This window comes from Festucalex cinctus, chromosome 1 (genome assembly GCF_051991245.1).
Source record: "Festucalex cinctus isolate MCC-2025b chromosome 1, RoL_Fcin_1.0, whole genome shotgun sequence".
Classification (NCBI taxonomy): domain Eukaryota; kingdom Metazoa; phylum Chordata; class Actinopteri; order Syngnathiformes; family Syngnathidae; genus Festucalex; species Festucalex cinctus.
The window spans coordinates 33,805,782-33,927,677 of record NC_135411.1 but is presented as its reverse complement, the minus strand read 5'-3'; the positions used below and the strand labels follow the sequence as shown (position 1 = coordinate 33,927,677).

The 121,896-nt window shown below is 41.4% G+C and overlaps 2 protein-coding genes and 4 long non-coding RNA genes across 7 annotated transcripts in view; 2 read left to right on the top strand and 4 right to left on the bottom strand.

Moving 5' to 3' along the window:
- Positions 1–1,277: 1,277 nt before the first annotated feature.
- On the top strand, positions 1,278–2,105 carry LOC144023891 (uncharacterized). The gene is made up of 3 exons (XR_013284640.1): positions 1,278–1,553; positions 1,620–1,692; positions 1,774–2,105. It is a non-coding gene; the product is annotated as an uncharacterized LOC144023891 (long non-coding RNA).
- Positions 2,106–5,471: 3,366 nt separating this feature from the next.
- On the bottom strand, positions 5,472–99,040 carry grin2ca (glutamate receptor, ionotropic, N-methyl D-aspartate 2Ca). Of its 2 annotated transcripts, XM_077531094.1 has the most exons (14): positions 98,926–99,040; positions 98,703–98,852; positions 56,090–56,525; positions 40,337–40,938; positions 35,266–35,380; positions 26,259–26,470; positions 23,202–23,370; positions 21,836–21,989; positions 20,119–20,244; positions 19,184–19,413; positions 16,989–17,149; positions 16,720–16,907; positions 12,524–12,756; positions 5,472–7,604 (listed from the first exon to the last, which is right to left on the bottom strand). In XM_077531094.1, exons 3-14 carry the CDS (start codon positions 56,507–56,509, stop codon positions 6,033–6,035), a joined length of 4,182 nt encoding a protein of 1,393 aa, XP_077387220.1. In that variant the 5' UTR covers positions 56,510–56,525; positions 98,703–98,852; positions 98,926–99,040; the 3' UTR covers positions 5,472–6,032. The 2 variants fall into 2 exon arrangements, with proteins under 2 accessions (XP_077387220.1, XP_077387219.1); XM_077531093.1 differs by lacking the exons at positions 98,703–98,852; positions 98,926–99,040 and adding an exon at positions 83,785–84,683.
- On the top strand, positions 8,096–10,896 carry LOC144025223 (uncharacterized). Its single transcript, XR_013284827.1, has 3 exons — positions 8,096–8,426; positions 8,794–8,880; positions 8,962–10,896. It is a non-coding gene; the product is annotated as an uncharacterized LOC144025223 (long non-coding RNA).
- LOC144025212 (uncharacterized) lies at positions 9,441–10,946 on the bottom strand. Its single transcript, XR_013284826.1, has 3 exons — positions 10,709–10,946; positions 10,067–10,297; positions 9,441–9,796 (listed from the first exon to the last, which is right to left on the bottom strand). It is a non-coding gene; the product is annotated as an uncharacterized LOC144025212 (long non-coding RNA).
- On the bottom strand, positions 86,322–90,788 carry LOC144023837 (uncharacterized). Its single transcript, XR_013284621.1, has 5 exons — positions 87,951–90,788; positions 87,767–87,813; positions 87,669–87,719; positions 87,556–87,589; positions 86,322–87,464 (listed from the first exon to the last, which is right to left on the bottom strand). It is a non-coding gene; the product is annotated as an uncharacterized LOC144023837 (long non-coding RNA).
- Positions 99,041–117,862: 18,822 nt separating the features above from the next.
- LOC144025068 (RNA binding protein fox-1 homolog 3-like) overlaps positions 117,863–121,896 on the bottom strand; it is a 461,720-nt gene continuing 457,686 nt past the window's right edge. The window contains exon 14 of the mRNA XM_077531084.1: positions 117,863–118,011. Coding sequence (XP_077387210.1) covers positions 118,009–118,011 — 3 coding nt within the window. The 3' untranslated portion in view covers positions 117,863–118,008. The remainder of the gene's footprint in view (positions 118,012–121,896) is intronic.

The window sequence follows — 121,896 nt, the reverse complement described above, 5'->3', positions numbered from 1 at the left end:
GCTGAAGAAGAGCAAGTTCATCATCAAAGAGCCAAACGGGAACAAAAAGTGAGGCCATTAGACGCCTTTAATGTTAGACAAAAGCGCTCAACATCCATCAACGCAAAACAGCAACATCAATATCACATCTGCTTAATGTTGTTATGGACATTACAGACCCACTTTTTGGATTCAGTTAATGGACTAACTCACTAGGAAGAGTTTGTCTTTTATGGAATCCTGGAAATGGACAAGATAACATTAAAAGGGTTGCTTTACAGAAAAATGGCTGACCTCTTGTCGGTTTTCAGCCACGGGTATTTGCCTTTTTTTTTTCTTTTTTGACCAAATTTCATGTTGTCAAGTCAAACTAGCATCAGGGGATGAATGTTCAAAACATACAAAGAAATCCTGAAAAAAAAAAAAAAAAAGGCCAAAACATGGACAATTCAAACTGAATGGCTAGACTTTCCGTGTCTTTTTGTGCACGACTCATGATAAACATGCCCACCAAATTTCATGAAGTTAATTTGTGGGCCGAATTTCCAAAACATTCAGAAAAAAACCTAAAAAAAAATGTCCAAAACGACGATTAAATTGCCACTTCAAACTTAAATTGCAGACTTCCTGTGTAATTTTGGGCATATCTTGGCCAAATTTCATGTTACCAATGCTGTTTTTCCATCACCATACGCTACCACACCACATTTTCCATTACAACTGGCGCACGGCGGGAAGGGGGCGGCAACATTTGAACTGTCCAAGCCAAGCTTGCACTCGCACAGTGCGTGCGGATCTGAGATAACATTTCACGAGTGGCAAGTCGCGCCAACATTGAACCATATTTACAATTTAATATGGACCACCATGGATGAAATATTGCGATTCACGACCGGCTCGCAATATCTGAATGGAGAGCTCTGCCGCTGGAGCTCTCATTCAAATGAATGGGAACACACGACCAACCAGCGTTGTGCACTCGCGATGTTTCTCAAAACCACAAACATTACAAATCCACCCACAAGTACCTTTTAAATTGTAAATATAGTTCAGTGTTGTTGTAAAACATTATTATATTTATTGTATGTACCGTATTTTTATGACTTTGGCGAAGACCGGCGGGCCCCTCTGCCTCTTCTCGCTTAAAACAAGGAAATGGGCGTGTGCCACGGTGTTGCTTGTGGCGTTGCTGTCGACCAATCAGACGACAGGTGACGTCACGGCCCCGCTAGCCTCCCGACGGCCGGCGCCGCAGAACCACTGCTTGAAAGGGTTCTAAACAGCGGTTACAACGGAACCGCTCGGCCCTAAAGAGTCCCATGGAGACACTAACATCCAGGGACAAAAAAAAATGCCGCTTCGGTGCTGAACCGGTCCGGTGGAAAAGAGCCAAACACCAGCTTTGGGGGATGAATGTTGAATTCAATCAAGGTGTAACCAGGTAGTTAGATAGGACGTTGTTTTTTCCAAATGCATCAGCCCTGTTATATCCGCCTCTCTAGCAAGCCAATCAAGCTCATGTTAAACACCGGTGTATGCCGAGCAGTTGTCACTCGTCGGTTGACCGTTGCTAGGTAAGCAGCTTTTTACTTTTTAGCCTGAATTTAGTGTTGTTATATATTGTTGTTTGATTTTATTAGGAAGTCACGGAGTGGTCTTGAGAAAGATGCTCAGTTGAAGCATCTGGTGGCGTGGATTGCTGCTACAATGAAGGTACATGAAGTGTATGTCGTACAAGCCGATCGATTGTGTATTTAATACTTTGTGTACTTAATAGGTGTTGTTTTGTTGCAGCTTGCCGCTACTGTTTAGCCAACTCTCATTCATTTATTGGTATATAGACTAAAGCTCTCTTTTGTCCCTTTTAGCTAAAATGTATTATTAATATTAAGCACTTTAAAGCACTGATGTACTTTGGCTAGTGGTATTTGTAGTATGTGATTTTGCTGTTTTGTTAACTTATTTGTTTGGTTTAGCGTGAATAACTAACATTTTGATTGGATTTAAATTTACCTCAAGTTTGCTGTTTTGTTATTCCTGCATCTACTTTTAGCTAAAGATTGCCTTTTAAAATTTGTAATTCTAATAGTGTCTATTTTGTAATTTTTAACTCAACCACTTAAGCACTTTACACAATGTAAATAAAGTATTGTTGCCACCACTTCTGCTTCCTTATTGTTGCCAGATCGGTCCCCACTGTAGTGGGCTCGGTTACAAAGGGAACAGGGAAAAGGACCAAAATGACAATAGATGTTTCAAACCAAATGGCAGATTTCTTCTGTCTTTTTGGGCATGACAAATTCTATGTTGCTAAGCTGTCTTGGGAGCGCTGGGTTTTCAAATCAGCGATTAATTTGGTCTGTGAATGATGCAAAAATGAAGCAATTCTTCCTTCACCTTGGCTTGTCCAGCATCTCATTAGCAGGAGAGCGGGGAATATGTAATGATGGGGGCGTCCTCCTCTGGTGGCGTAGAGGTGATGAGATGGAGGAAGGAAGATGGGAAGAGCCCATTAAAGCTCTCGCTGCCCTTGTGGATGCTTACAAGGAAAAGGGAGATTAAGGACATGATGACGGAAGAAGAAACGTGAAGGTCAACAAGGAGCTACGTTGTGAAACGTACGTACGTGAAAACAACACGCTCGTGATGATAGATTTGAAAAAAGAAATCAGCTTGTGCAACTTTAGTTAGACTTTTATCTACACAAATCTCCATTTCATTTCCCAAAACGCTTTCCGGTACTCGTAATATGTGACAGCAGATGCAAAAAAACGACAATTACAAACATTGCCAAAAAGAGTTCATACCATGTTGCGCGGCATCCTCAGTGGTTTTGTGCGTTTATGCACAGAGTTGTCAAGTCTGCAGGCCAGAAAGAGTTCAAGGATCTGTCAAAGCTGCGCACCACGGGTCCACACATCACCACTACCCAGCTAATGAGGGTCACAGTGTGGGACGTGAGCCAACATGGAGCCAAGCAGGTGCTTTGATGAAACACATGACTAACACCTTGTCTGCGGGGAAGCGTGTCTGGGACACAAAGTTAAGGGGAAACTTTTCCACCTTAAAAGTCTATCCACCCACTGCTGACTTTGAGCAAGAAGCCAAGTCCGCCTTAGACTGGTTGCCAGCTAATCGCAGGGTACGCTAAAGGCATCACTTCAAAGTAAAGTAGCAGCCTTCTTGTCTTTTCGGACATGGCTGCGAGTGGCTTTTATGTGGGTCTACTCCTAATTGACATGTTCGCCAAATTTCATGCTGTGAAGCAGAATTGTCTTCGGGGGCTGAATTTTCAAAACTTGCAAAGAATGAACATGAAAATGACCAAACTTACCACCAAATTGCCACTTCATAGCAATATAGCAGGACTCCTGTTTATATTTTTTGGGGCATGGGCGTGGCTTCTTGAGACTATTTTGTGGGTCAACATATAATTGGCATGTATATTGGTCTGTAAGACTTAAAAGGCCATCAGGGACTGAATTTTCAAAACATTCAACAAAACATGGTAAATGATCAAATTGACCCTAAAATGGACGCTTCAAACCAAGACCTTTGTCTCTTTTTTTCGGCATGTTTGTTTTTGTTGTTATGGTAGACATTTGAACCAAATTTCATTTTGCAAAGTTAAAGGTCTGAATTTTCAAAACAGAAGAACCATGTACTATAAATGGCCTAAATTACAGAAAAATGTTTGCAAAAAGCACAACTGCTGACTTATTGTGCAATTTTGGGCATGGCATTTTGAGGCTTTTTTTTTTTTTTTTTTTTTCCCCGTAGGGCAACTAACCAAATTTCATGATTCAAAGTTAAATGGGCTTTATAGGGTCGGGGTTTTTAAAGCATTCAAAGAAATCCTGGAAATGACCAAAAGACTGTAAAATAGACACTTCAAAGCAAAATAGCAGACATTGTATGTCTTTGCAGGCATGGCTTCTTGACAATTTTTTGTGGGTATACACAGGATAGACATGTTTAATAAATTTCAAGCTGCTAAGTTAACCCGTCTTCAGGGGCTGAATTTTCTAAACATTCAAAGAAACATTGAAAATGACCCTGGCCAGATGGCAAGCTTCCTGTCATTTTGAGTGTTTGAGACTATTTGTGGGTCTACTTATGAAATTTGGTAAACAGGTTTACTGTTGACCAAAATTCATGCTGCTAAGTTAAAATAAAATTTATTGGGGATGGTGGGGCAAAACAGTGGAAAACTGACTTTTTAATATTAGCTGGGTTTTTTTTTTTTTTTGGATGCCCGTCCACCCATCAAGTTTGAAAATAAATTTAAAAAATGTGTTTATCGGCAATTGATCTGATTTGGCTCGTTCAAATTTTCTTTCAGAAAATATATATTTTTCTGTATATTTTGGACTTTTGCCTGCACAAAAACCCCATTTGGGATAATGGAACCAGTTGTTTTATTTCAATGCAACAAATATGACAAAACCTTTGATCATGTAAATCACAGGTCTCAAACTCCAGTTCTCAAGGGCCGCAGTCCTGCATGTTTTAGAGGTTCCTCTCCTCAAACACACCTGATTCGTCAGCAAGCTCTGCAGGAACCTGATAATGATTCTCATTATATGATTCAGCTGTGTTTGAGGAGAGAAACCTCTAAAACATGCAGGACTGCGGCCCTCGAGGACTGGCGTTTGAGACGTGTGATGTAAATCCTGAGTGGTCTGTACTAAATCTAGGTAGTTGTTGGTCCTTGAGGCGCATGGGCACTCCTTGAAATTGTGAAAAGAACAAACAAACAAAATGTCTGCTTTTGTGAAAGTGTATTCATGTGGAGAGCGAGACAGAGCATTGACCTTGTTGTTTATTAAAGGGTAGTGTAACATTGGAAATACGCATTACACGTTTTGATATATGTTCGCCTTCTGAGCTCAAGATTGGTCTCTATAATAGTGATGGCAAAATTTTTTACTTGAATTCATTTTAGAAAAGTAAAACAAATGTTTTATATACTGTATAATATATATCTATACACCTATATTTTATATATATATATATATATATATATATATATATATATATATATACAGTGGTGCCTTGACTTATGGAGTTTAATTTGACACGTACCTCAATTATTCCCATTGAAATAAAATGAATTGCAATGAATCTGTTCCAGCCCCACAAAAAGCAAAAAAACAACAAAAAAACAAACAATTTTGGTTCAGTGTTTTTAAAAAGTGTAATAAAACAAAAACAGCACTTTTTTTTTGTATGAAAACATAAAGAAAAGCATAGAGGAGAATGTCAAATTTCCATAAAGTATTGGATGTATGCCTTTTAAGGGGTGTGACCTAATTCCTATGTTCTTCAAATGCTGGCCTATTGATACTGGGCTGCACAGGATTAGAAGAAAAACATGTATTTTGTTGTAGAACATAAACGTCCTGATGGGGAATATATGCAAGCTCCGCCCCCCCCCCCCCCCCCAAAAAAAAAAATAAAAAATAAACAAATAAACATTTGCTCCCCTTGTCGATTAGTTTCCTATTGGGAAATGAATCTAAACTAAGGGACGGTCCATGACAAATCCGTACTACTATGAAGTAAGTGGTCTCTGGTGGAAAAAAGGTTGGTGACCACCTTTTTGATTGGGACCGGGAACTTGGCTGGTGAGTCTGCATGTGAGCATCGGGATGTGAGTTGTGGCCTACAGCAGCTCTTGCACATGTTGTCATTTTGCATTTGTGGATATAAACAGCTGAAAGTGGTTTGGCTTTCTTAACCCACATGCCAGGGCATTACATGAGCATATCTGCGACTCCACCTCAAATACATTGCAAAGTGACTGCTCGTAACTTGAAAAAACTAAGTGGGATCGCTCTTAAGTCAAGGCACCACCATATGAGTATTTAAAAATATCGGAGAGGTTAACTTGTTAAATGCTTTTAAAGACTTTGTTCCTGGCTTGTCCCAGTCGTTAGTCAGTGTCTTGTGTTTTTATGACACTGAGAACTGAGAGATGACCTCTCAAAATACACTGGTGGTGGTCACTTGCATTTCTATATATATATATATATATTTTTTTTTTTGCTTATTCACACCTCTGACTCCAGGCTGGAGACTCTCCCCCAGGGTTTTGGCACAAACGGACTGTTCACCCGACGCGCCACCAACACCTGCCGGCGTTCCCTACCCGCCGAAACGGGCTGGTCCCGCTCGGCCCCGAACATGCTGTTCTGGTAGCCCACGGGCCGGCCGACGGCGTGTTCCGGGCAGTGAGTGGCACATGGGAACAGGTGGCACACATCTTTGGGGCTGTCGTAGAACTGGGTCGGCGGTGCGACATAGACAGGCATGTCCGAATAGGAGTTCAGGTAGGTGGAGTAGTGTCTGTGCACCAAAGTGGACGAGGACCGGCGCAGGGCGGCGGGATTCTGCAGGATGGCCTCCCGGTACGACGGCAGCCGAGTAGAGTCGGCGTACTTGAGTTTCTGCTTGTAAGGGTATGAGCCCATGTGGGCCGGGTCCAAGTAGGCAGGCTCGGCGGCCAGTGGGTAGCAGGACAGGTTGTGGCCCAGGCTGCCGTACAGCTTGTGGGGCTTGGCGCCGGCCGGCACCACTACCCGCGGGAACAGGTCGGGCATGTCGGCGCGGGGCGATGTGGAGGTGGACGGCTTGGTCTCATCCACCTGCCGGAAGCGCTCGTTACTCCAGGTGGCTTTGAGGAAAGAGGCTCTGCGGTTGAGTTTATCTTTGCCCAACAAGGGTACATCATCCATCTCGGGTTCAAGATACGACTTCATGCAGGAGTTGCAGCTGGCCGCGGCACTCGGGTAATGTCCCGGGGTGGCGCAAGGGTAATGTCCCGGGGTGGCATCCGGGGTGTGGTTTTTCATCAGCTGGTTGGCTCGGAGCTCAGCCAGACAAGATCGTGGCTCATCGTAGTCGGCTCTCGATCTCAGGTCGGGGGCGTCGAACACGTAGCTGCGCATCCTGCGGCCGCTGCAGTCCGGTGGATAACTCAGCTTCCGCCTCAGAGGGACCTTAGGCTCCACATAGACGTTGGGAACCTGAATTTCCCGGTAGGTGATGAACGGGGATGCCGGATGCCGCACCGGGTTCTCCACGTAGAGCCGGCCGGCACGGTGAGGCTGGGCGGTGGGTGACACGTCGGGCATGGCGAGGTGGGGGCTGCTGAGACTGGAGATGGGCAGCGTCCTCTCCAAGAGGTTGTTGCGGGCGGGGAGTGTGTAGCGTAGAGGCGTGGGCCGGGTAATCACCCGCGGTTTTTCCAAGAGCGGCTGGGCCGCGGCGTCCCCGTAGTGGACAGGGAAGGTCGGTGTGCGACTCCTCACCGGGTAGGGCGAATGGTTGTCAGTGATGCTGGCGATGTAGGGCAAGCGGCAGTGCGCCACGTCGGCGGTGGTGGCCACGCGAGGCGGGAGTCCGGTCCGGGTGTTGTCAGCGGCCCCCCTTCGGCTCCAGCTCTCCAGAGTCTTGGTGGCGCTGTCCAAGGAGTTCTCCACCCGGGCGGAGGACACCATGTCCTTTGCCGTCTTGAGCATCTTTAGCATGTTGGCCTGTGAGTAGTTGGTGGTGACGTCGGGATTCTGGATGCTGCCGTTGCGATCCGTCTGCTCCACGCCGTTGAAGCAGCTGTAGATACCCTGCACACACCCAAACACACACACAGAAAGTTTTTTCATGACATGACAAGAAGCTGAGAACCAGAACGCTGCAAAAAACAGGAAACACGTTCACACAGCGGCACGGCTTGTAAGTGAACAGATAATGCGATGATGTACAGTGTCTGACATGATATGGACAGGACTGGAGAGGATAATTCGATAGGATAGATAGAGAAGGACAACAGCACTATGTGAAAAAGGACAGTATTGGGATGGAACAGGAAAGGACTGAATAAGACTGAGACAAGGTCAGGACAGGACTGGATATGACATCATTGGAGATGATTATTAAGTAAAGTCACAAAAATCTTCTGTTACTTGGACATGCCAGAACCGTATTAGTACTGGTCTGGGATCGTACAGGAAAGGAGTTGAGAGGGTAATATAGGTCGCTTGCACATCGTAATGCATCATGGGAGTTTTTCCTTCGGGCGCCATATTGGGTGTCCGCCGGTTCACAAGGTACACTCGCGAGTTACACGGTAGAGCTTATCAACCTGATGTAATTTTCGCAGTATTTTCACGATTTACCGGAAGATCAAAAACAACGATACAGGCAGAAAGTGTCTCTGTGTGGCGGGATTGATCCTAATTACGTCCTGACCAAGGGTGATTTTTTTTTTTGACGGAGAAAGCTTGCTGGCCAAATGTGACATCTCTGGACATCTTTCCCTACCTCGTGTTGACAACATGCTCCATAACACGCCAACAAATCCCCGGAGGCTTACAATTATTTTGTAAGCGGGTGGATACAGAGTGTAAACTTTAACATCGCATCAGAAGAAACTGTTGCTGTTGCACGTAAGTAAACCACATGGTGTTGGTAATTCTGCACACAAAAATGTTGATTTGTTCTCAGGCTTCCTGTTATCATTGTGTTTACATGCACAGCTGGCTTTACCTGATGTGGTTTTTCTAATAATTTTATAACAGGCAAATATGGCAGAGCGTATAAGAATAAAAAGTAACTGCACAGCCTCCCCGTGGCTTAATTAAATTTAATGCTACCCTTTCACTAGTTACATGTTACTTAATCAACTTATTCTAAATGGTTAAGGTTAACCACTCTCAGAGGACGTATTTTTAGTTTCAGTTTCCAGTACAATAAAACGTGTTCATGGTAACTACTGAGCATACTGACAGCTTTTCTTATGATCTCACGGTTAAGGAGGCTGTCACAACACCCAATTTCTGTCTGGTGCCAGATGGCAACAATTCCCATCACTTCTCACGACAACACCAATAGTATTACCAGGTATGTATGGCTTTACTTTTTGTAGTTTCTTATTTAATTCTATGTTTCATATTTTCATTACAATGTTTGTAATATTTTCAGATTCAGGCACAGATGAGTTTAACTGGACGGACTTCTGCGACTTTGTGGTGTGGACAAAGTGTGATTGAGCGAGTCCACCCAGATCGCTCGTTTTGGCCAGTTGGAAAAGCCAGAGTTTTTTTTTCCCAAAATCCCCTCCTTACCTGAACTGCTCGGGAGAGCATTTACTAGATCAGCAGTGGACTTCCAGTGTTCCTGCTCAGCCGCTGTCACCTACCACTTGCTCATGTACTTCAAAGATGCGGAATAAAGTAGTTTTTTGTGCTGCAGCAGATTGTAAAATCAAATGATATCACTTGAAGTGTGCCAATCTAGACTGCCAAAAGGACAGTGGTTTTGTGACAAGTGTGAAACAAGGATTATTGGGAAAACTGTAACACAGTACTGGTACTTGTCTTACATTAAACAAATTTAAAAGAGAGCAACTTTTTCCTCTGTACATAGTATAATGAAAGTCATTGCGTACCCCATCAACATTACATCATACCGTCATCTCCGGATGGTAGGCACCTGTGCTAAAATAAACTACATTAATTAACAGTTCAATTTTTAACCCTGAAATTACATCTAATCATTATTCACTTCATTTTTTGTGCTTTTAGAAATAATAGAGATTTATGCCATTACTTTAAGAGGGACCATATTGCACATTGAGTCAAATCCTGTCATTTGTATTATGTATAGCTTTGTAAACAAACCCAACAATAGAATTTGTATAAACGCTGCCTTTATTAGCGCCAAACAAACAGTCGCATGTTGTCCTCCTCCAATGCTTTGATGCTCGCCTTCGTTTCCATCATGTCATTGGCAATCAAGTCGGTGTGGCATGAGATCCCTAAAGAAAAAAATAAAGAAAAAATCACAAAAAAATACGGTACCAGTAATAGGTTTAATATAGTAAAGTAGTATAGTTTTTTTTGTCAGTGTAAAAGAAATGTACACATTTTGTTGCATTTTTTAATGTATGAACATTGCTACAGGCAAATACTTATTTCTATAAACACTTCCAAATGTCTCTAAAATATAAGGTGCGTGTACACACACAAACAAACATACATTCACTCATGCATACAATATATCATGTAATGAATTCTGAGTGGCATACCAGAGTCAATGATGTCAGCAGTACTTGAGGGTACAGGTTACTGGAGCCATCTGGCTGCATAACTGCAACAATCTCTGCCACTTCGAGTCGTCTTTTCTTTGCTTGTCTCTCCTGTGCACGTTCATATCTTGGCACCGACTGGGCTGAGACATAGATGTTGTAACTTGGGACCCAACTTTAATGTTGGAGCCCAGTCGGGATGATTGGACAGAAAAACGGGCGCAGGGCGACCTGTTAAAATAAACAAATATATAAACAAATAAAATATGGAAAGACTGGTTATTTTGCCGCAGTAGGGTGGCCGTGAATAAGTTCTCTAGCATGATGTGTAGGCTACCGGGGGTCTGTTTTCTTGCATCACCCCCTTCTGTCTCTTTTTTCCAAGTTTACATTTTGCCACCAAAAAACATGTCATCGGCATTAAGAGCCCAAGACTAATCAATCCAATTTCAGCAGTAAACACTTTGCACTGGCACTACTTGGGTGAAAATGTTCGATGTTAGCTTTCGGCTAACGTCCGCTAGCCAGCTTGTACTACCGAACTTGCTTGCTCATGAATCCAAAACATAAGCAACTTGCCCATATATGGGCGGTCGAAACGTTATTAATCCTCATGCATTAAATAAAGGTAAACAAGCTTACCGCTCACAAAGTGATCGCTGCACACACGAGCCCAAAGTAACGACTTCCCTCCGGAGTCCGCACTCCTCTGTCTCCAGGCCCTGGTTCCTAATTATTTTCGGAATTCTGAAAAAAGACCGACCATTTTCCCCCTTGGCTTTGTTCGAACAGCCAACGATGCAGCAACAATGTACCATTTTAAACGCAGAAAACAAACGTGATAGATACGTGTTAGACCGAAACGCTACGTAAATGGAGGCCACCCAGCATGGCGACTACGAGAAATCCGAGGAGGAAGTGACGACATGTGCAAGCGACCTATAGGTGAGGACTAAGCTAGAGCAGGAAAGGTCAGGACAGAACAGGATTGAAAGAGCTATCTTGTCCTGTTCTCCAATCAGGTCCAGTTTTGTTTTATCTAGTCTTGTCCTGTTCTCTCCTATCCTGTCTTATCATGCTTAGTGTTCCAATCCAGTCATGTCCTCCAGTTCTTCCTCACCTATCCAATTCCCTCTTGCTCTAGACCATTTTCTTCCTGTCCTGTCCAGCCAGCCCTGTCCTCCTTTCCTTTCTCTATCCAGTCCTGTCATACCCAATCCAATCTAGTCTTGTCCCGTCCTTTCCTATCCATTCGAATCTCTTGTCCTGTTCTGTCTTCCAGTCCTTTCCTTTTCCATCCAGTCCTGTCCTATCAAATCCCTTCCTATCCAGTCTCGTCCAGCCCTCTCTTATCCAGTCTTGTCATATCCAGCCCGCTCCTATTCTGTCCTGTCCTATTCTATCCAGTCTATCTAATCTAGTCATGAGCAATGTTCTATTTCATCCTGTCCAGTCCTGTTCAGTTCATCATTCACACAAGTGGACTGGCCTGCTAACATATCCGAGCATGTGAGTTTCACTCTGAGACAAGTTCACCATCCAGCTTGTGTAGGACAAAGTAAGTTATTTGATTATCCCCGATGTGATATAAAAAGCAGTCGTATTGGGCAATCAATACAATCAAAACACTCTGGAACCTTGCGTGAAAGTGACACAGAAAATGACAAAAAAAAAAAAAAGACGTCAACTGCTGATGGTTGCACTTCCTCATATGAGCTCCTCACCGCCTCGCGCATAAGCTCACACACACACGCATACGTCTCTTAATAGGGCAATTTAAATGCAGGTGCTGCCGGATCACAAGCGCCTGCAATATTTCAGTTCAAGTTATTTTATTGCTTTCATCTGGCTTTACTTCACTTTGTTTTGTTTTTTTGGGGCTTGTTTGGCCTGCTATCAACTGCACTGCGACGCTTTACAAAGCTCAGCTGTGTTTTCTGCAGCGAAGACTTCATCACACGTTTCATTTTGCACTGTAAACGAGACCTACAATTGGAAAATGACTTTATTGCCTTGAGTGCCTTTCAGCCGAAAGTGAGAATTTAAACGAGTACATCTTTTATTATCTGACTAATTCTGAAAATGTCTCTGTGAACAAGCCCTGCCATTTGATTGTTCTGGGATGTCACAATTCGGCTACTTTAAGGCCTCATGAGTTTGTATGTCCATGACTTGGAAGCTAGGCTGGCCAAAGATCCAGAGCCACTTTCAAGCCATGCTGCAGGGATGTCAAAGCCAAAAGGTAAGCAGAGCTACATTGTTTCCACATTTGAGGCTCAGATTTTGCAAGTAGAAACCACTCGTCTAGTCGCAACGCCCGAGCTCCGCCACGGTAATGCCAACTTTGCTCCCCATTGATTCAGCAGCAGATAGAGCCAACCGTCATAGTCTTGGCCACCACATCAAATTTGAAATTATAAGCCTGGAAAAAAAATGGAAATGATGCTAAAAACGTACCCTGCTGATGGCCAGGAGGAAGTCAAGGCGTTCAGACTTTCGCACCGAGTGACGCAGCTTCCAGTAGAGCAGATGCTCCCAGGCGAACACCAGCAGGCTGAGGCCCATGGCCACCAGCAGCATGTAGAAGACGCCCGCCATGTTGTCGATGTCCAGCTTGCTGCTCATCACCTCTTTCTTCTCGTTGCGGCAGATGCCCGTCAGCCACACCGTCTGAAGCTTCTGAGTGTCGCCTGGAAGACGGAACCACAAAATCACAATCATCGTCATCGAGATTGGCCAAATGTTAAAATGTTTTTTTACCAACAGGTAGTTGGCGTTACATTAGCATTATAGCAAGAAAAAAAAATCCATAATGTAGAACAAAATATACCATTAATTTAGGACAAACACAAATGTGAAGTTTTTTATGATAGGAGACGTCAATCGAACAATTTTTTTGCTATGACTTAAATGTGAAAAACTATATGGTGGCAGTGAATTCTTCTTAAAAAAAGAAGTTTCCACATGATTAATGTCACTGCAATTTAAAGTATACTGTCAAACTAAACATCAAAGACCTAAGAAAGACACCTTAATGCAAGCTTAATGATAACAGATTTGGTCATTAAAGGAGCATTTGAATGTGATTGGTTACCATCCCAGTTAGAGCATGTTACACTTGTTCAACCAAACATTTTTAGCTGTTTTATCTTTACCTCTCCTCAAAAAGATTTAAAAATTCAGTTAATTTGTACAAGGTTAGGTGACATTAGTACGGAAATCGATGAAATTTTTTTTATCCTGGTTTCATTTTTGTTTAAACATCACAAAAATCTGACATTGTGACAAGTGTGTGAAGACTTTTTATAAATTTGCCCTAATTTATCTTGTTTATAAAGGTTTTATTTATTATTGTTTTATATTAAAGGGATACTTGACTTATTCAGCCATTTTCAGCAGTAAAAAGTTGTATTCTGTACAGAATTAATTTGACAATTTCAATATTTTTCATGTACAGTTAATACCTTTAAAAACACATTTGTCTCCCTGCTGTGGACTGAAGATGACATTACCTATGCTGTGCTGAGGAAATAGGAAATGACCAATCACGGCTCACCTGTTTTCTGGGTTTGGTCGGCAAACTGAGCCATGATTGGTCAATACCTGTTTCCTGAACATGGACGATGTCATCTTCCATCAACAGCAAGTGGAAAATATAGTTTTTAAAAGTATTAATTGTTAACGAAAAATAATGAAGTTATCACTATAGATAGATATATAAACAAAATATGACCTTCTTACTGTTGAAAATGGCTCAATGAGTCAAGTATCCCTATTCATTTTATATATATTTATTTTATTATTTATTATTATTATTATTATTATTATTATATTATTGTATTTATTTATTATTTATTTATTTTATTTTATGGTCATACTCCGATTTAAATAAATGAGCCAGACGTTATTCAGTAGGTGTTTTTTGTTTTACTTTTACTTAAGTCATATTATTCTAAAGTAACAGTACTCTTACTTGAGTGCAATTTTTGACACCTGTAGATTGACAATATCACAACTTACTCTCTATCCTGTGTGAGAAAAAAAAAAAAAAAGACTAATGTAATCGTGGTTTATTGCGTCACTGAGAATCGTCTCAATAGGTGTTTTTTCACCCCTGGAACTTTTGGAGAACTTTTCAGTTTACCTTGGTAAAATCAATTGTTTTCCCACCAACAACAATTACCAGGGCAATTAAATTCCCCAGGGGGCATCCAAGTACTATCTCAGCAGCAGGGGCCGTTTCTCAATATCAAGAACACAGAGTATGTTCTTGTGACGCAACGAGCAGGGTCTTGGTAAACCCGCTCTCAAGAACGAAATTCCCAAGCGCGCATATCTCGCTGGCGTATTTCCGTAATTTATCGCAGTTATATCATGTGACTTGCTTTCAATGGATTTGTACTACTATTTCATCCATCCATTTTCTTGGCCGCTTATTCCTCACAAGGGTCGCGGGGGCTGCTGGCGCCTATCTCAGCTGGCTCTGGGCAGTAGGCGGGGGACACCCTGGACTGGTTGCCAGCCAATCGCAGGGCACACAGAGACGAACAACTACTACTATTTGGATGTTTCAAAATGTGTTTGTACAACATCCATCCATCCATCAATTTACTTCCACTTATCCGAGGTCGGGTTGCGGGGGCAGCAGCTTTAGGAGGGAAACCCAGACCTAACCCAGACCTCCCTCTCCCCAGCCACTTCAACCAGCTCCACCGGTGGGATCCCAAGGCGTTCCCAGGCCAGCCGAGAGACAGTCTCTCCAGCGTGTCCTGGGTCGTCCCCGGGGCCTCCTGCCGGTGGGACATGCCCGGTAGACCTTCCCAGGGAGGCGTCCAGGAGGCATCTGAACCAGATGCCCGAGCCACCTCCATGAGCCGGTACCTTACCGTGGTGGAGGGGTTTGCGTGTCCCAATGATATAGGAGCTATGTTATCTGGGGCTTTATGCCCTTGGCAGGGTCACCCATGGCAAAAAGGTCCTAGGTGAGGGGCCAGACTAAGCACGGCTCAAAAACCCCTTATGACGAATAAAAACTTTGGAGGCACGTTTCCCTTGCCTGGACACGGGTCACCAGGGCCCCCCTCTGGAGCCAGGCCTGGAGGCGGGGCTCGTTGCCTAGCGCCTGCTGGCCGGGCCTGCGCCCATGGGGCCCGGCCGGGCACAGCACAAAGAGGCAACGTGGGTCCTCCTTCCCACGGGCTCACCACCGGTGGGAGGGGCCAAAGGGGTCGGGTGCAGTGTAGGCTGGGTGGCAGCCAAGGGAGGAGACCTTGGCGGGCCGACCCCCAGCTACAGAAGCTGGCTCTCGGGACATGGAATGTATTTACAACATACATGGGTTAAATACTTTACTTACATCCTTGTGATTTCGCGAGACGTCATCAATGGCGGCCCCATTACTGTTCCAATCAAAGTACAGTATGCATAAGCCAAAACCACACGGAATTCCCGGATGTCGTCTTTATTGCTAGCTTAAACCAAGGATGCATCGGTTGTTGCTTGATGAAGGCTTGGCATGTGAATATATCCCAAGATGCATTTCGTACTTCAAGGAACGAATGGGAGCGCATGAGCATCACGTTTTTTCTTCTTTCTTCCCACACTCACCTGTTTTGTGTTGATTAGGCTGCCCTTGGCAGCTGAGTATACCAGTTTGTCGGACTAATCCTATTTCTGATCCACCGACTTTGCCCAACTAGTCTCGACCTCGCCTTTGATTCCTGTCTCACCTCAGTCTCGTGCTTGTTTGATTTTTTTTTTTTTGGTGTGTGTGTGTGGGTGGGGGGGGGGGGGTATTCTTGTTTCGGTGGCTTTGATTTTTGCCTTTTGCAACCTCTTTCCTTTCATTTGCAAGTGCACTATTGTATTTTTGCAGCTGTGTTTTGGAATAAATTTCGTCAAACTTGATTTCCTTCCCATGTTTTGGGGATCTGCACACTTGAACATAAGATGCACCATCACAATTTCAGAACAGAACCTTCCCCCCTCAATATTGTCGTAAATTGGATAAATCACATGTATAATTTAATTTCAAATGATATTTTCAAATAGTACTCGTAATTATATAACATCTAGTAACGTGGTACAGTTACGGCAATACGTCACAAGCAGGAAGCTCGCAGTAAGAACACCATCCGGGTATTCTGTCCATTCAACGCTATTGCTTTTAGCGTACTTGCAATTGGAACAGCACTTGGGCCGCGACTGATGACGTATCAAGACGTCACGAGGACGTAAGTAGGGACAAGAATGCGTATTGAGAAACGGCCAGGGTCTTGCTGAGCCATGCAGGAACTTTGAGGGGGCGAGCTACAATGGCCACGGCTGATTGGTCAAATTTGGGGGCTTGTTTTTACATCAGCTGGACTCAATCAAATTCATTTTAATTAATTACCGGGAACTCGAAGACGATGTGGAAACACAATTCTAAATTCCCTGATGAACATTTACAACCAAGAACACCCTTTACCCAGAACTCAAAGTTCCTGGGCTTGTTGGTGGAAAAACACCCAATATGTCTGCTAGTGGATGTGGTCCTATTTTTGTGTAACTGTCACTTGACAGCTTTCGTGTTTGAATACCTCAAACGTCTTCAGTTAGTTCCCTAATTTTGCAGGATCCCTGCATGAAAGAGACCGTGATGACGATCTTACCATCAGCCAGGAACTGCAGCAGAGCGAGGTCGATGGGCCTTTTCCATCGGGAGTCCTTCTGCAGGGCGATGCCGTACCCGGTGGTGGCGAAGACTTTGCCGCTGCCAATAGTCACCAGTTTACAGCCCTCGTCTTTCCCCGCCATGTAGTTGAGCACGGCGGCGTCGTAGATGAAGGCATCCAGCTTCCTGGGAGCCACGAACGGAAAAAGGCCACAAGTTGACCACGGATCTCGGCTTCGGCGGAGGTCCCTGATGGCGGACACCTACCCGGTCTTGAGGCTGTTGAGGGCGTCCTCCACCCCCTTCTGGTTGTACTTGACCATGTGCGAGTGCATTTCGGGATAGTTGCTGCGGATGTTGCGCTCCGTGCTGCCGTTGGGCACGGTACCAAAACGGAAGGGAGGGTACTGCTCCTGAGGCTTCTGGAACTGGAGCACGGAAGATGCCGCATTCAGAAAGCATGTATCAAAAACAACATTTAGGCTTTTAAGAACGAGTTAGGGCTTTAAATCAAGGTTAGGGTTTCAAACTGAGTTACAAGCCTGGAGTACTGTTTCAAAGTAGGGATTCAAACAATGGTTAAGGTTTCAAGACAGGGTTTAGGTTACAATTTTGGGTTTCATAGTAAGGTTCAAAGCCTGGTTTAGAATTTCAAACGAAGATTAGGTGAAACCCTAATCATCAGGATTTAAAAACTACATTAATATTTGAAACTAGCATTAAGTTTTGGGCTTCATGCCAGTGTCAGATTTTCAAATTTTGGTTTCAAACCAGGTTTAGGGTTGAAAATTTCAAGACAGGGTTTCAGGCTCAAATAAAATTTTCAAGCCATGGTTCGGGTTTTAAATCGGGGTAATAGATTATGATTCAGAGCCTGGATTACGGTTTCAAACAGTGGTTAGGGGTTCAAATGAGGGTTTAATGCATGTGTTATGTTTCAAAGAAGGGGTGGGGTTGCATGTGCGGGTTTCAAAGGGTTCAATGGAAGATTTCTGGCTTGGGTCAGAAATTTTATGTTAGGGTTTCAAATGACAGTTTCAAGCCTGGATTAGGGTTTCAAACCAAGGCTTTTCAAGCCTTGGTTGGGGTTTCAATATTGTATAATGTTTCCAGCCAGGGTTAAGGCTTCAAATTCGTACTTTTAACGTTGGTTTAGTATGCTTGGGGTTTCAAAGTAAGGTTTCAATCTACTACAATGTCGGGTTAGGCTTACAAATTAGGCTTCCGAATGAAGATTAGATTTGGGTTTCAAATCAGAGAGTCAAGAGAGACTTAGTACGGTTTCTGGTGAGTGTTTCAAATTAAGGTTTGGGTCTCAAGCCAGGGTTGGGGTTTTAAGTTAGGGTTTAAAATTAAGGTTTCAAGCCTTGGATAAGGATTTCAATGTAGGTCTTAAAGTCTGGGATAAGGTTTCAACAGGGTTAGGGTTCCAAGTTCATGTGAGTCAGTGAGCATTTTGGGGCTACTTCTCTCGATTTTTGTGTGAACCTTTGCAGTTAATAAAGACTATATGACGAAGCAGTTTGATTTTTATAAAATGAATAAAAAAACCCGTGTGATCTTCATCCCTAGTGCCTGTCTGACAAAGTGAGGGCGACAAGGACTTTCCCAATATTTCTCTGATTTTGCGTTGGTGGTGATGTTCCTCAGGGAGCCGCTCATCATTCTGCTCGCACTCATCTGTGATGTACAAGGTCACATTTGCATACATGCCACCTGCACAAGGGGGGAGGAGCATACAGGGAGGAGGGGTGGCACAGCTGGACAAACAGCCGCTCGACCGTTTCCATCCGCCGACAGACGGCCCGCTAACGTCCATAACAGCTTTATCGGAATTCTAATGAGCGGCCGGCGGTGGCCCGTTTCGCTTTGTTGGCGGCTTCAATGCAGACTCGATTCCCCAATAAAAGATTTCCTGGGGCCGATAAGCGCCGACTCATGCCAAAAATCATCATCCACGCCACCTGGGTGGAAACATGACATTCCATTCAAGAGCTTTTTCAGACGTTTACCACATGTCTTAATTTGTGTGACATGTTTTTGCAAAAGCAAAACATAATGGTTAGCTTTCTACTTGAAACCCAACACAGACATCAAAACCCTGGCTTCACATTCAAATCCCTAACCCAGGCTTAAAACCCCAATTTCAAACCTGAAATGAAGCTCGAGACTCTAATTTGAAACCCTAACTCTGTCTTGAAAACCTTCTTAGAAAAGGTAATCCTGAATTTCAACCCTAAATTGAAACACCAAACTTGGCCTCAATTCATATTTAGAAACTGTAACCCCTGTCTTGCAACCCTACTTTGAATCTTTGACGCAAGAGCTAAACCCTTGTTTGAAAACCCTTGTTTGAAACCTTAACCCAGGGATGAAACCCTAATTTAAAACTTTAACCCAGTCTTGAAACCCTAATTTGAGATCCCAAGGCTGCTTGAAAGCTCAGATAAGAGGTGCGCTACCTTCTTGTCGCTCAGCCCGGACACGGTGTCGATGTACTGCTCCTGGATCATGAAGGCGGCCAGGTTGGCCGTGTAGGACGCCAGGAAGATGACGGCGAAGAAAGCCCACACAAGCACCATGATCTTGCTGGTGGTCCCTTTGGGGTTCTCGATGGGCACGGAGTTATTGAACACGATTCCCCATAGAAGCCACACCGACTTCCCGATGGTGAAGGTGGGACCCCCGGGATCTGTGGACGAAACGCTCACATTTAAACGAGAGACAAATGACTTAGGACTGTGATTGCCAAAGTGTGGGACGTGGGCACCTCTAGTGGTATGTGACAGAATAACACAATTATGTACTACAGTATAGTGATTCAAATATCTTGTCAACCGATGACAAGAAAATGAACAAAACATTTTTTTAGGCACCATTTTAATTGATCTTTTATGCAAAATATATTGTAATGGATTCCTTATTGAAGCACACTGAAAAAAAAAGTTGATTAAAATGTGGTAAAATTAGGGATAAGAGGGGAAAATTTAGTCAGTTTACCACATTTTAGTCATGTGCAACCAAAATAAATGATGAATCTAAGGACTTTTTTTAGTGTGCAGTTTAAAAAAAAAAAAATCTTACATTTATTTCACAGCACAGTATTAATGTTCAAATTGTGCATATTGTCACACTGACTTGCAATAATTTTAGGAACAAAACCTCTGCCTTGTTTATGATGAAGACTTTGGTCGTACTATGCTACTGTATTTTAATGTTGGTCATGATGGTGGTACTTTAGAGAGCGAAGCATCTTTCGAGGTAGTAGTTGGGCTGAAATGCGTGAAAAGGCCATTCAGCACTGAGATTAAACTCCATTTCTTATCTATTGATTTCTTATGTGAGCTTGATTACTTGATAGGGAGGAGGCGGAAGAGGAGGAGGGAGGATGCTTCACCTTTCGCCGTCACCAGGCTGCGGCTGTAGCCCACCGGGCTGCAGTATTCAAAGACGAACACTGTAATGGCGACCACAGTGAGACACATGACGAACATCATCACCCACACGGCGGGACTGTACGGCTCTGCAAGCGCACACAAAAGCGACACTCGCTGGTTCAATATTTCTGTGGGCTCAGTAATAAATAAAGAAATAAACACATGGGTTAGCTGCTATAGTTTGAAGTAATAACATTCTTCATAAAGCAGTCATATCTCTCATGCTTATGTAGACCCTCAACACTGCAGGTGCGCATTGGATAAAACACGTGTCGATCTTTCTTTCCGGTGCATCAGTTTGAAGTTTGGTTGCATTTGTCTAACCTATCACATTTTTTTAGGGCTGCTGCTAAAGCAACGGATAAAAATAAAAATGACACTGTCCCAAAATAAACATAATTATCAGTTAAAATTAGTATTTTAATTTGTGATTTGTTTTGTTAGAAAGTTTCCTGTAGTTAAAACAAGACTTTCAGTTTCAGTCACATTCTGCAATCTGCCTTTAACAAGTACCGTATTTTCAAGACTATAAGGCGCACCTAAAAGCCTTAAATTTTTTCAAAAGCTGACCATGCGCCTTATAAACCAGTGCGCCTTATATATGGATCAATATTGAGCCGCAAAAGGTCTCACTGTCAAGACGCTATCGGTGACCCTGCACGATCGGTGACGCGCATGCGCAGAAGATCCCGCCAACTTGGATCGCTAATACTAATACTTTACCTCAGCGAAAATAATAAAACAGCTGTTTATTCATTTTGGGAGTAAATGGAGTTGACAGAAAGCTGGTTTGTATTCTAATAATAAAGTGAGTGACCTATCTGACTGTTTTGTTGACGTTCCCTTTAGCGCAGCACCATCTAATGGATGCATAACGTAACCCCAGCCTCTACTGTAGCGCCTTATATATGGAAAAAGTTTTAAAACATATTCATTGAAGGTGCGCCTTATAAGGCGGTGTGTCTTATATATGGAAAAAGTTTTAAAATATGTCATTCATTGAAGGTGCACCTTATAGTCGTGAAAATACGGTAATTTGAGGGCCAGCTAACTAGCTAACAACTTTCTTTAACTTCTTGGTGAGTATAGATTATGAAAAACGTGATCTTATACATTATAGTCAAGTCAAGTCATAGTATATAACGTTTACATTACGGATTATATGCCTTTGTTTTTCTGTAACCTTTTGTTTCAGATGCTGATAAAGAGCTGAAGTGTTAATGCTGGATGTTCAAATGAACCTTTAGGACACCAGGCTGGAATAAAACAAACAAACAAACAAACAAACAAACAACTCATTCACAACAGATATCTCTCTCTCTCTCTCTCTCTCTCTCTCTCTCTCTCTCTCTCTCTCTCTCTCTCTCTCTCTCTCTCTCTCTCTCTCTCTCTCTCTCTCTCTCTCTCCATCCATCCATCCATTCATGTGTAATGTAAATAATGTAATGAAAACATTCTATAGCTACGGTAATGCAAATTCATTGATTTAAGAATCTCTCAACAATAATCTCCAACACAAAATAATATTGTGGTATCAAAGACTGTATCACAACAAACCAAACTGAATGGACCACTAATGTTACCTTGGCAAATGTATTTAATGGATACTTCATGCAAAAACAACAAGCTATGGGGAAACATAATTGAAAATATGCATTAAATGCATTTTTTTCTGACCTAAGAAGGCAGACGGCGAGACGGTGCCGTTACTCCGAGCCACCATGACGCTTATGCCCGTCTCCACGAATGGCACAGAGAAGTCGATAATCTCTGAGCGTTCTTCGTTGATGGTCAGCGAACCGATGGCCATGTCGGCACGCTTATAGAATACCTGTGGGAACAACACACGTTGACGTCTTGACGTGGATGATGTCATTCTATAAGTAGACCCCACGTGGTCCTGACTCCTGGCAGTCAGTCCAGTTCTCACAATCTACGCAGTTTTACCTTTTAACCGCTGCAATGGTAAAGCAGCATTTAATCACTAATCCATGCTAAAGTTTTGTAGGATGGAGCATAAGGTCCCTTTATCTCGGTGACATAAAGCAAATGTTACACACAGGAAGTAGAAACTAATCGCCGATCATGCGCTACGGTGGAGATAATATGAAAATAAGTACTTCCACTTGAGAGAAATGTCCCCCTTGTCAAAGCATGCTTGAAAACCTGATCCTAATTAACATTTTAAATGTTCACCACAGAACATCATAAAATGAGCCATGAAATTCTGGCTGGTCCATAATTCTTTTGTCCAACATTTGAGGTTAATCAGAGGTCCTGCACTTGAAATGGCGGCATGTGTGTTGAAAGCAATTGATTAAGTTTAACACAACCACACACCCAATTAAGAGGGTGTGCACAATCTCATTATCGCCATTGTTTATTTCTACTATTGCTCTCAAAAACATTTCATTTATTTCTTTTCTTAAATAGAGTTGCACAGGTTTCAGGTTAAGTTAATGGTGGAAAAAGTTTGGAAATTAGTTCTCTTGGTTAAGGTTGATTATATGTCATGAAAACCTCATTTGAACAGGGGTGTGTAGACTTTTTCTATCCACCGTACTTGTGGATTTTTCGGGGGAAGTTATTCACTTAAAATTTCACCAGCTATTCACTATTTTTATGCTCACAGTGGTACCATTTTATGCCACATTAGTGCCAAGGAACTATATAGAAGTGAATTGAGGTGCTTCATTTTTAGATAAAATGTGCTTTTCATTATCTTGTGGCATGTGGGTGGCAAGGAACTATGTTGAAGTGAATTGAAGATCGTTATTTAGGCAAAAGTAGTGCTTTTCCACCTTGTGCCATTTTGTGCCAAGGAACTATGCTGAAATGAATTGAGAAGAGTTATTTGATTAAAGTAGTGCTTTGACGCCAATTTTTTTTTAATTTTATTTGAAAGACTAACGTTAATCGATCCATTTCCTATTAATTAATAGAATATCAGCACATTTAATATGTATTCAGATTGTTTCATTTTGGCGAATAATTCTCAAGCCAAATGAATTGATGAAATGAATATATGGAATCAGACGTTTACCTCTCCGATCATGCCGTTCCAGATGCCGCGCACCAGCTTTCCGTGCTTGCCGTTGGTGACGAGGTAGAGGTCGTAGGAGAACTTGATGTTGCGCGACAGTTTCTTGAGGATGTCGATGCAGAAGCCTTTGCAGCACAGCTTGGTGTACGGCTCCGTGTGGCCCACGATGCTGCAGCACGACCGATTAAAACAAACATACACACAAAAAAAAATGGTGGTGTCACTCGTGATGAATGACGCTGCATACAAGCGGGGGAAATCTTTACTTTCCGATCGACTGATTGCAGCACGTGCGAGTCATGAAAAGTATTGACCTCCGCTTTGTCTTTTATCACCTTCAAGTCAACACCATTAGATGACAAACACACTTGTTGAAACTTTATGTGTATCTTGACGCGTTAACGCAGCGTGAGTGCTTGTGAATGATGCTGATATCAGCCACTTAATTATTAAAAAATATATATATCTTACATAGAATAATTGATCATTCTTCCGCCCTCCTTCCTGCACAAGATGATTGTCATTGGCTGGCTTTGGCTGATCAATGTCAAACTTGAAAGGAGGATTGTGGTTGGTTGGCCTGAAGCTGTGCATGCGGAACAAGTGTGGCAAGCCTACATGACTGACATCATCCCAATATTCAATATTACTGTTAATATCAGTCAAATTTAGGTTAGCAACGTGAAATTTAGTAAGCATGTCTATCATGAGTTGACCCACAAAAATGAGAAGCCCTTCCTGAAAAGACACAGGAAGTCTGCCATTTTTCTTTGAAACTTGCCCTTCAACATGGAACTTGTCCTTGAGATTTTAACCAATTGTGACTAAACGCGAACCACTTGACAGATGGCTAAGCAACACTAAATTGGGAACAATTGGAGTTCATTTACATTTGTAATTTACCACAGATGTAAACTTGAATTTGTCCTCGAAAAAAGGTGCTTGAAAGCTCACTGTCTTTTTTTCCGGATTGTTTGTATGAGCCCCACGTCCTCGGAAACGACTCTTCAAACATGGACGCTTGGGCGGCGGCCCAAAAACTGCAGGCGCCCTCCCGCTTCGCGCCAGTCCTCCCTGAAAGCCATTTCAGCCTCCGCCGGTCAAGCTTTCTCCTTTTCAAACTCAAACATGCAAATCGCTCCACTGGCTCGTATCCGTGTCTGACACGATGTTGGCGTTTTAAACCAGTGACCGCTTTCCATAACCGTCAAGGAACGGGATCCCATTAACGATAACAACCCCCACGTTAATAAAGGGTCGATGCAGGGATGCGCCGTTGTCGGGCCTCGCACCTCTACGTGAGTGATATGGCGCCAACGGCAGGCAGACGACGAGGCGCTTCATCTCGCAGCTAATGGCACGTTCACGTATGATGAGAAATCAATTAAGACGGACATGTTAGCACACCGGAACGCTTGCAGTGATTCCGAGCAGTGGTTTCATTGGGACTCTAATTAGCTGAGTGCGAAAAGGCTGTTGATCAGATTCCCTGCTGGGGATTTTGTCATCCGTTTCAGGATGTTTATCAGCATGTACCCAAATTTCACAAATTGTTCAGTCATCATTGAGAAATGTATTCCCCGTGGTTCTGCTTCTTTGAGCGGGGGTATTAGTAGTTTGCTTTCCGGATAAACAGAAAGACTGCGTAAGAAGAGGCTCTTTTTTTTGTCAGTTTTCCTTTTGATTTTATTATAGTCACAACCTAAAGGGTTTTTCCTTTAAATATTCATTGTAATTATAAAAATGTTTTACATATATGCAAAAAACAGTTAACACTAACAGATAGACATATTGGAGGATGCTCAGATGTTATCGGGCGGTGATCTTGAACAGATGAGACTTCAGTTGACTATTAAATGAGGTCAGGCTGTCAGAGTTCCCGATGTCAAGGGCCAGGGAAGTTACAGGGTGTTAGGGTGGCAGTGCTAAAGGCTCTGTGCCCCACACTGTGATACTCTGTCTTGGTAATGGGGGTGAGAAGGTTGACGTCTACAGAACGGAGGCGGTGACTGGAGGAGATCTGTCAGGTAAGAGGGTGTCAGGTTGTTCGGAACTTTGTCGGTGATGAAGAGGATCTTGGAGTTCAGTGGACCTAGACCTTTTTTCTGCCACAGATTGGTACATGGTAGTGCAGACTATTCGCAGACAGGCAACTGTTCGTCGTCATCATTTTGTGGGGGTCGACCCTAGGGGTGCTCACATACATGCCAGATTGGGACATATACAGTCTGCTACTCTGCAGACATTAAATCCGAGCTGCAGAACCCTAACCTCCAATTGCCCACATCACATGCGTATCCAACTACATCATCCGCAAGGGAAGATCTTGCACTTTTAGCTAGTGTTGTTCCGATACAGTTTTTTGGCTCCCGATACCCAGCTTTGCAGTATCGGCCGATACCGATACCATACCGATACTTAAGTTTTTTTTTTCCTCAACATGAAAAAGCTGTCCTGCCATTGGTTCAGAGCATTCAAGGGCCAATAGGATATCTTAGATCGGCATGCAGTGAACATGTCACATACCAGTGAATGTCGTGCACAAGCAAGACACAAGATGCTGCATCCAAAATCCTATATTAACGTTGGAATTAATGGTATCGGCATGTTACTTGTATGTAGTCACCGATACCGATACCACTGTTTTAATGCAGTATCGGCACCTCTGCCGATACCAGTATCGATATCGGAACAACACTACTTTTAGCTGTTGATGAGCCTCATGTGAAGGTGATTTTACAACTGAATATAGTTGTCTATTTAAGTAATATGGGTTCATGATTGTATACATGCTAGGTGACTGACATTGATGCTTTATGATTCTCTCAATTTTAAGTGCTTTGCCGTTACCTGTGGCATCTATGCACAAATCCTTGTTGGGTGGGCATCACTATTCACAATAGAATTCAGTCCCTACCCCCCACAAATTGGGATTTCACTCTAGTTCACTAAATAAAACCTATTCTTGTAGTTTTCGGTTTTGTTTACATTGTGCTGTTTAGACAAAAACAGTCATTTTGGTGTTTGGTTTGAAGTTTCGCGCGCCGGTTCACTCACGCCTCCGTCTTGTTGGACTGTCGTCGACATGGCACGGTGTTGCTGACGCAGGTTCCAGTCAGGGGGTCCACGGCCTCCACGATGACGAAGGGGCGCTCCTCCAGCGTGGCCACCGTCAAGTGCCTGTAGTCTGACACGGGCTCCAGGTAAGAGCCGTAGCGTGGCCATACCGGGTACCTCATCTGGAGGATGCTCATCTCGTAAGTTCCCACCTGAAACAGTAACATCCTGGTTGAAAACAAAAAACAAAAAAAACAAAAAACTCCCTTCAAACCGTGTGCCTGGCTGGAAACCCCAATTTGAAAGATTTGGTCTTGAAATTCTAATGTGAAATCCTAATACTCAATAAAACTTAATTTGAAACGATAATGTATTTTCAAAAACCCTAACAAGCCTAATTTGAATTCCTACGCCTGGTTTGTAACCCTGATTTAAAAACCTCCCTGTCTTTAAACCCCAACGCTGTCTATAAACCCTACTTTAAAACTCCAACCCTGGGTCTAAACACTAGTGCGGCGTAAAAGTAATGTCTCTTTGGAGAAGGCCACATCCAAACAGTTAAAGGCGTAATAAATCTGTTTTACGCCACGCCTTTTAAAGCACAAATAAAGTGGCGACACATGTGAGCAATGAGGCCTTTTCGCCCGCAGTGCGTGAGATGAAACTGCTGAGGATGCGGCTGCATAACACTCTTTTATCACAATCTCCCATCTTAATGCAGCCGTCCCCAATTTTCCTCCTCTCGCCGCCGTTATCGCTCATCCTTGGAAGGTTTGTGCGTCAGGACCTGGCTGCCGTTTGTGGATACTTGAGAGGAAATTGATTTTTTTGGGTCAGGCCGGACGGAGACGCTACGATTTTATGCACCACGCAACAACCAGTTAGCTAATTCTAATTGCTCGTGGTGCGGGAATTGAGCTGAATATGTAATTAAGGTGCAGGATTGAATCCTTCAGCGCCACTAGACTGGGGGAGAATTTTTTTCCAAGGGCCCCGTCATAAACCTAATACCACTTAACAATAACTGTTGCGTACCCTTAAATGCTATAGGACAGGGGTGTCCAAACTTTTTCCTCTGAGGGCCACATACAGAAAAATAGAAAGCTGCAAGGGCCACTTTGATTTTTTTTTTAAAGTTATTATTATTATTATTATTATTATTTTTTTTTTAAGAGCTCAGAATTGTTCATTCGGTAGTCTTACCGATTCAACGTCTTATCATCATTGCTCTTTTTTTTTGTGTGTGTGTGTGCGTGCGTTTGCGTGTGTGCGTTTGCGTGCGTGCGTGCGCATGCGTGCGTGTGCGTGCAAATACGTATAAATTTATACTCATTAATTCACCTAAAGCCTTATAAATATCCCATTACCCTTCGCCTTAACCAGGTACTTCAGAATCTTGCCAGAGTCGTGAAGTTTAAATGGTCAGGAGACCAGAGAAAAGGTCAGAAAAAAAATAAAGAGAAAAGAAAGATAAATCAAAGTGAAATCCAGCACCGACCAAACACTTCCTGCCTTCCCCATGATTACAAAATCAAAGTCTTACGCCAACCCCGGAAGCCTCTAAATTCCAGCAAATTTAGCGAGATCTCAAGAGACCAGAGGAAAAACTAAAGAGAGGAAGGAGGGAAGGATCGAGAAGGCAGAGTGAGATCCATAGAAGCCAGTACATCCAATCCATCAAAGTGAAATCCAGCACCAACAAAACCCCTCCTGCGTGGTTACAAAACCAGAGTCTTATGCCAACCCCAGAAGCCTCAAACTTCCAATAAATTGAGATCTCAAGTGACCAGAGGAAAAACTAAAAAGAGGAAGGAGGGAAGGATAGATAAAGCAAAGTGAGATCCACAGACACCAGCACCCACTGATTCAAGGGGCTGTGGGAGGGAGAGGCTACTTCTGTTGAGTTTCAGTTGATGCTGGTGCGACGGATCTGGCATGCATAAGGACCACCACCAAAGAAAGAAAGCCGTCAACCGCGGTCCAGCAAAGCGAGCACCGCGCCCCCCCCCCCCCGAAATCCCAGGCCGCGGCAGCACCAAGGCCACCCCCAAGCCACCCGAGCGGACACTGGTCGGCGAGCCGACCCAGACGCCCGGAACACCCCCGCCCCAGCCCCGGCCCACACCCCCGAGCCCAAGGCCGCAGAACGAGGCCCAGCGGGCCCCCACAGCGCCCCACCGGTCCCCAGCCCCCATCCCCCCACGACCCCCCCGCACCCCACCCAAACCCGCCACCCACCACGACCCAGGCCCCACCACCCCCGGCCCCCAAACCCCCGAACACACCCCGACCCCCAACACCCAACCCCCCACCCACCCATACCTCCACCCCCCCAAATAAGCCGCCCCCCCCGATGACCGCCAACCCCCCCGCGAACCCGGCCCCCCGCGAGCCCCCCCACCCCCGGAAACCGGCACCGGGCAGCAGCGCAGAGAGGGAAAACGTGCCCACCCCACCTCCAGCCATGCGAGAGTAGCACAGCGGCGGGAGGGGGGAAGCAGAGGAGGAAGCACCAGGGGAAAAGGCGGAGCACCAGAACACCGAGCCCGGTGGGGAGAGGCCCCGGTCGTCACGCCAGCGTACTAGTGACACCTAACCCTGTTACTGAGTCCGCCAGCTCGCCGACTGGCGAACTCTACCCTTACACCGTGAATGTGGCCCCACCCAGTGTATATACAAGTGTGTGCGTGTGGTGCATTAAAATTGGGAGCAGGTGAGTCCACCCCCGCCCGACCACGGGGGACGGCGTCGAGAAAATTGACTAATTAGCATGCAGTAACACCAAGTGTTGATGCTTAGTGCCCACTAGAAATAACTCTTAAGGAGTTAGTGAGTATAGTGTCGTATAGTGTGGTGTGCTCGAGCCCACTAGCAGCAACTAGGTTCCTGACTATATAAAAATAAAACCAATCAGATACAAAATACCAAATACAGAAGCAGCGAAAACAGAAGTTGTAACGATGTGGTGGCTCTCGTTAACAGGCAGAATCTTGGCAGGATTAAGTTGCCAAATTAAGATTAAAATATTCTATGTACATAGACCATATTTGTTTAAATCTTGATACTTGATTTTTATTTAAGGCAGAGATTTTTTCCATTGAGATATAATTTATTAGTAAGTTTAACCAGTGGTCGATATTGAGAGATTGTTTATTTTTCCAATTTTTTAAAGTTATTTATTAACACATTCATTGCCAGACCAGCAGAAAACCCCCCCCGCAATATTTGACGTCTTTTTCCGTCAATGGCAGTGAATGAGTTAAACATGGTAAAAATCAATGAAGCAATTATATTGTTGATATTTTGTTCAGTTACTTATTAAAAACTGCTAACAGTCACAAGGCAAATAGTGACCCCTGTGTGCCACTATAATAGATACGCCTCTCCACTGAGCAGCAGCTGAATCCCAACTTGACATTCTGAACCACAACAAGAACAATCGGTAGTAACCAGACCACACTTAAGAACCATTAATTTAATGTGATGTTTTCACAAATTGGACCTTGACACTAAGCAACAAGTGGATGAAACTATTTTTATTTCTGAAACGGAATTATTAGCTGCAAAGTTGTCTTTGCGTTGCTAGAAATGTTTAATCCACCCTCTTTTTTTTTTCTTTTTTTTTTTTAAACAGCATTGAAAAATTATTTTTAGCATTTGCCGCGGGCCGCCAAAAAATGTATGGCGGGCCGCAAATGGCCCCAGGGCCGTAGTTTGGACACCCCTGCTATAGGAACTAAAAAAGTGGCTGGTCAGTTACTATGCAGTTGCTATGTCCCTTGTCATTATCAAGTTGTCAGTTGCTATGCAATATTTTTGCGAACCTCTGCACAGAAGCAATCCAGACCTGCCAGGGAGCGAGTAACCAAATGCCGTCACATTTAGTTTCGTGCTGAATAAGATGTCAAAGTGATGAATGTTACCGTCTTAATTTGACCATTTAATTCCTTCTTTTTTTTTCCCCCACGAGGAGGGAACACCAAGACGGCAACTCTCGACCAGCTCAATGAAGAGAAATCACGAGGAAGCTGCAGGGAAAGGTCGAGCAAACACACAATTCTCTGCGGATGTTTGCCGCCAGTCACGCCGATCGGCTCTGCTATTTACCTTTGCGCCTCTCAATCGAGTCTCAATCGGTTGCAAAATACACAGAGATTGAGAACGAACGCGTCACTGTGGTTTTTCCTCAGACATGGATCTCAATTGTCAACGCATCTTTGAAAGAGAAACCAGTGCGATGAAATTGAGTGACAGCAAGAGCAGAAACTCATTAGTGCTCATTGAAACGATGCTGACATGTACCATGCCGTAGAAATTAGACAGAACTCTTTGGAGATTTTTGTCTTTGGCAGTAAAGTCTGGTCTGTACCTCGCTGGTTCTTTGCTTTGGGTCTTCTTCTGGACCAGTGGTGCCCAAGTCCGATCCCGGAGAGCCCTTATCCAGCCTGTTTTCCATGTCTCCCTCCTTCAGCGCAGTTGAATCTAATGATCAGCTAATCACCAAGCTTTGCGGAAGCCTGATAACGATCCTGATCATGAATCAGGTGTGTTAGTGGAGAGACACATGGAAAACATGCCAGATAGGGGCTCTCGAGGACCCAACTTGGGCACCCCCTGTTCGAGACGTTTACTTTTTAGTAACAAAGCAGGACATACCATGTCTTCAACAACTGTTGCAGCTTTGCACATTTACATAACGAGATACGTGGTGACTCCATCCAGGTGTTTTACTTCACAATCTGGTTCCGCCTTGTCACTATTCCCTCTGATATTACGAAGCCAAGAAATTTGCAGGTTTCTTTCGAAAAGAAAAGGAGACCTTGGCTTTTATCCCAGCTTACTAACCTTAAACTTTGTTTGAAACGCTAACACAGACTTGAAACAATAATTCAAAACCTAAACCTTCATGTTTTTATTCCAACTTTGAAAGTCTAACGCTGGCTTGAAAAAGTAATTTGAAACCCTCCTCCTGCCTTGTAAACCTAACTTGAAACTTCAACTTGAAACTCTAAGTTGAAACCCTAACCCAGGCTTTAACTTTAATTTTGAACCTTAAGCAAAACGTGAACACATCATTTCAAAATAACACTGACTTTGAACCCTAATTTGAAACCTAAGATGAATATGAACCCAAACCTTAAATTAAAACTCTAACCAAGCCTTGAGACCCCAGTTTGAAATCCTCCCTTGGAAGCCTAACTCAGGACTGAAACCTATATTTGGAAACCCTAACCCTTGCTTGAATTTCAAAGTTGAAATTCTAACCCTGGCTTTAAACCCTACTTGGAATTTGAAGTGACGAAACCCTCTGAAATGTCTCATTCTTGGCTTTGTGGGGATCCGCGCTTCTGTCTCTGGTCTGCAGACAGCTACTTGAAAGTTTGGATTGTTCTTTGGTCATCCGGGAAGTGCCCTATTACTTCATGTAATCAAAGTTTAGAAACCTTGCAGGCATAAAATAAAAATAAAGTGTATATTGTAACTTTTTATCAATCACTTAAAGCCCAATATTGGCTCGACCGCCATTAGGGACATATAAACATCTGCCAAGGACAAAGTGTTCGAGTGAGGACTGAGGCGTAACTTTTTTCTGTTTTCCTCCTGCGGGGATTCTTCTTCCTCTCCTGTGCTTTCTCGTCCATCTTCCTGACTTTCTTTGACACAGCCGCTGAATAATGGCCGCTATAACGAGGACATCCCACTGATTTAAGGTTCATTGAAATACACTGAACTGTCCAACTTGAGGTGCCTCAGTCAGCACCAAAGCGGTAACTCTACAACACTGTCCACCCTGGAACATAATCACTAAAATAAGTCAAGAAAAGGTGATCAGACGGAACAATCACGAAAACAAGTTCAGAAAAAGGCGATCAGAAGGCAGAATCAACGTTGAGCTCTGAGAATAAAGAACGCCCTCAGGCAAGACAGATAAGCGCAGCAGAGCCGTTGCCTCATGGAGATGAGCCAACATTTGGTGAAAGTGGCACTACGTCGTGTCGAGAATCTGCGTGAAATCCTGCACTGCCGTGCGCGGTTGATGGAAAGTTCATCAGCGTGTGGCGGGAAGTTGAGCTTTTCTCGACTTGGATTGCCAAAAGATTTTTAAATGCAGCAGTGCTGACAGCAGGTGAATTTAGACGGCACTAAAACCTGCTCGTAAAATGTCGGGTAATGAATGCTGCAATTAACACGCAAATGTTGACTGTTGCTCAAGCGTTAAGGAGCAAACAGAACAAGTGGCCAGCAGTGGCCAGCAGTGTTGCCGGTAACGCGTTACTAACGCGTTACTCAAAAAAGTTGCTTTCTAAAGTAACTAATAGTCTAACGCGTTATTCTTACTTTATTCTACAAAGTAGTCTGATTAAAGTTACTGTCCAGAGAATCAATGCGTTACTCCACATTTTCATGAAGAAGGCAAACTATCTCACTGATGTAACAGTCACAAACAACTACGAAGATGAGGCAGAAGTCATTGATCACCACACTGAATTCAGCCATGGTCTGGTCATGAATGGTTTGCACATTCAAAACAAAAGTGATGATACTTTTACTACTAGTTTTATTAACCAACAGGCACACAACACAACAAAAAAAAGTGTGCATTATGGACCATAAAAGTGGTAAAAAAAAATAATTTATTTCCATCCTCAACTGGTCCGTGAAGCATTATGGGATGAGGTCGTCTCCGCCCTCTCGCCAGGGGGAGTGACGTCAGACAAGTTACGTTTTCAGTAGGGGTGGAACAAAAAAACGATTCGACCGAACCATCGTTCGTCAAGGGGAGCTAAACAACCGTATCGGTTGCGAGTGAGGCTTTATGGTTTTCATAACAATAGCAAGAGTTCTGCGCCGTGCTCTACTTGTTTTGTTTACATTTCAGTAGCATCACCATTCAAGCTACTTCCGTGTTTCCGTGCTCGCGACGCGGCGCGCGCGCGCGCAACGAGTGACAACATACAAATGGAGACAGTTAGCAGAAGCCGGTGCCGTACATCTCGGTATTTCCCATGGCTATCGAGTCCTCTCGGTGCACTTGGATGTCCCGGGCCGGCGTTGGTACTGCGCGCGAGCCAAAAAGAATAACTCCCGTGACGATCCAATGCATGGATTCAAACGACACAGGTATGTCCCACAGCCAACACACCAGCTATGCTAAAAACACACTGCAAGTATCTCATTTCTCAGTTTGTGGCTCCCTGTCAATGTCTACAACTAGCATGAGCAGCAGATAGGAGAACTGAGACGTGCCCGCGATTACGACAGCCCAAAAAACAAAATATAAACAGTAGTGATTCTGTGGTCATCATCGTGTCTCAGATTAAAAAAAAACAAAAAAATATGTCATACATTAACCAAAAATGAAAGTGATGACAAAAGAAAAAAAAATTGTTAAATACAAAAATTGTTGATTAAAAAGGGAAATGAACTTTTGGAAATATTTTTGCATATATTAAGTGGTTAAAATGTGTTTGATAGATTTATTGTTCCATAAGGTGGCTTCATATTTCTTTTGGCTGGACGGTAGGTTTATTTCATGTCTTAAATTTATGTTTCTGAAATACTTCACAATGTGCAAATATTCTGTTTAATTGTGTTGGTGTCTGTCTAAAGGTTAAATATTTATATTTAACATTAAATTATCAACCTTTTGTTTTCCTGATCCTTATTTTGAAGAGAAAAAACAAACAAACCAAAAAACAATTATAACTGTCAATAACTACTAATAAATATTTAAACTGATACATCTGTACACACTGGAATAGCGGAACAAACAAACAATAGAGGAATTTAGGGGATTTTCATTTTCAACCTGGATAGATTTTTATTTTTTGTTTTATAAAAAGTATTTACGTTACAAGAAGTCAAGAGAGACTGCCTATTTTGTTTTTCATAAAAAAAAAACTTTATTTTCATGTTAAAAATGCACTTTCAATAAAGTATTTGGAACTCCGTTTCTACTGCATTATTTTTATGTTGAGATGGTGTTATCGGCAGCTGCTGAAAGTAACTAAAAAAGTAACTTTTAATCTAACTTAGTTACTTTTAAAATCAAGTAATCAGTAACGCAATTTAGTTACTTTTAAAACCAAGTAATCAGTAAAGTAACTAAGTTACTTTTTCAAGGTAACTGTGGCAACACTGGTGGCCAGAGAGCAAATAGATGGAACACACTTTAGTCATGAAATCATGTGAGATGAAAAGGTTTTTTTAGAGCAACAAATTGAGTCTTCTTGTTCCTTACTTTCACATCAACGGGGCTTTTATTGTATTTTCTAACCCTAACACTGACTTGATTCCCAATACCTCAGTGGATGTTGGGGTTCAGTTCCAAAAAACACCTGCAATAAATGAAATCCGCAAAGGAGCTAGCTTTATGTTTTATGTTTACTATAAATGTTTCAAGGGTCTAAAACTCCTCAGCACACAGTTTATACACTTTTGTCATCAAGGCATTTACTTTTCCTCACATTCCTTTCTTGTTTAAACATTCTCAATGTTCGAAACTTCGTAAATTTTACATCATAGGTACATTACTGTAAAAAAAAGAAAGAAATACACGCAGAATTGCACTAAAAAAAATAAAATAATCCACAATACAGCGAGACCGCGAAAAGTGAACCGCATTATAGCGAGTGAACACTGTACTGTATATGTAGTAATTAAGCAAGTTTGTGTGACTTGACTTCTGACTTGCTTAACCCGAATAACGACTTGACTCGAAATGTCATAAGAAATTGACTTTGCCAGACTAAATAGGGACTTGAAGTTTGTGTGACGTCCCCCCCACCTCTAAAAGTTAGCTCAAGTGTGTGTGCCGTATGGAGCTGACGGGAAGAATGGTGCTCGTGTGAGCCGATCCTTCATTAAGTGCTTCAGTGATGTGAGCGCCGCCTCTAACTAGCCTCAATAACGAGATCGCCCATGGATGAAATCACTGCCACTGCAGCTCAAAAACGACAGTAGAAGTCGACTTGTTCTGAACTCTCCGGCTGTGAGCGTTCATTACCTTGTCCCACTGCCTCTCTCGGTCCAGAGCGATGACGTTCATCGCCGGGTTCACCAGGTAGCCGTTGGCGTTGAAGGAGAAGTCGTTGTGCTCCCAGGTTACGTTCAGCATGTGTCTGCGAAAAGACAGAAGAAAGCCCACAAGGGACGTGAAGTCAGTGACCCAAAAACAAAGACGTGATGTTAGCTGCTTCCTGTTTAGTATGCCGGAGGTGTCATAGGTGTCGCTCAGTTTAGACCAAATGTGGGCAAAGCAAAGTTGCCTTCTTTAACCCAGCTCGGAGAGTGAATTACTTGAACTTTTCTTGATGTCGGTTTATACTATAGATGTGCTGGTCACGTAAGAAATAGTTCTTCAAGTATTCTGATGCAAGGTCGTCAAAGCCTTTTCCGTCTGGATTGTGAAACACCTGCGCCTCGTTTTCGTATGCCTCCTTTGATCGCTCTTTTTACATCCCTCCCATGCCCGTTAAACCAGACCTGCAGCGACGCTCCCGCACCGCTGCCATCACTCCAGCAGAGGTGATGAAAGTGCGCACGCTCCCGTGAAGAGCCCCTTCAGTCGGGTAATCTGTGATAATCCAATTGACAGGTTAACTGATTTATTATCCGGACAGGAATGCAGCGAGAACTGTAAGGCTTGTTAATGTTTGATGTGCGAGAATGTAAGACAGTAAAGCCAATAGGAAGAGCTTTGTTCTGTATGCTCGACCTTCACTGCGCAGCTGCTCAAATCGTGCCTGCTGGGTTATTTCCAGAGCGATCGGTGCAGAATCAAAGCCCGGGATAATGTTCCATCGTTTCCACTTTTTTTTTTTTTCCATGGACAGTTTGGCCTCACACAAGGCAGTTGTCTCCCCTACGGAGATGACACCAGAGAAGTGTCCTATTAGCAACGTTACCACTGCCACTGTCCCTGAATAACCTTGTTTCACACAAAATATGTTTTCTGCTGCATACGCTGACAATTATCAGTATCAGTGCTGAAGTGCAAACATTTACCTTGACAAAATTTTCCAATCATTCAGGAAATCCGGGAAAGCATTATTTCCCACGATCCCAGAATTCCTGCTTTTCACAATTGAAGAAGAAGAAGAAAAAATATTCAGACAATTCCATCTCATCTTCGACATTTCTGAACCAACTCACTGTAACATCAAATGTTCAAGGTTTAAGATTTAAATCATTCTAATTGCAAAGTGTTCTACGCTTTTTGGAAGAATTTCACGTTTCCAGAGAAAATTCCCAAATATTGGAAAACAAATTCAACATAAATTAAAGCAACACTAAGGAACTTTCAGTTATCATTGATTATGGTGGTGCCATATGGACAAAAGCGATAGTGTTTAGCCTGGAGGAAGACCAAAAGCGATACATACCCCTCAGGTCATGACACAGGTACGATTCAACTAGCATTAAGTCAACATTTCATCAGGAGAGTTATGAAAATATTTGATGAAGATGGAAACGTTCTTCAGTGTTGCTTTAAGCAGTTGTGTAATTACACTCATTCTTCCATCAATGTCCAAATGTTCTAATTTTTAAACAATTCTCCTAAATTAATCAACTGATTTTTTTTTCTCACAATTTCCAAAATGCTTTTAAGTTTAATTTGAAATTGTTACTTTTTGAAGAATTCATCATTTAAAATGACTTTTTTTTTTTCTTTAGAAATTTACTGCTCATCTTATTCTGCTTATTGTGCTCTGAGGACTCGGGTTCGAGTCCAGGCTCCGGCCTTCCTGGGTGGAGTTTGCATGTTCTCCCCGTGCCCGCGTGGGTCTTCTCCGGGTACTCCAGTCTCCTCCCACATTCCAAAGACATGCATGGCCAATTAATAAAGTGCTCCGAATTGTCCCTGGGTGTGCTTGTGAGTGTGGATGGTTGTTTGTCTCTGTGTGCCCTGCGATTGGCTGGCAACCAGTTCAGGGTGTCCCCCACCTACTGCTCAAAGCCAGCTGAGATAGGTGCCAGCACCCCCGCGACCCTTGTGAGGAGTGAGTGGTTAGAAGATGGATGGATGGAGAGTTTATTGATGATCAGTCATCTAAATGAGTACAGTTGTTGTGTTATGATTATCACCTTGCGACAGATGGCTTTTATTTTTTTCTATTTTTTATTTTTTTATTTTTTTTATTTTAAGGACAGGCCACACCTGCCTGTCACCAGCGACTCCCTCCCCCCCACTCAATTCTCCGGCCGTCTCGGAGGTATAAAGGCGTGATGAGATAGATGGCAGCGGGTGAGGACACAGTTTAGAGGACTGACAGGGGCCATAAATCTGCAGCACCGCACCAAACACGTGAGAACAAGCCCCGGATAAATAAATGAACGTTGCGTCTTGAGATGTGAAATGGTCTTTCAGGAAGTGTGCCATGTATCCACATTTCCACCATGTCAGGCACAATTGAATGACTCAAAACTCCAGCAAATCCCTCAATCATTTTTAAAACAAATAAAAATAATTGGTCCCCGTCACATATTTCTAGGATGAAATGCACATTGTTAGGTCTAAGAGATGATACATATATGTGTGTGGGTGTGTGTGTGTGTGTGTATTTACTGTGTGATGAAAACAATAATGCCTTGTCATTAGATCATTGCTCAAGATTATGCTTGATGGCTCTGCTACAAGTGGCTGTCAACAAATGTACGTTTGGGATAAAAACAAAAAAGCGTTATTTTGGTAGAACAGTTTCAGGCCCAGTTAAGTGGTCCAAAACTAAAAACAAACAAACAAACAAAAAATAAACAAACTTAAATATATTAAGTAAAATAAACGGATGGGTTCATGCCACACATCTTTTTTAGATTTCGAACCCAAAACACAATTGTTCCGTTTTCTCCCCTCAAAAATCACATTTCTACTTTTAACTAGAATCAATTTTTAAATTTTAATTTCAACTGATACTTTGCCCCATTTGCTTATGAAAAACACAGTTTATTCAAAACAAGTTTTGCCCTTTGTTTTTTCCATCATGAGATTGGTAAATTTTTAGTTTTTTTTTTTTTTTTTTGTCTTCAACATTAACTTGCTTTAACTTCCACAGAAAGAATAATGTTTTCTTTCTTTTTCTTCGGGCTGATGTGAAAATAAGTGCAGTGGACTGAGCCTGACCATGAATACAGAAAACCTGCTAATAATTGATGCTCCGTATAATTTCCTTCGGGGGGGGGGGGGGGGGGGGGGAAGGAAAAAAAAATACAATGTGTTTTCCTCAAATAATTGGGGATAGATTAGATGGGGGAAAAAAAGATACATCCACAAATTGATGAATGCCAAACCATGACTATGCGGGTGTCAACTGTATTTCTTCTTGGACAAAAATCTATTTTGTCATAACACTGATGTAAACATGTCCTGAGATAAAGAAACATTCATTATTTAACAATTTAACATAAAAAAGTCATCAAGTTGTATGGCCCGGTTGCTGTGTCTTGTAACCAGCTCTCTCACACGCTTCTCTGTAAAATAGGGCTGAAAGGATGACTTTGCTATTTGGCATCCACGTTTTATTGCTTGAAATTAACTAATCATTAATCACGTATTTTTGGCATCTGTCTTCCAATCAGCCAATTAACAGAGGGCTCGATGTGCCCCTGTGCTGGCATCTCTGGACTATAACGCTCTTTGGAGCTGGGAAACGTCCGGCCAACAAGGCCACACAGACAGTCTTCATATGCCAATGTGGGCCAGAGAGTACGAAAATAAGGTTGATGTGGTTGAGAATGGAGGTTAGCCTTGTTGCTACCTTCGACTATTCTGGTAACCGCTCGTCCCAAAATGTTCATGCGAACGACACCACGGTACTGGCGACGACCAATGAGGTTATACGGCATGAAAAGTGAAGCTTTGTCATGATCATCAAAATGTTATTTCCAATAATGCAAGAGGAACAACTGTGTGATCATGAGAACTAATTCATGTCAACATACACTGTCTCGTAACACTCTCGTCACATTTTTTGGAGCATGGCTACTATGTTGCATTTTACAACATGCTAGGTTGTGGAAAACAAAATAAGGCTGAACCACGTGTTGATGAAAAAAAAAAAAACAAACATCCAATAATGCCAATGATTACATTCAGCAGTTGTATTGTTTGTTCCCATGCTGGTTTGTCGAAATATGTCTTGCGAGTCACTTTGTTGAAAAGTAGTTGCTTGAGGGGGAACTACAACTCTCGGTGTTCCCCAGTGTCCTGACAGCTGGGCAAATAAATAATAGTCCACCAAAAACAATTTAAGTAGGTTTATCTCCGAAAATGTTTTAACAGCATGGATGGGCAAATATCATTGCAGACGAGAATGTCACGTTTCCCTGGTGGAGTCAATCAATTCACTCAGTCCCTCCTTGACCCTTTCCCGGCCCTGCTCGGAATCCCATAAACCAATTGGATATCACTCTCTGTGTGTGCAGAGCGACTCAATCCAAACATGCATATGAATGAGTCCTTCCCTGAGAGCAACCCTTGAATAGGGCCTCCCTCTGCAATTCATGAATGACTTGCCACATAAATAAACATCCCGCCACAATTTCATTGCCAATTTATGATTTGGTGTTTGCACCCATTCACAGATACTCTCTGGCTTTACCGCAGTTTAACAGTTTGTATGCAGCTGCACTCCCCGACAGTAAAAAGAACAACTTAGAGTGTCTCCGATTGATTCCCTAAAGGGATCTTCATTGCCGTTGCCGTTGATTTTATCAAGGCTTTTGTCGGCGAGTTAAGTGCGATAGTGGAATTTGAATTACTGTGTCAGGCAGTCGGGAGAGACGAAGCTGCGCAGTCTGTGGGGAACAGATGTCTTCGGGGGAACCTGAACCAACATGCCAGCAATTGTTGACTATTTCAGGCCAAGGAAACGTGTTTACAACAAGCTGAGGGAAAAATGGTGGTAAGCCATACGATAAACTGCTCTGATTGTGACAGAGGAATTATGGACTAATTGCAGGTAGCAGTCATTGATCGACTTGGGAGAAACCTGAACGTTTTTGTGTCATAATTAGCATCATCACGTCACGATCTTTTTTGGTACAATTCCATACCACCCTTCAGGTCTCATGCTTACCTGAAGAGCGTGTCATTGGTCGCAACCGTCTTGACTGGATTGTGGCAGTCGTTGTGACCCTCTGGCAAGAAGCCCCTCTGCTTGCGATAGCTCTGCACGCCCTTCACCACGATGGCCACGCCGTCCCGCACCCTCTTCCTCAGGCTCATCCTCCAGCGGTCGGTGATGATGCTGATGAGCCCCACGGGGAAGCTGTCAGGCGGCGGCATGTCGGGGTTGCCCACCGCCAGGCTGGGGATAATCCAGATGTAGCCCGGCCCAACCAGTCCGGCCTCGGTGGCCATGGTGAAGAGATACTGGGCCTCCTCGTGGGAGCAGTAAACCAGGAGCACCTGGGCGTCGATCTGCTGCAGCAGCCGACGGGCCCGGATGTCGTTGGTGGCGTCGGCGGACATGTCGAACGTCAGCACGTCTTGAAGCTCCCACATGAAGTAGCTGGTGTCGATGTAGGCCTTGACGTAATCCACGTAGGCCTCGTAGCCCGGGTACAGGCTGGTGATGACCACGAAACTGTCCCAGTTGTACTCCTCCATCACCTTGAACATGCCGTTGATCTGTTGCTCGATGGACGAGCCCAGCTGCAAGAAGTTGGAGCCCTCTCCCTGCGGGGAGAAAATCACGGCGGGATCAGAGGTGGCAAAGGTACTCACACTCAGTGGCTACGATATTTTTGTTTTCTATTGACATCATGACATAAATTAGTGGTGTTTGAATGAGGAATTTGCACACTCGCGTGGAGACAAATGGCTTTGCTAAAAATTGAACATTGACAAACTGTATTCAGTGAGGAGCTCAAGTTAGCTCATTGTGGAAAATTGGTTTTGATTTGACAAACTGACTCAAATTGCTACATTTTAAAATCCCTGTGTCACTAAATCGTATTGCACCCTACGCATCAAGATAAGTCTCAAATTGTCTTTTATGAGAGATGTACACAAGATATAATTCTGTGTGACGTTGCAGATCAGTGGTTGATTCATTAAATTTAATTAACTTGGATAGTGTGTTTAGTAGGTGTGTGCTCAAAAAATCGATACGGCAATATATCGTTGCGGGCCTCATTACAATACACGTATCGATACGCAGGCGTCAGAATCGATATTGCTCAGTAACATTAAATAGATAGTTAACGTTTGCATTTGCAGCTTGCATTGTACCTAAAAAAATAAAAAACCAGCAGTGTCTTTGAAGTTAATTGCCTTCAATTAATGCAAAAATAGCTCACCAGTGATTGGACACTGTGTCTTGCTAAGAAAATTTAATGCAGAGGAAGAATATCAACATTTATTTACTTATAAACTTAACGTGGCACATGTTGTAATGTACCAATTTTCGTATATTTTGTTTAAAAACACAATAGAATGTGTTACATGAAAAAAAAAAGGTGTTTTTATTTCCCAAATATTTCAAATAAGCACATTTTAGAGCTGTAATTTTGATACTTTGATATTTTTACTCATATCGGCTCATGCCTATTAGTAAATTTTCCCGGTGTGTCTGTGAAAACTGCTCCTTGCTCTGCATTGCGTACACATTTAGACCAGGCATGCCGCTTGGTGGTAAACCAGAAGAGCTACTAACAAAAATATTTTTGTCATCCAGCATAATAAACATATCCTTTAGGTATACATATGACTGTTATTATAAAATGCAAGTAAATTAATGTAAAATATCAGGATACGTATCACCTTTAAGATCATGTATTGGGATACATATGTATCGCGATACGTATCGTGACTCCTGCATCGTGATACGTATCGTATCATGCGGTTGGCGACAATCCCAGCCCTAGTGTTTAGTTTTCGAATCAATACCTTTTAAAATTGTTTCACCCTTGAATCGTATTGTATCATGTATCGAGAATACTGAATCGTCTTTGGTAATAGATACATACTCAAACATAGAAAAACACTCAAGTAAAGTACTGACACCTGAAATATCAACTTTGGAACTATTTGCACTTTGTTCGGTGAAGTCCCAGCACCGGTCAAGATGAAATATTCATTCAGTAGTTAATGCAGTTGCTGTTCATCAACAAGCCAAATAAACACTCAATTTCTGTTCTGTAATGTTCAGCGAGAACCTCTCCGTCATCTTGTAAGTGACTCTTGGCCATCCAGACGTGCCTAAGTGTTCCTGCGGCTCCAGACTCATTCATCACCGAAAGCACGCGTCTCACTTTTGCCAGGCAAACACGAGGCAACATCCATACATTTGCAAATGCTACAATCTGTGTGGCAAGCCTCAATTTGTGACCTTGGGGGAAGACTATTAGGTTATATTTTCACTGCAAATTAACTCATTCAAACCCAAAGACGTATAAGTAAATTTTTCAATACTTTGTTCTTCACTCCCAAAAACATATTTATACGTTTTTCTTCTTCTTTTTTTTTAAATGCCTAAAGCATAAAGATAGAGCTTCTGACATGACAAGGTCGTTTAAAGCAATGGTAGATATTGCAAAAAACGGCCAGCAGGTGGCAGAAGAGTATAAGAAATCAACCAGGGCCATTTGCAATAAGCTCTTTTTGCCAGTGTTTTCAACAGGTTTGTGAATGATGATGAAACTTAGCAATATTCTAATGCTAATTGCTGCAAAATGGAAACAGATATGTTTTTTTTTTTTTTTATAGCAATAGAACAGAACATTCTGTGGACCTTGCAAAGTCAGTCAAAATCCAGTAAAACAGACAGGAGCAAAAGGGATTGCTTCTGTGAAAATGGCTGGGAATGAAAGAGTTAATATGACCAAAAACAACCTGACTGAGGCAAAACCTTAAGTGGTCTTTTACTGAATCTCGGATCCTACACAGAGACGGAGTTTCTGGTGAAATCTGTTGTAACTTTCAAAGTTGGGAGGAAGTCAGATATATAATTCTCAGGTTTTAACCTTCAGGCAAGTCTCAAGGGAGGAAAGATCAAGTGAGTCCCTACTACATTTTCGAGTTAAGTCATACAATCTTGCTCAGTCACAACATACGGTATGTTTTTATATTAGTTACTTTGTACTCAGTATCTATACTCGCATCATTTATCTGTAATACCTTGTGGTGCAACAAGATACGCATTTGTCCTGAAATGCCACCGTCTGGGCGTCACCGTCTGGTGCATGCAAACATACCACAAAGCCACCTGAGTCCAAACCAGGTGGTGATATTACGCCGAAAACTGTTTGCCAACTCCCATTAATTAAACAGCAAAATGTGAGTTGAGATGACAAACAGGAGTTAGAAGACACACCGTTCAGTCAAGTCAGCTTTATTAGAAAATGTTGGCTTCCCAGTGGAGTACGACATTGATGGTGTGCGAGTGTCCTTGGAAACATGCTAATGCATATTATATCGATTTGGATGCTGCTTACGCAACCCACTGGGACACATATACCTGCACACAACACATGCACACACATTAGCTGTTTTGACAACCCTGATCACACTGGTCGCATAACACACAGGCACGGAACGTCTCACCTGGAAGGGAGGGGCTACCAGTGCAATTATGGACCCTTATTTCAAGGACTAGGGAGTCAACTTCTTGCTCTTACGAGAGACGGAGGGACAATCCAGGGCCAAATAGTTTTACTCCACCATCGTTTTTGTAATTCCCATTTGTTGTGTTAATTATGCAAAGGCAAGTTCAGTGTATCGGAATTATGAATACTGTAAAGTTGCCAACAAACATTACAAGAGCTGGGAGGAGGAATTCTATTCTGGATACCTTCTTTACTTACAAGGCAATTTTGCCCACTCTTCAAAACTGGCCAGAGCAACAATCCAATGTTGAAGCAGCAGTTTCAGAACAAATAATCTGCCTATATGGCAACACATTACATTTAAGTCAATTCCAACTCTACTGCCTGGTTGAAGTCTAATAAGTCATTCTATCCTAATTTATCCACATTGGCATGATTAACTGGCCGTATCTGCCACCTCAGTTCCCAGCGAGAAGGATTTTCTCAACATCTGATCTCAAGAGATCTGCCCTGACTGTTAACAATGTAGACAAAATAAACACATGCAAATACTTAAACTAGGGCTGGAAATCTTTGACTGTCTCCCGATTCGATTCAATTCCGATTTTTGGGTCTACGATTCGATTCAGAATCGATTTTCGATTCTCGATTCAAAGGATTTTCGATTCAAAATGATTTGATCGACAAATGATTTCTGCTTCAATTTACAGATATGCACAACATTGTCATGATGTACTCTAGTCTGCTTTGCAAGACAAAATGACAAATAGAGACATTAAAGTGTCTGTTTTTGTTTGTTTAAACATTTATTCATTTTGTATTGTAAGTGCCTTTTTCCACAAAAACAGCATGTGGGCTACAAGTGCCTTTTCCCCTTCTTCATTTCTAATTTAAATAAAACTGATTTTTGGATATTAATATCGATTGGATTCGATTAATAAATGAGAATCTCGATTCTTTTATGAATCGATTTTTTTGGCACATTCCTAACTTAAACTACAGCCTGCTGTGTGCGCCCTGCGATTGGCTGGCAACCAGCAGAGGTGGGCATAGTCATTGACTGGAATTGATGATTGATGGAAGTGCCCACCTTTTTGGCGTGTACGTCAGCACTTTCAACGAATGCTTAATAAAGCGAAGTCTTGAACAAATGCACAGAGTGAGCACCTAGAGAAGCAGAATTACTTCTGTTGATCGCTGTGAGTACACATAGATAGGCTCCAGCAGACTTGAGAATAAGCAGTTCAGAGAATTGATGGATGGATGAAGTTGAGTTCAAAATCCCGTTTTGTTTTTTTTGTGTTAACAATTTCATAAAAAAAATAAAAATAAAAAATGTAACCTTTGAATTCAAATGTAATTCTCTTGGGAGCTCCCTCCTTGATACTTGCTCCTCTGCATTTTGCGTCACATCATAGCATGTACCCGTATACTGGTGTCTTGCCAGTTTTCTGAAAACATTTCTTTTAAAAATAGCACACATGGCACACTACCTTCAAATTGCAGATTTGAAAAATGTTAGCAAGTCTAAGTCAAGTCGAGTCTTTCAGCCAAGCAAGTTCTGAGTCCTAAAACCGGCAGCAAAAGCTTCCAGTCCTGCAACTCTGGTCATTTCTGCAAACAATTCCACAGCCACTTTGTAAAGAAATCATATTAAGATGGTGGCACACACCAGCTTCTGTCCTAAATGAATTTGACAGGTCTGATGAATTTTCTACGAACAGCCAAGCCGTGCATGAGTTGAAGAACTCTCCACTGTCTCTGCTGAAATATGCATTGTGCATTTTTTTTTAACTGTTTGGATATAATTAGACATCCTTTGTGATCTGGAGGAATGTCATGGTGAGCTATGGCTGAATGAGACAACACTCACTGGCATGTCGGGCATAGGAATTAACCTGATCTTTACCAGCTAAGTAGCCAGTCACCTGATGACCACAAAAAGTCCAAAAATCCCCTTTGGGCCTCGATCCTGATTCCTTATTGACTTCCTGAACGCAATATACCCTTTCCAACCCCCCGGACTCTTGCTGCCTGCTCTTCCAACAACCTATCATGGTTAAATCACTCATTAACTGATCTGGAATCTTGAATCTGATTTTAAGAATTGAGCTTTTGGATCTTGTTTTTCCAAAGAGACAGGAAAATGTACTTTTACAACTGAGCTGCTGAATCTTTTGTTTATAAATCAGTGAAATTCTAGCTTTTAAAAGATATCTACATACATATAGCCTAAATAGGTCCGTTGTCGTGAGGCAGAGATGAACGTGTTTGATTTACGATTGTAGTGATTGTAGAATGATACTATTTTACTCGGAGTTATGGGTAGATTCCAAGCACATTTCTGCCTCTTTATTGTCGGACTTTCCTAGTCTCTCTTGAACGGTTGTGTTATAAAAAAAAAAAACAAAAAAACCCTGTCGGATGATCTTGACCTTCCCCTCTTTGGGGGATAAAAGCACTCTAGCGAGTGGGGTCCTCACAACTGGGTCGAAAGTGGGGTCAAGTACTCCGAGACTGCGAGTGGGTCTGTGATCTTGTTCCGCCTGGCTCCTCGGTGTCCTTGAGAGGCCACCCGGTGATGTATGAGCATCTTATGAGTCCCGACGTCACTGTTAAATCCACCCGCTTTCTCCACTCTGCTTGGCCCTGGGAAAAAAACTCTTATCTCTCTCTCACTCCCTTTCAACCACCACCTGAGATAAATGCAAAGATCAATGTCTTCCAAGTATATCTTGTACAGTGGTACCTTGACTCTCAAGTTTGATTCAATCAGCGACCATGAAGGTCTTAACTGTTCACTCATATATCAAATACGTTTTGCAAATGGAAATGCCACACATCCGGTCCAGCATTTTGTTGTTTTTGAGAAGAGAATGTCATGAAACGATTGTTGTATTTATGTCTGGGATGTATGGCTTTAAAGGGCGTGGACTGGTTAATAATGTCAGGACCTGGTTGGCTTAATTGGTTTTGTTTAGTCCGTGAGCATCTATGAGTCTGCTTACAGTAGCTTCTTGCAAATGCTCTCATTTTGTATTTGTAGGTTTGACTGTTCAATAAAAGGCTGGAAGTTCATATTTCTGTATTTGAAGCTCGCTCACAACTCACATTTTTGCTCGCAACACATGGAAATACAATAAATAAATAAATAAAAATGAATTTTAAGGTGTTAAAGAAAAATTGACCAAACGGTGGCATCTAACTCAAAAATGAGAATTTAAAAAACAGTTCTTTTATAGCACTAGTTCCCAGTAATTTGATTCGTAGAAATCGTTTGTTAGCTAGCGTGACAATTCTACTTATGGATTCCTCTCAGAAAACAACAAAAACAGCATTTTGAATGGAGCTCTGTCGCTGGTGAGACTACTTGAAGCAACTCGTTTTTCGGCCATGATTGGTTCCACATCATGGTGGGACTGACGGAAGAGCGAAAAGAAGAAAAAATTCCAGCTGTGAAGAACCTGCAACCTCTAATGGTCTCTCTCGAATGTCTCTTGTAAGGATACATCGATTGTCTCTGGAAGTCGCAGTTTCAAAATGTTGGTTTCTGTAAAAAGTTTTGGATCCAGATAAATGCAGAAGGAGGACTGTAATTATTCCCAAATGTCAGCTAAGTGGTCAAAGTGTCATGTTTTGGGAAATTAATCCAATGAAAAAAACATCATGGCAGGAATAATGAACATTAGAAGCTCCACTTTGACTGTATTCGGTCTCAGTGTTTAAAGTTGTTGTATCAGTTATGTTTAAAACCCCAAATATTTTATTTTCTTAAGACCATTAAGAGTGTGACGGAACACTTTCCAGAAGTCAATGTACCACTGTATTAAATTGCTCCTTTATGTCCTAAAAGTTACAGCAAATTGGAAAATGGGAACATTATCTTGGCTTTTCATTCATCTTTGCTTAATTAAAACTGCCATATTTATATCTTCCAAGCGTGCCAGTACAGTAAATTAATTTCAGTTATCAGTGAAATGAATGTAAGCGAGGTGCCACCAGAGGCGGACGCGTGTACATCCGTGCGAAGCAGCGACTTTATTACCCTTATGGGTCAGAATGTGACACTTGCCAAGCTTCTCACACCGTCAGTCAGACTCAGTTAGCACAGAGTTGACTGATAGCACAGTACACGACAGCGCTGGGGCATCGCCACAGGCCACCCAATGTGCTTGGAATTTGAGCAGGGATCTGCCACTGGCCCCTTTTACGCTGCTCTTTTCAATTCGATTAGATTAGATTCAACTTTGTCATAAATAATGAATAAATAAAGCAATAAATTAATGTCTCTACTGTTACATCACCGATGCAGCAATTAAGCAGTGTGAAAGGGGCAATTGATTACCTTTTTAGGAGCCAGATACACAATTAGTCTCAAATATACTAATTAATTACGAGTCCACAAGCGGTAGTCCGACGTCTGCTGAATTCAAGTGGTAGCCACATGATCATCTACTTCTGCGACACTGTTGTACTGGAAACAAACCCATCAGGATTCCCCTCATAGTATGTATAGAATGTGCTAGATTACAAGTAGTGTTGTTCCGATACCGATACTGGTATCGGCAGAGGTGCCGATATTGCATTAAAACAGTGGTATCGGTATCGGTGACTACTCACAAGTAACATGCCGATACCATAAAGTCCATCGCTAATATAGGATTTTGGATGCAGCATCTTGTGTCTTGCTGGTGCACGACATTCACTGATATGTTACATGTTCACTGCATGCCGATCTAAGATATCCTATTGGCCCTTGAATGCTCTGAACCAATGGCAGGACATCTTTTTCATGTTGAGGAAAAAAAACCTTAAGTATCGGTATGGTATCGGCCGATACTGCAAAGCTGGGTATCGGTATCGGTATCGGTATCGGGAGCCAAAAAACGGTATCGGAACAACACAAATTACAAGCATAATTCCATAGTCCAGCACAGTGAGATGCACTTCCACAGACGCTCACAGTCCTAAAGGAGATTAAAGCCATTGAGTGGAGAGCTTAGCTTCTCCACACTCAGATTACATTTACAGTGGAAAAATGTTCACGAGAACTCTTTTCGTCCCATGGACAAACTCGGCTGGAGACTCCTTCAACGCCACCGCCTGTCATTTGCTCTGAAGACTCCCTTGGGAATCCTCCGCTCGCACACGAAGAATCTCTGCCGCTCGCAAGATCAGCAGACGTCGGACCTGATGAGGGTTAGACAAGAGCGGTGAAGCGGCGATTATCTGCAAACAGCTGTTTGCAAGACAACGAAACAGCACTCTTAGAAGTCTTAACGGGGGCCATATGGAGTCACTACCTGCACTGAAACACTTTAATTTGGCTGAAGGTGACTAGAATGACTCAGGTTGCTCTATTAATAGACGCGGGATTGCGTCCAAAAAAGCTAAAGGAAAGCGGAGATTGATATCAGTTGGCTTGGAGAGGCTTAAAAGCACAATGGAAAAAAAAAAAACGGAACAGAGCACTGACTAAATGGAAACATGGCAAAATAAGTGAAGTGCCACCGTCTCCGCCTGGATTTCTTTGAAGAATGACTCCCGGCTGCCGCTCTTTTGCCGCGACATATGGACCGACTCCGGCATCCTGCTCGGCCCACGTCACTGAGATCCCGCCCGGCAACCAGAAGCAGACACACGATTCCCTCATCGCTTGCCATGGCTGGAGCTAACACAGATTACCAAACTGCAGACGCACTCTGAATTGGACCACAATCAGTCTCTGTGATAAGAATATACATAGTAACAACGTATTAAAATCAACCCGAGAGTGGGCACGTTGTTGGACATATGCACGTTTTTGTGTGTGCCTAATAATGGCGCTTAAACTGATTTACTGTATTATTCACTGATTAATTAAGAAAAGGGGGATTTAGAAAGGTTTTGCATGATTAAAAAAAGACGTACAAATATCTCTGCGAGCTTCTTTTGGAATCACTGAAGAATCAAAATGGAATAAAAACATGACCTATGTGATGGAAGTCAATAATATTGAAAAGGGTGACAAAGAAATGAGACTGGCAGACAAATAAATGCCAGTTCTGCAACATTTTCTCACAAATCTGTGGAAATCTGTGCTTCTTTTCAGCTTTTGTGTGAGACACTTGTGCCACGCTTTGCCGGTAGAACAAATATGGAACAAAGAATCCATGCGAAATGACTTCATAAGTTTGGTGAAGGGCTCAGCTGAGTGTCTCAAACTTGATGTGTGGCACACGTTTGAGTGGAACAAATCCTCAAAAATTCATGTGTGGTCGTGAGGAGGTGGAGATGAGCCCAAGTCATGACAAACATGGCGGAGACATTGACAGACGTCAGTCATATTGGCTCAAGATGGTGCTCAAGCTTTTCCAGATAATCATCCTGACCTTTGGGGGAGAATTTTAACACTTCAATGGGAATATAAAATGGGTTCTATTTGAATATTATTCCTGTGCGCATGGCTCACCGATTGCCATTAGAGCAATGTTGCAAAATTGCCCACCTGGCAAGCAGCTATTCTGTCCTGGACTGCAGTTCAGCGCTAGTTTGAGAAACTTTATGGCCGTCACATTGCTTCAGCACAATTTACACTATATGTGGAAAGTTTCTCAAAACAGGATCTTTCGGACAAACTACAAAATGGAATACATAACTCGTTTATCATGTGACAAAGACGGGCATTGTCGGGAATTGACGATAGACAAAAGTGCCCGCCTCTGCAGATTTGTTTCTCTTTTGACACACCTGGTACATGATTACCCAAGACAAATGATGACATCTGTGCTTCCACTTTGTTAGGATCTTTAAACGTATCACTATATGATGTATATGCCAGCAGTTAGCCTCCCTCTCTGGCTAATTACTGCAGAGCGGTCCTATTTCATCTTAACGGCCGCCTTTGTCGCAGCGCGCCGATTTCTTAATACGCCTGTTTGCGCGCTAATGTATTCCGACCAGGTCACACCTGGAAGAAAGGCGTTAAGGACGGAGGTGAGGAATGGGAGGCATTAGAGGCTGAGAGGCATCGCATCCCAGAGGCCAGCGCGAGGACATGGTCAAGCCAATGTCAAACGGATTCAGTGTTCCATTCCGTGCAAAATAGAGCGGCAGAGTGGTAATAGTATTTTTTAGAGAGTGTCACACTGTGAAAATGAGGTATTTTGTTGGACACAAGCGTACAAATGTGCATAACGGGGTCCTGCTGGGGTGAGGCAAATGTGAGCAAATCCAATCAGGACAATTTGATTCAAGCGAAACGAGCAGACGCTGAAGTCTACAGCCATGTTTTGCGGTTAATTATTCACTAGATCATTTGCTGCTAGAATCGTAAATATGACAAGCCGCAACAACATGACAAATCACAACGCCAGAGCCACAGGCAGCTCATTTTACTGGGGTAAAAATGCATTTAATATACAAGTAAATGAAGTTATGGGATTGTTCATGGAATGATTTAAATTCACAAGTCACAATACCATGTAGTAAGGCTTCAAACTATTCATTCAGGCAATTACAAACATTTGGAAGGGTTAATTAATTGCAGATTTTTGCTCTTCTTATCAGGACTTGGTCCCCCTGCAAATACAGACAAACTATATGTACAAAAATTGCTTTTTAAAACAGATAAAGTTCCTTCGTACCGTGTGCAAGCTCAATACTCTGCTTTCTCGTTTTTCATTTACCCACTGAAGTAAATTGAAATGTTTTCAATTGATCGAGCTCCACCCAAATGTTTTTGTTTTGTTTTTTAATAAATACAAATAGCACACTAGTGTATAAAATAAACCCAGAATAAAACCATGAAAGAAAATTTAAAGTTATAAACTGGTTTCATCAACTACAATTACTGCTAATACTGTGCTATTCCTGTGCTGCATGTGTGCTTTTAAGTGGTGTGAGTAAGTGGTTGCAGGAGCATGGGTCTGGTTGGCCAGATTGTCTGGGCATGAGGGATGTTTTACAGAGGAAGCTCCTTGCGAGTGTTTTGTATCATCATTTTGTATCGTGTGTCTCGTTAATAGAAAAATATTCAAAGTGCAAGTGTCACTCTCCTTGCACATGTGTAAGGACATTTTGACACACAAACACACAAAAAAACAAAAAACAAAGAGAGAAACATAAAAAAAAAAAAAAAAAAAAAAAAAAAAAAAACAAGCGATGGCTCGTAAAAAAAACAAAACAAAAACAAAAAAGTTGTCACACTGAAATAGTCAAGGTATTACTATAGTGTATTTGTTGTGAATTTGTACCTCCCAAAACGATTTCACTGGTGTGTCAGAGGACTGGAAATGTTAGTGACACGGAAGCCATTTTGAAAGGATTACATGTGCACTCCAGTGCTGAGCCGCCTCACTTTTCCACTTAAACCTCTATGATTGCCGGACTACACTCTTTAACAAGTTTGTTGTGCCTCTTAGAAGCATACAAACATACGTTTGGTGTTATTAAAGTCATGAAGCACGGCTTCTCAAATCGTATGGGGAAAAGTTTCAAAAAGTCAGATTTTAACAAGTAACATAACTTTATTCTCATATTACACTGGAAAAAACACTTTTATTCTGAAAAACAAACAAGCAAACCTTATTCTAAGAAATAAAAAAACACCTTTTATTATAGAGACGCAGCTTTATTTATGCAGAGGTTAGCTTGATGTGATGATATGTCACAATCATAATAGAACTTGAATTGGTCCAAAATTTTGGAGGAGGAAGTCATTTGTTTAGTATGTTTGTTTTACAGTGTGCTGGTCCCCATATGTAGGTAGCCTATACATTTTTTCCAAAATGATATGACAGGGCTTTCTGGCAAATTATCTTATACAAGTTACAGATCGCAGAATCCAGTTGGAGCCAGTTTGAGAATACAATACAAGAGAATCCAAGAAAATGACAGAATGTTCATTGACATTGAACATTTTGACCCTGGAAAGTTGTCTTGTCGCATCCAAAGTCATGTAAAGATGACAGATTGTAGCGGTCTAATGTCCATTTTGGCGGAGCTAATTAGCACTCAAGAGGACTGGACGTGAGATAATTAGCTGTTATTTCATCCTCTGTTAAGGGTTGTAATTATCCTTGACTGAGCCTAAGGGTGCGTTTACATCAAGAGAATATGAGTTTTGGTTTCTTTGCGATAAGAATATCAACTTGAGAGCCGTTTTGAAAAGTTTGCACGTCAAAATGCTGATGTCGTGTAAACGAGTGTCAGCGAGTGAACCATGCTGGAGTAAATGAACTTGACAGCAAGATTAATAGGAGTCAGGTCTCTCCTGACAAAACAAAGGTCAGAGGAACCTCAGCAAGCTTGTTCGGACCAAATAAACCGACCTCCAATCCACTGACGTGTGTCATTCAAGTTGAGGTCTGCTCGGCTTTCAGGAAGGTGTTTGGTTAAATTGATTTAAAAAAGAAAAGTGCATAGGGATTTGGGTTCATATTGAGCCATGGACCCAAGTGGATGAAATCAGGCACTTGCACTCGGGCCAGTGTTTAGTTTGAAATGTCTGTGGTTTTGTAATTCCCGTTGGCATTTTTGGTTCAAAGCAGTGGGATTTAGGTTCAGCTTGGGCTATCGACTGAATCGGATGTAATCAAGGCCCGGTTGTTCAATTCTCGGGTATTTTAACCACTAACCCCTAGCCACCGGTTAAATACCTAACCTACCGTTAACTAACCAACCGTTAAATATATGTTGTTGAAAACAGGGTTAGTCACACTGTTAACTAACAGCACCATCAAAGTTAACCGTGCCATTTACGTCACTGTTTAGCACGGATATATCCACAAGTCCTCTTTTTGTTTACTTCCGGGTCGGCGAAAGAAATGGATACTATCCAAACGACCCCTGACACAAGCTGGAAAAAAAGTTATTCAATCAATGGTTGAAGCAATTTATGAGTTTTTGTGAAATATTTTTTTTTAATTCAGTATAATTTATTTTTTCTACTGTGTGTATTTTCAGTGAATATTTTGTGTAATATTTTTTGTATTTTTGCCAATATTTTTGTAGCATATAAATTTGCATGTTTTTGTATTATTTTTCTCATATTTTGGTCAAATGTTTTTTTTGTCTAACATACAGTATTTGTATTTTCGACTGATTTGTATTTTTTGTGTAATATTTTGATAGAATATTGAATTATTTGTCTTGTTTTTGCCTTTACACACTTCTAATATGTGTGTATTTTTCATATAATATTTGTAATTATCCATCCATCCATCCATCCATCCCTCCATCCATTTTCTTAGCCGCTTACTCCTCAAAAGGGTTGCGGGGTTGCTGGAGCCTATCCCAGCTGGCTCCGGGAAGTTGGCAGGGTTACACCCTGAACTGGTTGCCAGCCAATTGCAGGGCACATATTTGTTATTGTTACTAATATTTGTAATTACTGTTTTAAATTAAAATGAATAAAATTAAAATAAAATTAAAATTAATAAAATTCTTATTACTCTTACTATTATCATTATCATTATCATTATTATTACTCTTACTATTATTATTATTATTATTATTATTATTATTATTACATTACATTTAAATTAAATTAAACAATTATCCCCTATTCACAGTGCTGTTGTCTGTTTGATTATTGACATGAAAGCAAACAAGAAACATTACAGGTAACCCCTATTTGGAATCACCTCCCACTAAATGTTGGGTAAGCCCCCTCTCTGCAGTCCATTTTTAGAGCTTGTCTTAAAAAAACATATTTTTATTCTTTCTCTTTTGACTCAGCATGAGACTTGGCATTTTATTACTGCTAATCGGTAGCGTGTGCGTAACTCTTCATCAGAATAATCACCAACGTCAAAGTCAAGCCGTCTATAAATTCTCTTTTTTTTTGCGCTCATCGGGTATCGTGAAGGCAGCATTAGCCATGAACGCAGACTTAACCACACTGTTAAAAAGTTAGTGGCGGTTCTTAGGTTTGTTAACTTTAACAGCAAGTTAACAGCCAGTTAAGAGTTTTGAACAAGATAACAATGTCGTTAAAGGCAACGGTTCGTTAAATCTACTTAACCAGTGGTTAAAGATATAACCGAGTTTTGAACAACCAGGCCCAGGTGTCTTTTCCAAGTGTAAGGTTCACTCTTACTACTTCCTACGTTTCTACTTTATTCTTTATGTTCACATTTTTGGTCATAATGATCGCAGAAAAACATTTGGATTTGGGTTCAAAATTGAGCCGTTGACCCAACAGGACGTAAGTAGGCAAGTAGGCGACTTCCACTCCGGCTAGTGTTAATTTGAGTCTCGTGGGGAGACACTTTCCACTTCCCCTGACTGTTTTTTTTAAACCCATAGTCCCCTGACATGTACTTGTACGTTCAGTTCTTAGGTTGAGGTTTTTAACTAACAGCATTGGGATTTGGGTTCAATTTGGGCTGTGGACCAAACAAGACAAGTTGTCTTCTCCGATTATTATTTTGACCCAAACATCCCCTGAGGGGGAATTTCTACTTCCTGTTAACATTTTTAGATAACGTTATCAAAGGACAGCACCGGATTTTGTGGTCAAATGAGACAATACATTATATTAAAAAGGCGTCGGAGATTATGGAACGATTGCTTCCCCTTTATGAAGCCTTTCTGATCAGAATATACCATTTTTGGCACTTCTGTCTCCAACAGTCTAGAAATAAGATTTGTTATAATTTTATAATCAAAACAAAATGATAAAGAGGAGGAGAATGATGGTGGTAAAAGGAGGGCCAGCGGAAGGTGCAAAATCAAACGATACAGATGAAAGGGCAGAGGAGCATCGGCCGAGAAGCAGGTGAAGAAAAAAAAAAGTACTGCCTTTACTGAGCTAATCAAAATATTGTTCACATGAGTTAAGTTATACGAAATTATTGACTTGTTTAGATAGCCACTGCCGTTGCAGGCAAGCCTCGTGTTCCAATGAAATATATCGAGTTGCGTATGCCTAATGTCATGATGTACCTCGACAAAAAATGGTGCGACCAAATCCTGTGCTGTGCGAGCAACTAAAAATGTCACTTGCTCCAGTTCTACCAGTGGAAAAGTTAGTGTAGAGCCCTGCCTTTAGGGGGGGTGGACCTTCGACTTCTTGTTGGTATTTTTTTGCCATAGTGGTCAAAGAACAGCACTGTCATTTGGGTTTGTATTGGGGCCCTGGAACCAGCAGTTCTCAATCAAACATATGCTAGCTAGCGTTCGTTTGACCCAAACATCCCTTGAGGTAGACTTTCTATTTCCTGTTGGCACATTTGGTTACAGTGATCAAGGACAGTGTTGGGTTTGGGCCCAAATCAGGATAGTAGCCTGGTTCTGACCTTGTACGGCAGGACGACAGCCGAGCCTCCACTGATCCCCACGATGGGTACGCCGGTCTGAGTGGAAATGAAGTCCAAGATTTGGGCCACGGCCTCTGAGCCCACGTTGTCCTCGAAGACCACGCCATGGACGCGGTTGGTGGAGAGCGTGTCGCAGATGCGGGTGAGCAGCGCTCTGGGGTTGGTGTTGTTCACCAGCACAGTGATGGGGTTCACCTCCAGAGGCAGGTCCATGAAGTTCTCGCGACTCAGCCGCCCCTTGATCTCCGACTGGTAGGCCGAGCCGCTGAAAACCACCGCCACGTTCACGGCGGGCGCCGGGATCCCGAAGGGCCGGCCGGAACAGCGGCGGGTGGCGCTGTACAGCAGCAGCAGCAGCAGCAGTGGCCACCACAAGGAGGCGCTCAAGCGAACGCCCATCTCAGTCACCTACTGCCTGCAGGAACAACAGAGGGGACGGACATTACATACACCGCTTTCTTTTTGTTTATTTAGTTCAGTGGTTCTCCAGTGAAAGGGTATTATTAAACTACGTTGGATCATATTAGTGAATGCTCTTTTTCATTTAAGGTTGTATTGTGGTATTTAAAATGTTAATATGAAATCTTTTACTAGATCACGCAGGCACCACCAATGTCCAGACGAGTACAAAGAGCCCTGATTTTTTATTTTTTTAACTGCGATTGTGCTTGTATCTTCCCTTCAGTGTGGCGTGTTCGGGGCGAACACGCCACAGTGAAATGTTTGCTCATTCCTCCTTGCAAAACACCTCCAGCTCAGCTAGGTCAGAAGGAGACCGTTTGTGTACTGCAATCTTAATCTTTTGTCAGCATTCAAGACTAAAGAACACACCAGGTTGGCCTGGGTCAATGTTGTGGACAGATTCAAAGCAGAAGGAGGATACCAAAAGATTTTCAAAGCTTTGAACATCATGGAGTACTGTTCAATCAATCACCCCAAGTAGATGGAGTAGCCACGGCCTGCCAAACAACCACAAATCTACAAGGCCATCCCTCCAAAGTTCCTGACCGAAGAAGGAGTCCACTCAACAGAGAAGTACCCAAGAGGCCTTTTGATCATTCTAAATGTACTTCAAAGATCCACAGCAGAGCTAGGGGAATCTGTCCATATACGATCAGCCGAATACTGCACAAATCTGCCCTGTTTGGAAGAAGTCACGTCTAGAAGAAGTTGCAAATTTGAACTTTTTGGCCTACATGACAAACGCGATGTTTGGCGTAAGAACAACACTGTTCATCAGTCTCAACGCATCATCCTCACTGTCAAACATGGTGGTGGTGGGAGCATCATGCTCTGGGGGTGCTTTTCTTCTGCGCGGACAGGGAAGATGGTGTGAGTAGAAGGGAAGATGGATAGTGCAAAATAGGTCAATCTATAAAAAAAAAAACCTGCTGGAGTCTGCAATAGATCTGAGACTGGGACAAAGGTTCACCTTTCAGCAAGACAACAACCTGAAGCATACAGCTAAAGCGACAACGGAATGGTAAAAACAAAAAAACAAAACAAAAAAAAGCCATCAAAGCCCTGGAGTGGCCCAGTCAAAGTCCTGAACTAAATCCAATAGAAAATCTGTGGAGAGATCTTAAGATTGCCGTAAACAAAAGCTCTCCATCTGACCCAGCTGAGCTGGAGGTGTTTAACAAGGAGGAATGGGCAAACATTTCAGTCCCTACAAGTGCAAAACTGATAGAGACATACCCCAAAAGACTTGAATCTGTAATTGCAGCAAAAGGGGATTCAACAAAGTGTTCTTTCAGGGGGGGCTGAATACTTTTGCACACCCTACTTTTCAGTTTTTTACCTGTAAAACAAGTTTGAAATCCATCCATCCATTGTCTTAACCACTTGCTCCTCACAAGGGTCGCGGGGGTGCTGGAGCCTATCCCAGCTGGCTTCAGGCAGTAGGCGGGGTACACCCTGAACTGGTTGCCAGCCAATCACAGCAAGTTTGAAATTAGATATCAATTTTGTTTCACTTCACGATTGTGTGCTACTTTGTGTTTAGCTTTCGCATAAAACTTCAATGAAATGTTTTTTTATGTTTGTGGTCCTACCATGCCAAAATGTTGAGAAATTCAAGGGGGATGAATCCTTTTGTAAGGTGCTGTACATGACGCTGTACAGGGAACAATGTGTAATATTGTAAGAAATGAAAGTAAGTAAAAAGATTTAGTAACCCACACTCGGTGACAATTGTTTTGCTTGTTTTTGGTGCAATTCTTTTTCATGCAGTTAGAAGTTTGCTTCACTCTGTGATTGCTTTGAATCAAAAAGCTGATTGTCTTCATTGTTTTTCCTTTTGGGATCCCATTGACCTGCACACTCCGAAGTCAGTTTAACCATAAAGTCGTTTCTCTGTAGTGTTGTGCAAATACGCAGTAATCCGCACGGCAGCTCGTTGTCTTATTTTAGCGGCCCGGCACTGCTCGTTGCGCCGTAACCGAGAGGCCATTAACGGTATTTTTAGAGCGTCGGCCGGCGTGCAGCGCGGGGCCGATGACCGGGGCTCTTAGGGTGGCATCTGCCGCCTCGCTGCTGTTGTTGTGTGCTCCAACACAACAGATGGTGGCCAGTGTTTAATGCAACAAATGGAGAACAAGAGGATTTGTCGTCCCCTGCGCCAGCCCGCTCTCTCTCGTGACATTACGCTTGAGGCGCTTGCTTAATTTTTCAGACTTAATCTGCCAACGGTCTACTTGGCGGTTGTCAGGAACTGACATCTTTATCAGAGGTTCACAAACTTTTTTTGGTTCCAAGGGAACATTTCTTCCAAGTACGCCCTTGTAATTCAAACACCAATTAAATGAAACTGCCAAGCGTAGCCCTGAATGAGTGTAAAAACTTGTCTGGCTACAAGAAAAATGTCATAATGTTATGATAAATACATATTTTTGGAAGAAGGAGGTTGTAAAATGTTTCCAAGGAAATCAAAGTTGCTGTAATCTACTAGAAAAAAAGACATTTTGTCAGAATCCAAAGTTGAAATTTTACAAACATAAAGTCATGTTTTGTTTTTTTGTTTAAACTTGAAACCCTTTCTGATCAGATATGACATGAAGCGATAATCTTTTGAGAGGAGTTGTATTTTATCAAGAAAATCAGTAATCCTGACAAGCAACGATGTTTTGTATTTTTGGAATATAAAGTCATAATAAATTAGCATTTTCTTCAAGATAAAAATCTTGCAACCTTTTGAGATCATATTTGTTTATTTTCAGGGTCAAACTGAGAATAGCTGTAATTTTTTTCAAGAAAGAGTTCACTAGTTCGAGAGATAGAATTGTCGTGGAAATGTAATTTTTCCAAAACCAAATATGGTATTTTTTGAAGAAAAAAAAGACAAGTAATCTTTTACAAGAACAAATATGCATTTTGTCTGGACAAAAAGTCAATCATTTGAGAGTAAAGTTTTGTATTTTCCACATTAAAATGTGATATTGAAGTCCAAGTTTAACCATAGAAGGAAGGCATTTTAACAAGTGAATTTATTCCTGTACTGTTGCGTTGCTATAAGGTAACTATCCCCCAGGGGTCGAGGGAGTTTAAGAACCTTGAGTCTTTACTAGTCCTGGTGCCAAAAAGTGGTTTCTTTCCTTGATGGTAGCTGCAATTTTTAATTACTCCCCTGAAACGGCCTCTCAGCTAATCCAAGCTCTTTGTGTGACCTTGCTAATGGACTGGATTTTCCAGCGCTAAATGAATTTATTGCTTCCAAAAGTCGGATTGCGTCACTGTTGGTCCTGACGGGAGCAGAGTTGGCGACCTCGGCAATGCTCATTGTTGCTGCCTTTTGTCAAAACGTGTCAAAGTGGCGCTGGGAGTCCCCGGGGGATCATCGTTCCCCCGTCAGCGAGACCTGATCCAGCATGTGATGGAGTCCCAGTGGGGTGAATATATTGTAATCCCGCAGTAATCCCCGTCAGGCGTCACAGCCCCTGCGGCTTGATTGTAGCGTATAAACTTATCAGGAGATTTGGCAACAGCACGAGGCTGCATGGAGGCCGCGTAATGGAGTGCCACGTTGTGTCGCAACACGGCGGGAAGCACTACAGGAAGACATGCAGCAAAACTAAAAACAAGAAGAAGAAGCAGTGAAGGTCCTTAACCAAACTAGTGAGCAAAAATTTGAGTTTGTAAATCATTTTTAAATCACTATACGAATACGAAGAATGCCTTAAACAATGGTTAATTAACGATAATCAAACAATAAGACTTACATATGTAGGCCTATTTCACCAAATACCTCATTGCCAGACCAAAGTACTCTACTCTAGTTCAATGCTAACATGCTAAAACACAGTAGGTAATCTAACGATACTAAATGCCAATGTTAAGGGATCTTAAAGCAACATTATTATTATTTAAACACACTAAGGTGCAGCAACACATGTACAAGTACATGCAGACAATATAGCAGTACTCACAGGTACTTGTAATGTGAATTTTTACTGTCAAAATTGATACTATACTATAATTTCCAAATTCTGGTATTTGGGTTACAAAAAACAGTGAAAGTGACAGGTGGGTTTGGCGTGCAACACTCCCATCCAAGACACACGGGTACAAATATAAGAGGCAGAAGTGTTGGGGCCACTATGGGACGTGTCGGGCCCCCTACAGAAAAAAGAAAAATCAAATTCAATCAATCGAGGCATTTTATGCATTGCGCATTCATTGCATGTCAGGTTAAATCCTTCCTGTAAAACGGGCTTCCCCAATCCTAGTCCTCGAGGGCCGGAGTCGGGCAGGTGTGAAGTGTTTGCGTCCAACACACCTGTAGGATCATTATCAGGCTTCTGCAGAGCTTGCTGGTGAGCTGATTATATGACTCAGGTGTGTTTGCAGGACAGAAACATCTAAAACCTTGCAGGTCTCCGGTCCTCGAGGACCGTGATAGGGGAAGCCTGCTGTGAATAATGACCGATAAACAGATATATGAGTCTGGAGTCACGTACTTTGCCACGTTCTTAGCCATCTAACTTAACTGTCACGATTTGTTGTTTGTAAAGGACAGTGTGTGCCAGCTTCCTTGATCGTCTCCTTTCAGTGATGTGTGTGCGTTGTATGTACCCGCTCGGTGCATTTTGGCAACGGTGTGAGCTCTTATCCATTTCCTCCACAAGTACATGTGGAATTATAAATACTGCTGTAAAACACAGTTTGTATCCGGGCAGTTGGGTCTCCAACTATCAAGTCATCACAAGTTTAAACCCTTGCAACTATTTATTGTGTCTATGAAAGCAAAAGCTCGTCTTGTGCCATGTAAAAGGCAGATGCTTGTAACTGAATGTTTGTCTTGCTGTTTGTAATGTACTCAATCTTTGTGGTTCATCTATAAAATGGAGAGGATCATAAGAGGAGTAAACACTGATGCCACTCGGCATGGGACACGAGGTGCATTCAAATACTGCTTACAACAGTAGGACATTTCAAACTCAGACGGAAAAATAATCCATCAATGGATTAAAAGTTAATATCTAAAATGATCCAACAATGGCAGTTTTCGAACAATATACTGTTAAAAGCTGACATACAAGAAAAATGATGTCTCTGAAATCACTTTGTTATTTTACTCTATTACAATCAATAGTCCATCAGGTCACTTATGCTACAATACAGAATCAAATCACTGCGCTTTCATTCTGCATTCTTTCCCAGTACTTGTGGTTTGGGATATCAAAAGCTGAAGATTCAAGAAAAGTTTATACTGCCTGAAACAACATAGCTTTTGGCGCCATAATACTTTGCCACAGTACTGAATATGAATATACACTCCTGATCAAAATCTTAAGACCAGTTAAAAAATTGCAAGAATTTGCATTTTGCACTGTTGTATCTTAAGAAGGTTCTAAGTAGAGTTTCAGAATGCAAAAAGAAGAAATGGGAACAAGAGACCAAATATTGAGCAGGCAATTTATTGAAAAGAACAATTTCACTGAAATAGGCTGTTCATCAGCTGATCAAAAGTTTAAGACCACATCCTTTAAAAGCCCAAATCTGTGCAAAAATTTGGATTCCATGTCATTTTCTGTCAAGTAATCACACTGTCAAGACCTTTTGATGGGAAAAGCAAAAAAAACTCACTGCCTTCGAAAGTGGCAGGATTGTTGAGCTGCATAGACGAGGCCTCTCACAACGTGCCATCGCTGCTGAGGTTGGACGCAGTAAGACAGTCGTTTTGCATTTCTTAAAAGATCCTGAGGTTTATGGATAGAAAAAATCAAGTGGTAGACCCAAAAAAATCTTACCGGCACTGAGCCGGAGGATCCGAATGGCTGTTCATCAAGACAAGGGGCGATGCTCATCCCAAATTAAAGCCATTACTGGTGCTGACTGCAGCCCAATAACCATCAGACGGCATCTGCAAAGGAACGGCTTCAAAAACAAAAAACGTCTTCAAAGGCCACGTCTCCTGCAACGCCACAAAATTGCCCGTTTGGCCTTTGCAAGGGAGCACCAAACATGGGATGTTCAAAGTTGGAAGAAAGTTTTATTCTCTGATGAGAAAATAATTAACCTTGATGGTCTTGATGCCTTCCAACGCTACTGGCATGACAACGAGATGCCACCTGAAATTTTTTCAACACGGCACAGCAGAGGGGGCGCCATCATGATGAGGGATGCTTTTTCCTTCAATGGAACAATGGAGCTCCAGGTTGTGCAGGGGCATCAAACAGCAGCTGGCTACGTGGAGATGTTGCAGCGGGCATCCCTCATGACTGAGGGCCCTCGTCTGTGTGGTGATGACTGGGTTTTTCAGCAGGACAATGCTGCAATTCGCAATGCCCGTCTGACAAAGGATTTTTTTCAGGAGAATAACATCACTCTTTTGGATCATCCTGCATGTTCCCCTGATCTAAATCCAATTGAGAACATTTGGGGATGGATGGCAAGGGAAGTTTACAAAAATGGACATCAGTTCCAGACAGTGGATGCCCTTCGTGAAGCCATCTTCACCACTTGGAGCAACATTCCTACAAGCCTTTTGGAAACACTCACATCAAGCACGCCAACACAAATTTTTGAAGTGATCAACAATAATGGTGGAGTTACTCATTACTGAGTCTGTTTTCGAGACTTTAATTTCTGTTTTAGGGCTTTTTTTGAGCTATGGTCTTAAACTTTTGATCAGCTGATGAACAGCCTATTTCAGTTAAATTGTTCTTTTCAATTAATTGCCTGTTCAAAACATTTGGTCTCTTGTTCCCATTTCTTCTTTTTGCATTCTGAAACTCTACTTAGAACCTTCTTAAGATACAACAGTGCAAAATGCAAATTCTTGCAATTTTTTAACTGGTCTTAAGATTTTGATCAGGAGTGTATATATATATATATATATATATATATATATATATATATATATATATATATAGTGTATAAAAAAAATAATGTTATTTTTATTTTAAATGGGAAAAAAAGTTAAAATTTAAAAAAATTTATCAAAAGTATTGTAATTACTGTATTTTTTCGGATTATAAGTCGCAGTTTTTTTTTCATAGTTTGGCCGGGGTGCGACTTATACTCTGATGCGACTTATGTGTGAAATTAACACGTTATTATATCATTTCACATGTCACACTAAACCGCAAGAGGGCGCTCTAGGCCTGTGTTGATAACTTCAACATTGCCGGTAGAAGAGCATCGTCTACCTCCCGAGTTGGGGGAGTTGTTTAAAAGTGACACCGAGGATGAAGATTTCATTGGATTGAGTGATTTGGAGTGAAACTGATAGTTTGGTAAACTTGTTAGCATGTTCTTTATGCTAGAGTTATATGAATAACTTGTAGTGATGGGAACATAATTCACTCACGGATTGTTGGGACGAAGGGAGAGTTCCGGGTGGGAAGGTTTTGTTATTTGGAAAAGGGGAGTTAGCCTGTTAGCTTCCAGCTGAGTGGGGAGTTGCTGTTAAGACCTCAGAAGCTGATGTCAATAAAACGTCAGCCTTTGGCTCCGTGCTTCAACACTCCGCCTCCGACTCCCGTCACTGCTCGCTACAAACTCTTAATATGTTACGTCGTTACTGACATTATGTCAGTCATGTAACGTTAGTATATTGTACACTTCAGCCTGTTGTTCTCTCTTTTATTTTTATTTTAAATTGCCTTTCAAGATGACATGTATGTTTTTGGTGTTGGATTTTACCAAATAAATTTCCCCCAAAAATGCGACTTATACTCCAGTGCGACTTATATATGTTTTTTCCTTCTTAATTATGCTTTTTTTTTTTTTTTGGCTGGTTCGATTTATAATCCGGAGTGACGTATAATCCGAAAAATACGGTAGCATTCCTTTGTATATTTTGAGTTAATACAAATAAAACAAATTTGAAGTTGTTCAGCTGTCAGCTATTATTTCGCTGCTTATTATTGTTTTAAATTTTTGCTATGGTATCATTTCACTACTCACAGGCATACACATATTCTTTATCCTCTGCAAAAAGCAAGTACTGCAGTTTATTGAGCAGTTGCAACTGACCAGAAAGAGAATTATGTACTTATTACTTTTTGTTTTTACAACACACTAGACTAGACTGCTATTGCTCTTATCAATAAGCATGCTTTGTCACTAATTTTGAGATTTATGCAAGACAGAGTAAGAAAAGACACTAAGACGTGTCCTTTAATAAGGTTTTAACTTGTCTGAATATGTTTAAATGTGTTTCATGTGTATGGGAGATCTTTATATCTTAAATTTTCACCTGTTGCGGGTGGGTCTAGACTCTAGAAAGTTCTGTATCCCCCGCGATAAATGGCGGTTTCACGGCAAGACCTGCCAGACCTCGCCTCACCATTGCACCTACGAAAAAGAAATTGTCCGTCAAAGTCAACTGTAATTATTGTCTGGCACGCGCGTGGTGACGATGAGCTCTTGTCACAAGTTATTGATGACTCATTCCCTGTTTGGTTTAATTCCGCATCCTCTGTCGTGTTTGACCTTCACGCATCTGCCTCAGCTGTTTGGCCGTCTTGATTGAGCGCGTGCAAGGTCGGGAGCCTTTTAAGCATTTGGACCACGTTCCACGCTCGCCCGTCAAAGGCATTAACCCCCAAACTATTCCCGTGCTGTCGCAGCTGAAACATGGATAATGTCATTGCACAGAACCTTCTTGTTTCCTGCTGTGTCCTCGTGTCCATCAGAACAGACAGCCAAACCCAACTTCACAAGCTCAAAAAGCCAAACGGAGTCAACAGAAAGCATGTCAGGAAGCCATGCACGAAAAGAGTGTTTAATTTATAATTTAGTGTTCACGGGTCATGAACTAAGAAAATTCAGCCTCCAAGCCAATTTCACTTAGCAGCATGAAATTTGTTATGTTATGTCTCTCATGTTTGACACCATGCACCCCCCAAAGGTTTTCAGTCTGTTAAAAAAGGTTTGTGATCTAATAACAGTGGCTCACAAGCACCCCAAAATCTTTAGAAAATGTTTCTACACAAACCAGTTTCATAAAAATTGGTCGGCATCACTATCATGAGAAAATGCAAAAAAAAAAAAAAAAAAAAGTCTCAAGATGCTGTGCCCAAAAATAGATTGTTTCATGGCCCACTTTAAATTACAACTCTGATCAACGCTCGAGTCTTGAATCAATAATTATCGCATGTTCCGTCTCAGTCGTTTCGTGCCGAGCAAGGTCGCAACGTTTTTAGCATGTTGCCCACGTACATGGAGTTTGTATCTCCCCCGCCAAAACATTCCAGTGCTGTCGCAGCCGAAACATGCGCTAATGTCATTGCGCTTGCTCCCCCACGGTGACGACTAATCAGGTTAGCAGATGATTTACAGGGCTACCTGGAGGATCACGTGTAAGTGGACACCTTCCCACGCATATTTGACGGCTTTTATATGGATGCAATCGTGTGATGTGACTGGAAAGAGAAAGGTAAGGAATTCTGGGATTATTTTGGAGTATAGTGTTACCACGTCATAATTTGGTTCATCGGTTATGCCCTGCTGTGTCACAAAGTTTAAAGCATTTGTTTGTTTGTTTTATGAGTATTTATGTAGTATTTACTGTATGCTTGTGTTATGTGTGGCTGGACCAGATAGCAGTTGTTTAATAAATGCAGTTGTTTTTTTTTTTGTTTTTTTTTGTTTTTTTTTACCATTTTCACCTTGGGGTCCAACTTTTAGTGTAGAAAGTGGGTAGCAGAAATGCTGACTTTTGATAAAGTGGAAAGGCATGTGCCATGCGTACCAACAAATGTGATAAAAATGAAGAGTTGCCTATTTTTTTGGGAAAAAAGGCAATTTTTTTTCCTTCTCTGTATGAATATTTCGCATTATGAGAATGAAGAGAATGAAGAAGTCAGAATCTTTCCACTAGCAAAGACATATTTTCTTGAAATAGAAAGTTTCAATCTTACAAGAATTTAGTAATTATTTTGCTGCTATGTGTATTTTTTTTTTTTTTTTCATTTTTTAAGAAATATATCATTACAAGTCTTTTTGGGGGGAGAGTTGTAATCATATGAAAATAATTTTTACAAGAAATAAAATGTAGTAATCTTTAAAACAACCAAAGACCTTGGGGCATATTCACTAAAGGTTTGTGTCGAGAGAGAGAGCGAGAGAGCGAGAGAGCGAGAGAGAGAGAGAGAGAGAGAGAGAGAGAGAGATTTTTCTATGTTGGTTTAGGACACATAACGTCACCCGGGCTGATCGGCAATGGCGGGGAGGCATTTTACGATCATTTTTACGTGCTAAATGCATACTGTACGCCCACGCCAACCTCTGAAAATATATTGTTAAAAAATGATTGCACCATAATTTGTACTTTATGAATGAATGACGTCGTTGTCGTCCTCGCTGCTCTGTACAGAGTTTAATGGCGCTATACACTTACTCTCGGTCCAACCTCGCTTTCTGATAATTTCATCTTTCTCGCAACTGTTACTATAACAACCATGTTCTTGGAGCAAATCCATTGCCAAGTGTGGTAAATCAGGTGCAAATTTGCTCCAAGCTGTCACTTTTGTGGGCGTGTTTGCGCCGATATATGATTAGAGCAATATCCTTAGTGAATAGGTGGGTAACTGGGCGCAGACTGTGTGCAGTTGTGGTGCAATATTTCGCGCTATTACCGGACGCAGCGCATTCTTCGTGAATATGCCCCTTGGTTGGGATAAAAACAGAAAATAATTGTGGGATAAAGGGTTAAAATTTTACAAGAATAATGTCAAATTTTTCGCTAAAAAAATCAAAGATGTGGGATAAACATTTGTAATGTTATGAGAAAAAAAAAGTCTTAATCTTTACAAGAACAAATATATTTCTTTTTGAGAAAGAAATGTCACAATCTTACGAAAATAAAGTTCTATTTTTCTGCAGTAATCACATTTTTTTGTTAATATAAATTAATCAAGGAAGAAAGTCAGTTTAATTAACAAATTAATTTCAAAATTGCAACTACAGTCGCCTTTATTCTCCAAAAACAAAATAGGACTATAGTATATTTAAAAAAATGTCTTTTGTTCTAACAAAAGGACTTGTATTTTTATTGTTCTAAAAAACACAACTTCATCATGCAAGGGTGTCAGATTGACTATATGATCATATATCACAACGCAAAAGTAAGTAATATATTTACGATGTTTGTTTTATCGGCGTGCCGGTCACGACAAAATAATTTATTGCCAACTATTTTGCACACTTCCAAGCTATGGCTGGCAAGACCCCAGTTTTAGAAGCACTGCCCTAAAAACACATTCATGAAGCCTGACGAGGGGATCAAAAGTCAGCCGGGACATCCCTTTTGGAAAGCAAAGATGCATGACCACCAGCGGGCCAGCGCGGACTCGCTATTTTGTCGAGCATGAACTCGGGACGGAAATAGATGGAAGTCGTCACTCCGTTGTGCTTTCATCTCGCTCGCTCGCCGCACAAATTTCATGCTTTGACAGCAGGCGACACTTCATGAAAGTCAGCATCGTTAAACGTACAAATTGAAAGGGAAAAAAAACACGCGGGAGATTGAGGGTGTGCTGTTAGGCTGAGGAAACATATTTCCTTTTTATTTGTGTATTAAAGCCAGACTGGCGTTGACGCTGAATCCTGAAAACCAACAAGCTCGCTGCTCTTTAGTAATGATAAAAATAGTAAGGACAAAAGGTTGTTTCCTTGAAGAGATGGAATCATTTCTAAGTTTCCTGTCACTTTCCTGACACGAATGCTAATTTTTACGTTTTTTTTTGTTTTGTTTTTAAAGTGTGATCTAATCCTTGGTTGTAATTATATTTGGCTTATTTGATGTTGATCCAATCTGTCCTACAGGCAAAGTTAAATTGAGCAACAAGGGGACAAAGCAGACTTAGAATCAACATTTTAAAAATATTTCAAGTAGTAGGGGCCTATATTTGGATGTTGTATTACATCTCACCCCGTTCCTTTTCACTGGAGTCCAAATCAAGGTCAAACTGGCATTCACAACTCTTCCTTGATTTAATTGCACCCAATCCAGTGCATTATATTTTTCAAGAGTCTCAGACACATTTATTGTCTGTAAATCACATATCAATATGTGGTTCAAATTTAATAGCAATCAGACAAAATCTCAAAGGCAAGTTGGACTGCTAGAAATGCCCCGAATGACCCTAAAATGGATGTTTTGAACCAAAATGTCTCTCCAAACAGGACTCAAGTTGAGACTTTTTTGGTAGGTGTAGTCACAATACGCATAATGTCATGAGAGGGACAACACGTTTCGTGGGCTGAATTTTCAAAAACATGTACTGTATGTCCATCTAGGGGGCGGTACTGAGAGTATCACCATGACTGCAAATCCTAACGAACCAAAACAAATGTTTTATGGGTACGGAAAAGCCTTAAAAATGAACTAATAAAGATGAAGAAATGAAGCAATTCCAAGAATGACCACATGAAGGATCTTTTTCAAATAAACAGCACATCTGTAGAACAAGCAGTTAAGCATCTGTGTAAATGATTCATTGGCTTACGTTGCTACTGTGCAAAGCAAAGGACAACAAAATGACCTGAGCATACATGTTGGAATCACGCAAACACGTATCACATCGGCTTCAGATTGGATGTTTTCCCTTATGGAAAAGTGACACGGCACAGGTGCTTTGCGACGTATCAGATTAAGTGCTCTCCCGCAACATTGCTGGGAATAAAAACAGTCAAGCAAATGTAATCAGAGGACATAGTTCCTCACAATGCTTCCATTTAGTGTCGGAGCGTAGCGGCAGCGATATTGTCTCATCCATTCAAAGCGCGTTGATAAAAACTGAAGGGAAAATGACTGCTGAGGTCTAATACTCATGTATATTTATTGCGCCAGAGGAACGACTGATAGCTCCACTTTTGTATAAACTGGACAGGCAAAATATCAGCCGGCATGTTATCTGCTGGCATAAATTGAATATTGTTGATAATACGAATGCGGTTTCATTTGGACAGAGGCGCAAATCTTCCCACTGAAAATGGGCATTGAACTGTTTAGGAGAAAATGATCCAAATGTCGGAACCCCATTTACATTATATGCCAAAAAAATGTAGACATTGTGTACTGGTACTGTACTGTATTTAAACTCCCTCATAAGCAGCCCCTGAAAAGTTAGAAGAAAAAAAAAAGACCACCAACACCAGTTGTGCATGGAATTGAACATGAAGTCAGGCATTTAAGATGAATTTCTAGTCATGCCCGCTGGAAAGTCAGACAAAATTGTATCCCTGACAAGTTTCTCAAGGAAACTCAACAGGAAGTCAGAAATGTTCAATTAAGCACCCATTTTGGTTAGAGGTTTCTTGAAAGGCAGAAAAAAATATTCATTGATACTACTTTTATGGATCAACACCTAATTTGTTCAACATTTCTGTCATGGCTGGACACGTGAAAAAGTTTCAAAGACTCATGCCAAAAAGTGAAGAGGAAGGTGACTGTTTTGGTGGAAAGGGGTAGTGCCTTCTGGAAAGTTTTGTTGTTTTTTTTGCCGAGCTTAAGTCAAAATGCAAGGGCCGATTTTTTTTCTGCCAGTCCAGCCCTGGCGTGTATCAAGAAAGGATGCATGATAAAGTCTGCAGGACTCATGTAGGAAACGCAACAGTAAATTCATTGATTTTGGTTTGAAGCCGCTTGGTATCAAAGCAAACTCGTACGAGTGAACGCACCCAAATGAGCTTCAATCGGAGGCAGTCATCCTAGACAGATGGGGGACACAAAATTGCAAAGCTCCATCCGATTTGACAACAATTTCAAAGATTGGCCAAGAAAAAGAGGACGTAAGAGGCTGTTCACCGCATTTCTTTTGTTGCTCCATTTGGCAGAGGCGTACACCACTACTTGATATTCCGCTGTTTGCCCGCAAAGCTCAGCCATCTATTATTGTGACCCACTCCATTCAGCTTGTCTATTTCTATATCTGATGGTGGCTACAAAACACAAGTGCCATCAGTCGATGAGTTGCGGCTGCGGTGTCAAGTCCCGATCCAGATCGTTAATGTGAAGCTGCGGCGGGGAAAAGGGTTTCTCGCCGAGAGCCGATGTGTCATCGCTGCACCCCGTGTTTAATGGCGTCTTTTATATTCCGGGCATCAGGCCTACGCCGCAGTTGTTTTAACAATGCGCACCTGTCGCCCTTTCTGCTACGTGATCAATACGGCCGAGCATGGATCGGCAGCTGGTGTGGTTGTTCGTCATCGATATCTTCTTGTTCTTTAATGAAAACTACTTGAGAAAAAGAAACAAAACACCTTTACAGCTGTAGCTCAAAAGTACCACCATTTGTTCCTCTTCCACTCGAACGATAGACAAAATCTAGTACGGGACACTCCTCAGCCTTTGATTTGTTCAGATTTAGAATCAGTGTGAAGGGAAATTAATAACGTTTGAAGGAAATTGCTTATTGCAAGTATACATTTCAGTTTGTTTTATAGCAAGTCATCAAATTTGCTGTCGAAAACTCAAATTCCTCGCAATTTAGTGTTGCTCATCTGTCTAGTAGACATAATTCAAATTTAGTAGCAATCAGACACCATCTCTAAGAGATGTTTATCTTTGAAGGGGACATCAAAAACAGGAAAATCCAAAATCAGCCAATAATGGCAGCTTCAAACCAACATGGCAAACGTCCCTTTTTTTCCCCCAAACTTACCAGATTTTTTTATTTTATTTTTGTTTTTGTTTTTTGTGGGTCTACTCATGATAGACATGTTTACCATATTTCTTGGGGCCATGTGAAACTGTCTTCAGAAGATTAAATTTTAGATTCATCCTCAAATGGTCACTTCAAACCAAAATGGCGGACTTCGTGTATCTTTTGTATGAGTGTGTTTTAGTGTTTGTCCCTTCAATAAATGTGTGAAAGGACAGCTGTGGCCCTCCTTGCCCACATGTGAGAGTATTAAAGTAGGGCATTAATTGTTCCATTTTTTTTCTGCACCCATTTAACTCCAATTCACACCATTGCAGTTTTGCCGAGGTCATTAACCAGCTCCTGAAAGCCCCACTTCCGCACGATGCCAATCAAGTGTCCTTCATTCCGTCTGTGTTTACATGTTTAACTCTGCTCCTAATCTGCTTCAATCCGGAGCTAATTAACTAATCTGTGAAGCGTCTTGCCTAAACTAGTGTGTGTGTTGGCACGCACCCACATCTGCAGCTTTTCTGCCAGTGTAACATCCCCGAAAAGTATTTGTGGTGTAGGGCAAACTTCCCGCTGCTTTGCCATTTAAGCGTTGTTCAACTCATTTTACAATCTGAGGAACACCAAAGTCCCGCTGGGTTCATCTGCGCACATCCCTCACCGCGCTAATCACGACCATCTTATCTTATGTGTTCTTAATTCATTAGAACACCTCCTAACACCAGCAAGGGGCCACTTTGCGCTTTTAATCAAAGCCATTAAGACGTCAGCGGGGGTGTCTTGGCTGTGACACGGCAAGCAGGACGTTTATTCGCCGTGCGTCCTCATTAACGAGACAAGACGTGATTTAGTGTTATTGGATGGAAGCCTGCCCTGGCGGAAATATCGCAAAAGATGATCTTTACGAGTGCCAATAAAGGCTCACGATGTGTGCACGTGCGGCGCTGGGTGGTTTGGGACTGTAAATACTCATTTAATTCCTTTGAAGGGTCCTCCGTTGTGTTTGGGGTTTTCTCGCATTTGCCACTGAAGTAGCCAAGTGCAAAGTGTGTTTAATAGCAAATGACAATGAATGTTTTCAAAAGCAGTTGAAAAGTTTCATTTCAGTAAGATGTGATTGTTTAATTAGATTTATTTTTTGTGTGTATTAAATGCACACTGGTGGCAAGCAGGTTCAAGAAATGTCAATGTCAACATGGAGCCCCGATTAAAGGATTTTACCATTCCAGTGGGAAATAAAAGGGCTGGACCGAGCAGTTCAAACCTGTGAACTAGACATAATCAGCATCTTTTAAATGCCACGGCAGCGTCATTCTCCTTTTTATTGCAATTCTGTCTCTTGAATCCCAACGGTATACCATCACATTACAGATGACCCGGTGGAGCAGCCCAAATAACCGTCTTCATTCAAGGACGCCAATCATGCCGTGTAGTGCCCGCTGGCGTTTGCTTGGTCACCAGTTGAACAGATTGCACGCCAACGTGTTTGCTGGCTGCGGATTATCACGGCCGGTGTAATCCATTTTTCCCATAACACGCTGGTTTGATGTTTACCTGAAGCTTAGAGGCTTCCACGTGCACGTTCCGACATGAATATTCCCACTTGGACCCGCCCGCCGGCCCTGACTGACAGGTGACTGATGGGTGGGCGGCCTTGGAGAGTTCCGCTAGCAGCCATGTTGTGTATATGGAGCGGGGATAAGTGTAAGGCCGTGGTTAATCTGATACGGTGGCTGCCCGTACGGAACCAGACCGCCGCACACCCCTCCGTCCCTCCGCCTCCCCGTTGCCAGTCCAGCTGTCACCGTGGACTGGACGGCTGCCCACACACATGCAGCTGACCCCTGACACGCACACACGCATACACTGCCTGTAATCCACATATGAGCAGACCACTTTTGTCCTAATCTGTCTTTGAGGGAGGGTGTAGTTCGGTAGTATTTTTTATTTATTTATTTTTGTACGGCATTTCTCTGCAGCCACTGTTCAAACAGCAGCCTATGAAAATTGGGTTTAATACATAACTCCCGTCTGAGGGATTTCCTCTCAAAATTTGAAAGCCGATTTCTAACCTGACTTGGTGCAGTTGAATTTATTTTGGGGCAAATCTGGTCGACGTCATACCACTTATATATACGCACTTCTCAACAATGAACTATAATTCACTTTGAAGGACTTCTTGGGACGTTTATTCATCCACTGACGTGGTCGTAATTCTCATCAAAAAAGGCAAAAATGGTTCCTCTTACAGCCCCTTATATTTGACAGATGCGCCACATGGAGGGCTCAGTGAGAGAATAAAAACTTAGAATGAAATTGTAGAGAGTTACTGCATTTATAATCACATACAATTCCTTTGGAAAACTGTGACTTATGAGTTTCAGTTTCCTGGCAAGTGAACTGTCGCCATGCTCCATCCATACACAAAATGACAATATGAAAAACAATTTTCAATGTAACATTTTTGTGTGTTACGTATATGTGGTGTTAGCACGTCTGCCTCCCAGTTCTGAGGTCTCCGGTTCGAGTCCAGGCTCCGACCTTCCCTGGGTGGAGTTTGCATGTTCTCCCCGTACCCGCGTGGGTCTTCTCCGGGTACTCCGGTCTCCTCCCACATTCCAAAGACATGCATGGCAGGTTAATCGGGCGCTCCAAATTGTCCCTAGGTGTGCTTACGAGTGTGGATGGTTGTTTGTTTCTGTGTGTCCTGCGATTGGCTGGCAACCAGTCCAGGGTGTCCCCCGCCTACTGCCCAGAGCCAGCTGAGATAGGCTCCAGCACCCCCCGCGACCCTTGTGAGGAATAAGCGGTCAAGAAAATGGATGGATGTATTTTTTTTAGTCTTTGTAGGACACCTAGAAATGCCGAAAATGACTGTAAAATGTCCGTTTTAAACCAACATGGCAAATCTGTGTGCTTTCAGGTACAGTGATACGTCGGCTGACGAACGCTTTAGCTCACGAACTTTTCGCCTCACGAACATTAAATTCGCGAGAATTTAGTCTCTGCTGACGAACTACTTTTCAGCGGACGAACCAAACCACGCGGTCGAACAGCACCACGGTGGCGGCCACGAGAAGCTGACGCACGCTCAGTTCGTCACCCCCTTTCTTTTAGTGCGGACGCGGTTTGTGTTTGATAGACATTTTGAGTGTACTTTTGCTATTATGGGACCGAAAAAGACCCCACCACAGGCTAGTGTTAAGCCTAATGCTTACCAGCGAGGGACGGCGATTCGGCGGCGCGTTTGCATTGTGGTCAATGGAGTTCGCGCCACTAAAAAAAGCGAAAGTGCCATCACGTACCTCAAAAAAGGAGAAAATCGTGCCACGGCTGTTTAGTCCCAGGAAAGAGGTGAAAGTAGTTGGCGGTGCTCACTTTTTGTTGACTCGCTAAAGTGCTCCACTTCCTTGTTCACCAAGGGACACGCCTCCTCCGCTCCGGTGAGCACGAAAGTGCGAATGAGCGACAACCGTTCCATAAACACTCTACGCGGTGAAACGCTCGCGAATGAAGTAAGTCTACCATTACTACTATCCTTAAGAACTACCATCACAAAGTAAAATAAAACGACTTTATTATACAGTACAATTTATTTCTTTAATTACAATACAATAGCACATTTATTATACATAAAATAAGGGATATTTTTGTGTAGTTTTAAGGCTTATTTAGTAGAAAATTATGTTTTATAGGGACCTGGGAACAGATTATTCTCATTTTAATGTTTTCTTATGGGAAAAATTTTTTCGGAAGAAGAACTTTTCGGCTTACACACACTTTCTGGGAACCAATTAAGTTCGTGAGCCGAGGTATCACTGTACGACCTTGAGACTTTTTAGTGCCTCTCCTCATGGTTGCCATACATACATGCAACTAACATGTTGCTCGTGAAACTGGCTTTGGATGCTGATTTTTGCTAAAAATTCCAAGTGGTGCTACCGAGCCAAGTTTTGAGGGTAATGGTTGAATAACCCGAAAATAATTGTTTCAAGTCATAATCACAGACTAATTTATTTTCAGGCACATGGGATTATTTTTTTTATTTTTTATTTTTTTGTGAGTCTACTCATAACTTACATCCCACCAAATTCCTTGTTGCTAATTAAAATTAATTTCAGGGGCTGAATTTTCCAAAGTGTTCATGGTTGCTAGAAAGGGTGTTTCAAACGGAATTGTTCATGTTTTTTCAGGCATGGCGTCTTGGGACTTTTTTTGTGGGTCCTCTATAACAGTGGTTCTCAACCTTTTTTCAGTGATGTACCTCCTGTGATTTTTTATTTTATGTTTTTCCAGCCAAGCACCCCTAAAAGAGCGCAAACATTTATGGTTGAAGAAAAAATAAATAAATAAATAAATAAATTAATAATAATAATAATAATAAAACCCGAGTGCTGTGCTTTCATTGTCTGATTTATTAAACTTTGGAACTCTATTTGTATTTAAGTGGTCTCTTGAGCTGTTTGGAAATAAAAAGATGTAACAAAAAAATAAGAATGAATAGATAATTTAATTATAAATAATGATTTTTGCACATACGGATTATTATCAACATAACGTGTCATCTTTTGGGATCATAGTAAAGCTCTGTTCTCAAAAAGAAACAATTAACTAAATAAAAAAAAAATAATCAAGTGATTAACTTGTGATTCTGTGTGTCATACGACAAGTGGATCAAACCATTCTAGTATGGGAGAAATGCGGGTTTTTAGGACACTGAAATTCTATTTCTTTTTGTGACTGTATATTTTTTAGAAATATTTACATATACTTTTTAAAATATATTTTAAAATCTCATGTACCCCCTGGAGTGTCTTCACGTACTCCCCAGGGGTACTCGTACTTTGAGAAACATTGCTCTATAGTGATAGCTGAATTTTCCAACAAGTCAGAATGGTGCTACCGAGACCATTTTTGAGGATAATGATCTATCTATCTATTATTTTCTTAACCGGGTGCTGGAGCCTATCCCAGCTGTCTTCGGGCGGTAGGCGGGGTACACCCTGAACTGGTTGCCAGCCAATCGCAGGGCACACAGAGACGAACAACCATCCACACCACAAGCACACTTAGGGACAATTCGGAGAGCCCAATTAACCTGCCATGCAAGTCTTTGGAATGTGGGAGGAGACCGGAGTACCCGGAGAAGACTCGGGCACTCCCAATGACATTGAAGGTGTCATTTGGACTGTACCAACCATACATGAGTCACATACTACTACGGGGAGAATATGCAAACTCCACCCAGGAAGGGCGATGGACTCAATCTGGCGTCCACAGTACTGGGAGGCGGACGTGCTAACCACTCAACCACTGTGCCGCCCGGATAATGATCCAATGACTCAAAAATGGCCGCTTCAAAGAAAAATGTCAGACTTCCTGTTCAATTTCAGGCATTGCTTGATGATGTACATGCTTACCAAATTCCATGTTGCAACAGTGAAACTGGGTGAAGTTTCCTGAATGTCTGGTGCTGCTTTGACCTCAAAATAGGTGCTTCAAACCAAAATTGCACACTTCCTGTGTCTTATCAGGCATGGTGTCTTGAGACTTTAATAGACATGCCTACCAAGTTTCACACTGTTGACTGTTTTAACTGGGAAAGCTCTCAAAATGGCCATTCAAAGAAGAAACACATATTTAGCCTTCATAAATAAGAACTACATCATCATTTCACTTTTTGTTTCTCAAAGAATATACTTTTTTAAACTTGTTAAAGCATAAATACCAAAGAAAGTTTCCTGCACTCGAGGCTACATGTGAAACATTCAAGCTTTCTTCGTCTCACAGCAATTAAGCTTGTCCGTTCCCGCCATTACAAACGTCACATGGACTGAGCCGTGCCACACGTGCACGCATACTTGGCGTCCAGAACAATTACAAGGATGGAGATACATGCTACAACCGCCCCCCCCCCCCCCCCCCCCCACCCCCAAGCCTGCGGCGTGTCAGTTTTCCTTCTCAGCAGGGACGTTGCGTTTGAGGAGGTGCGAATGATGCCGCGCTATGAATTTAAATGGAACTCTGGCGTGCCCGTGAGCGCAGCCATAAACTCTGGAGAGGCGAGTGGGAGAAAGCTCGGCCTGACACCTGACAACATGACTTCTAGTGTACCCCGATTGGCGATATCATCATCCCCCCAGCCTTTACCTCCGCAAGCATGCTCCACTGTGGCGATATTGCTGTCAGGTGTCCATAAATTACAAGACTACGCTTCACGTGGCAATGTTTGGTGATTTAGCTTCCCCTCCCCCCAGACCTTGGAGAGATTACATTGATGTTCTGGTTACTGCCCTCCTGCGGTGCCGTAAATGTTTACCGTCCTGCTGACTGGTGACTGGCTTTCACTCCTAACCAGTGTCCAATGAAAACGGAGCATTCTGGAGCTCCCACGTGTTGTTGTTTATACATTTTTATGTCTTACCTTATTGGACGTTTGATGGAGCACACACACTGAAGGTGTCATTGGGAGTGTACAAAGTACAAACCATACATGAGTTAAACACTACTACATAGAGTCATCTGCCTGCGAAAGAGTCATTTTTAACGAGTGAAATGTTGACCGTCAAATATGTTCATGTTAGGTGCAATTACAATGTTGGATGTGCTGCTCTACCATGCGCTTGGGTTTAGTGCTAAAGACTATAAGATTAGCATGTTGATCGTTAACATGTCAATCGTTGAACTTCTCTTATTTGCCGGTGTTAAAGAAGAACAGCAGTCAGCAGTGAAACAAAAAGGATACTTTTCTCAACCTATTAAAGTACAACAACTTCTGTGCAGCTATTTACCAAGTAGTTTTAGCTTTCAGAAAGAAAATAAACTTCTGCCTTGAGTTCACATTGTTGAATGTTAAACTCACGCTTGTATCTGACCTTGACTGATCTCTACAAACTCTACTTTTGAGTTGTTTCTTAGCTAATGCTTTCTGACAAAAACCACTGACAACTACGTTGTTGAGTGGTAAACTTTGTGGTCAATAAACCCAAGCACAAACACTTTCTGTCCGGATACAAAAAGCTTTTGGACACCTACAACTACGTAAGTTAAACTTGTTGATCGGCAAACATGTTGACCAGTAGACACATGTTCTTCTTGTTCTGACTCCTTCTGACTTTATATCTACATAATACCCAATATGTGTGCACATTTGTTGCCGTACGTGTGAAGGGTTCCTAAACAAAATTGTCCATTACTGCTGTTAGTGTGTCGCCTTGTAAAGTATTTGTTTGTGTTTACACATCCACATTGTAGTAGATCTAATTACTCAAACGGCGACAAGCTTGAAGTAGCGTAATGAAGAGCCATTCGTCACCTGCCGGACTGCCGTGCCACTGTTTACACGCCCCCTTCATACTCAGGTGAAACAAGTCACATTTTATCCCCGCTTCATTATCGCGGTGTCATTTGAGAGTTAGTGCTTCAGCAGCGTCCTCTCGCTCCTGATGTTCTGCTTTTATTTTTACTTTCACCCCATTTCCACGGAGGCCAGGGAGAATTTTGGCAAATAATCCGTGTGGATTTCGACAGGTCAGTGATGTCAGGAGTGACTGTAGGACACCAAATTGTTTCATGAACGGAAAAAAAGGAAGGAAAAGGCTGCTGGCTTGAATTATTTTCCTCCTCACGTTTGTCACAGCTTTTGGGGATTGACCCCCCTGCTGGCCTTTAAAATTGTGTCTGTATTGAATGATGTGATTAAAGTGGCTCACATTTCACTGCTCGCACAAACTTTGCATCAAATTACACAATGGCATAAAAACAATCCCATATACTCGGAAAAGAAAGAAAGGAAGAAAAAAAATGGGACAACTTTACTGAGCGACAAGGTATTGATGTCCTTGAGTTCCAGTTTGTGGAACTGAATTTAAAAAACAAACAACAAAAAAACCTTCATATCCGATTTGCAGTCCTCATTTTGTGGCGTCCCATCTCCAAAGATCACCATGGAAATCTACCATATACACTTCACTTTGGATTGATCTATTAATTAGGAACCGTTTTACTAGTTCTTTCTATTTAGTTAGATCTCTTGAATTCACGAAACCCTTGTTATTGACTTTCCTTCGGGGGAGGGGCAAAGGGGGCGGGGTCAAGGACACTTATGGGTATCCAAAGATTATGCCAAATACTTTGTTTTATCAACAATTTCAATCAGTCTCAAAATGTTGAAATATATTTAAGTACAAATTAAGTACATGTCGGCTCCAGTGCCACTGCGACCCTTGTGAGGAATAAACGGTTCAGGAAATGGATGGATGAATGGATTATAGCACACATCAGATTTTTGCCCATAATGTGCTGTTTATTAACAATGGATATAATGTAAAAAAAATAAAATAAAAAAAATAAATAAAAATAAATTTAAAAAAAGTCTATGAACAATTAACAGTGTTTAACGTGAATGCAATTTGCTATTTTTTTTTAAATTAGTTTTGTTTAAGGAACAAGTCATATTTTCTTGTTTCATTTTCCACACACCCTATGAAAAAAATAATAAATTTGTCTGAACTGACTGAAACTGATAATTGACGAAATTGATGGAAGTGCCCACCTTTTTTGCATGTGCTTCAGCACTTTCAGAGAATGCTTGATAATGCGAAGCCTCACAAACATACACAGATTGAGAAGGACCGCTTGTACTCACCGCGATCGACAAAAGTAATCCTGCTTCACTTGGTGCTCAGTATGTGCATTTTTTTCAAGGCTTTGCATTGTCAAGCATTTGCTGAAAGTGCTGAAGCACACACCAAGAGGTGGGCACTTCCATCAATCATCAATTCCACTCAATGACGACGCCAACCTCTGATTAAATCGTGTTATTAAACCCCCACACTTCTAGACTAAAAACGTTAGGGCATAAATTCTTCAAGCTGTTTTTTGTGTGATGTTTAAATATCTTATTTTGAAATCTATAGTTTAATTTGTAAAGCAGCTCTGTACTTCTGTTCCCTGATTCACATCTCCGTTCGTCATTCAGCTCATGCATTTTTAGTTTGCGCAAAACAATGTTAACTTATTGATATCGGTCCAAAACAATCTTTCTGAGGATAAAAATTATTTTAAACAGTCACTCAAGTGTCACAGGGAAACCAACATATCGCCAAAAATATGTCATCTTGATGGGACTTGGGAGATTCTTCTTATCCAGACTCTTATTGAGGTGGATTACAAAATATTGTAGTACATAGTGGCACCTACTGTGCAGGAGGGGCATAACAATTTGTCGGCGTCTTAATGGGAAAAAAAATGGCAGGCTGCATTGGCAAGACATGCTGCGCCATTTCGCCGGTGCCGTGATATGTCGATCATTTGGTGCCTGCGGGGTCCAATCTCATTTGAGAGGAGGCCAGTGCCACCCCTGCCTCCCCTCTAGCTCCGGCAATGTCTGAAGCTTGTGTGACATGCGCTGATTATCTCAACAACTCTCATGACTCACTTAAAGATTCTCTTCCACACACGATCTAGAGCACAGGTCTCAAACTCCAGTCCTTGATGGCCGCAGCCCTGCATTTTTTAGAGCTTTCTCTCCTCAAACACAGCTAAATCATATAATGAGGATCATTATCATGTTCCTCCAGAGCTTGCTGATGAATCAGGTGTGTTTGAGGAGGGAAACCTCTAAAACATGCAGGACTGCGGCCCTTGAGGACTGGAGTTTGAAACCTGTGATCTAGAGACTAGTCTTTCAAAGACAGAAGCAATGCGTGAATGAATGAAATGAAGAATAAACATACTAACCACTAGGGGTGTGAATTGCCTAGTACCTGACGATTCGATTTGTATCACGATTCATAGGTCACGTTTCAATTCGATACCAATTAATCCCGATACGGATTTATACGTCCATTGTTGCGATTTTTTTTTTTTTACTCAAATTTTGAAAATACTAATCAGTAATCTTGTACACTGTAAGATTTGTATGAAAATGTATTATTTATCTGAAACTTCAGCCTTATAACTGTGAGCCACTGTATTTAACAGAAAGTTTCAAATTTGAACAGCATTGAAATAAAATATTAAGGCTTAATGTTCCATTAGTATAACATTTTTCCATGCTTAAGGTGTGAACTCTAACCATAAGTAAGACGTTTTGTTGAATATTTGTCCATCAAAAATGGATATTTAAAAATCGATTCTGCCACCTATTGAATCGATTCGAGAATTGCGTCCTGTATTATCACGATATATTGCCGAATCGATTTTTTTTTAACACCCCTACTAACCACACAAGACACAACATACAAGAGTACACAAGAGGAGGGAACAATTGTGTTTTTTGTTGTTATTTTATATAAAGGGAAAAACGCCAAACTTAAAAAATAAAAAATAAAAAAAAAGACTAAAAAATTCTGGAGACAGTGTGAAAGCCAACTTTTTTTTTTTTACTGGTCGGAGAGCACTGTGGCTGCTCACAGCTCTACAAGCTCTACGTCTATTTTGTGAGGTCCTGGACCTTATATTTGTTTTTGTTTCACCTGCTTCAAAGTCTGATCATCAGCCATTGAGCCATTAGTTGAAGGATTGGTAGCTCCCAACATGTCTTATGACCATTTGGCTAATTTCCTGGCTCATCAGAATTTCATTTGCAATTGGCAGTACAGTAGAACTGTATTTCCCTGATCTCTCCATCCAAAATGTTCTAATGTATGTCGTTGCCTATATGCTTTTTCTTTGTGACTACATTGCTTTTTGTTAACTTTTGTTTTTATCCTTAGCATTATCAGTCCACAAATGAGTAAAATGTCTTCTTATTCTTTAATCATTGCCAACATTTTGAAACACGCACTACCGACTTCTACAACATCTAAAGCCTGGTTCACAAGGCAAGATTTTAAAATTGCCGCCGACTTCCAAACTGCAAGAGACGACACGTGACAAGAAAAAAATCATGGGAGTAACAGTTCTGAACGTTCCATGTGTGGTGTCGGGCCATACGGCACAATCAACACATCACACACAAACTGATTTCATTCATGAATGCTTCCTGGTTAGACGGAAAGCCTCACAAAACCTCTCGAGATTAAACATGACTCGCGAGTAAAAGGAGGACCAGTACGATACTTCCTGGTTTGTTTTTAGTTAAAAAAAAAAAGTGGCCTAAAATAAAAGGTGAAAGGAATGTCATGGCCATGACCGTTTTGATTTTGGATTCCCGACCGTCTTCCTCACCGGTTTGCTTTCTGATTGGTTGCACGTCACCGTCAACCGGCTGCACAGTGGTTTGCCCTAGGGGCACACGGCAGATGGTGCGAAGTTGGGTCAAAACAATCCAACATGTTGAATATACCCGATTTCAGGTTGAAAATGTCCTTCCGAGTGGCCAACATCGGTTTGAGGATTATCTGTTAAGAATGGAATGTCGGCGCGTCCTTACGATTATCGGGAGGGGAAATTCAGAGCTAAAATCGGGCTAATTCTGCTGCCGTGTGAACCCGGCTTAAGTGGCACAGCAATGATTCAACATGTTTCTGAGTTGCTTTGTATAGTCTGAACACTTGTTACTACTCGGGATGTAACGATACCAGCAATATCGTGATATCGTGATATTAAAACTGTCACAATATCGTCGTCGTCATGTTCATGATATTTAAAAGCTACACATCTGTTAAAAAAAAAATCACGTTTATTTCCATTTGTGCAGTTCTAGCACCCTCTGGTGGCTAGTTTTTTAGAGCAGCTTAATTTTCACAAGGCATGTTTTGGCCTTTCTATGTTTAAAATTAATTTAATTGTCAGATGAAGGGGAATGTGAAATGCTTTGAAGCGAGTCAATACGTGGAGGAACTCAATATGGGCTTGCATTAGCGAGTAAGTGCCTCAATATTAAGTGTTATTAGAGTTTATATGTGTTGCTGTTATGTACAAAAGCACAATATTGTGCTTTTTTTCTTTGTTGTGACCTTTTTTAAAATATCACCAACCTCCCCACAATATTGTGCCAATTATCGTATCGTGAGCTTCATATAGTGATAATATCGTATCGTGATATTTGGATATCGTTACATCCCTACTTGTTACCGTCGACTTTCTGACACTAGCAATTTATTAGTAAAATCCTTCAGTACAGTATATTTTGCCAAGCTAGTTAACAATTTGGGTCAGTCAATATAAGATTTTTTTTCCCACCTTAACCAAGCTTTCAGTGTTTGGATCGATCAGTCTGGCGACCAACGGCGCCGCTTTAATATAGATTGCTGTTGCTACAAGTGCCCTTCAAGACCCTTCAAGATCCACGGGAAGCTCTCACATACTGACAAAGAGCCTCTTGGCGGCAGGTGTGTGGCCATCGATAAACTGCTCCGACTGTTTACAATGACTCATTGATCTACTACTGACTGCATGTACCGCCTCACCACCGCCGGCTGCCAACCCCCCGGCAAGTTAAAGCAACAGTTCGCGCACACCTTTCGACACACTCCGCGGGATGTCTGGTTCCCTGCAGAGGACCTGAATTCCTCCACTAAGTATTTGACTAAAACAGGTAGAGAATTTCCACGTGACTCCTTGCTACTTTCTGAAGTGCATATCTTTTCAAGTAGCACAATGTACAAATCATAAGGTTCTTACCTGTGTCGGCGATCCACATCCAGCCCGGAACTGTCTGCGCTCATTCCTGTCCTTGATCCTCCTCTTTCCCACTCTCCTCGTCCCCTTCTTCTTTTCCCTCTTCCTCCCCTGCACTTGTTTAAGTCTATTTCAGTAGCAGCAACAGAGGAGCCCGCTGCGACGGCGGCATGGTTTCCAGCACTTTGGCAGAAGGTCACATTATCACTGGCTGGTGAGGAGGAGGGAAGGAGGTGGTAGAGGAGGAGTTGGGGGTGTTGATGATGCAACAAGATGGAGAGATCTCAGAGTGAGCAAATTAACACATGGTGGCTCTTCACACTCACTTTAGGCTAAATGTTCCGGTTGGGAAGGTGAGACATTTGGCTCAGGGAAAAGATTTCAGGTAAAACGTCCCAGGGTACTTTGAGCGTGCAAAGCCTTTTATTTGAAAGATGTTTAGCCACCTCTGGGAGAATAATAATTCCAGTCTTGGCCCGAGATCGATGCTTGGAAGGGAAACAAACCTCCAAAGAGCTGCCAGAAACTTAGTAAAACAAATCCTCTTGCAAGTGGTACTCCATCTTTCTGTGGGGACACCTGTCCTTCTGAGGCTGATCCTTCAGGGTGACCCTAGTCTTCTTCTTCCCCCAGCCTCCCCTCCTCACCCTCGACTGGCGTTCCGGCTCCATCAAAGCAAGTCCAGGAGAGAGAGCCGGACAGATGGTGACGGCGAGTGGGACAGATGTGAGCAAGACCGCCGTCTGAGTTTGGAAAATTCCTTTCAACTGATTTTCTTTTTTGTCTTGATGTTTCACTCACTTCCTGTCCCGTGTTTGGTATCTCCCCCCTAGTCCTACCTGCGCCCCGCTGTCCACCATCAGCGGGGCTCTCACTGGCCGGTCGTAATCCTGACTGCAACACGGCGTATCACAGGAAGGGCTTGTGAGCTCTAATGATTATGTAGTAAGGATTTATTCTTCACCCTCCCTTCTCTACGCTTGCCTCCCTCCTCTCCGTGTGTCAACCCCCACCTCCCTCCCGGATGCTCTGCAACTACACAGACACTTTTTTTTCCTCCCCTCCCGTCTCCGTCTAATGCGTCATCACAATCTCTTAGTGGCGTTCTGCTACAGGTCTCACTGTAGCTCACATCAACAGGTTTGCCCTTGACTCGCTCTCTGGGAATTGTCCTCTCGCCATGTGTGATCCATCAAGGTTGTGGGGAGGAAACTGGACTTATTCTTCCTGGTTGATTCGAACTGTCTGGATAAGAATCCCCGATTATGACCCACAAGGTGGGAGTAGTCGTTGGCAGGCCAGGATTAATGACTGAAAACAAAAGTCGGTTTAAGACATCACGTGAATCAAAAGAAGAGTTAATGACCATAAACCCGTTGTACAAAGAGTTTCACATGAATAAGATTAGTGATGGCATTTATTTGCCACATGCCTCCAACATTTAATTAATTACAGAAGTGAGTCTGACTCTTGTGCGTTAAAACTTCAAATCTTGGTCCTAGACTTACGCCAAACTCAGGCCTCTGAGCAAATTTGCAGGTCCAACTTAACTCGCCAAAATCACATTCGGAAATAGCCGACTTTGATGGACAGCGTGAACCGTAAACCTCACCCACTGCGTTTTGCTTATAAGGAATTGGAAACCAGAAGGCCAGATGTTTGAAATAGAGATGAAAAAAAATGAAAAGTGAAGATTCAAGAAGACAAATCCCAATGGATTGAAATATGCATATTTGGGACTAAGCGTGATCTGTCTTGTATCATGTGCTTGTATTTTCAGTGTTCAAATCGAAGGCCTTGAAATGTTTTTCGTCAAAGGCATGATTAGTTAATTGACTTACTTAACAACATTGGACCTATTTGTTTGATTTTATTTATTTATTGTTCGAAGTTGTTGTCAAACTGATTGAAGACTTAAAACCACTTTAGCATTTCCGGTCACTCCACAAGCAGTAAATGGAACAGTCTGTAGGTAGGTCCTCATGTCAAAAGTGAAGTTCTTGAGCGGAATTGTTGTCTGATAGAGCGCAAAAGTCATCGTAATTTAATTTATGTGATGTTCAGGAATGTCTCAGTATTGCCTTGACTGGTTGCTTCCGAGCATCCAGCCATGGATTTTACCTGGACCTTCAGTGGGGACATAACCTTGAACCTCTCCAAGCTGAAATCTGATCGGTCAAAAAAGCCTAACATATACAAGTATGCTGGAACCAATGCAGCAAAGAGAAATGCTATTATATCAATAGAAAATGTATTCTATTGATATAATAGCATTTCTATATATACAATACATACAATTTCAAAGACTACAATTGAGTTTGTAAATGTACTGTAGGTCAGTGCTTCTGATAGTGGTAAAGCACCCACCACTGAGTGCACCTCATGTGAGACGGGATACATCTTTCCTCTCTCAGCCAAGGTGCCAATTTGAGAATTTAAGATGGAAAACAAATGGTGACTAAGTGATTCTCTCCCCGTTTCCACAAGGACTTGTTCAGTCTCCAAATGTCGTTAAGCCGCTTGTCTTCATAAGTGCAGGAGTTGGCAGCATTCCAGCAGCTGGCCATCTTTGACAAAAATGATGACTAAAGGGAATTTCATCATGCTTCAAACAGCAGAGGACACCTAGTTCGGTCTCAAATCCTTTTTGGCCACGTTGAGGATGCTAACAGTAGAAAACTGAGGGCTACTTAAAACGATTTTGCATTGCAATCTGTTGTGCAGTGACCCACTACCAATTTGTAGTTTGGTTTTCACAAATTCACCTGCAGTGTATCCTTGTTTTATCGTGGAGGATACGTTCTAGAGCCACCTGCAAAAGTGTAAATCTGCTACATATTGATATTAACTCTTTGACTGCCAGCCATTTTCGGAAAACCCCCTATACTGCCAGCTGATTTACAGAATTTTACTGATCTTTCAAGCTCCACAGAAAATGTTGTGTTAGGACTATGGAAACGCGGATACTACCAAATGAAAGATTGAAGTCTCATCTTTCATCTAAAAAAAAAGTTTTTTTCTACCTTATTCGGGTCTTCAGTAATCAACAATAGAAAACAGCTTCGTTTCACCCAAATCCTCTATTTTCTTCCAAAATACGGAGAAATCAAGCTTTTTGTGAAACAATGTTATTTCATGCACTCTAGTGAATTTGGCACTTTTTTTTTTGCATGAGTGATTCTACAAACACCTAAACTTCTATAAAACACTACCCCAACAATAAAAAATGTTTTTTGATTGCAAAATAACAGTTCATTTACGTGCAACAGTAGCAATCCGCTGCAATTGGTTGGCAACCAGTCCAGGGTGTCCCCAGCCTACTGCCCAGAGCCAGCTGAGATAGGCGCCAGCAGCCCCCGCAACCCTTGTGAGGAATAAGCGGTCAAGAAAATGGATGGAGTAGCAATCCGAACAAACAATTTGGAAAACTCTTTGCAAACTATTTACACGTGCGCAACAGTTTTTGTCAGTCTGCTTCTGCATGGACTGATTTGCGTAGAGGTTGGTATGATGAACGATGTGCTGGAGAAGTTCATCCGTGATGAAGACCTCCAGGATGTCAGCTGGCAGGTGGGACTTCAGCTCTGCTGCAGCATCCCTTGGTCCTGGTTTTGCAGCAAAGGGGAAGATGGTTGGCTGCCAGCCGAATTCATCAACTTCAAGCCAGCCAGAATCTTTGGGATCTGCAAATATACATTTCAATATCATATATTATTTTAGAGCACTGTGATGCAATGTGTGTGTGTGTGTGTGTGTGTGTGTGTGCATGTTTACCTTTTTTTCTTGGATGTATTGGTTGATGCACATTCTGTAAATTATAGAAGACGTTTACCATCAAATATTTTATTAGTGCTGTGGAGAATCTCTTTTTTTTTTTCTCTTTTTACCTTTGTTCTGCTCACTGTGAGAAGGGTCACTTTGGGCCCTATGAGGGGGAGCTTGTTGCGATGTATTGAAAACGTTTTTGTTTTTTTGTTTTTTTTACCTTTCTTTGTCGTAGAACCAGCGGTCAGACGTTGCTGTGAGCACGATCTATAAAATATACATTCACGTTTTATAGGTAATAGATGTTCTAGTGTATATCAGCACATTTACACACGCTGCTAGCAGATCGCCGAAAAGTTAGTAAAGTAATCTTACTAGCAATCTCTTAGCATGTTAGCGCTTACCTTCACGTTCTTTGGAGGACGAAAGACTGTCCAAGACTGTCTTGCATCGGACCCGTAGTAGTCGTCATCGTCCGATGAAACGTCATCTGTGCAGACGTGCTCAGTTGTGCACCACTTTTCTCCGGTGTTAGCATCGCTAGCCGGTGCGGCCTTAGGACGTTATTAGCATCACTAGCCGGTGGGGCCTTAGGACGTGGTCGAAACGGCCGCGTCACCGCTTCAACTATGACTTAACCCCGTCATCACTGTGCTCTTGAGCACTGGTCGATGCTTTTGAGCTTTGAAAATAAGGATCAAGCGTGAGCTGATTGCCATCTGTAGCCTTTTTGACTCCCTTAGCCAAGTTAGCCATTCTCTCCCCCTCAACACTCTAGCTCCGCCTCTCTTCTTCTACTGTTGTCTCCTACCCGATCTTGTCCAAAAGACTCATCACAGCCATCTAGTGGCCAGGAATACTCATTATAGTAACCCGATCGGCTTGATACTTGGAGCACAGCTGCCCAAGGCTTTCCTCCACCCGTTTCCATAAAAAAACATAGTAGACGTCAATTAACGTCTATGGCGGCCAATTCTAGGTTTATACTGAACGTCTTTAAACGTTTATGGCGGTCAAAGAGTTAATAGTTGTACCTCTGGGCGGCACGGTGACTGATTGATGAGCACGTCCACCTCCCAGTACTGAGGACGCAAGATCGAGTCCAGGCTCCGGCCTTCATGGGTGGAGGTTGCATGTTCTTCTTGTGCCTGCGTGGGTCTTCTCCTGGTACTCCGGTCTCCTCCCACATTCCAAAGACATGCATGGCAGGTTAATTGGGCGCTCCGAATTGTCCTTAGGTGTGCTTGTGTGTGTGGATGGTTGTTCATTTCTGTGTGCGATTGGCTGGCATCCAGTTCAGGGTGTACCCGCCTACTGCTCGAAGCCAGCTGGGATGGGCTCCAGCACGCTTGTGAGGAGCAAGCAGTTAGGAAAATGGATAGCTGTACCTCTGTCACATGATTTAAACTTATTAAGACACACTTTAAAAAGATTTCTTAGTCCCAGTTTTCACTCTCGGTGTTTAAATACTCATAGATGCAAACGGGTAAAATGTGTTTCCTCCGCAAGGTGTCCAGGCTCTCCCTTAGAGTTAAGGTAAGAAGCCCAGTTATCCAGGAGGGACTCAAGAGTCCAGCCGCTGGTCCTGCAAATTGAGATATGCCAGATGAGGTGGTTTGGATGGCTCCTGGACACCTCTCTGCTAAAATGTGATCGGGCTGCCAAATTGTATCGGTGTTGTCTGCAGATGACGTCACGCTACAAGATTGTCTGGAAATTGTCCGTATACAATTGTTCAAAATAACACAATTTTACAATAAGCAAGCACGCTTGCTTCTTATTTGGAGAACTGTGCGAGTGAGCGAGCAGGAACAGGTGCTAGAGTACTCTAAAAAGTTTTTTAATAGGTTCAAGTGTGTTTCAAGCATGGCAGGGGTAAAACTTGTGGATGGGTACAGAACATTCACTTGACTGCATTCCATGCTATATGCAATTTCTCCTCTCTCTTGCATAGGATAAACAAAAAGTGCAAAGAGCTGACTGAAAAATGTGCTGGTAATCCCCCTGACATTTGCTACCTGGTAATTGTCATTGTGCCATTCTGTCGAGCTCACCCAGAGCATCAATCCTCATTACTCAACTCACCTTGAGCGACCTTGCGGCACTTGTAGTTTTGACTCAGCACAATGTGTCAAGCGTAAAGTGTAGCAAAAGGTTGTACAGGTATTTGCAGACAATCATCCCGTGTCTCTTTCTTGCTTTTTTTTTTTTTTTTTTTTTCCTCCCTCAAGAGGATCAGCCACTTCAGGTAGGTAAAAGCTTGAGCCCCCCCTACAGTTTATCAGGAAAAATACAGCTGCTGTTCTCTTCTTACGTGAGCAGAGGTGACACTCTATACTTAGGTATTATTACAGATACAGACTCTGGGAGAAGCAGAAATACTGATTCAACTCCTTTGCTGAAGTAAAAAAAATTATGAAAATAAAAACACTCTGTAATGTGCATATTTACACTTTAATTGTCTGTTTTCATATGTCAGGAGTAAAAATCTAGTGAAAAATAAATATAAACGAGCATCTTCTCTATGGAGCAATTTGCCCAAAATAGCCTTTTTATTTGACCTTTTTGACTCAAAATCTTAATCTTCTAATTATCTGTTTACAATGGGTACTCCTGCAAGCCTCTGGCCAATAGTTTTCAGACTGGATTCCGGTTTGAATTTCCCACCCTCCGTCTGTGGATGTGACATTATGCTAGCGTGTACGTGAGTAAGGTAGTGTGCAGTTTCATTTTTCGGCCAGACGTGGCAGTATCAATTCAAAATTCAATTTCCTGCATTGAGCATCTTAAAGTAACTAAAAAAAATCGACTTGGTTCCTTCGGACTGCTGAAAATGAGGGGTGTTTCTTGCACTGTTGTTAATACTTCTGTGTTTGGTAATTCGTCCGTCTTATAACTCTCACTAAGAGCAAAATAAACCGCTGAGTTGGTTTCTGCACGTCCCTCTAACATTTGCGCATGCCGTAATGTCAAAACCGAAAGACAATTTCAAACTGTAGCAGCGCACGAAAAGCCATTAATCTTCATTTTTGCTCTGCAGACGAATCTTGGGTGGAGGGGTTGGGGTGGGCGGAGGCCCTTCTCCAAAAGGCGTGAGGACATCATGGTCGTCTGTGGATGCACCATGTGACTTGCATTGATCGCGTAGCGTAATAAATGTCCACCAAACCACAGAGTCTGATCAACGGCTTGGTGAGCTCGTCCGTCCAAGAGGTGATCAATGAAGCAAACAAATGGAGATTCGAAAAGGGAAGATTGTGTATCGGCTTGCGGTTACGAAGGCTGTCTGCTTCGAAATGGAATTCTAGTTGGGTTTGGTAAAAAAAATAAACAAATAAATAAATAAACACACACACACACACATATATATATATATATATATATATATATATATATATATATATATATATATATATTACATGCCCACAAATTTGCCAATACGTTCGAATATCAGTCATGTGTAATATTCTGGCCACTAACAAATTCTGTTATTTTTTCACTGATCACTTATCAGTGAGTGTTTTACGCCAGGATCCTTGTATGGGATAATGAGAGCCTAGCAACTTTATTGTTTGCATCAACCATTCAGAGTATATCATCTCAGTTTCGTGTATGGTGACTTGCAGGAGTTAGGTTGATATTTCACAGTGTGCTTTGCTTTCATTTTATTGTTGATCGTTCTGACATGATGATGCACAGAATGAACAGAATTTTGGGATCAAAATATGTATTGTCAAGCGTCACGCTTGACAGACTGTGACAGTACGTTCTTTGCACATTGAGAAGTACCTGAACGCTCAAGGGAGATTTTTAGAAGTGCCGGAGCTCCGTACCGCTGCGTTCCGGCCCACTTAAAACACTGACAGTATCGTATCTAAAAGTAAATGCTACCTGCTCTATCCAGTTGCGTCCCCATGTCATGCAATATTTTGGCTTCCATACTTTCATCGGCAAAACATTTAATGGTAATATCATAAATGCTGGTCTCTCTTGAACCAAAGAGACAACGTCATCTTCCCGATCTTCTGTCCACAGACATAGTACTTTCAAATGTTCGAGCATGGTTGGGAGAAATATTTGCCCCCGCTTCCTGGCTGACATTCTGGCCTCTTCCGCATTCACACCATTCCTCCACGGTGGAAGCGGCGGCGCCTGGGTAAACGGGACGGCCAGATGGTGAAGCTAAAATGGGCGCTGGAACAAGCTTCGTCCCCTGCTCGTTCCCGAATGCATGGATGTACTCCGTTGTGGCGTATTCTGGACCCTGTCGACTCACCTGAAAAGCTCCGTCCGTGCTGTCCTCCGCGTTTTAGACGCCGTGCCGACCTCCAGTTACTGAAGGAGCTTCCTCGAGAACGCTGGACGAAAGAGCTATGCACCCCTGCTGCTCCCACAAGGATCGCGCTGTTAAATGCGCCGTTATTGACAAACAAATCTTTTATTTTGAGGGAGTTTTTCTTTTCCAACAACTTGGATTTCGTCTGCCTGACCGAGACCTGGACTGTCGCCAGTGAGTCCACTGCTATGATTGGATTACTACCGCCTGGCAGTGCTTGGTTGGTGGACGCTCCGAGGATATCGTGCCAAGGTGGAGGAACGGCGAATATTTTTAAAAACAAATTTAAATGTAAACGATGTCTATTTACCACATCGATCAAAAGCTTTGAAGCTACCTTCTTTGCAGTCGGCCAAACTGTCACTGTGTTGTGCTATTTACCGACCACCAAAATACAATAAGGACTCTTTAAATGACTTTGCAAATCTTCTTGCTGAAATATGATCATATCCTCTTTACCGGGGCTTTAATATTCATGATGTCCTGAAAAACCATAAAGTTGAGTGGAGTACTGTTTATCTGGGCTTTGGGTGGCGGAGTGGTACTGTCACTGTCTACACCTTCAGTGTACGTGGTGTGGGTTCGCTTCCCCACCTGGGAGACCATGTTTGTTTGTGAGTGATTTGAATTTTTTTTAAAAAGTACTGTTTATCTGCGTTTGTCACTTCCTCTTCTTGCTTTGTGCGCTGATTTGCTAGCTAACAGCCAATCACAGTGATCAAATGCCCCGACGCCGATTCAACATGTCAAATTTGCTAGAAACACACCTTCTCCCAACGTATTCCAACTCGATCCGACTTTACGACAGTAATTTATACACTGTTCACCCGTCGGCCCAACGCTGTCCGACTCCCGATGTCGGATTAGTGAATCTAGGCCTTAAGAGGAGCCGATGAATCTCTTTGAGGTCTGGACCTCCATCACACACAAGATCTTGGTCAAGATCGCGCATAGTGGAACTTGCGTATCAGAGCTTCTTGTTTTATAAGGAGTCATCATTAGTTTGTGTAATGACACAAATTAAAATTTGTTCACAGATTAGTGTCTGCCAATCTGATGGTATATATGCTTTGCATTTGATAACCTTACTCCAATGGGACCAAATCTGTTGGTTGGAATGATCCCTGGAAATGTCCAAAACAACACTAAAATGGCAGCATCAAAAGAAAAGGGCATACTTCCTATTTCTTTTCATGCATGACTTCTTGAGGTATTTTTGTGGGGCTTTTCCTGACAGACATCCCTACGGAATGTCCTTAGTGGGCTGAACTTGGAAACAGACCATAAACTGTCCACTTCCAACCAACAAGGGCTATTTACGTTCTTTTTGGGTTTGGCTTCTCAAGAGTTTTTTTTTTTTTTCCCCTCTCTCCATCCTGATAGACAGTCCTACCGAATTTCACATTGCTATGTAAAATTGGCTCCCAGATGCTGAATTTTACACACAAAAACAAAAAACAAAAAAACAAAAAACAAAACTGAAAATCTGACTAAAAAAACACAAACACACACCAGTAATTTGGTGAAGATTTAGTGACACTATGGTCCTTTATCGCAGCTGTGGCCAAGTTAAGAAGTTCAAGACCACCACTGAATGTGCAGCTGCAATGCCCTTGAACTGAATGTCCTTCAACGTGTGCCACTAAACAGTGTATTTTTACTGCAATGGGTCAAATGCAGAGGTCCAATTGTATGTACGTGGAAAAAAAAGTAACATATTCTTCTTCTTTATGCATTCTGATAATCTGATACCAGCTATACCAGACCAAACACAGGTATACCAACCTGTATAAAATATTGACGTTACAGTCACATGCCCGCTGCTCTGCTAGCCTGGCATTGAACGCAATGTGCAAGTCTTGGGTCTGCACAGGTGGGCTGATGGGGGAGGAAGTAACACATGTGAGTAGCGGTAGCAGAAGGGAAGGCAAAAGGCGGGCATATGCTCTCCCCTCTGTGGCCTGGCCTTCCTGTCGCCTCACAGGATAATACGGCAGGGGCGGGAGAATGGGAAAATAAATAAATAAATCAGCCCAAAAATTAAACCTTCTGCTGTGTGGTGGCCTTTATGAACACTATCCACCTTTTTATCTGGGCTTGCCCAGAGCTATTTTCAGAGGCGGTCCCGTGACTGGGGTGGCGGAGCAAAAAAAAAATAGATGAGGTAAAAGGCCAAAATTGACTGTCAGGCGTCCCGTGAGAGAGGCTGAATTTATCTCGGTTGTCTCACAGTCACATTTCAGCTTTCACCCTGGAATTTGCACAGTGATGCAGGAAAATTAGCTGGTTAATGAGATTTTCAGATCAGCAGACCTTGAATTTAGTATAATGCAGTACAGTCTGATGAAAAAAAAAAAAAAAGTGTATGTCACATTTCCTTTTATTTCAACACCACTTACAACTGTATTGAAAGAGATTCAGTACTACCATTGTAAAACACTCTACCCAACTCTATTATTCAGACAAAGACATATAGTAAAGGTCAAGGGTCAGGGTAAGGTATAGTAAGAATCTGGGCCAGGGATAGTTAGGGTAGGTTTAAAATTGGATCTGATTAGGGTCAGCGTACTGAGTTAGGATTAAGGGTTGGGTTTGGTTGTGAATGAGTGTTTTAGGTTACATTTTAATGCAATACCTTCAGTCCATTGTAGCCTCCCAAAGATGGATAGCTAAGGAGGACATGCTCCAAGAGCATGTAAAGGTCGCCCTCTACAGGCTACATGTAGCCATAGCAGGAGCCTTTTGATTGAAGAAGACAAGTGCCAGTCGCCAACAAGGCAAGGTGTCACCAATGATGCACTCCTGTCACAGTCATTTATCTTGGCTCCTATCCCGCCGCGGCAGCCTGGCCGGCTTTATAATCCTCAGGGTGAACAAAAAATGGATTTTGTTGGAGTAAACAACACTTGGTAAGCTGCCTTAAACCAACATGTGGGATTGTCCACTGCACAGTCTCATAGGCCAGCATGCAAGCATGCAAACGCACAGTCTAAATCTCTCTTGTCGTGCAAACAAAAGGCAACAGACGCTCTCTAAAGCATCAATTAGTGCCGTTCATCTGGCTAGAAAAGCTCCCATTCTTCTGTTGAGTATACTTCACTCAAAGCTGGTAGCAATCGGACAAACTCTAGAATAGGTTTACTTTTGAAGAAACCTTAAAAATGATCCAATTGACCCTGAAATGGTGGCTTCGAAGCAGAATGGCAGATCATCTGTCTTTTCAGGCAAGGCATATTGACACTTTTTTGCGCATCTACTCGTGATAGACATGTCTACCAAATTTCATGCTGCCAAGTTAAACTGGCTTCGGGGGATGATTTAAAAAAATAAAAAATAAAAAAAATAAGTGTAGTTAAAATTTGTGTTATATGGTAAGTTTAAACTGCCCGACCATACTGCACCCACATGCAATAACAAAAAAATAATAATTCTTAGCAATTTGTGTGTGACCCATCTTTCTTGTGTACTGTGTTGAAATTTAGGTGCCAGGGTACAAATGTTTTTTTTTTTGTACCAAGATTACAAAGTTTCAATTTCCTAAATTCAAAGGTGGCTACAGGTTTCAGCAGGGTTTCAGTTCATTCATGCACCATTTGTTTGTTCAGGCAAGGTCAGCTAGCAGGCACTGGGCGGTGGTCAGGTTGATTAGTTACTTGAAGATATATATACTGATCTTTCAAGCTTGAAAATAATTCAAAGATGTCAAAGTAATGCATTGAAAACCGTTATCTTGCAAAGAGACCTGATTCCGGCCCTCTTGAGTGTTTCCACTCATCCGCCCCAAACAAAAATAAACAAAACTAAACTATTATACTAGGGTGTAGGGTTAAAATTAAAGCTGAAATTCATCAAATGTACAACTTTATAATATCAATTATAACAGGCAATATCTCTTTTTTTTCTTCTTTTTTTTCTTTTTTTTTTAAATGCAAACATTTTCAATTCAATATTTTTATGTCATTCTTTAAAAAAGAAATGAAAGGGGACAAAAAGAAGTGAAACTTCTTTCTGCCCCTGATCACCAAAAAATAAATAAAAATAATCAACACAAAATAAATGACAGTAAGCAGTCAAGATGCTTTCAGGGTAACAATTAAACAAAATGATTCAACAGCATGACCTTGTGCTATATATTTTTTTTCCAGTAATTGAGCTGTTATACGTTTTGTTTTTTGTTTTTGTTTTTTTAAATATAAATGGACTGAAATGTTTTAGTTTTATAATCCAGATTGCGCCACAAACTGACACCTTGAGTTGAAATATATCGTTCTTTTTGTTTTGCTCTGTATTTCAGTTCGGAAAAAAATATCTGTTCCTCTTAATTTGGACTCACTTTCCCTTTTTTTTAATTTGATTTGCATGTTAATTGGTAAAATTTCATGATGGGCTTTATACATTATTTTAAGGCCGTTAAACTCCATCAATTCATTGAGTTTAAAAGTTTTTAGTTGCATAAATAATGGATTAGTGTGGTCTCTGTATCCACATCCAAACACGTCACGAATAGTACGTTTCTGCGAAAGAAAAATGGGTTAGGTGTAGGTTTTGCCAGCACACCCCCACACTTCAATGCAACAAGTCAGGTATGGAACAATCAATGAATTATATAACAATAACAACGCATTCTTGTTCAATGATTCTTTAACCTTGTGTAACATGGCTACGGTTTGGGGTACCTTAGATTTAACATGTTCTATATGCGCTTTCCATGTTAAATGTTCATCAATAATAATACCTAGGAACTTTATTTCATTAGTCCTTTCTATTTCTATACCTTACACAATTAGTGTTGTTTCAACATCTATAGTTCAAAAACTGAAAATCATAAATCTGGTTTTACTAATATTTATTATTCATTTTAACAATTTCAAAATAGTTTTAATATCATTTACATAAAGGAGAAAAAGACAATTTCACACAATAACACAAAACTCCCTTCCAGGGATAGTGGCTCCATTTTAGAGTAGCCCTGAAAATGTCGAAAATGAGTGTAAGAGGGCTGCTTCAAACCAAAATGGCCAAATTCCTGTATCTTTCAGGCATATGGCTTCTTGAGGCTTTGTTTTTGGGTCTACTCGTGCTTGACCAAATTTCATAATTGCAAAGTTTAACTAGCATCAGGGGCTGAATCTGCCCACCGGATTGGGTTGTTGCTACCAAGCCAATTCTTTGCATGTCGTGCAAACAAATACAAAAGGCAACAGAAGCTCTGAGGTCAAAGTTGAAACATTGGTTAGTGGCGTCACCCGGCTTTAAAAGGTGACATTTTGCTCCCCTCCACAATTTTAGAGGCTGTCGAAATGTTTCCTGGCACAGGCCTCCCCTCCCCACCCCCGTTGTGTCTCCAGAGGCTCCGGACAACAGACGGGTCGCAGCGAAGCCACATTTCAAATCCGGTGTGCAGATGGACACCAGTGGCGGTGCTGCTAAATCCTGCGCCACTTGGCAACACGGCGCCAGCAGGCCGAGGGAAGCGATGCATCATCATCATCATCATCATCATCACCGTGGGCCCGTTATGAATCACACTGGAGGGTTAGCTCAGCTAGCCCAGCTACCAGGTAACAAGGGTTTCGTGTTTAGTGAACCGAACATACTCGTTATGGTAAAATAGACAACAAATGAGTCAAAGTGGAAAGATGCGACATGAGTAATTGGAGGCCTTGGGTGATAGTTATGTTAGTGCGAGTACTTAAAAGTTAAAGTAGGGTTTAGATTAGGGTAGGTTAGGTCTGTGGGGTAAAGTACTTTAAGTTTAAGGGAGGGTTAAGGTATGGTTGGTGTTAGGCATTTAGGGTTAATATAGAGCTAGCGTTTGAGCTTTAGTGGCAAGGGTATGGTTCCTTTAGAGTTGGGTGTTAGTGATTTTGGTATGGTTTGGGTTTAGGGATTTGGGTAGAGTTGGGTAAGGTTAAGAAATTAAGGCTCCATCACAACGCGTAGAGCAGGCACAGACTCAGATTTTATCAGATTAAATCACAGCAAAATCCCTAGTGTTAGATTAACACTGAGGGTGTTAAATGTAACACTAGAAAATTGTTTATGTAGCCCCTCACTCAATTCAGTTCTGTACAAGTTGCTGTGACACTCACCTTTACAACTTGTTGGGCAAATTTGCATGGGAGATGAACTGGTGATGGCTACTAAAATCTACACATGGGATCTTCAAATACTTTCCAACTAGGATATATGACTCTGCCTAGGTTACAGAAAGGCCAAGATAACTGTATGACTATGCGCAGTAAGATTAAACTCCTATGCAATCACTTTCATGCAACATTTCTAGCACCCCAGCTTGACATATGACATGTTAAAGGGATCGTTCGGCTTTTTTAACATGAATCTCAATTTGATCCTCACCTCCCGTGTGTGCGATCAGCACTGACTTACCCCTGACAACGTTCTGTGACACGCGTTCTGGTTCGGCGTTGGACGAGATGAAAATAGTCCAGCAAGCTGGCTGGGGTCTCGGAAATAAAGCGTTTTTCTTCTAAAAACTATTTGTTTTCAAAAGCGTGATACATTTCCATCACAATACTCTTTTCTGAATAAAGTCAGACGCCATTACCGCCAGCCACTACTTTTCTGTTCGTTCGTATCACTGCGCGGCGCCCTGAAGAACGCTAACCGACGCACTGCAGCCAGCTAACTGATACTTCCGCCTGAAGTTGTTTGCCTTTTCGGCAAAAAGGAAAGAGGAAAAAGGAAGAAAAAAAAAATAAAGACCCGGGGTTTAATAGTTCAGTTCATTGGGTACCATTCGTTGGCGCGCTTGTTGGAGCTCATTTGTAATCCATGAGGAAAAAGTACTAGTACTCACAGATTCCTTCAGATCCAAGCCACGATATTCAAACCTTCTGCAGAGCAGCGTGTTAGCTTAGCCACGGAAATCCTTGCGTGGTCCACAGGCAGAAGAGTAGGCCTCCCGGTCACGACATGTCCTGAGCATTTCTAGCAGCGTCACAAAGCACTTTATCCCGAAGCACATCAGAAGCTTGTTAGTAAACACTGTTTCCCGCACACGCACTTCAGCTTGTTCTTACGTTGAGCTAAGCAGCAGCTAACTGCTAATAGCAGAACTTCGTTTGAGCTTAGTTGAAACAGTAACACTTAACTGTAAGCGCAAACTCTATCTCGTCCTTTCTCCGTGTCACTCCCGTAATTCTCCTTTTCGTCCCTCGTACTTTCCTGTCCCTCTCGTTCTTTTTTAGGTTCCACCCCAACAGTCATCGAATTGGCTGATAATCATTCCCCACGTTACTCTGATTGACTGTCCATCGATATCGCTCAAATGAATGCACACACACAGGAAAGAAAAACACGTCATGAGGCGTTCAAGGTCCCGCTCAAATGGGAAATTACAGTATCACTATCAACTTCTCGACAAGGCAATGAAATAACGAGGTGAACTTTACAATATAAATCACAACAGCAACAAAAATAGAGTGCTACATTTATATATGTCCACACCAATGGGTGTAAATCCGACATTTTTCAAAGTGTTACTTTTTTAGCGAGTGTTACTCCAACACTGTATAGCAGTGGTGCCCAAATCCGATCCTCGAGAGCCCCTATCCAGCCTGTTTACCATGTCTCCCTAATTCAGCACAGCTGAATCGAATGACAGCTAATCAGCAAGCTTGGCAGAAGCCTGATAACGATTCAGGATCACGAATCAGGTGTGTTAGTGGAGAGAAACATGGAAAACAGGCTGGATAGGGGCTCTCGAGGACCGAACTTGGACACCCCTGCTGTATAGTGTTAAAAATGTACAATGGTTGAGGTTTTTTTGTTTTGTTTTTGGTTTTTTTTAGGGGTGGGGGGGGGTGAGGTGGGTTTAAAAGTTTGTTCTTAGGGGTCAAAATAAGGGTTACATTTGGGGTAGGTTTTAGTGCTCAGCGGTTAGTGCGTTAAGGTGAAGGTTAGGCTATTGAATAAATCTTCAATAAAGCTAAGGTACTTTTTCCCCTTCTCCACGCGTCACGAGTTTCTCTGATGCCACAGGAGTCCCCGTGCTTGCATCTTTCTCTTCCCGCTGCCCTTGCGTTACCCTCGGAGTGACGGCCATAAACGGGAACTCACCTCATTGCGCAAATGGCGACTCCACAATTCTGTCCGCTCAGCACTTTAGCTTCTATTCTTAGCTCCTTTCAAGGCTCCTTATCGTTATTTTACCTGATGGCCTAGTGATGGCAGAGAGGTGAGCTCGGGGCCGATCGGCCGGCTGTGAACTCAAAGTATGTCAGGCCAATACATGACGCGCTTTGGCCTTAGGGGAAGTCTGTGGAGTTAGAATCATGCCTAAACCCCGTAAACACAAAAACCGTGATCTACGTACACAAAACCTGATCTACGTGCACAAAACCTGATCTACGTGCACAAAACCTGATCTACGTGCACAAAACGTGATCTACGTGCACAAATCCTGATCGACGTACACAAAACGTGTGATCTACCTCCACAACACCTGATCTATGTACACAAAGAAGCATATCTACAACAACAACAAATCTTTCAAGTGCAAAAAAATGTTTTGCGTACGTAAAAAGCAAATCTACAACTACGGATAAAACTCACGTGACTTTTGGTAGTGATATTCTGCCGATCAGCTCTATGTGCCGAAAACCCATGATCCACACGCGCAAAGCCAGTAAACCTAACAGCAAGGGGCGCTGTTGAATCAGTGCTGAATGGGGTATATGCCACGGAAGAGGCGGGACGTGATTTGACACATCAGTTTGTTTCCGGTCCGGGTTGCGAACGCGCAACCCAGGGGCACAAAGTCGGAAGCACAAGTATTTTTGACGCCCACACGTCACAAACCGAACCGGAAACAAACTGATGTGCAAAAAACAGTCCCGCCTCTTCCGTGGCGTATACCACATTGAGAGAGAATTTGACCAACTTGTTTCAGAACTACTACGCTGTGATAGGTCAACTGCTGGTCACATGACATATCATGTCGTTACCATGGTGCTGGTGCAATTGGGGTTTCCAAGAGAAAAGGGTTAGGCAAAGATCTAAACCACGACATAACACAATTGAACTCGATGTTAGGCTCAAGAGGGGTGGTTTTAGATAGATGGCCTCTATTTGTGCAGCACGGTGGACTGTTAAGGTTCCAGGGTATGACTTTTGGAACTTTCAGAGGTGTAGCTTGGACAGGTCACTCAAAATCCCACATGGAATCTTCACACATAAATATTTCATGACTTCACAGTCGGGGTGGGCGGTATAGTAAAAATGTCATATCACGATTTTTAAAAAATAAAATCACAATCTCGATTTATCATGATTCTTTTTTTTTTTTTTTTTTTTTTTTTTTTTACATATATTTTTAGACTCATCTGTACATTTCTGAACATTTCTGTAAAAATTAAAATATATTTAAAATTGATATAAAACCCTAACAGAAAAAAAAAACAGACATCTTAAGCCAACTAAGCTACCTGAACAGGTTTTAATTGCAATAGTGCAATTTTTTATTAAATAGTGCAATGAATGTAAACATAAATGGTAATCCCTCGTTTTCCACGGTTTTAAAGGGAATAGGCCGTGGGGTGAACCCCCAAAAAGTGCCTAGAAAATGAGTTTCGCTCCACTGTCTGGGCACTACTTGTTCAATGCATTTTTTGATAGATAATACCCTTCTGAACTTTGGGTTAAAAGTTCACCCAATGTTTTCCTGCCCCAATTTTGTCACAAGCCAGAAATGCATATATAGGTAAATAACAAAAAACGAAAATTTTGTGCTGCAGTTTTTGGTTTTAAAACGTCTTACATTAAATTTGGCAACAGAATATCATTCCCAGATGTTATAAATACATGTACCTAACATCAGAAACAAGTATTGGTGGTTTGGTGCAATCATGTGAATTTAGATCATTAAATTTGTGCAAAAAAAACCCCAAAAAACGCTTCAACTGGAAGTGACACCAGCACACGAATGTTACATTTAGCAATGTTTATGTTTCATATATGAAAACAATTTACAACCTACTACGTCATGAAAGGTACACAAGAAGCAGCATACATTGGCCAAAAATACTACAATGCACCACAAACCTGGAACAAGGCAAAATGGACTAGATGAAAATAGATGCATTCAGAGCCCAGATTATTATAACATATAGAATATTTATTAAAGTATCAGATTATGTCATCACAGCATGTTATTTATGCCCGACACACAATAAAATATTAATAAAAAAAATAAAAAAATCAAATAAAAATCAAATGTGCATTCACAATAAAACCATGGAACTTCAATGGAAAAGCTTTGTTTTGGGCATTTTTTTTGTGGAAAATGGAATACAGACATTTTTATTTTTGCTTGAAAAGTGTTAAAATGGAGAGTTAACATCTTGATAATGAAACAAACAAAATGGCAGATTTTACATAGATTTTACAGCCTTGCATTTTAAAGTGTCCTCGTATGCCCTGTAATTTTCCAACCTGATGTTGTACCAGCTATGTGTTAATGTCACTTTCTTGGCTTACGTCAGTAGACTCAGTAGTTGATGTATCTGATGAGTGAGGTACCCTGTGTAAAAGTTTGTCAGTTGTTGATAATGTCTCTACAAAAACCATTTCAGAGTTGTTGCTGTAAAGGGGTGTGAAAAACCAGCTGGGGGAAATCACACCTCAATCTTCGTTTCAGTATATCCTGCCTGAAATAGAAAATTAAAGGGAAAGATGAGCACAAGATACACATATTCACATCACACTAGGGCTGCTCTATTATGGAAAAAAATACTCATCACAATTATTTTGGTAATAATTGAAATCAAGATTATTCAAAACAATTATATTTGTTCAAATCAAGAAAATATTTAAACATTTGAAAATAAGACAATTACAATCATATAATATATAATTATGTAAGTTGCTTTTGGATCCAACAAAATTCATAATATATTATTATTATTATTATTATTATTATTATTGTTGTTGTTGTTGTTGTTATTATTATTATGTTAGCAAAAATTTGAAGTTGGGGTGCAGTGTGTGCAGTAAGCTAGTTTTGACACAGGTGTGTGGTAAAATAACTCGTGTGGGCGTGCCACAACTCAAAATTAGTATTATTAGTGCTGCAGCTATCGAATATTTTGGTATTCGGATATCCTAGTGAAAATTCTAGTGAATAATCGTATATTTGGATAGAAATAAAAATACACCTATAGGCCTATATACTTTCTTGGTCAAAGAACAATTATAAATACAGAAGACAAAAAAAAAAAAACACATTTGCATGTAATAATTAACAACCAACTGTTTTTCATTTTTAGAGAATCAATTTTATTTATTTATTTTTCATCATCTCATCTGCCTGCAGCAACCCGCCTTTACACAAAAAAGAATTACATTATAAGTGTTATTGTCACATCACCTCTTTACAGTATATGCATATCACAGATTTAAGTAAAGTAAAGTGTTTGTTGAGGTTGATGAGAGAGAGTTTGGGGGAAAGGGAGGGTGTAGCTGTGCCTCTCTATTATGACTGATGGGCACAGGTAACCCGAGTTTGGTAACCACTGTTGGATTCACTCGATAAATCATTCAGCAGCTCACCTTTTTAATAAACTATAGCCTTAAAACTTAACCTAGCAACAAATTATTTTCAGCCCTATACTAAATATCGGTCACATTAATAACAGAAATGGGCACGCGTGTGTGTAGCACATACCTGCTGACAATGTTTCTGCTTTGGCGAGATGATCCCTCTTCCGTGTGCCTTCCAATCACAGACGAGTATAGTTTGAAATTTATTTTTACAAATGATGCAGATGGCTGGAAGGACGGGGCCAGCTGAAGCGATGGGCAAACCTGAACGGGAACGAAGTTTTTTCACCACTTTCTTTTTAACTTTTTTCTCCTTTCGCTCTTCTTCGCTCGCCGACGTTGTGGTCGCCATTTTTGATATGCGGTTGCTATGGTGAGGAGAACGCAGCAGCTACCTGATTGGCTCATGTGACCTAAATCACACCGCTACCGACCTAATGGCACTACGCCCACACCAGAGATCACTGCGCCTCATCGCAAAATAGTGCCGGGGTTTCACCACCGAAAACACAAAATTGGCGGGTTTTCACAGGGTGAACTCCACGGATTCTTACTTACTACTGATAAATCTATTTTATGAAGTAAAGATTATTTAGTGCCCCTGGTAGTGGAGCGAAACTGAACGAAAACGTGTCTGACCTGACGGCCTAGATCTAGAATCATGTTTTTCGCGATGGAATAAGTCACAGCCTCAGTTACTTCTTTCCACCTCTTGCTTGTTTTTTCATATGTGCCCTTGGTAAATGACTGTGTTACCGTGGATCGTGTCAGCTTGGAGCTGCTAGCGGCTGGTCTCGGGCTCAGTTTGTTTTGGCTGTCGGCGTAGAGTTTCAGATGCTGTCTCCGCATGTGATTAAACAGGTTAGTTGTGTTGCCATCTAACGTCCGAACGGAGTCTCTGCGATCTTTGTAAATTACTTCTGTCTGCGCCTTGTCTTCTGGGGAAAAGCCAAACCAATTCCACACTATGGAAGTGGACTTTCTTTTCGGGGAAAAAAACGGTATCACTTTAGCTTTCTGCCATAGCTTCCCGCTATACAAACAAGCAGGGAGGCCGGGATGTGACGCATGGTGCACTGTGTGTGCTTTGATAGGTTGGTTGGGTGCACGTCAGCAGCTGTGGTGGATATTCTCCCAGACTACAGGAGGCAGGAAAGAGTGCCAACAGTGTATGAACAGAGCTTAACCACAATAGAAGTTGAAAATGTTTTTTCCTCAAACTATCGACAAAAACAGTTTGAGATGAGTTAGCAAAGTAAATAAAACACAGAATTGGGAAGTAGAAAACTTTGTTTATAACAGCGTTTGCTTGTCCGCAACTCTGCGTAGTTTACAAATTCTCGTAGGTGCGCGTGTGCCGTGTGGGCAAAGTAGACGCGTCGCGGAGGGACGGGGATGCTGAAATTGCGTCATTTTGCATTGTGAAGTCGCGCGTAAAGCATAAACCAACTTGAGCCCGCATAAAGTTGAACTGTATAGAATGTGCCCCACAGACGATCTTGACGATCTTTCAGGTTTATGAGATTGTCAACACATTAAAGTCCTTAACGATCTAATACAGTGGAACCTCTACTTACGAACGTCTCTTCATATGAAATTTTCGAGTTACGAAACGCCTCAACGGGAAAATATTGCCTCTTGTTATGAAAGAAATTTCTAGATACGAAAGGTAAAAATACATTACCGAACGCAACATACTTTCGGTTATGGCTATTTCCTACCATAGGTACCTGTGAGCGTATACTAGATCGGTGTTTGTGCATGTTTCTGGCATCCCATTGGCGAAGAGGAACCTCTCCCATAGGTATCTATGAGCGTATACTAGATCGGTGTCTATGCAGCGTCCTCATCATTAATCCCGCGGTGAGGTGTTACGATTTTTTTCGTTTTTCGTAAATGTATGAACTAACGGCCAACAAATTTGTGCAAAAATTCAAACAATTGGTGATTGATGAAGGCACAGTAAGTTTTTAATTGCGATGAGACGGGCCTTTTTAAAAAAAAAAAAATAATAATAAAAAAAAGATGCCTCGCCATACCGGAAGTTTCCATGAAGTTTCAGAATTTGTTGAAAAGAATCGCCCAGAAAAAGTGTTCACCAGTCGGGCGTTTGCTCACTAAGATGATGTTTGCCTTGGACATTTACGAAGGATTGTTTTGTTTTTTGTTTTTTTAAAAAAGCAAACATCCATGGATCAGTTCTTTACAAAACACCAGGCAAAAAAAAAAAAAAAAACACTTCTGAGAAAGAGGAACATGAACCAAAGAGGGCAAAAAACGTTGAGGACAGCAGTTAAAAAGGTAAATGACCATCATTTTTATTCTTTACTTGATTCTTTGTTTTTTTACATTATGCACAACTCTCATTTATTGTGCAATAATGTAATTGTAACATGTATTTGTTACATGTTTTGATGTATTTTTATGCTTTATAAAAAATTTATGTCTGAATTTTGGGAGGCTTGGAACGGATTAGGGCATTTACATGGAAAATGCGTCTCTACTTACAAAATTTTCTACTTAAGAACTTTCTTCCAGAACCAATTCATTTCGTAAGTAGAGGTATCACTGTATCATCATATCACCCACCCCTACTTCACGGTAACATTAACAGGTGATCAGTCCATTGTTTGCCTTTGTATGACCTGACATTAATGGCGACCAGTCCGTTCTTTGTCTATAAATCAGATGGCATATAGGCTGTAGCTCAGTTGAAGCCTAATGAGAACAAACAAGCCCATCGAAGGTGGATGGATTCCTCCGTTTGACTTTTACCAGTATTTGTCACCCTCTGTTGCTTAGTCGGGGCATTACAGCATCTAAAACTGAACCATCATGCCCACTGTAAATGTCCATTGATTAACATATTAAATCCATACCCCAACAAGGTTTTAAACTCGTTACCTTACTTCTCTCTCCTTGCCACAAGTGATAAAATCAGGAGCGTTATCTGGAGTAAAACTTGTGAGCATTGTAATGTGATGTCGGGAGGGAAGCGGGCTGCAGATGGCGCTGAGAGGCGCTGAGTCGGCCGGGCGGCTGCCGCAGTGGAGCGGCAGATGGTGGAGCGGCGCACTGATGGATGTTCTGTCGAATGCAGTCGACGAGGAACCTGCTGCTCTCATACACACACACCGCACGCGCACAAACGCACGCACGCACGCACTGTGATGGATACGGGGTAGGATGATTTATCAGGCATGCTTTTTTTTCCCCTCTCCATATTTTGCCGTTTGTACGGGGGGAAAAATCTAATCGCTGTTTCATCAATCAAGGGAACGTTCATCAATTAAAATGTCGTCTTAATCAAACTACAATTGCTGACTCCCGCACTTAAGTCCTGGCTAATTCATCAAGTTTCACCCAAAACTCTCGTAGAGTTATGGTGCGAGATAAAAGTGTACTGGAAAGTGATACTTCACTAAAAACACTTTCGGGGGCGTCTGGGTCAGCTCTTGTCCGATTTGTGGCACCTCCTGAACTTTTGGGCAAGAATCCAACCGAGACCTGTAGGTCCCCTCCGGTCACATCATGACGCAAGATTTGAATCAGCATTCATAACAATTGTTGATTTGGATCGTTCAGTAAAGACGACTGCCTATGATTTTCGGCAACTTGTAAAATTGTAATCAACAGAAAGTCTTGAAATAATTCATAAAGTAAAAATAAAAATAAATAAATAAATAAATAAATAAATAAATAAATAAGCAAGCAAGCAAGCAAACAATCTTTGGCACACTTACTCTGCACAGTCGTCCAATTGCTGTAATGTCATTATTGGCCAGATATGATCACCATCAACACCTTGCATATCAGAAATAGCTAGAAATAATCCACAGAGTAAAACGAAAATAAATAAATAAGTAAGTAAGTAAGTAAGTAAATAAGTAAATAAAAAAATAAAAAATAAATAATAAAAAATAAATAAGAAACGCAGTCAGTCTGCTCCATCAGGTCAGTATTAGTTTACTGCTACCAGAGTGTGAATGTGTGAGTATGTGAATAATGTATCCATTGTGAAGCGTTTTTGAGTGTCCAAAAAAGCACCATATAAATCAGATATTTTATTTTTATTTTTATTATTATTATTATTTAATCACTGTGAGTTTATGACCACAACACAGAGCGAAAAACAAACAAACAAACAAACAAACTAACTAACTAACTGCATGCACATACACAAACATAGAGAATGTTCACGTAACATATAGGAAATGCAACTTCTCCTCTTGCCATTGATTTTAATTGCCAGTTGTACAATAGAAATAAACATAACAGCAAAAAATATAAAACAACCTAAGAAAAAGTCATGTGTATAGTTACACACCAATCACAATGCCATTGCTCCTTGTCATCTGGATCTCATAGTTCCTATCTTATCTGGCACTATGTGGTATATGCCACGGAAGAGGCGGGACTGTTTTTGCACATCAGCTTTGGTTCCGGTTCGGTTTGTGACGTGTGGGCTGCGTCAAAATACTTGAGCTTCCGACTTTATGCCCCTCGGTTGCGCGTTCGCAACCCGGACCGGAACCAAACTCAAGTGCAAAATCACGGAAGTCGGAAGTCCCGCCTCTTCTGTGGCATATACCCCATAGAAATAAACACGATGACCAGAAATAATCCCCAGTCAGAGAAAATCCACTGCACACATTACAGATGAAATGTGATTGACCTTCTCTCCAGTTCTTCATGACAACTTCCACTGTGTGCAGTAAAGTTAAATACGACTTGAAATAATCCACAAAGTCAGTAAATTACCATTCATGCACAGCGTTGGGTCATGACAAGAGTTGTGCAGCAGGACTTGTCAGTGAGCGTGCTGTTGTTCATATTTGCGCCACCAGAGGTCGCTGTCTCTTACACCCAAGCTGGAAATCAATCATCTTCCTCTCATCTCAATTATTTCCAGCTTCTCAGAGACTCTCATTTTGCCATAATTAATCCAATTAGTATAATTTCAATGAGTTGTCAAACAGACAAATGGATAATAAGTATTAGCGGCCTCTAGTCCGAGTTTTCTTCTTCTTGGTCTTCTTGTGACTGATACGCTAGTTTGGCCTTTGAAAATGCCCGCTCAGCTCTTTTTTTTTTTTTTTTTCTCCGGCAGTGGCGTCTGAGATTAATTATAGTCGTATAAATACTTGAGTGAACTGACAAGCAAACTGGGTTGTAACCGGGTCGGATCCGCTCGTAATTTGCCTCATGAATCATCCACGTTCATTTCATTTGCTGCCAAAAAAGGACACCGGGGAGTCCGGAATATTTGCGCCGCCACTCTTCCTCGCTTGTCGTGGCGCTTTTTGCCGGCTCGTGATGTGATAATGTACGGCGTGGCACCTCGTGACCCCCTCCGCTTTGGATCTCATCCAAGGTCCACGTGAACTGCAAGGAATCCACGGGTCTCAAGCAAGTCTGCTTGCTGGCACATTGGGCACTCATGTAGACTTGTTATACATTTACTGTAATGCTGTTATTTATTGCCAAGTTATTCATGATAGCTGCTGCCATGCACAATAGAAATAAACACATTGAGTATAAATAATCTACAACGTAAAAACAATAGTTCATGAAGTGCACATGAAAATTGCAGTGCCATATAATTACTGTAATGATCCTTTGCCAATTATTCTTGACAACCCTCAATTTGCACATTAGAAATAGAATAATGCACAAAGTAAAAAATAAAAAAATAAAGTCCATTGCATGCTCGTTTAAGCATAGATGTGTCAAAGAATACAGTAAGCGTCTTTGAAAAATCATTGATGATGAGAACCATTTTGTACAACAGAAAGAAACAAAACCACTAGAAATAATCCACGGAGTAAAAACAAAGTCTTCAGCATGCACGGGGAGATGCTCCCATGCAAGGAACGTGTTGCTTCTCACCAGTATTCATGTGAACTGCACAGTACAAATAAACAGAACGGTTTGCAATAATCCACACAGTCAAAAATAAAAAGTCCAAGTTATTCTTGAAGATACTTGTACAGTTGTCATATGTTGAGTGGGACTGCTCCTCTCGTCATCTTGCACTGTAGAAATAAACAAAACGACTAGAAATAATCCACACACGTGTGTCTCATAGCCCCTCTGTTTTGGATGTCATCCAAGCCCCAGATGTTTTTATTTTTTTATGTACCCTCCCCATAAGGACTCGTGTCGTCGGAATTGTGTGACTACGCTCGCAGTGGTGACACATTTAACTGGAGCTCAGCTCATGCTTTCATCCCTTTTACATTCCCGCTTGACCTCAATCGAGCACTGAAGACACCTACCAGTGAGCAAATTACAATTGATAGCGTAGTGGTTCACACGGCTGACGTGATTGACAACTGTACAGGGGAAGAAGGCAATAGTGCCATTTGCTGTCTTTTGGCAATGACGTTGACATCTTATCTTAATTCCAAGACTGAAACACATGACCTACTCTTGTTGATTATGTAGTTGTCTGCATGATGGTCATTTTTCGAGGGTGTGATCTCACTACATCTACTACTACTATTGAACTGTAGGATTCTGAGATTGAAACATGAAGCGCAGTTGTTGATAATGTAATACTTCACACAGCTAACATTATTAACCAAACAAGGCATGAAGGTAACTGTGGTTTTACAGCTTTTTAAAATGTTAGCACTGCTAACTAATAATCTTATTGGTGGGATTCTCAAACATCTCACCATTGATAGCGTAGTGGTTCATATGGCTGACTTCAGGCCAGTCAACATGGGATTTTTAACTGTACCGGGACAATTTTTAAAAGATAGAGCTGACATCATCAACTTATTTGAATATGACCTACAGTTGCTGATAGTGTAGCTGGGATTGATAACTATACAGTATACAAAAACGCCACTTTGATTCCCTGGCTTTTTATACGTCACTTAGGCCTAATGATCTGAATGGATTGCTCAAAAGATGACCCATTAGGTCAGTGATAGTGTAGCAGTTTACACGACTGACTTCAAAGCAGTGAGTATGCGTTTGATAAATGTGTATGGGACAAAGATGACAATTTGTAGGCAATGGTGTGTTCATCATCTAATTATCTGGATGCACAATTTTGAAACATCTGACACACTATATAATTAACAGTGTAGTTGTTGACGCGACTGACATTCAGCATGTTATCGACAACCACAGTTGGGGGAAAAAGTGTCACTGAGATAGATGAGTCTCTCAGGTAGTATCAAAGGCAGGACTGCGGTAGTGCGAAAGTCACACCAGATACTGATGATTTGACCCACAGCGTCGTTGATAGTGTAGTGTTTTACAAGGCTGACATTATCAATAGTGGTACAAGGCAGCCTTAAGGAACAGTTCAAATCTTTGGACGATGACATTGACTTTATCTAATGATCTCAATATGAGATAATTGATAGTGAAGCTGTTCACAAGGTACCAGGGGCCAGTAACTGCACAGGGCACCAAAGTGACACTTTGATTTCCTGGCTTTTTGGTTGTTATCGAATGATTTGAATGCAGGGTTACAAAACCCACCACAAGGACAAAGGCACCACTTCACTTGCTTAGCTTTTTTTTGACAACGGCACTCGTGCCGTCTCATTAATTGAATAGAAGATCTCTTTGTCAGTGATAGTGTACTAGCTCACATTCTTGACCATAACGCAGTCCGACTTGGGGGAGGAAGACAATCCTGTGATTTTTACACAATGAGGCAGATACCATCTTAAATGATCTCAACAGCATCTTTATGTGAGATTTCAAGACTGAAACACATGACCTACTGTGACTGACAGTATGTAGTAATTCACACCACTGGCGGCAGCACTGTTTTTTGTTGTTGTACCCCCCTCCCGCAGTAGATTCAAATAAGAATGTGAGATTTTGGAACATCTCATCAAACCCACTACGTCAACGCGAGCTAAGTGGTTCACACAGCTAATTAGTTAGTGATGGAGATGCTTCTTTTATGCAATTATTATCCAGTGAAGTCAACACGATTGGTTTTGTTTTGTTAATCCAAAATGACATACAATGTTTTTGTCTGTTCACTGCATAAGCCTGAGGACGTCTTGTTGACATTTGGATGCCACCTTCCGTCTTTTTGTTTGCTTTGCCGAGGCAGCGAGTCAACACATAGGAGGATCTTTTTTCTTTTCCTTTATTTATATTTGTGATTTTCTCTTTTGCTGCCCGTCCACCAGTTTGTGGAAATGATGGGCACCCTCCATCTTGAGAAGCTGGTGCAAAGACGAAGGGCTCCTTCCATTTAAGGGTACTTGTAGTTTTGCCCCAAATAACTGCTCTCCATTCCATTTTAGACGCAGATCTTTGAGATGTTTTTGTGTGTCTTGTCATGATAGGCATGGCCACTAAACTGTTGTTTCATTTTGTGAAACTTGTGCTATGGGGGCTCTCGGCTGATTCTTTTTCTCTAAGGACCCCCACTGAAGGAATTTCAAACCAGAATGGCTAACTTTTAATTGTTCCCAAGTTTCCATAGTATGCTATTTAAGTGTTTTTGAGGGATTGTTGATGTACCTTTAACCAGGATACACAGGCTTGCTAAAACGGTAGCATTTTCAGGCATTTTAATAACTACATGCTAACTGCTAACATGCTAAAGCAAAAATAAGGAGTTAGCCACAGTCACTACATGACAGACAGCAGCAGACACCACCTTGAAGTAGACAAGTTTATTTATGGTCATAATGAATGATGATGATATTAATAATTACTCATAATTATAATAATAACGTTAATGTCATAATAAATATAACTCTTCATCTGAAGCACGTAAAGAGAAGCATACAGAAAGATAAAGAAACAAAAACACAAGAAGAAGTAGTACAGGGGAAGGAAGGAAAGGGGGGACATTTTTCAACCTTTCAATATAGCCATTTAACATTTTTAAAACATCTTTTTTTCTTTTTTTTTACCTTAAACATTTACAAAACGCAGAAAGCGATAAAGTCTTTAAAAAATCCTTATAAATAAATTTGCTGTTTTTTTGAACAAAATACACATTTTTTGGACGAGGAAGTTTTTCTTTTCTTGTTATAGGATGAGGTGGGGCGTGGGGGGGGTTATTATGTACAGAACAGCCGAGTACAAAAGGGGCAGGGTTGGATGGACATTTTGGGAAGTTGGCCCCAATTATGTTCGGGACTGGGAACCTGGTGGGGTCCCACCTGGTGGAGCGGAGATAAACAACCGCCGGCTTGTCGTTGTGCGCGTCAAACTTCGCAAGCTCGCTGGCGTGGCTACAGAAGTTGTGGAAGACCAATCGTCGTCTTTGATATTTACAACCGTTACCATGTAAACAAACAACAGGGTTGCCGCAAAGCATCCAGGGAAGTGGAGTTTTACCCTCTTAAGGCCTGGAAGATGATTTTCCCTACAATACCAGTCAAAGGCTAACCAATGAAATCCGAGGATGGTATATATAGTGAATGGTACACATGATAAAACTTTACTGCAGATGTGAATGTGAATATACAGTTAAGATATAACAATGTTTAAGATTTGGATTTCAGGGCTTAGGAAGCTACGGAATTGGTCAAAACAAAACAAAACAATAATTATATAGGTGCTTACAACAGTAAAAAGCCAGCATCAGTTCACTTTTTTTTTTCACTCTCTTTTTTTTTTTTTTTTTTTAAAAAGCAGTCAAGACTATACAATGAAAGCAGACGATTCATAATGGATTTTCTGCCATGAAATAGTTTTTGAGAGTGGTAAATAAAACTGATGGGTTCTGCTGATGTGAAATTATGCTAATGGATAAGATTTGGATTTCAGGGTTTAGGCGGCTACGAAATTGGTTAAAACAAAAAAAGCCAGCATAATTTTAGTTTTATATCAATCAAAGGCTATGCAATAAAAAAAAAGACTATTTTTTTTGTCATTAAAAAGGTAAATCTCAATACTTTTAGTGAGTGGCACACAACACTGACTTTTACAGCAGATGTGAAAATATAAGTCTATGCTATACTAATGGCTAACATTTGGATTTCAGAGTTTAAGAGGCTACGGAATTGGTAAAAAAAAAAAAAAATTAAAGCTGCTTCACCACCTTAAAATAAATATATATACACAACAGTAAGAAAGCTAACAGCAGTTCACTTCTACTACGTATATGTACATTCATCAAAGCTGTACAATAGAAACAGACTCCCACTAATAGATTTTCTGCCATAAAACCAATGCTTTTAGCGACAATACCGACGGTTACTCCAGATGTGAAAATATACAGCTATGCTATGCAAATAGATAACATGAAATTCAGAGCTTAAGAGACGCGGGAAGTGGTAGGAAAATAATTAAAGCTGCTTTACCGCGGCACCGCCTATAATGAAAATACTGTATACCCGTCAAAGACTGAACAATGAAAACAGATGAATAGATGTTCTGCCATAAAACTACACTTACAGTAGATGCTTGTAATGAGAATTGATTACTAATCAAACGATGATTACTGCAGAGGTGAAAATACACATCTATGCTATGCTAATGGATGAGATTTGGATTTCAGGTGTGGTTTCAAGTGGTGAAAAAGAATTCTTAAAGCTGCTTTACCGCCTGAAATGAAAAACTATCAAACAGTGTGAAGCCATGAATCGGTTACGCGGCTTTATTTAGAAATCTCCTCTACTGCGCCAATCAAAGGCTAACCATGAAAAACAGACTATAAATTCGCTGTTTAAACGCTAATGCTGCACAATAATAATACTGCAATCATTTACGTCTCTGTAAAAGCACCGACATTTAACACTAAAGTACACATTATTATTTTTTTTTGTATCTAATACATCTGCTACGTGAACAACTAGGTTAGCCTCGCAAATGCAGATTTTCTCACTTTTTAAAATTTGATAAAAAGTTGTCATTTGGTCATTAAAAAAACAAAACACCAACGAAGGTATATTTTGTATCACTTGCTAACAGTCTTGCTAACGTGTGCGCATGAGTGACATCGTGTGGTGGTTGAGGGTAGTGCATAGATCATTGGCGGAGGATGTGCACAGGATGTGGCGGTTGTTCATCTCTGCCTGCTCCATCTGTCAAGCGACTGGTTGCCACACAGGAAGTCTTTTTACTTTACAGGAAGCGTCAAATGGGGAAGGAGCCCTGATTTCTTTGACCAAAGGAAATCAATCGAGTGGAATGATGGGGGATTTTCCTGAATGGGAAGTTGAGCATGCGGCCAGAAGCCTCTGGAAAATACCTCTACGGTATACTCACACTAGGTTATTCATTCATTGACTTTGGGGATTATTTCTAGTTGTCTATTTCTATTTTGCAAGGTGGTGGTTGTTAAATAACTGGCGAGAGGAGCGGTTGCATCAATTGTGACATAACGTATGCATTGGATACATGTCTGATTATCTTCTGGCGATGGATTATTCTAAGATGTCTTTGGTGATTTCTATTGTGCAAGGTATCATGACATGTTTTTAATCTGTGAATTAATTGCATCAATCAAAAAGTGTGCATATGGATGTGTGTGCCATTCACTATTTGTTTTACTGTGGATTATATCTAGTTGTGTGGATTTCTATTGTGCATGTCAATTGTGACTATCTCAGATAAATGGTGAAAGGAATGTCACATTAATAACAACAAAAATTAATGTGACCAAGTGTGCCATGCATGGATTTGTCTGACTGTGGACAATTTCTAGTCATTGTGTTGATTTCTATTTTGCAAGGTGACGGTTATCATGAATAACTGTCAAGAGAAGCCATGACATTAATTATGACACATACATTGCAAACATGCCTGAGCATTCTGTGTACTTTACTTTGTGGATTATTTCTTGCAGATTCTGCCTATTTCTATTGTGCATGGTGTTCGTTGTCATTAACAAATGTCAAGGCGAACCATGGTATTGCTCATGTTGTCAATTATCATACATAACTGGAGATATGATTATATACAAAATGTACATACAGATAAAACCAAGCATACAACAGAGACTTTTTTTCTTTTTAATTCTGTGCATTATTTCAATTTTTTGAGTGCAGATCATTTGTTTTCTTCTGTTAATTTTCCATTGTGCAAGATGGTAGTTTCGATTGGATTAACAATGGTATGTACATTGCACGTGTCTAAGCAAGCTGTGGGTGATTTTTTTTTTTTTTTACTTGTGGATTATTTGTATCAGTTTTGATTTCTACTGTGCAACGTGTTGGCTATGATGAATAATTATCAAGGAAGGTTGTTGGCTTTGGGCTTCAAGTAGCCTGTAGTGTGGTTGGAACAGCCTAGTGTGAGTCGGCCCTTAGCTTGTTATCTCTACTCCGGCCCCCCTCCACTAGACCCCCCCAACCCACACTGTAAAACGCCCGTGGACTAGCATTAGCGAACGCTTCCTCCTGCTGGCTTGTGATCAAAGAGCTCAGAGGCCGCGTGTTCAAATCCCACAAAGGACGGAGGGGAGAAGCCAGAAATTGGACGGGTTTAATTCCGAAAGGAGGTGAAGTCAATGATTGTGTTGAGGGAGGAGGGGGCGGCGGTGGGTCAGTGTGGGGGGGAACTGGGGGGGAGATCTGGGGCACACAATCACCATCACACGTTCAATCATATAACACATGATTACATGTTACAGTAAATATCAGGGGCATATTTAGTGGAGGGGGACTGGGTTGATTGTGGTGGTAGTGGTGGTGGGGGGGGCAAGGACTGAAATCTAAAGGGGGGCTCGTGTGGCCACCTCCTCTACTCCCTGACATCAGCACAGCCCATATAATAGATATGTCTATATATTTATGTACAGCAAAAAGAATCCACGCAGAGAAGAAAGAGTACATTCAAAGAACGCAACCGACATTCTCCTGTTTCCACACGTTTGACAGCCACTCCTCGTAGAAATTGGCAAAGTTCGTCCTCCACTAAACGACTCCCCGAAAAACACAAAACACAAGCACGCAAATCGGTACTGGCGGGGGCCACGTCCACACGTACGCGTCCGGTGGTTTTACAAACCACAAAAAAAGTACACACATAAGGAGTACAGGGGCAGCACTGAAAACAAAATTAATATGTACTTGGAGGATAAAAATCAGATGTTGGGAAACTTGCATATTTTTCATCTTCATTTTTTTGTTTTTGTTTTTTTAAGGAAAAATTGTAAAAATGTTTTGTTTTTCAAGGAAAAAAAATATGTAAACAACCATGAATTAAGTCACAACTTTTTTTGTATTTTCAAGATAAAGTAGGTGTTTTCACTCAAGAATACAAATATTTGTAAATTTTTGCGAATTTTTTTGAAGAGCTTCGAGATTTGTCATATTTCTTTTTAAAAAAGGTTTGAGTCTATTTTTTTTTAAATAAATAAATAATAAAAATAAATAAATAATCCAAACACAACTGTTTGTTTTCCCATTCAAGAATTTTTTTTAAAATATTTTTCAAGAAGAATAATTTTCTCAAATTCTCTCTAAAAATGTTTTTCAATAATAGTCCTAAACCTTCATAAATTAAATCATGCAATTTTGTAATCGAGTTGAATTTTGTTCAGCAAACAAATAAGTATATTTTCCAAAAATAAAAGCTATATAGCTTTATGATATGGCCCATTCTTCCAATGAAAAAGAAACTTCAAAAAATCTCACCTTTTACTTTCTTTTCAAGATTTTTTTTTGTAATTTTAAGCAAATAGCAGTTTCATTTAAGAAAATAAGTTTTTTAGGTAACATTATACCTTAAGATATTTTTTCATGAAATTATGTATTTTTGTTTGTAATTTATATTGTGAAAACGTTACACTATCACTTCAAAAACTTTTAAAGTTTTTCAGAATAAAGGCATATTTTTTTTAGGAAAAAAAGTAACAAATGAAGGCGGACTTTTCAATTTTTAAGGCAAAAAAACGGTGTTTGCATGTTTAGGAACGTATGTAAAAATGACCGTTTGTTTTTGGCAAGCTCGTGTGCGTACATTTGGACGTGGCCTCGGCCTCATTTGAGCCCTCGTCGGATGGACGCCGCTGGTTGAGATGTCCTCTGGGAAGTCCCGACGTTCGCCACCAACCGCCCGACCTGCCGACTTTCCTGTCCTTGGCCGCAGGTGGAAGATCAGCCACCGGGGGGCACTGTAAACCAAGGGGGAGGGCCAAAGGGAAGGGCCAAAGGGGAGGGTGGGGGTTGCTGCCGGCAGGAAGTGACATCACGACAGCGTCCGCGGGAGGGAGGAAGGAAGTAAAGAAGGAGGAGGAAGAGAAGAGGAGGCACGGGTTCTCCCTCCTCCACCGCATCCGGCCGCCGGTTCTGAATTCCCCGCAAAACATAAAAAGACATATTTGTACATATATATATTTATACGCCTTTATACACACACGTGACAAAAGTATAGAAAAATAAAATGTTTTATAATAACGGGACGCCTCTCATCCGAACGCTTTTCTCTCTGTCTTTTTTCCTGGTCAGGCGGCCGCCCCAAAAAAGATGGTCGGTCCGTGGTGGGTGGGGGAGGCGGCCGTCGATGCCGCCGCCATTTTGTCCGCCTCCCTCCCGTCGTTACGCAAAGTTGCTCCGCCGCCTCTCGTCTGCGTTGTCCAACTGTGCTGAGCGCTGCTTTCTCTTCCCGACGTTTCGCATTTACTGCAAACACAAACACACACGAGCGCGCACACACGACAAAATCTCAAGTCAACTCTTCTTGGGGAAATCTGTCACATTGACACACACACACACACACACACACACACAGTCCCGTCCAAAAGTATTGGAACAGCAATATCAATTCCTTTGTTTTTGTTGTACTGTATACTAAAGATATTTGATTCTCAGATCAAAAGATGAATATAAGACAAATGTTGAGAATTCCAGCTTTTTTTATTCAATGTTATGTACATGTAGATGTATTCAACAACTCGGGACAGAGCACCCACAAGTGAGCAAAAGTATTGGAAAATCTGACTGATGGGTGTTTCTAGTTGTTCGGGTTTTGACTTTTAGATCGATTGCTTAAACATTCGGTAGTGCTTGTTTTTGTCTTCGGGTTTCACCTGTGAAAAGTGCATTGACTGTTAAGCAAACATGAAGAGCAGACAGCTGCCTATAGGAGAAAAGTAAACCATTTTTTGAAGCTGCGGGAGAATGAATCAGAGCTATTGTACAAACATTGGGCACATCCAGTATAACAATTTGGAATGTCCTAGAAACGAAAGAAACTATTGGTGTATTGAGCAATAGACATAGAACAGGCCGGGCAAGGGTACCAACAGCTGTGAGAGGTGCGAAGAAACACCCATAGACAACAGTCAGTGACATCACTATTGCCAACCTCCAGCAGGAAGGGTTGAATGTATCAGAAACATATAAGATGCAAACCACTCATCTGCAAAAACAAATCGGAAGGCCAGACTGGATTTTGCAAAGAAGTACAGAGATGTGCCACGCACATTTTGGAACATTTTTTTATGGACTGATGAGACCAAGATTAACTTCTAAAGTGATGGAAAGGACAAAGTATGGCGACATGTGATGTATGCAACAGTCTGGGTTGATGCAGCTATTGCAAGTAAGGCTTATGCCACCAAATACCGTCATTTCCAGACTATAAGCCGCAACTTTTTTCACACGCTTTCAACACTGCAACTTATACAGTGATGCAACAAATATATGTATTTTTTCGGACGGCTGCGAGGGGCGATTGAGCAGAAAAGGTAAGAGTGAGACAGGTGGAATATATGTTTCGAGGAAGACGCAAGTTTAATGTAACTTGGCACTTTGTGCATGAATAAAATGAGCATGAACAGACCCTCATCATGGAAAATACAAGAAGTCTCAGTGACTTTTACCGGTTTGTTATTTTTAACCAAACCTGTTAGTTACTACCGTAATTGCTGCTACATGTGTTACTGCCGCGTTACAGGCACTGCTTGAAAGAAAAGCTAAGGTATATTATTAAACCTTTGGAAACTCTTTCTGTGTACCATCTTTCTTTGAAAATATCTCATGTTTCAATGTGGGCACATGCGGCTTATAGTCAGATGCGGCTTATATATGTACAAAATGCCTTTTTCTTAATAATCAGGTGTTCCTTATAGTCCAGCAATTACGGTATTCACTTTCTGTTCCAATACTTTTGCTCACTTGAAACAAACAAAAACAAACAAACAAACAAACAAACAAAAGGCGCTCTTTCCAGAGTTGTTCAGCACATTTTATGTAAATACTGTGAAATAAAAGCTGGGATTCTGAACGTTCGTCTAATATGCATTCAATTAAATCTTTTCTGTAATCACTATGGGACAAAGTGATGTCGTGAGTAGCAATTTTGCTGGCTAAAACAGCACTTTTGAGTAAACCTGGTTTGATGAAAAATTGACCAGTAGAAATGCAACAGTGAGAGGCTGTCAGGAAAAGTGTGCAGTCATTTTCGCCTATTAAATTAAACTGTCTTTAAAAAGTAGTTTGCCAGCCGATTATGGGACACTAGCTTAGCGATTAGCTGCTAGCCACTAGATGCTAATGCTGGTAACAGGCGCTGTATGGTACAATGTCAAGCGTAGGCTATTAACGTCCTTAATGAGCAATTTAGCATAATTTCAGTATGACATTGTTGATATTGGCCGCAGCACTTTGTGATGGCAACATAAACTGGCCCCAACTACACGACTCAAGACAGCCGCTAGTCACAATGTGCTGGCAGTTGTGTCCATGCATTCTTTGTTAAGCTAAGGTTTATTTTCAAGTCGGCCTTCTCACCAAGTGTTACCGTCATGCATAGCATGCACAAGTGTTGTGATGCAGCTAGCTTGACCGTCTTCCTGACAGTAAACACTCACGGGTGACTTGTGTGCCCACCAAATAAACAGGTACCGAAAGCAGAAAAAACTCTCACCATTTTTTAAATTTAGATAATCAAAATACTTCAGGACTTTCACCCTTAGTACACGCAACAATTACAAAAAAAAAGAAAAAAAAGAAGCTATTTTAGATTCTTAATCCATTAGAATTTAAAATATATAACTTTTTTTAAGGGAAATAAGTAGTGTTTTTTTATGTACATTATAATTTTTTTTTATTTGTATTTTAAGAAATTGAAACAAAAGAGTAAAGGAGCCGCTTTCGGGGAGGGACATGTTTTTCAAATATTTTTGAGAAATGCATCTATATATTTTGAGCATTTAAATTTTGGAGAAAAAAATATTTTTAGTGATTTTTTTTAGATGACAAAATAAGTTTTTGAGAATTTTTGTAAGAGTTTAGTTGACAGTAAAATTCATCTTTTTCAACATTTTGACAAATCTATTTTTGAGATTTTCAAAATATACTGTTGTGAAAATGTTTTAAAAAATTTTGACGATGGAAAAATCATTTTCAATTTTGAAATTTTATATAGAAAAAGTAAGTGTTTGATTAAATTGTTTTTTGTTGTTGTTTTTTTTTTTTAATACAGAGAGCTGTGATAGGCTCCAGCATGCCTGCGACCCTCTTTAGGATAAGCCATTTTGACAATGGATGAATGGATTTTGAGATTTAAAAACTTCCGAGTTTTGGATTTTGAGGATTTTAGAAATATTTCAGAGATTTTATTATTTAACTTTTCAAATGTTATTAATAAAATATTTATTTTTTCCATTTTTGATTTTTCAAAAATAAACGCTGAGAAAATATGTTTTGTAATTTGAGGATTTTAGAAATATTTATTATTATTATTTATTAATCATTTTCTTTAAATATTCAAATTTTATTTACTTTTTTTTAACTAAACATTTTTAAGAAATATTTTATTCCGATAACAGTAAGAAATCCTTTTTAATATGCTGTGGGGAGTATTTTATTTTATTTTTTGAGGGGGGGGGGGGCTCCTATCTGGGAACAGTTTATATGTGACGACATCGAGTGTTGAAAATGCTTTTGGTAGTTTTGCGTGGTGAGGAGCCCCTTCGCCGCGGCTCGCCCTCCCCCCCGCGAGACTTCCCATCACAGCTTTTTTGTGCGTGTCATGACGCCGGCCCACTTTGCAACTTTTTGCGCTCGCGAAGTGAAAAGTCTGGCACGCGGCACCCCGGGACCGTCGTCAGCATAGACGCAGGCTAATCGGCGGCGACGGCGAGCCGTCCCCGAGCGCCTCCCGTCGGTAAATAAATCAAGCCCGGAAGTTCGCCGCCGCTTTGTAGCGCTGACGTTCCGCCCCCCCGAACTGTCCACCCGGAGACGACGTGACGCCTTCAATCAGCGTCCGCCGCCGCCAGCATCTGCTGCTGAGCATCCCCAAGCCTGCTACGCAAATGCGGGATTCAAACCAACTCAAACGAGGAATATTTGCTCGGATTGATGCTAAACATTATACCTGCTGCACAGTGTCTTTGACTGGTTGTATTTTTTTGTGAATTCATTTTATTATGTTTGCGGAAAAATATGTATTTAAGAATTTCAATATATCAGAGAAAAAAAGTTGCGTATTTTGAGGATTACTTAAACCAGGGGTGTCCAAACTTTTTCATTTGAGGGCCACATACAGAAAATCAGAAG

Coding starts and splice junctions, on each gene's coding strand:
- grin2ca (XM_077531094.1), bottom strand. CDS start 56,509: ATGGGCGTTCGCTTGAGCGCCTCCTTGTGGTGGCCACTGCTGCTGCTG. Junction 35,381..40,336: donor ACCAATGACACGCTCTTCAG/GTAAGCATGAGA, acceptor GTCTTTTCGCAG/ACACATGCTGAACGTAACCT. Junction 7,605..12,523: donor TCCTCCTGGCCATCAGCAGG/GTACGTTTTTAG, acceptor GGGTGTGTGCAG/GGTATCTACAGCTGCTTCAA.